The 144,179-nt window shown below is 39.7% G+C and overlaps 1 protein-coding gene across 4 annotated transcripts; it reads left to right on the top strand.

The window, feature by feature from the left end:
* The first annotated feature begins 30,084 nt into the window (after positions 1–30,084).
* On the top strand, positions 30,085–140,874 carry SEH1H (Transducin/WD40 repeat-like superfamily protein). Of its 4 annotated transcripts, XM_087694566.1 has the most exons (9): positions 30,085–30,349; positions 30,622–30,736; positions 30,823–30,920; positions 51,876–51,953; positions 82,861–83,016; positions 118,631–118,743; positions 120,398–120,524; positions 139,280–139,510; positions 139,657–139,869. In XM_087694566.1, exons 1-9 carry the CDS (start codon positions 30,179–30,181, stop codon positions 139,738–139,740), a joined length of 1,173 nt encoding a protein of 390 aa, XP_087550692.1. In that variant the 5' UTR covers positions 30,085–30,178; the 3' UTR covers positions 139,741–139,869. The 4 variants fall into 4 exon arrangements, with proteins under 4 accessions (XP_087550692.1, XP_087550696.1, XP_087550695.1 ...); XM_087694570.1 differs by lacking the exon at positions 139,280–139,510 and having other exon boundaries at positions 30,088–30,349; positions 139,657–139,865; XM_087694569.1 differs by lacking the exons at positions 139,280–139,510; positions 139,657–139,869 and adding an exon at positions 134,723–135,084 and having other exon boundaries at positions 30,088–30,349.
* Positions 140,875–144,179: the final 3,305 nt, after the last annotated feature.

The raw sequence follows: 144,179 nt of genomic DNA, 5'->3' as shown, positions 1-144,179 counted from the left end.
CACCAAGCCTCTATTAACTTTGAAGGTTGAGGAAGAGGTACGATTCTATTTCTCTTCAGCACATGACCAAACCCAACCTTCAGACCTTTGAATATCTTTGAGTAAGTCATTGTGCTAATACATGCCCTATCACAAATGGATTGTGCATCCACAGCTGAGAACTCATTTACACATATTTTAATGTGCATTCAATCACCTTTTCCTTCACAACCTTAAACTTAGGATTGCTCAAAGTGTTTTCCAATGTACTTGCCTTCAGCAATCTACTAATACATGATCCAACTTCGCCCTCACCTAAGTTCTCATTCTTAGCTACCTTACATGCTTTAATACGTCACTTCCACTAGCTGTTATTCACAATAAACTCATTGATTGGCTTATTCTTTCATTTGCGCTCCTATGTTAGCTTTCTATTGATCTTTTTCAGGTTGTCCAATCATGCCTTTGCGTCCTCATAAGAGATACCAATGTCATGGATAGTGTCCTGCATTGAAATAATTTGATTGTTTTGTTGAATTATAGTGTCATTCAATTGTACCACTTGTCCTACGAGTCGTTGTATATGAAGTTTATGTGCAGCAATCACATCATGAAAATTTTTTATGGTTGCTTGGCAAGTAGTTCACAAGGACTACTAGCCATACACTGTAAGAAGTCAAGCAGAGTTTGAATGGGTTCACGCCATCCATAGTAAGACTGATCTGAAGATTTCTTAGTTCTCCTATAAAGCTTGGAAAGGTGGAGTCAATGTGACCCCATACTTGGGAGTCTACTGGTATTCATTGGATTCCATCTATGGATCTATTTTATGTATGCCATGTTAAACTCGCCGTGCCTACTATGCAAAACATGTGACAGATGCATAATATAAGTGGAAAGTGTCTGACAACCTTTTGAGAGATGATCTACTCTTATAGATCTTAGTGATACTTGTGAGCACCACACTTCAAATATGTTTCCATGGACTTATATTTTCCTCAAAAGAGCACACAATCATTGACATATACATCACTACAAGATACATGCCTCAAACTGATGTTCAAAGCGATGAAAATATTCATCGAAAAAATTACACCGATCATCGCTAAATGTGTCGGTATTAGCGTCTCCATGAAACTGTCGCTATTGGCATCGGTATTTGCATCACAAATACCGACGCCAATAGCGATGGTTTGCGATGCGTATTGCGACGCCAATAGCGATGCGTGCAAATAAATTTGCGACGCTAATAGCGACAGTTACAAAGAGAAAAAAATTTGTGGCATGGAAGCACTATGTATTGTATTTATATTCTACAAATGGATTACATGTTAAGTGTGCAATGGTCATCAAAATGAGCACAAAATGTACTTGAACCCACAAGACTAATATATAGAATAAATACAAGATCGCTTATGAAAACTCATGGAATCATGGCAAGATAAAAAGGATGATAATAACATAGTATATAGAAGATGCTTGCATAAATCACAAGACCAAAAAGGAAGAGGATGTGCACTCCACGAATCCAAGCATGAGCTATAGATTCTCGCCATCCAAAAGCTCATCCCGACGCAAAGGAGCATCGAACGGAGTCTGTAAAAAAAAAAACTACCCATCAGTCCACCATACATAATGCATTTTAATAAAAATAGTAACTATGGACAAGAAAGATGAGTGACTTACTGAGCCACCACGTGCATACAATCTATCGATCATCAATGTAGTGAGACCGTTATCGAGTCTCTAGGCCGATGGGATTGCAGTTTGTAATGGAGTATTGTAAAGAAAATAAAATACAACTGTTAGAAACACGATTGTTAATACAAGCGATATTGCAAAAAAGAAAGCGAAAAGAATAAAAGAAAAACTTACAAAGTTCTCCAGATAAGTGTTGTGGCTGCCACTTCCAAGATGATGGACCACCCCTGCCTCTAGTCGTGCCCTCGCTGCCTCCCGCTACTACTGTCTCTAATGTCATGGAGAATCCATAGCCTCCTCCCTGAGTCTCTGACAGCCATTTGCATCTAGCCACTTGAGCTTTGAGGCGCCACTCTTGAGTACCTTGCATGCGTCTATGTGTGACATGTATGCACGCATGTACTCCATCATCTAGCCTATGGAAAACCTCTCTTTCGTGGTGGGTACTGGAAACTCCTCATGCAAGGATGCTACTATGTAGTATTTGCTCCCCTCGAGTATATTCTTCCAATGGTCTAAGACATGGCATTGAAAAACTTGTTGGCACACTCTCTCATACGAGACATCACCCTCCTTTCCTCATCATTCATGATCATGGCTCCTATCATATCATCTACAAGGTATCCATACTCCTTTGAGGTATGTCTAAGATGTGTCCTCTCCCAGCTACGACCGCACTCCTAGGCATAACCAGGAGACCCCTGTACATCTGGTGTATCCACGGGGGTGGTATCTCTCGAAGTAGCACCCATAGGGGTGCCACCTCTACAGACGAATGAGCAAAAGTTGAAGTCACTGGAGTAGACGTCCCCACAGGTGTGACAAATCCTACAGGTGATGCAACTCCACCAGAACAATGAGACGGAGACATTGCATCGGTGCCTCCACAACAACCACCTAAGCCACCCTCTCTCAAACCTGAACAAGAGTGAGGAGTAGCACATGTATCTCAAGCCGCGATCGCAAGCTCACCGCATCCACATCTTCGTAGCATCCCCCAGAACTACTCCCTCCACATCTGGGCCCAGTCTGGAGCATTGACCTTGTCTATTGGAAATCAAAGCATCAGAGCGTACTCAAGTAGATCTAATGGAATGGCCTGATGGTGTCTGAGACAGCTCTCTTAGTCCGCCATATCTCTGAATTGAGCCATGTGATCTGGAGACATATGTGTGAATATCTCCTGCATCTCCTTGTCGCTCATCCCTCGACTTATCGTGCTCTCCAAATATCGTCAAAGGTCACTTGCACAGAAATAGAAAGTGATGTTAGCATAATCAATATAAAGCATGGTAATATAACTTTGAAAAAATGATATTACTTAAAATGCATATTCTAAAGTATCCTTATAAGTGATTCATCAATTAATTGAGTAGGCGGATGCTGCAAGTATGATGTAGCCTATAGTCCCATATCAATCTCTTGGCACAACTCTGCATATACTGAAAGGTTGATAGATAGGTCACCATAGAAGGATGAGTCCACCTCGTTCTCAAAGAATTCCTGGCCTCCTGTCTTTTTGTCATCGTTACCCGAATCTGCCTCCTCTACATGCTCCAAGCTATCTTCGACCTCCACCCCTTACAATATCGACCCCTCGATCTGCATATTGTCCTCATTTACGCTGGGAACATTGCTTTCATCATACACTCTTGCATTTTGGGGAGCTGAAGGTGCAACATACCACCATCGAGGTTATCGAGGGTTTGGATAGAAAATTACATGTTCAAAATCACATACAAGAGAGATTCAACATTTATGATATATCTGTGTCGTAATAAAATTTAAAAAAATTATTTATGCACATGTTCACAATGGGCCGGCAAGACAAATGTGTCGCGCAGATCCATCCATCTTTTATCAGAATCTATTTCAAGAAATCTAGATGGACCTTGTCGAACAATTGTCCTAGCTCCTTCCAGTACCACTTTGAACCACTACACATCGAATATGATCATGGAAAAGGGACGATAATCCACCAAGATAGCACTTTGCAAGTTCCCAAAATACTCCATCTCATCTATAACGGTGTTTGGATCCATGGCTTGCCATCAGCTTTCTTGCTCGAGACAATCCATTATGGATCACATTTTGGTGATGCACTCGATGCGAAAATGTCGCCCGCGTGACCATGATGCACTGTATATTTTGTATTGTATATTGAAATGGTTAGATTAGTTGTCATATATTAATCTAGATACGATAGCTTATAAAACATATGGTCACCTTTGGACTACATCCCCTCGAGAATTTCCACTCCTCAATAGAGACCTCCACCCATTCGCAAGAGGCTGCAATCAAAGCTTCATGTAACCATTGCATAGACATAAACCATGACATCTATTGCATGCCCTCATGATATCGAATCAGTCGATGGCGTGTACTATGTCAAAATTTTGATTGCACTTCTTCCCGATCTTTCCTGGCTTGCTCGTACTTAGCAAACCACGTCTCCACGAATGCATGGAGCAACATACAAAAATAATTCACTTTCTCCTCCATTGCAACATCCATCCTTTTTTCTACCCCATTTCCAACCACCACATCTCTAGTCAGTGTATCATCGTCCTTCAGCGACCATAGTATACTGTTATCTGAATCCACTGTTGGTAGCTACTATGAAATATGCACTAATGCCTCTGACACCAACCAACCTTCAGCCATACTACCTTCTGGCCGAGCTTGTTGTCACACAAAGCCTTTCAAGGTTTTCATGAAGTGCTCCAAGAAGAACATCCATTGCATAGGGACATGTCCCGCTATCTCCACTTCATCTACAAGATGTACTAGGAGGTGGGTTTGTATCTTGAGCATGCTGGTGGGCAGGTACTTCTCAAAGAGACAAATCATCTCCACTGCTCCCCGCCTTGTAGATTCAATAGAGGATGTCTTGATCTCCTTCTATGAGATCCATTGCACTAAATTTGACAACTTGTAAATCGCCCTACGTATTTTTGGAGTGATGCATCCTCTCATCGCGATTGGTAGTACAAACTGCCACACATGAAGAAGCATTACAAGCATCGACTAGACTCCAAATAGCAAAATATACAGGCCACTTACAATTGAGGCAAGTACAAACCTGACATATCTTATGCCAATCATGGGATTTTAGCCCTAATAGTTGGTCGTCTTTACAAAAAGCGGATCTAAGAGAATGCATCATACCCATCGCGAGTGCAGATAAACCTAATAACTTACTTCACAATGTGCTCTTCTTTAGTGGACAAAACCCAAGGAGGGTGAGGTAGTTGACCATCAGTACTCGACTATGGCCAAAGAGCCTTCATCTTACCCACCTCCTTTAAATCCATTCATGCCCCTACAGTGTCTCTCTTTCCTGTGATGTGGTCCTATGGCAAGCTGCCCACATTCTTGAAAATATGCATGGGATCCAACAAGTGGTTGATCTGTAAGTGGGTCCAATATGGCAACTCATAGAAAACCAAGAACCATCACATTCCATTGGGATGTGACTTCATGTGGACCATTTTCAACTTGTACCAGCTTTGGGCATTCATTCCTGCTGGAGGTCATCCAAGAAAACCTTCCCTCAGTTTATGACCCTCCAACAAGAAAGAGATGTGTCATTGATATACCATCTTCTTCATGGTTCGTGACCTTTGAGAGTCTACCACACAATGGACATGCATGATAACCTGAGGTAACCAAACCTATCCCAATACTCTTATTTAAGCAACACAATCTTGAACGAGCTATGATAGATATGACCAATGACAATGGAAGCCTACTTATATGAGCACTCCCCAAATCCTAGAAAGTCATACATGGTCCACATGAGAATGGCTTGTATATTAGCGGACCATCGATCATTACGCTTGCTCATATCTTCCATGGTGACCCCCTTCTCCCACAAAATCTTAAGCTCATCGACTAATGGATGGAGATAGACGTCCATATTCTTGACTTTGTGGCGGCCAGGAACGAGCAAGCTAAGGATCAGGTGTCCTTTCTTCATAGTAGAAAGCCATGACGGGATGTTGTAGTTAACAAGAACTACATGTCACACATTGTAATAAGTTGAGTAGAGTCCGAATGGGTTCATGCCATCCATAGCGAGACCCAATCGAAGATTCCTAGGCTCTCGTGCAAGCCTGGAAAGGGAAAGTCAATGTGGCTCCATGCACGTAAATCCACTGATATTCGTTGAAATCAATCTGTGGATCTATTCTGCACATGCCACATTGTCAAACTCACCATGCCTGACGTACGAAACATGTGACGTATACGGGGGATAAGTGGAAAGTGTCTAAGAACTTTTTGAGAGATGGTTTGCCCTTGCAAGTCCTATCAATACCTATGAGTACCACACTTTGGATATGTCTCCATAGTCCCATACTCTCCTCGAAATAGCACGCAATCATTGACACATGCATGGATGCTATTGTAGTCCATGCCAAGCTTTCGTAAAATATGATGCACATCATCACGAGACTCAGGCATACTATTTCAAGTGGTAATATATGATACTTTAGCAACTTGAAAAGAAATCATAAAATATCTTGAAAAAGCACAATTATTTTTTATAATGGTGTCGAAAAGAAATCAACGAAGTGTATGTAGAATGTATCTGAACAACTCGGTCACATTCGCATCACTCCACCCGTATTCTGCTTACACATTAGGAGTGTAAGTAGCATCTTCAGGTGAGATAATCGGCACCCATCATACAATGGTATGGATGCTTCCTCTCTTAGTAGATCAAATGTCTCGGCATCCATGGGTATCAATGCATCGATCATTGTCTCCATCTCAGGCTCCAAGATTCAAGAAAAGTCTGAAAGGTTGCCTGTCTCCTCTGGTATTGACAGTATAGAAACTGGGTCGTGCCTTCCAAGTGGTGGATTGGCTCAGGCACTCCATCCATCACGTGCCCACAAACTCTTCTAACTGGCCACAATAGGTGCATTCCTCCTTGGGATGAGACATCACCTCCGTATATAAATTTTATGGCCATATCTAATGTTTTTGTATATGATATTCAATTAGTTTACAAATATAAGGCATGATTGATACACATTTTTCTTACCATTTGCTCAAAGTCTGAGATCGCCTGATCAATGATCTTTGATTGGAACTCGCTGAAGTGTCATACTTACGTGTTCTATAGACAAGCGACGCTTTCATCTAACTGCCAGCTTGCATTGAGAGCAAGGACAGGGATTCATTGGCCATAGTCTCCATATCAACCTCCAACATTTGAGGAAGGTTTGAACAATCCCCAATGTCTTTTAGTATCAAGAGTGTAGTTGGCAGAGTGCTCTCTAACGGGTTTACCGGCTCATGTGCTCCTTCCGTTGTATAGTCATGAACTCTTCTTACATGCCATAATAGGTGCATTGCTTGAGATAGACTGCTATGGACATTTGGATGGAATATTTAATATTATTGAGGTTTCTTTCAACTAGAGTTTGATTACAAAACATGAATGATACACGCTGTTAGACATTTTTGCAAAAATGTAATCATCATCAAACAAAGTTGGAAATGTCATCTAGTGAGATGGAGCAAGCACATACAAATTAGTAAAGAAGGATGCAAGAAGTTTCGATTTTGAGTGATTGAGCAACTAAAGAGTAGGCTCGAGGTCGTTTTGGACAAAGATTGCTTTGCAAGTCACAAAGCTTCTCTAGTATGCAAGATTGTTTGGTTTATAGGTGTTTTAGAGTGGGTTTAAAACCTTCGAGGAAATTAAAGGCTTCACAGTGAAAGGATAAATGAGAAATCTTTAGAAAAAGCTTAAGGGAATATAACCTGCAATGGTTATTTTTCAGCGCTAGAAGCTAATTATCACCCGCAATCATTATTATGGGGGTTCGTATAGTCATGATATCGAGCATGCTAATCGAAAATATGGGTGATATCAGTTTGATATGCCAGAAAATTTGAGAGAATGCTTAGTGTGTTAACTTGTCAATGATATTGATCTCTTCATGGTTCACTAATCGCATGATTGGGAAGGAAATCGCAAATTGTTTACAATTGAATCGGGATTCTCAAGCAATTGACGACTACGATTATACTTCCTTCTACAATACAAATATTAAGTTGCTATTTAGATCATTCTAATCAACTGATAAGTTTTTTCTAAGGTTAGCACTAAGCCACAACCTATTTCGACGCTTCTTTTTCTTGTGTGCTTGGGGTTGTGTGAGGGATTTCTTCTCGCTCACCGCTCTCGATACAACGCCTTTCTCACCACTAAGTCAAAGTGTAAGACTGCTTTAATCGATGATTTTCGATTGAAACTTGTTGAAACGTCGCATATGGTCTATAGACAAGTGATGCTTTCGTTAATTGCAAGTTTATATTGAGCGCACACACATGGGACATACTAATTGGGACATGTCTCTCAATCTCAAATGTTGCGGCCCTCATTGTTATCCATTTTCTCTATATTTCCCACATTTCTTTCCCTCTTTCGTTCTCTCCCTTCCTTCCTCTCTCTATTTCTCTATCTTTATCCCTCTCTCTCAATGCATCTCTTCACAAACAAGAAGATAAAGAGAAGAGAATAAAATATAAAAACAAAGAGAGGAGAAACAATACACCTACCTCAAGGGCTCAAAGAAGAAACCCTTTTCTTTCGCGGTGGCTTCCCTCTTTTTCTCCTTTGCACCCCTCTCCTCTTGCCTTGCAAACTACAGCCACAGCTGCAACTGTAATGGTCGTGATGCAAATAACAACACGTTTTGTGACCAGATAATGACACCGCCAATTATTGGCAGAAACAATCATCGATATGTCTTTGTGCCTTTGTAGTGTCCTTGAATAATTAAAAATTTTGTAAAAAGGGGTAAGGGAAAAAATGTAAAAAGCAATGAGTCACTACTATTTATTGGTAAGCCCTACTCCCATTCCGTATTATTCAACCCTTCATATCTTTCAATTCCTTGCATAGCACCCAAGGGGGGAGGGGGAGTTGTCACTATTTATTTAAAAATATGTATCATGTGATTTCAAGAAAAGGGAATGTAAAAAAGGATAGGCTTACAAATATATATTTACAAAAGAAAGTATTTTTAGATATACAAATTTATTCACAAAAAGGGTATTTATATTACATATGTGTATCTTCCTTACATAAGAATTCTATTAATTCATAAAATTTGCTTGGATTTTCTTACCATAAAGAAGTCTTGAATAATGCCTTCTTCCACTTGTATAGGGGAGAGGACGTAGGTATAAGTGATGGAGTTTGGTCATAGCCAATAGAGCTTCTTAAAGGCCATGGAGCTATAGGCAAGGAGCATTAGAGCTCTTACAATATTGTTGGAGATGTTACATAAGTGGAGCACCCAAAAGCCTTGGGGATGGATATGTCTAAAGAAATGGTTGTTATAGTTGTGCAACCAAATGGTGACTCCACATACAGCATCTCCATATGTTGATTTAGCATGTCCATGACATGGCTCCTAATACCTTTGTTCATTATCCATTAGTTAAAACCTTATTTCTACCTATTTAAAATAAGATTAAAGCCCACCTCTCTCTCTCTCTCTCTCTCTCTCTCTCTCTCTCTCTCTCTCTCTCTCTCTCTCTCTCTCTCTCTCTCTCTCTCTCTCTCTCTCTCTCTCTCTCTCTCTCTCTCTCTCTCTCTCTCTCTCTCTCTCTCTCTCTCTCTCTCTCTTTCTCTATTTTAAGTATTCAAAGATTGGGCAATGGGGTTGGATGAGGTTCCACAACCATATCAATCAAAATGTACAACCTCACCAGGGCTGGGGGAGATGTGGTGAAGCACATGTCGAATGTGGGAATATGCTACTCAGAGGAGAGAGAGAGAGAGAGAGACAAAGAGGCTATCTCTCTCTTCTCTCAGTGACTCTAGTCACAAATGGAATATTTGCTTCCATCAAAATTGTTGGCTAATTTTAGGGCTTCTTGGCTGTGAGCAAGTACTGTGGGAAGCCATGTCGAACTCTGAGCACACCTTTGAGCACAAGGCCGAGTTTGGTGCCTCCAAGATATTCCCTCAGTAGATCAAAACTATATGCAAGAATGCATACATGGTCATCAAGAATCAACCTTGCAAGGTCCTAGAGGTTTTTACCTCAAGAACCGATAAAGCATCAACATTCTTAATACCATTTTGTTGGTGTAGATATATTTGTTGGTAAAAAAAACTTGAAGATAGTGTTCCTTTTTCACACAACAATGATGTCCTTGAGATGACTCATATTGATTATCAATTCATTAATATATCAGAGGGTTTCCTTGTGAATTTATTCATGGATAATGGTTATACCAAGGATGACTTCAAGCTTCCTACTAATGAACAACTATTACAATAGCTCAAGGATGGGGTTACAAAAGTAAAGATCTTATGGTCACAATTACGTCTCCTGTGGCAAAGGAGCAAATAGTCATAAGGATGTACTGAAAAAATGTTGCAGAGCATAGCTAGAATGGTAGATACTGATTAGAAATTAGGTTGCATCCCAAATGCCCACCACCATTGATGCAAAAGTTAGAAGATGTTATGAATAGTTTGTAGGTTGGTGGAGGAAACATTATAATCTAGAGATGAACATGTCTAAAGCTAATGGTGGATGCTAAACTAAAATTATTGCAATAGTAGGTACATAGTTCCATATAAAGACTGGCAATGATAGAGTGCCATATAATGACAAGCAAGTCATTGATTGGAGGCTAATCTTTTTGTCATGACAATGTCTCTCTTGGAATACTATGCCATTGTTGTGATTCCAATATGTGCTATTACACCAAGGTGTTGTTGCAATTTCAGCATATCATTTTTATTTTCATCATTTGTCTAGAGTTTATAAATTTCAAGATTGGAATTTCTAGCATATATATTTGTAGAATTCAACAAACAAGACTTGTAATGTTCAACTTTCACAATATATCAAATTTCCAACATGTGTAGTCTACAGCATGTAAGTTGTAGCTTGTGTAATTGTCAGCATACTTGTGTAGCATATCTAAGGGACTATAGTAATGTTCTTAGTGCAACAATACCGAACTTCACTCTAATTTCACTTTTTGTGTATACATTCCCCATTTCAGGTCTAGGAGATTTTTAGCCAAGCCATTGAATCAAGCCCTAATGACCTTACAAGCTGGATTTTCTCTAGAAATGAAGAATCATAGTAAGTTCAAAGGTAATCATTTTCTTATGGTACATTTCTTTAAATTTGAGATTGGTAGAAACATGTTTTATAGTTTTGTAGTTTGAAAAGCATATTGCAATAGCACTATCAATTGCTTAAATGTTATAAGGAAAAAACAAACGTGACATAATTGACTAAACAAATCTATTGGCATCAAGAGTAGTTTTATTTACATATGACTAGCAACATGCGCTCGGCTCAATCGATGCCCTACTAGGGTTTTTGCTTGCCCCTACATATTTCCTCTTACCTTCTAGTCTATTTGCATCACTCCACATGCCAACACTTACATAGATATCTATCATAAGTAAGTAGCTTCTTCATTTGCCTCCACAAGCTTCCAAAAGCATCAATACTATCTTTCACTTTCCCATATATTGTGCATGCATTGAGCAATGGCATCAAAATTGTGTTGGTGGATATAGGTCATTGCATTGCTGCTATGATATCTCTCAGCCTTGTCTACATGCCTTGGTCTCACAAAAACCTCCGGCATACAAGCAAAAGTATAAAGTTGACTCAATTTCATGAGCTCATTGATCTGGATCTTGTAGGCTTGCCTCTAAGCATCATATAGACATGATATCTTCATTGCTCTCACCATAAGCCTTTATCATTACATTCCATGATACAACATCACATATGGGAAACTTGTCAAACACTCAACATCCTTCTATGAGCGAGATGCATTTGCCACACATATCTACCAATATTTTCCTAGAAAAGCACTACTATTAATATTGCTTTTCTAATCTCATTACTTACTTCTCAACATATTTTTAAAGATCACATGTGCCCACAAGCTTTTAAGTAGAGCAAAAATGTAACAACATCCATAAATTTACCTTCTAGTCACATCTATTGAAAAAAGTTGAGAACTTCTACATCACACCCATCCTCAACCTTTCCACCAATGAGAGCATACAACAAGACTGAGTCTCAACTTACTTGTCCCCCAAAAACTTGACACACTTTTGTAGTGAAGCCATGCTTGCCATACATATCCACTAGTGTGTTACCCACGTGAAGATGTCTTTCCAATCCGTTGTATGTTAATTCACAATGTATCTTGTGGACATTGTTTGAAACTCTCTCAAGGCCACAAGCTTCAACTTGAAAATAAAGGACACAATCTAGAGAATTTTCCTCTTGCTCCATCTACTGGCTAGCAACTCCTAGATCCTATACACATTCCTATTCTGTGGTGGTTAGTGTAGCCCATGACACTACATCATGAACATGCAATCCATCAACACTTCACATGCTTTTGCAAGTAAGCTGCATATTCACTAGTGTGTTCCCCACTTCAAGCTCTCTTTCCAATCCTTTCATCACTATTTCAACATGTAATTATTGGCTTGCTCTCGATACTCTCATTGTACCAGAAGCTTTGAAGTTGCACACATTGAGTGACCAAGTCAATAGCAGATATGCCCTATGCCCACATTTCCTACAAGCAGACCAGTGCTCCCTTGCCAATGTTCAACATATCCTCTAATCAATATAGCCCACAAGACCATATTTCTCATGAGTAATGCCTTGAGGGTTCCGGGTGCCTCAAGGAGCAATCTGCTTTTGGCATAAATAGCCACAAGCATGGTTCCAACATAGAAGTCTTTTTTGAATCCCCTTTTCACTTTAGCATGTCCATAAGCTTGCTTTAGAGTTGGAAACAAACATGAGAGCATCCATAGCCACACCTTCAAGTTGCACTTGTTGGAAAAAACTTAGCTATTTGTCATTAAGTCCCTCCTTTATTTAACCAACCACCAATGCAGATCGTGAGATTGTAGAGCAAGAAGGCAAATTGTTGGACACTTGTGCTTCACTCTACCATGCAACATTAACTATACATGTCAATTAACATGTTTCCCAACATAGAGTTCTATATCCAAGCCTCCTTTTATGGATTCAACATGCAATTGTTGACCTACATCTAGGGAACCTATGGTTTGATAAGCTTTCAGCTACAAACACATGTAATAGCATCAAGAAAGATGCCTTCAAGCAACATCTTTCATGGTAAGTAACCTATCCGACACTTCTTGTGCTTCTGCAATCGAGTGGCATTTGGCATACATATCCACAGCTATATTACCCAGTATTGTAGAGCCAAGTAAGAGGTATTTGTTGAACCCCCCATGATGACTACCTTATGTAGCAAGTGGCTTGAATAAATATCTTGGCACTTAGCACAATTAGCAAGGAGGACCAAATAGGTATATATGATGAGTTGCATTGGTAGTTCCTCTTATTGCATTTTTGGTCAAGGTTGAAGGCTCGATGGGATTCTCCATAGCTAGCATAGCCAAAGATGAGGGCAATCCAAGAATGCTCATTGGGGTAGGTTTGCTGGTGGAAGACATGCAAGGCATCATCCATGCACATATAGGTAGTGAGGGAGGACACAAGGTGGTTTCCAAGGATCAGTTGTGACAATGTTGTTGCATGTAGGCACTTGGTTTGGTGTTGCTTCTTGTCTTCTATACATTTTTGCAACATGCTTTTCTATCTAGAAATAATGATAGTAGCTACTTTGTGCGGCATTGCCACATGTTGCTTCTTTCTCAATTGAGAGGAAGAGCGAATTGGACTCCTCCTTCCTATTACTACTACTACTATGCGATCCCTCATACTCAAACATGGACCAGAGCTGTGGTTTGCTCAAAATTTAAATGCTCAAGAAGGGACTGAAGCTTAGGAAGACTTATACTAAGAGCTAGTTTAGAAAAGCAATGTGTGCATACACTTTGGATGAATTTGATTCCTAGAGACGGCTCAATCATACTACCTCACTTATATGGGTGTCTTGGCACCTTACAACATCTTGTTTTTTTTTTCTTTAAGACTTTTGCTATAGCAACTCTTGACTCCCTACCAACAAGGGTGTGTGAGTTTCATGAGGTATTGGGTTCAAGCTCTAGGGGTACCTCAAGGCTCTAACCTACCCATATGGGATGTTGCATGGTACCTTAAGTCATATGAAAACACATTACAAATAAACTCTAAAGCCCCAAGATCTATTGTCGATTCCTTTTCTATACAAGACACATTTGCTCTGAGCAATTAGATTTGTATCTTGCTACTTTGAGCAATAGATTTGATAAGTTGAGCAAATAAGACCACATAGTATCAAGAGTCTTATGAACCTAATTTGAGAAGCTAAGCAAATAATGTTAGATATGCTCAATGCCCCACCCTCATAAGGTGCCACCAATGATCCATGGTGCTCAAAGTTGTAAGGCCCCCATTATGAGGAGAACCCAAATGTGAGCCCGGACATTGGTTGAGTCCTGACTTGTATATCGAATGAGGTCTATGTGACCGGATGGCAAAAAGGTGACCATTGTGGGTCTAATCTTTGGGTTGGACTGAGTAGTTAAGCTGGTATCAATTCGAGGCATATTGCATCGAGTTGCGGGGTAAGGGAGTTAAAAGGGGCCTCTATTTTGGGGTCCGGGAGCCGCGGAAGTGGCCCCTGGCTGGGGGAATTAAAGGGAAGAATATTTCCTAGCTGACTAGTGGAGGCTCATATGGTAGGTCAGTCATGCCGACCTAACCGCCTTTACATGCTGTAAAAGCTAAACCCCTTCACAGCCATCGATTATCTATCTTTCACCCAGTCAGAGTTGTTCCAGCTAGCCTTAAGCTCTTCACCTATCTTCTGTCTAGATCTCCATCTAAGCTTCAAAGTGGAAGCGCACGAGTGGATAGAGCCATCTCTCTATCAGTTGTTTGGAGCTAAAGAAATTTTCTAATTCTCCTCTTATTTGTTGTGTACTCTCTATCTCTATCTCTTTCTCAGATTTTGTTCGTTGCGCCGTGTAGTTTTTACATGGTATCAGAGCCCAGGGGGCTCTAGGAATCAAAGAGTACGCAAGAGGCAAAGGCTTCAAAAGCAAAGAGGAACAATGTCATCCTCCAGAAGTAGTTCTGGCACATCAGGAAGCAGTGTAGGAGGTGGTGCTGCTGTACCAGCTATTCAAACACTGAGGATTCGTCCACCAACCTTCAGCGAAGGCAAGTTAGATGGTACAAACTATACCTTGTGGAAGTTCAAAGTTACAGCTATCCTTGATTCTTATGAGCTTTTGGAGACTATGTTGGGGACTGACGTAGAACCACATCCTATCCCTGACCCATCAAATCTTAGTGTGATGATTCCTCCAAATGCAGATCTTCTATGAGCTTGGAAATGAAGGAATGCAGATGCATTATGTGCCTTAGTTACAAGCTGTTCTGACAGTGTTCTGACTTTGATTCAGCATACAACCAAAGCATGAGGCTTGGAATGTATTGAGGAGTCAGTATGAAATGCAAAACTAAACAAGGATTCAAAACTTGGAGAATCAACTAGAAATGGAGAAGTTTACTGAAGGAGAGACAACTGAAGCATTCATCACTCAGATTAAGGATCTGTGCGACCAGATGGCTGGTGCCGGGATACAAAAGACTAGCGAGGAGCTAGCTAGGAGGTGTCTTCGGATTTGTCCACAAAAGTTTGATGGACTAGTAACTGCCCTTAATACTCAGGTGAGACCTCAAGCTTTGAGTTTTGAGGAGTTTTGTGGTTTATTCATGGAGGAAGAGTTGAGGCTAAAAGCCCGAGAAGGAAGAAACAATGGAGATGTTGCATTCTCTACCAATGCAAAAGGCAAAGGTGGTTCCTCCATAAAAAATGATGGGGCTAAAAAGAAGAAGGGTGATAAGAAGAAGTTTCAAGGAGAGTGCTTCTACTGCAAGAAGAAAGGACATGCAATTGCAGATTGTCGTGTGAAAAAGGCAAATGAAAAGAACGGTACCCTTAAAAGTAAAGGGAAAGAGACAGCCAATATGGCTGAAGCAGAGTAGGAGTTATTCATGGCGACCATTGAGGAGTGTGCTCCTCGGCACAAGAAGAATCTACCACTAACTCATGGGTGTTGGATAGTGGGGCTTCTCATCACATGACCAACAAGAAAGGTCTATACAGTTCTATGCAGCCTCTACAAGAATCCATCATTGTGACGGTTGGAAATGATGCAAAATGCCCTACTGCGGGCACATGTACTATTTCATTTGTTGCTGCAAATGGTGATGTCAAAAAGCTTTTAAATGTGTTGTATGTTCCCGAAATTAGGAGAAATCTATTATCATTTGCTGCCATAACTGATCTTGGTCATGAAGTGAGGTTCAAGAAGACAGGTGCAGAAATTCTTGACAGTGATGGCAAAGTTGTTGGCAAAGGAGAAAGAAGGAACAACCTATATGAGCTAAGTGCTCTTATAGCCACCGTTGGAGTGGGCACAAGTAAGATTTGGCATGAAAGGTTTGGACACATTGGATTTGCAGTGTTGAAGGAGATGCACAAGCAAGGTATGATTGCTCACCTACCTGCAATGACTGAATTGAAGGAACCATGTGAAGCTTGTATGATGGGCAAGAAATAGAGAAAGGCATTTCCACAAGAAAGCAAGAATAGAGCAGAAGCTTCTCTAGAGTTGGTGCATGCTGACTTGTGCGGAAAGATGCCTACACGGGCGTTGGAGGGATCTTCTTATTTTATGTTGATTGTCGACGACTACAGTAGGAAGATGTGGGTGTACTTCCTTCGTGATAAGGCTCAAGCTTTTGGTAAGTTTAAAGAATGGCTAGCACTTGTTGAGAATGAAACAGGGAAAAGTGTGAAGAAATTTAGAACAGATGGTGGTGGTGAGTTCAACTCAAATGAGTTTAAAGACTTTTGCAAGAGCAAAGGGATCAAGCATCAATTGATGACACCTCACACACCCTAGCAGAACGGTGTTGTGGAACGCAGGAATCATACCATTGTGGAGATGGCAAGATGCATGCTAAAGGGCAAGGGATTGCCTAACCATTTTTGGGCTAAAGCTGTTAATACTGCAGTCTACATTTTAAATCGGAGCTACACAAAGGCTTTCAAGGGAAAAACACCTCATGAGGCTTACAATGGTAAGAAACCATCTGTCTCACACTTCAGAATTTTTGGATGTGAATATATGCACATATTCTAGATGAGAAGAGAAAAAAGTTACAACCAAAAAGCAGAAAATGTATCTTCTTGGGTTATAGTGATGAGCAGAAGGCTTATAAATTATATGAGCAAGAGGCAAAGAAGATCATCGCGAGCCATGATGTGGTGTTCAAGGAGCAGCTACATACAGTGGAGGAGGAGAAGGCAAGTTCGTCCACTTTATCATGAAGTGAAGTAGTCCACTATGAACCTGTCTCGAGAGCTGTCCCTATCCTTAAGGAGGAGGAAGCATCATCTTCAGATGATGAGGAAAAAGTTCACCAACCTGACATCACCCCACCGAAAAAGCCATTGCTGCGTTGGGTGAAGCAGCTCTATGACCACAATAATCCTATGCCCACATCTATCGAGGATAAGGCAGACAAACCAAGGAGGTCTCAGAGAATAGAGGAGCAAAGGAGGGCTTCTACTCACATAGTCAATATGGCCTTGATGGCTGAGATTATGAGAGAAATAAAGAAGCCAACTGACTTAGAAGAAGTACTTGCAGATTCAGTATGGAAGGTTTCTATGCAAGCCGAGTATGATAGCATAATGAAGAATGGCACTTGGGAGCTAGTGGATCGACCAGCAAAGCGGAAGGTTATTGGCACCAGGTGGCTCTGGAAGGTAAAGTACAAGGCTAATGGTACCTTAGAAAAGTACAAAGCTAGACTAGTTGCACAAGGATTTTCACAGGTTAAAGGGTTTGATTTTCAAGAGTCATTTGCCCCAACTGCCAGAATGACCACTATTCGCATAGTACTTGCAGTGGCCGCCCACAACCAGTGGGGCCAGTTTACCAAAGGGATGTTAAGTTAGCGTTCTTAAATGGTGACCTCAGGGAGGAGGTGTACATGGCTCAACCACCAGGGTTTGAGACCCCCCATTCTAAGAAGAAAGTGTGTAAGCTGAAGAAGGCATTGTATGGGCTGAAACAAGCCCCCAGAGCATGGTACTAGCGAATAGATAAGTTCTTTTTAAGCTTAAACTTCAAAAGATGTGCCTCATATGCTAACTTGTATGTTTATAGGGATGGTGAAAAGTCTGTAGCGATTGTCATATATGTGGACAACCTTCTTATTATAGGTGACTATGAAGATATGATCAACCAAACTCGAAAGGCTTTGAGTTCTGAGTTTGAAATGACAAACTTGGGCTTGCTGCACTATTGTTTGGGAATTGAAGTTTGGCAAGAGCCAGGAAAGATCTTCATCTCTCAGAAGAAGTATGCATGGGAGATCTTAAAGGCATTTGGCATGACCAAGTGCAAGGAGATAACTACACCTATGGAGGTGAATGCAAAGTTATTCGTTGAGGATACATCAGCACTGGCAGACATTGGGAGGTACAGGAGGATGGTTGGCGGTCTGATCTACTTGTGTAATACCAGACCATATATCAGTTTTGTTGTTGGTGTTTTGAGTAGGTTCTCAAACAAACCTCATGAGAGTCATTGGAAGGCTGGGATGCAGGTGCAGATACTTGAAGGAAACTCTTGACTATGGTATCACATACAGTTCCAGAACTTCTCTTGTGGGGAAATTGACTTAGATTGGGCAAGAAATAGTAATTCTAGGAATTCAATTTTGGGTTATTTTTTCTCTTTGGGTTCAGGAATTTTCTCTTGGATTAGTAAGAAGCAGCCAACGGTGGCATTTTCTTCTACCGAAACAGAGTACAAGACAGCTTGTTTTTGCTGCATGTGAAGCCATATGGTTGAGAAGGATCCTATGGCATATGGAAGTGCAGGATGAAGAGCCAACTGTACTGAGATGCGACAATCAGAGTTGCATCGCCATTGCCAAAAATCCAATGTTTCATGCACGCACTAAACATATAGAGATCCAATATCACTATGTGCGTGATTTGATGGAGGATGGGATAGTGGAACTCGTCTACTGTCCAACAGAGGAGAATGGAGTGGATATCTTCACCAAAGCACTTACAAAATCTGCTTCAAGTTCATCTTCAGAGACTCGGCATTGGCCGAGGAGATAGTTCACCTATGGGTGGACATTGAGGGGGGGTGTTAGATATGCTCAATGCCCCACCCTCATAAGGTGCCACCAATGATCCATGGTGCTCAAAGTTATAAGGCCCCTATTATGAGGAGAAACCAAATGTGAGCCCAGACATTGGTTGAGTCCTGACTTGTATATCAGATGAGGTCTATGTGACCAGATGGCAAAAAGGTGACCATTGTGGGTCTAATCTTTGGGTTGGACTGAGTAGTTAAGCTGGTAGCAACTCGAGGAACATTGCATTGAGTTGCGGGGTAAGGGAGTTATGGTTGGGGGGTTAAAGGGAATATTCCATGGCTGACTAGTGGAGGCTCATATGGTAGGTCGGTCATGCTGACCTAATCGCCTTCACGGGCTATAAAAGCTAAACCCCTTCACAGCCATCGATTATCTATCTTTCACCCAGTCAGAGTTGTTCTAGCTAGCCTTAAGCTCTTCACCTATCTTCTGTCTAGATTGCCATCTAAGCTTCATAGTGGAATCACACGGGTGGACAGAACCATCTCTGTATCAGTTGTTTGGAGCTAAAGAAATCTTCTAATTCTCCTCTTATCTGTTGTGTACTCTCTGTCTCTATCTCTTTCTCAAATTATGTTTGTTGTGACGTGTAATTTTTACAAATAAGACCATAGAGTATCAAGAGACTTATGAACCTAATTTGACCTTACAAGCAATCAACAAGATTGGGATCAAGAAAAACCATCCAAATGTGCAATCCTTCCATTAGAACCGTAATCCTACAATAATCCAAATAGATCCAGCGTGTTTAGAAGACTTATATTTGATTGAGCTCTAAGAATGGGCAGCAAGACACCATCATGCTCTCTTGCATTGGCAAGGGCAATGATCTTGTATATTCTAGCAATAACCATGGCATGAAATCTCTAATACACCTTCATTCCTCTACCATGAGTGAGAATTTCCTAGCAATCCCTTAGTTACCTTTATAGCAAAGAGCAAACTCATCCCAAATATTTAGCCATTCTTGAACTCTTTTTTTCCAATAGGAGACTAAGAGGGGTGCATTATCTTCATATGGATTGTACCCATGTTTAAATCTGGATTTCCTTGTCCAAATTACAAAGAGAAGGGAGTAACCTCCTTTCATGGGTCCATCACTCCCCCATGAGCATTAGCATATCATAGAGTGCCAATTAAATACCAACTTTTTAGCCACTTTTGAGGCTAGAATCTTACCCTTCCCTCTAACTACAAAGAGTTTGTCCAAAATGGGAATTGGTTTCAATTGGTAGCTAGAAATATGTGCAATTTCTAACTAGTGGGTCATGATGATTTCCCATGCTTGATTCTCAAATGGTCTCATAAGTAAGGAGAATTTAAGCCAAACCACTTTATCTTTTGTTTCCTCTATTCAAGCCCTCCTTCTTCCTTTAATGAGGCAACCCATTTCCAAGCAGCTACATGCCAATAGTGATGAGATTTAGCAAACCATAAAATATTGTGAATAAGAGTATCTACCTCTTTTTAGCAAGTAGCAAAGAAGAAAATGTAGTATACCACATCTAATACATGGGAAGTAAAGATAATTTTTTCTAGCACCAATCTCCCACCCACATCTAATACATTTCGAGTGCCAAAAGAATGCCACTTGATGGCCATCAATCCTAGGAGGCTTGCCCTTTCTGTAAACCTCAATATTTAAAAAAACTTCATCAATTGAGAATTGACAATCCAACCATAACATGATTCCAATTGGAATTGTATCAACTAGAACATCCAAGAAATCAAGAGACTTTATGTGCCATTCCTCTCACTAGATGTGCTCAATTGCTACTAGAGAAGGCAAGTGCCTTTTAATTAAGCCAACTATGTCCCAATCATTAGTGGATATTATGTATCTACTTTCTAAATAAGCCAACCATGTCCCAATCATCAATGGATATTGTGCCACTTTCACTTTACATGGCAGTGATTGACTTTGGTCTTTTTGTTTCAATACATTGGAGCATATTTGGTTTGGAGCATGCCATTATATCCTAGTGGGTCTTTAGTTGTATATTTGCACTTTGGACACAATTTTTTTCTTGCTCTTTAAGCAAATTCTCAAAATTTTGTAAAAGGAAAAGCAAAATCTCATCATCAAGATCTAGATGAGATATCAAAGCACATTGTTTTGAAGTCTTGAACTAATAGAGTGCTTCCCTTACCTTTGCACATCTTTACACAACCATTTTGTATTGAAAATGTTATGATTGTCTTGATGCATGTTTGCCATGGACTAAAAGGATTAGGAATGCCTTATGCCACCTATGCCCCATCCTTCTTGCTCCAAGCCATAAAATTTGCCTCCTAGGAAAAAAAAAGGTTGAATTTAAAGGGAGGTCAGCCATTATCAGACATAGCAATGCATACATTTTTTGTTGTCATCATCATAGAGTAATGATATGTATCCATCACCTTTGAGAGCACATAAAATTTTCCTCTAGTACATAGCCACCAACCACTACTTGTGGCATGTATCCTATCTAAGTGTGCTACCCTCCAATTGTAATTATTGTCCTTGTTATGCTAGGTGAAGGGGATCAAATCATCAAACATTATTAGCACCGAAATCTTGTAGCTAATGATGGTCAATTAAGGACCCCCGTATGTGAGCCTCTTCATGAATCATAAAAGAGAGCCATACAATATGTCCTTTTCATGGATAGTCATGTTGAAATCTCCAAAGAAAAGGGATGTTGGATGTATCATTCTCTCAAGACTTTTCCATAACAAGGCTTTCTTAGCGATAGATTAGGAGCATAGTGGAGAAGATATTGACATTCTTGTTTAGCCATTGATATCTATACATGTGTGACAAGTCCATTACCTCCAACCATCTAAATATGGGCTTTAAGTAATCACAAACCAATATGAGTGTACTAGCTTTTCCTCTATCAACCACATCATACAACACGTTGTAGCAATCAAAAGTTAAGCCAAATAGTCCTCACTCCCTAGCTTGATCTCATACACCACCACTATATTTGGGAAACCTTGTCTTCGTAGAATCATTAGAACCTTGTTCTTTTTCGGGGCACACAAACCACAAACATTCCATGGCATGCATGATAGATTTTTTGATAGCCTAGTCACCCTTAATGAAATCTAAGTCTATGATGACATTTCTCTCCATCAAGGGCACTCTCACCCTTAATGAAACAAGGGTTAGATAAATCCTTAGCCTCATAGATCATCTAAGTCTATGATGACATTCTCTCCATCAAGGGCACTCTCACCATTTTCTTAAGTGAAACCTTCTTAGCTTGTCTTTGATGCATCATGCTCCCTTTCTCTTTTCTTGTTGGGACCATGTTCTCCTTTCCTCCTTCTTTAGTGTATTGCATGGTAATTTATCATTTTTATTCGTTGCTTACAGTTTCTTTTTCTTTCTATCTAGTTAATCATGTTTTATCTAGCCCTTTAACCACCATAGCTAAGTCAATGCTCTAAATCAATGGTTTTTATCACTTCATTAAAAGGTTTTCATTTTTCCCACTATTCTCTAAGACCTTCATCAAATGCTTGTAAGATATTCACTAGAACATTCCTCTCATGGAAATTGTTGCTAACACCCTAGCATTAATATGATCCACTTCCCACTTGCATGGGTTTCCATACACAAGTAAACCCTAGCACATGTCCATAACTTGGGTCCTTTTCATTATTTCACATATTTTCCTTATCTTAGAAATTGATGCATGCTCTTTGCCTTTGATCCGCACATTGGGGTTCTTTCTCTTTTCTACATGAAACATGGTTGTGTATAAAGTACTAAAGAAGTTTTGAATGCTTCTTGTCTTGGAAGAACCCTTAGATGGAAATTTTCAATTCCAAGCACACTTTGTGATTATTTCCTTTCCAATCAATTCCTCATAAGATAATATTTTTTATATACATACTTTATCTTTTTACTTTAAAGGAAAACCTTTAAGCTTGTGCTTAGAGGGTTTAATCAAGATCCTTGTTGAAAAAGTAACCTCTTAGCCCATATTTAGAAGTTTGCCATGTTGTTTATTGAGCAAATATTCCTAAAACCATACTTAGGAGTTTAAAAAGAGGAAAAAAGTAACCTTTTAGCCCATACTTAGAAGTTTTCCATGGTGAAAAAATGTTCTAAGACCACACTTAGGAGTTTGAAAAGTGCTTTATATGAAAACTTTATGGTAACAATTTGAGGTTCTCTAAGATAATCTCAAAATGCTGACCATATTTGTTGCATACAATTTACTTGTAGGTTTTGTTTATATCTTGTTGCTTCTTTAGCTCAATTAGGAAATGAAAATTTCCTAGTTTAACATACTACACTATCCTAAGGATTCCTATTTAAAAAGTTTCTAAAAACTTAATTATGTTTTGAATTGTGCAAGTTGTTAAGCTTAGATTTCTTATTGGATTAAGAATATTTTTGAAGATGGTAGGCTTTTTCTAGATTAGCAAAGACTTATCCTATCCTATAATACAAAGCTACTATATTAGAATATTTAGGTTAGGAATATTCTATAGATTTGTTTAGTATATCAATTGTAATAAGTAATAGTAGCTCTAATATGCATCAAGCTAGTTTTTCTACAATAAGTTGAAGGATCGATTGGTGAACATCATAGTTGTCTTATCCCTTGTTCATTAGACCACAAGCTTCTATATAGGAGACCTTTGCTATGGAGAAAAACATAGCATCCTTCTTGACCTTTACTTGAACATCTAGCACTATGAACATGAAAATTTCTACCTAGGCTCTTCTTAACCTCTTAAGGGAAGTACTCTACTATATAGAAAACTTAAGCACAAAGTTCAACCTAGATCTATGAGAACAAGGATTCATTCAAACTATGATTTTGTAAAGTATACTTGATTGAGCAAAAATCTTTTGTCCACCTTTCCTTGGGATATAATTTATTAGGAATCTTTCATATTAATGTTTCCAAGCTTTCAATATAAACACCTTTCACTTAAGTACACTCTAAAAGGTCTAATGTCAATCTAATTGATTGAAGAGTCTTTCCAAGTTCTTAGATACACTAGTATATCTCCACCTAGGACAACTTCTTCATTCATTCAAGAAGGTCCTTCCCATGGCTGAGTTCATCAAATTGCTAAGGAGCAAGCCCATAGGAGAATATTATTCACAATTCTTTTGAGCCTAGCAATAAGCCTCATTTGATTTGAGCTCCTAGTTATCTTTAAAAGTTGAGAAAGTTATCTTTTGGCATAGTAATATAGTAGAATCTCCTTATCATGAACATTTAGGATAAAGCATTTTCACCCGAAAAACATCTCCTTACGAAAGCCTCTAGGTGTAGATGGGCTTTTTTGCAGCTTGAAATTGTCTTTAAAAGGCTATCAAATCAAGAACCTTGCCAAGTATAAGTTTTCCCTTACATTGTTGGATGTAAGCATTGGGTTTATTCCTTTTCAAACAAAAACCCTAATAAAATCTACAAAGAACTAAAATAAAGAAGATTGCCAAGTTAACTCTAAAGCGCATCTTTCTCTGAAATCCTCAATATGTAAGCAATCAACATCTCAAAATTCAACATGAAAGTAATTCCTCCCAAGTTACTGTAAATACTTTTATGAAAGATTTCATTGATATCCATATTTAATCCTTATGTTTTTATAAGCATAAGTCTTGATAGTTCCTCTCTTACACATAAAGCATTTGTGTTCACTTACATGAGTACATCTTCCCCCTTCACAACTTTATAATATGTGCAAGACTCTATTGTTGAAGAAATTCTGAGCCCAATCACCTAGAAACTACGTCCTTTAAAGGTATTTCACTTATAAAGATGTTCAACCTTGTTAGACCATCATCCCATTTAGAATAGATATAGATATGCTTTTAATATCCTTTCAACATAAACTCGTATGTTAATCAAACGAAGTCTTTGTGAAAAAAGTGCATCATATCTAAATAAATTTTAGAATCAAGTATAACATGTATAAGTGCACAATGAATATGTATGCCTTGATATAAGAATTTAGGATTTCTCAAGATTACTATAAGAGTGCACTTAATCAAGTATACATTGTGGAAAGAGTATACCATATCAAAATGAATTATATAATAAACATTTACAAGTAATTTCTTCTATTTAAGTGGAAAAAACAAATTTATATTGTGTTAGTCCACGTGCCATTTAATTGGAGAATCTAAAAATTGATGTAAAATCTATGTGTTACTTTGCTTGCAACTCAATCCAAGACATGCTTGATTAGTGGCGAGAGGTAATGATCTCACAAAGTGGTTGTTGTTGTTGTTGTTCTTCTTCTTCTTCTTCCACCCATCCAACCATGTTCTACCTCTTGAGGAGATGGCATGTCCAAAGCACAAAAGGCTCACAACTCTAAGGATCTTCACTATGTTGTTGTAGTTCACAATGAGTAATGTGACATGTAAAAAATGGAGAAGTTTGTTTGTGATGATTTATACCTGTTCAAGGATTACATCAAGACAGATAATAGTGGGAAACAAGTCCTTAAGGCTCTAACTACATTCTCTCTCCCTTTTTTATGAGCATTTTCTAGCAATCGCATTTTGCTCTTGTACATACGTAAAATGATGTCCTTTTGAAGATCAGTATGCACTAGTAGCTAACAGATGAGCACTCACAATAGGTGTTTTACCATGCAATGAGCAACTTATATCTTTATAGCATGTAGTTGCATTAGGGTAGCAAGCACCTGGACAAGATGTAGTTTTATTTGGTAACCTCATGTTCTTGAGATGTATTAATTACAAGGAGAGCCCTAGTGACAACCCCGCTTTGATATTGTACATATATAAAAACATGTCATTTTGAATATCTATATGTACCATTAGCTAACACTTGGGCATTCACAATAATTGTTTTACCATGCATTAAGCATATTGTATCTTTATAGCACATAATTGCATTATGGTAGCAAGCACATGGATAGGATGTGGTAATGGTATGCTCCCAATATGTATTAATTTTCAGGGGAGCTTTAATGATAGAGACATGATGAAGTTATGCTCTACTTTGTGTACCACCAATGGCCTTACTTCTTATTTTTGGTACATGGTAGCTTCTAACAAGACTTGCTAGCACTCATATGTGTTGATGATAGCAAATGGCTTGACCTTCTATGGATGAGAATTGGTATAGCAATAGCACAAGTCTATTGCCTCAATTGATGATAGCAATGGTATAGCAACAACACAACTCTATTACCTCGATGTTTACATGATGACGATGGTATTCTTTTGCTTTGGTTCTAATCGTGTATTAATGTGATATGTCTATATTTGAGTTATGTGCCTTTTGCACATTAGCCAAGATTTAGTCTTGTGATTATATGAATGAAGGATCAGTGGAAGAACAACCTCTTGCACATACCTTCCTTTGCCTATTACAAATGTCCTCCACTCACTCTCTAATAACAATGTTCTCCACTCGCTCTCCATCCCCTCCTTTCCCCTCAACCTCTCCATGCTCTTGGCCCCCCTCCTATGCTTCAACCCCTATTTAACCTCTACACCCCCTTCACCTCATTGAACTCCCGACTATCCCCCTTTGTCTACACCTACCTTGCTCTATCCCCTCCTTATTGTGACCTTACCCACCCTTTGTATCCTTGCATATCCCCTCTCCTCTATGCCCACATAGCCCCTTAATCCCCCTCTACCTCCACCTAATCTCCCATCTACCTCCTTCAATCCTTGTCTTTCCCCTCTATCACCTATCTACCATCTCCTTACTTACCTATCCCTGGCTACCCCTTCTATATGCCCACCTAGCTCTCTCTATCTCAATATCTTCCCTTTATCCTCACTTATCAATGTACTCTATCTTTGTCTATCCCTCTCTCTCCACATATAGATCCATTATATCCCTACTTACCCCCTCCATATCACGTATTTCTATCAATCCCCACATAGCCACACCTAAGCACTCCCCTTCCACCCCCCTTTAACACTCCTCTATCCTTGAATGTCCTCCTATCATGTTCTCCTCATCTACTACCCTTCCTCTATAGCTGCCTAACCCTTATGGCAACCAATACCTCCCTTCCCCTCTAATAGCCACCCACCATTTCCCTCCATTATCGTTTCAGTCTTGCCATCCTTCCTCAAGTTCCACCAACACTACACCACCTCTCTACATCATTATCTCTCTCTCATGGACTTTCCACTATTGTTGTCTCACTCGTACCAAGCTCCTTTAATGCCACTATTCTTCCACCACCACATTCCTATTTACCTCCCTCCATTGTTGCACATTCCCTCCAACCATCTCTCTCTAGGTGGTTGACTTGCTCCCCATTTCCAAAACTTGCTCACTAAAGTGCTTGGAAAAAAGTTTCTCTCTCTAGGTGGCTGACTTGCTCCCCATTTCCATTTTTAAAAACTAAATTACTTGCCTTTTTTTTTTTTTTTTGAGAAATCGATTTATTGAATTGCTTTGCATTCCATAAATCAAGCTTTGCTTGCTTGCTTGCTTAGTGAGTTATCGAACTATTTATTTGACCTTACTTCTTTAGTGCTTATACGTTTAGTAGTGGCTCTTTACTATTTCTCCATTGTGACAATGTATTCTTGATATTCATCCTAGATTCACACATGTGGATATATATTTTTTGTTTATCAACATAAAGGAGATGAACTACATCATATTGATCATTTACCCCTCATTTACATGGTTTAGAAATTCCTCTTGTCGATGTGGGTTGACTCTATAGAGAGGCCTTCTAGGCGGAGAGGATAACTAGGGATGAGGTCGATTGTAATTATCACGTCTTTTGGAGAGGCAACTTTTCCACTGCAAGTGACAAAAAATTTAACATATTAATCCTAATACTCACTTCATGAAGAGGGTTTTTGCGTACACTTCCATTAGGAACCAATTTCAAAATATTTCCATAACCAAGCAAGTGAAATTTGATATGCTTATGATATTTCTTGGTTGATTGTGGGATATAATGTTATCCTCTTGAGCAGTATCTTTAATTACAAAAGGCTTGGTATGGTGAATAAAGAGGATGACTTTAAAAGGATAGTGCAAATCATATTATTGAGACACAACAAGTGTTTACAAAGGTGCAATAAGAAAGCCCATCTTGTTTATTAATGTAACCTTCAAGGCTAATATTGAGCTTGTCTAACTTTGCATAAATTTGTATCCCCTCAAAAGTAGAATCAACGATCATTGCAGCCCCAAATAATCAAATGCATTACCCTATTTATAAGTCGCCAAATCAATTGTAATGAAATTAGATAAAGCTCTTGTCCTGTGTCTACTAAGAAAAATTCAATGCTATCTCTAACTCTTCTAACAAATGCAACAATAGATGTCATGTGAGGTTGGAGTTGAAAAGATTTTTTGGAATTTGATTAGTAATTGTAGTAGCCATGGGATACTTTAATCCTTTGCTCTATTAGCAAGCTTATTCTTGTTTGTGAAGTGGGTTGGCTCTACATTGAAGATGCATGCTCATTGTAAGGTGTGCAAATCATTAGATTTGCATGCTAAACTTGTTGCCTATTGCAAGGTAGCATGGATATATGCCAAGAATCAAAAGATCTAGTCCAAGCTACTTATTTCTCAAATCCCTTTGAAGGCAACTTGTAGAGGATTGCATTTCTAAGTCCTTAATAAAGGTAGAACCCAACTTTAGGCTATGCCATCCTCCTCCCCATTCAGTCATCATTCTTCAGGTGGTCTTCCTATTGGAGAGAGAACTTGGTGCCAATGCCCACACAGCCAATGACTCACAGTTGTATGCATCATTCTCATGTTTGGTATATGGATTCCATTTCCCGAGCACATCTTTGAGTTCTCTTCCTTTGCAACATTCTTTTGTTTTCTTGCTCTTTTGTCTTGTGTTTTGTAGTTTATTCCAGCACTTGTCTATGCTTCCATTGTTGCACCACTTCTGATAGGGGAAGGATACCCAAACCGAGCACTCATGAGTCAATGTATCATCAAGAGAAAACTAGGGTGCCTATGGGAGGACAAATGTAGTTTCCTCAATAGCCTATTGATGAAGCCAGAATCCAATTACGCTCTTACTTAGAGGCTTGGAGCCCACCAGTGCAAAGTAGAAAGAACCTCTTTTTGATAAATTTATATTGGAGGAGGGACACTCTTATGCTATAGGTGGATAAGAACCACACGTCAAACTCATGTTTGGTTGGAATCCTCCATATGGAGTAGATAAAGATACCAAATATAGACAAATTTGCATAGTGTTGCTTAGTACATTGTAGAGAAATGTAACCAATGCTCTTTGAATCTTTTTCTAGTCTTACACAAAGTCTTTCTTCTTTTCTAAGAAGGCATTAAGCTCCCACACACCTCCTTCTCCACTTCTTCCATGTTAGCCTTATCTTGTTTATTAATAATGAGGAAGTCCATGTCCCTAGCTTCCCCAAGATGCCTCACCTTGCTAGTGTGAGGGGCTAGCCACATCTCTCCATTGCTCAATCTCTTACTTGGGAGGGTGATGGCTTGCACGTGTGCACAGTAGCTAGATGTGGCCTTTAATGCATTTATGGCGATAATTCCATTTAATACCCCACTCTTCCTTGCAAGGAACAAGTGTCTAGAAAAACAATTTTATTTTGGGTTCATAGATATCCTTTCCCTTGTCTTGCAAATCTCAATCTCTCCACTCTCTATTAAAAAAGAACAAATCAATTTGGGGTTTTATATTCTAGAAAAAATTATTAAAAAAAAGTCATATTGGCTTTTTAGCTTGCAATCTATGCAAGTCTCCTTGTTAGCATGATCCTGATAGTAGGAGTGAAAACTTAAAAAAAAAGTGACAACAAGCGAGTAGTGTAGTCGGTAGGATGGGTGTGTGAATTGCTGAAGGTCAATAGTTTGAATTCTTAGGTAGGTAGCTCTATGGCATCATCATACCTATGGGTGATTTAGACCTTTGGGCTGAAGGCCATGGGGCATTGGGCTTCGACCCATTGATTAAATAAACAAGACATTAAAACAACTAAAGCATTATAGACATTAAGTAATGTGCCTTTCAGGGATGGGTATGCAATGATCGAACTGATGCACCCTTGTAATTCAACCCACACTCGATCTATTACGCCACGACCTGGTTCGCATTAAATGCTTATTTTTAAGGGTAGAGAATGTTCTCATGTAAATGTTTGAAGAAGAACTACAAGTGTGAATCATTTTGAAAATTGGCTCATTCAAAAAGGAATGTTCTCATGTAAATGTTTGAAGAAGAACTACAAGTGTGAATCATTTTGGCTCATTCAAAAACTTCCGTTAGTCACAGGCTTGCATTCAGTCGTGCGCGGCAGAGAGAAGCCGGCGATGCTCCTTCAGGAGCTTGATGGCAGCGTCACTGACACCAGCTGGAACTTCAGCGGCCAGCGGATGGTCGCAGTGGCTGCTCGCGGGAACATCCTGCAGATATGGGACACTGTAGCTGCTAACGACGATGAAAGTTCAGGCGGACAGCTGCGTCTCTCATCCCAGTGGCAGGTCACCCCTCACACCCGCTCGTGCGCGCGTATACACACACACACACACACACACACACACACACACACACAGAGAGAGAGAGAGAGAGAGAGAGAGAGAGAGAGAGAGAGAGAGAGAGAGAGAGAGAGAGAGAGAGAGAGAGAGAGAGAGAGAGAGAGAGAGATTAGCTCTGCTCGGCTCCCCCCTTCCTCGGGCAGTTTTTTTTTCTTAACACGAGAAGACCAAAACAATGACAGAGGCAAAAACGTAACCTAATCTGTCTCGTAACGCAGGTGGAGTGTCAAGGTTCACTTTTGAAAGCAGTCTGGGCTCCACCCGAGTATGGTGATTTAGTTGCTTCATCTTCTGTAGACGGTTCCATTGTGCTATGGGAGGAAGTTGCCGACGGTGAGTGTCTTGAGTAATAAACTTCCGTATGTAAAATTTCACTGTTTGGTACTTCGATGTCTAATGAGAACATAAATTCTCTTTAGGAAAAGAAACCAAATGGAGAATGTGTGCTTCGCTGCGGGACTCATACAGTTCAGTTCTAGATTTGCAGTTTGGGAATCCCTCTACTGGTTTGAGACTTGTGAGTATGCATTTCCCTCTCCGATTAATACAACAGGTTTCAAACACGCTGTTTTCTACTATTGTGTGTCAATAAATAAGTTGATGTGGTAGCTGAATTTTGCTACCTCCTCCCGTGTACAGTCCTTTTTGCCCCTTTATAGGTTGTCACTCTAGTAGTCTCTAATATATTGGGCCATGGCAGATGGTGCATTTCTCTTGTATAAATACTCCCAAAGAGTACAAGATGTACAAAAATATCATTCCACCCCCATGCATTGCATGGAAATCTGCTGATAGGTCCATTTTGACATTGTGTGTATTGTATGTCACTAAATAATTTGATGTGGTAGCTGAATTTTGCTACCTCCTCACAGGTACAGTCCTTTTTGCCCCTTTCTAGGTTGTCACTTTAGTAGTCTCTAATATATTGGGCCATGACAGATGGTGCATTTCTCTTGTATAAATACTCCCAAAGAGTACAAGATGTACAAAAATATCATTCCACCCCCATGCATTGCATGGCAATCTACTGATAGGTCCATTTTGACATTGGTTTACTAACTTCCTTCTCTCTCATGTCACTGCAGCTTTTGCTTTGGCTATTTTCTTGGCTAGCCCCATAAGCTTGGTGGATTTGATATGTAGTTTGTTTATGCTATTCTTTGGGATGAGGTGGATCAATCCATTTTGCTGAATGCTTTGGGCATGCTGCCTGCATGTATCCACGATTTCTTCAAAGGCTCAAAGGTTTCTAAATTGGAAAAGGCATAAGAAAGCTGTCCTTTTTTTGGTTACTTCCCTTTTGAGAGGGATATAAGGGTACTCAAGAGCTTCTTTTGAGTAAATGGCTGTAGTTTTCAAGTGCTTAGCTAGAATTAACTGTTATTTTGATGTGCTCATAAATTAGAGTTATAGCCTTGGCATCTTGAGAAAGACATGGTTGTTGCCAACAAGTCTACGTAGGAAGTCGAGAGTGGCTTCTCTCACTTCATGGATATTTCTTGCACTGATGCCATTGAGCAATATCCACCCCCGTTATTTGTGTCTTAGACTGTTGTCCGAAATAGCTATCACTTGGGCATTTGGAAGGGAGCTTGAGTAAGTTGATCGTCTTTCCAGGTGTAAATAGGTTCTCAAGCCCATTGAAATAGAAAGGCAAAGAGTTGGAAATTGGCCTCTGGAAACGTGAACACACCCAAAACTCACTGAAAAAGAAATATGACACAAAAGTAGGGATGAAATAGTCAGATCGTCTATGTCTTTGCTAGACTCAAACAGAGCTCGTAACTAGGAGATGATAGATCGACATAGTATAGGCTAGCAACCCCTCTCAAATCTTGGGTATTGTCTGAAGACCCAAAGACCTCATGTGATGAAGTATGGAAGTCTTAGAGAAAGGATTTGTTAAGACTCAAGAGGTCCATTGCATTGCCCTTTGTGGGACAATAAGCCACCGTTGACTTGGAATCCATGAATCACTCTTGAACAAAATGGTACCAAACCTCATTGTGCATTGTGTGGATATGAAACATTGAGTTCTTAGCTAGAGCTAAGACACAATGGTTATCCACATGTAGTTAAGTGGGTCCTCTGTGTGGAAAGCCAATATTTGTCAACATTAGGTGGAGCCGAAATGCCTCTTGTGTGGTAGGAAAAGGAGCCCAATACTCTACCTCTATAGAAGATAATGCCACGATGGAGAAAGCAAAGCCTACAATGGAGCATGGGGACTTAACTTCTATTGCCCAATCTGAGTCACGCCATCCAACGAGTGGCCCTCTCTCCATACATGATCCCATAGAATTTGGACCCTCATAAATAGCACATCACGTGCAAAGCAACTCTCCAATGCTTGTATAGGAGTCCTTATGAAAGAAGACAACAATGCCACCGCAAAAGAATTCTCTTGTCGAGGATAGATAAGATCATGGATTCGACAAGGCAGCTATACTAAGTGCCATTTGGTAGGGGATCTCCAATAGAAACTAACTTGGACTTTGGGTCCATGGGGCAAGAAATAGGTTGATATTTCCCCATACCAAATTCCAAGAGAGTGTCTTGTCAAACTCATGTTGCAAAATCTATCTTGCTGTGAGTCATTTCGTGGAATCATCATGCCATTCATATACAAAATGACTAAAACACATATGTTACCCTCAACCTTATAGTAAAGGTTGGGGTCATCTTTGATTGGTGGAAGCCACTTTGTAGAAAGAATTGATTGATCCACTAATACCAAGTCTTAGGAGCTTGCTTTACGCCACAGAGAGCCTTTTGTAACCTATAGACACGATCCTTCTTTCCTTGCCAATGGAAGCCAAGAGGAATCAACATAACTCTCTTCCTCTAAAATATAGTTCAAGAAGGCAAACTTAACAGCCAAGGTGGCTTGAATAGTAAACATACATGTTATCAGTGCAAAAGTCTCAGAATATTCCAATTTGCCTTTGTGCAAAACCCTTGGCAACAAACCTTGCTTTATACTTGTCCAAGGTGCCATTAGCTAGATATTTAGTCCTATAGACCCACTTCACATCAATCACCTTTTGCTTCCTTGCATGTGAAACTAACTTCTAAGTTTACGTAGCACGATGCCAAACATCTTGTGCAAGAGCCTCCTTAATTGTAGTAGATTCACAATCCTGAAGAATCTTGGACCAAAGGGCATAGTCCACATAGAGTGAACTATTCTTCTTGGCCTATAGCTTGGTGGATTGGTGTGGGCCCATTGTTGTCTTAGAAAAGTGAGCAACTCCTAATGGGCTAATCTAACTATGATGGAGACCTAGAGGCCTCTTGTATTTGTGGTACGTCCCCCTCATTAGAAGATAACGCCTCTTTTGATAGCTCGAGTCTAGACCTCCTAAAGAAACCTAAGGGGATGGGGTAGGAGTCGGAATAATCTATGAAGAAGGAGGAGTTGGCAAGGGTGGAAGAGTAGCAAAAGGGGGAGGAGTTGAAGGTCAATGAATAGTGCCAAAAGGTAACTTGGAAAGGAGAGAAGTGATTGATGGTTTTTTTGGGGGGCGGGGGGGGGTAGTGGTGGATGACAAAGAACCACTTGCAAAAGTAGCACCATCAATTGGAGTATCCAAGGTTGTAACTTTGTCAAAGATCACATTGTGACTCACCCCTTCCTTTTAGACGGGTTATAGAGCTTGTAACCCTTCGTGGTCATACTATAACCAATGAAGATAAACTGTTTGACTTCATATCAAGCTTCCTCCTTTTCTTCTCATCCACATGGACACATGCATTGAACCCAAAGATGGAAGGCTTCTTACCAAAGAAAGCCACATGGAGAATTATGTCCTTCAAAGTTGATATTGAAGACCAATTGTGGATATGAATTGTTGTAGCAACTGCCTCACCCAAAGGAAATGAGTAGACCAGGATGCTCTAGCATCCTTTGGGGCATCTCAAGCATGGTCCTATTGGCATGCTCCACGCGCTATTCTTTGATGGTATGTTGGGATCAGAACACTTCTAAATACCATGCTCCTTGCAAAGCCTGTCAAAGACTTTAGAGTAAAACTCATTGCCATGGTCAGCTCATATACTTTGAACTTTGAAAGTTGTTTGCTTTTCAACAAATGCCTTCCAATTGCAGCATCCGAATGTTGTGGTCCTTGTAAGACTTGTCAAAGACTTTAGAGCAAAACTCGTTGCCATGGTTGGCTTGGACGACACCTTGAACTTCGAAAGGCGTTTGCTTTCTAGCTAATGCCTTCTAGTTGCAAAGTTGAAATATGCCTCGCTTTTGTATTCAAAGAAATAGGGCTATATATACTTGCTAAAATCATCAATAGTAAGCATAAGATATTTGGCCTTCTTGAGTGAGACCATAGATATGGGTTTGCATAAGTCAGTGTGAGCCAACTCAAGTGGAGTAGAAGCTTGTTGTGAAGTAATTTGTGCATGAGGTAGCTAGGGCACAAAGTGGTGATGGAGGGACAATTTGGAAGCCTCTCCACAATCTTCTTTCAAGAAGTTCGTTGAATGGAGTTGAACTTCAAATGCCCATGTTAAGTATGCCAAAGTAGCCCAAGCTCATGGAAAAATTGTGCGGCAAGGGTAGGGTGGTTTCGTATGTTTAGTATGATAAAATACATGAATATGTACATTATGGAACATACACTAATATTTTAAGAATAAAATATGTTGTTTCATACGTCCATAAAAAAAATACTTGTAAAAAAGTAGGTTCATTAACAAAAATATTGGAGGGGAAGAGAGTGAAAGAGGGACAAGGATAGGTAGAGGGAGAGGAGAGGAAGAGAAAGTGAGGGAAAGGGATAGGGAGAGGGAGTGAAAGCGAAAGAGGGATAGGGATAGGGAGAGAAAAGGAAGAGAAGGTGAGGGAAAGGGAGAGAAAGAGGGAGAGGGAGAGTAGGTGATGAAAGCTTGAATGGAGGCTTGAGCTCAAGAGAGGGCGATTAAAGAAGACGGAGGCTGATTTGTGATGAGATTAGGAGGGGGGGTGCTCTTTTGTAAGGGCTGAGGTAAGGGGAAACTCAGAAGAGTCAAGACAAGAACTTAGTTTGAACTTTGAAGTGTGATAGAGTAGACGAGGTTTGAAAGAAGAGACAACTTACAAGTTTGAAGTTACAACAACAAAAAAGGGTATTTTTCTCGAGAAAAAGCACTAACAACCACTTTATGATGGTTGTTCTTTTTAGAACAGTTCGAACACATGAAACTTGTACGGTACGGTATGGTACGGTATCATACAAAGCATACCGTATGCAAACAAAATGCAACCTTGGGCAAAGGTAGTGAGCTTGTATAGTCTACCCTTGTGTGTACTTGTCCAAAGCTCATCACTCGTAGAAGCATCCTTGACAATGTCAACATCCTTAGTATGATCCTTGTGCTAAGCTTCAAGTGGGCCTATTTCTTCTGATTTTTCTTATCTTCTTGCTTCTTGTTATTAGCATTCTTGTTTTTCTTTCTTGTTCCTCCTCACAAATCTACAGTAAAGGTCTTTAGTAGAGCCGGATCCATTGGCTCCAACATTCTGGAGTTGTGATCCGTGCTCCAAAACCAGTGGAGCTAATTGCTTCCATAGAATAGTGTCGTGTGTTGTGGAGGTAAGTAAGTTGGTAGAGTAGACATTATACTTGGGAGATGGTAGATAAACAATGAGAATCATTGCCATGTCCTTTGATGAAATTGTCTTGCCAAGGAATGGAAGCTCATTATAAACATAGTGAAATACATGAGAATGACTATACTTTGAACTTAAGCAACTTGATTAATAATCACCATGAAAATCAGTAGATAAGGGAAGAGAGAGAAAGAGATAAAGAAGAGAGTCGACACCATGTTAAGAGGGGAATTGACCCCTCTTCCTTTACAGGATTTTACTGAAACAAACTATGGGCACCAATTGTCTAAACATATACAAAGGGTTGATTTGCTGCAATTGTGAAAATTGTGGTTTTGAAATCCTAATTTTTGTATACTCTGGGCAGCATGTTGATTTTCTTTTTTAGTACTTGGACTATGAGTAGATAGTGTTTCTTGGATGAGTGATAGATAAGAGAGTACAAAGCATGTGGCTGAAATTTTAGTGTGAGCTTATTAGAATGAAGAGAGGTCTTCAATATATCGATGTGGGGCTTGGTTGCTCAAAAGTGGAAAGTAGAGGCTACAAATGACAAGTGTTTGTTGAAAATGATCAAGTGTAGAGATACTTCTTTTTTTAAAATGAGACATATCTTATTTTAGATGTCACATATCACTTTTCTACAGAAAGAGAGTTTCAAATCTTCTACTCTAAAAATCTTACAAAAGGCGAAGAATTTGAGATAGTTGTTGAAGAAAAAATTATTCATTGCGAAATTTTGTAGCCTTTGATGCAAATCAAATTTCCATTTGAGCAACTTTAAAAAATAGTAATTTTGGAGAGCTTCTTTATATAGGTTTACCGGTTCATGGTTTATTTCTTTGATATGACCATTTGGTTTTGCTTTTTGAAACCACTTACTATATGGGCTTGTAGGCAATGTGACTACATGAGTGTAAAAGTCTTAGTGATTTAAGCTTTGTAGTCAATGTGATTGTCCAACTGAACTTTTAATTTCTCTTGGATATCTCATTAGTGATTGTTGATGATCCAATTCTAATTAGGGTGTTCATTTAATCATATTTTGAAACACTTAAATAAGACAAAGTGTCTTTTAAAATATATGAACATCAAATTAATTTAAATCATTGAGTCAAAATGTCTTGGTAATAATTGATACAGAAAAGGTTGATTATATCTCTCTTTGTTGAAATTTGTCTTATCCCATTGCTTGAAGTATATTTGGTCCTACAGTTTCTTTATAAGCTGGAAGTATTTTCAAATAGTCTTTAACATACTCTTATTGCATCCATTTAGAATCTACATGAGAGCAATCTTCAAATTTCAAAAGAAACTTTTTGAAAATGTTACTTTCTTGTTTTCTAACATGAAAGACTATTTGCTGTGGTTTAAGTCTCTCTTTTATTCATCCACTTTAGATAGATTCTCTATTACAAGTTCCAATGTGAAGGCTCTTTATAAGGCTTCAAAAGATGGATAGGAAGAGCATTGTGAATTTTCCTATGCTTTGGAAGTTGTAACTTGTAACAAACAATATCTAACCTTTTTAGTGACTTAAAATGACCCATAATTTCTTGTTGTGAGCTTAGTGACTTAGGATGAAGGCTTGTTAAAGCTTCTTAGATAAGCTTTATCAAATTTCAGCCTCACCGAATTTGCTTCTTGTATAACCAAGTGCTTTCGGTGCTTATTTGTTGCTTTCTTTTATTTTTCTTGAGATCTTTGGATACCTTGTTTGACTGACCTGGATATAGTTGCCAAGAAATCCGTTTCATAAGAATAGGAAACTCGTTTCATATCTAGGTATTTCATAAACGTATAAAACACCTATTTTAAACTTTTATAAATGCCATAGTTTAAATATATTGGGACTTTTGTAATCATTGTTTATTGTGGATTTACTTAACATGTTGACATGGATATTGACCTTGATTGTTGGAGTTTTACTTTGAGTCGTTATCCATAATGATTGCACATATTGATGGTTGCTTTTATAGCTAAAGTTGATGTTGGGTATGGATAGTGGACCACGATGCATACAAATATTGATGCTATGTTGAATGCTCATTTGTATTGTGTAGAATAATGAATAATGTTAATCTATGTTTTCTATGTCACATGGATCATACAATATATTTATATAAAACTTTTATTTTTAAAAATATGTCAAATGAAACCTGTTTTTAACATTTTATGAAACTTGTATGAAACCTATGAAACCCGTTTTTAACATTTTATGAAACTTGTATGAAACCTATGAAACCCGTTTCAAAAACCCTTGGCAACTATGGACTTGGGCAAGCGTTGTATTCATATCACACACGAACTCATTATGAAAATATCTCTCTTTTTGTTTTGAGAATAGATAGTAAGAGCGGTTTTTCATATATGATCTCAAATGATGCTTTACTTGTAAAAGTATGAACTGTGTTGTTACATGCATATTCTACCGAAGGTAAATACTTTTTCCATTGTTGATTGGCTTTATGGCAATAGAACTTTAGTATATCTGATATTGTGAGATTGACTATCCCACTTTGACCATTTGTTTAAGGATGACAAGAAGAAGAAAAAGTAAGTTTATACTCAAATTTTCAAACAAAGTTCGTTAAAAGAGACTAGTGGTTTGTGCATCTCTATCACCCACAATGGATTGTGGTAACCCATGATGCTTGTTGAAGATTTATTGCATAAATATTCTGGCCATAGGTTGAGACTTGATAACCTTTTTGACTAGAATAATATGAGCATGCTTGATGAACTTGTCAATAATAGTCAATATGTCATCATTGCTGTTTGTTGATTTTGGTAAGTCAAAAATAAAATCCTTAGTAATACTTTTCCAAGGTTAGACTAAAAGTGTCCCACAACAACACTATTTGCTACTTTCTAAATTGACTATAAATGGTTGGAGTGACTCATTTATTCGCACTCCCATTTGTGTATGTTGCACAGTATGCATGAGATAATCATGGTGAGACATGCATGCTTGCTAGTTGAATCATGTTTAGTGATGAGTAATCATCACTCTTGTCTTAGTTTCTTATTTAAAATGTTTAGTACTAATACTCTCGAACAACCTCCAAACTCATTGATCTTGTTTCTTTACTTTTGCATAGCATCATTATACATGAATTATTTTTAGGCAATCTTCAAAATTTGAGGGGTATTTGAAAAATCTGCCTAAATTGGAGGGGCATATTAGGAACTTTAACCAAATGCGAGGGGGAATTTTAAGATTTTTGAAATTTGGGATTGTTTTGGGATTTTGTGGTGGGCTTTCACCACTTTGGGCTCTCCAACAATAGTACTTTAAAGAAGAAATGAAAAGTATGTGTGCAGCCTTCATTTTAGTTTGTCTTTGTTATTTACCTTTGACACTAGCCATGAGTGGGTTTTCACTACTTCGGGGTTTTTATTGAGGATACAAACTAGGGTTTGCAGTGAAAACTCATTGTATGAACTTGACCAACACACAGTAAACTCATACGGAAATGCAAATGAAGAAAAAGACGACGAATGAATGAGAAATATGGATAACAAAAGGGTAAGGGAGCGATACAATTGTAAGCTCGAGGAGGTGAGATTGTCTAATTGCTAGTATCTCTCATGAGAGTGGGCCGAGGGAGAGTATTGTCCTCCAAGCCTGGATCCTAAGTGCAACAGACCACTAGTATCAATAAACAAATCTGGTGTCGACTACTTTGGCAGCAACATAGACGAAGAATTGAAGATGGTTGTCCCATGCAACAAGTCTACAGAATGATGACAGAGAGCTGAATACAGCAGGGGAGCAGGTTGGATGTCAAAAAATAGTTAGGTTAGAGGCAGAGGATGACAAAACACAAGTGTGTACACACTGATGACGTTCTCTATAGGTAATGGCAGCAGCTGGAAGTCAAAATGCAGTAGGCAGGAGTGGTTACCAATGCAAACCTTGTGAGAGGAGAGGACTGAAGCTCAGCTGAGAGTGCAGTAGACAGTGTGGAGAGTGAAGCACAACACCCAATGCAATAGATTGAAAGAGTGTGACAACTGAAAGTACAAAGTACAACCCTAAAACCTTAGGGTTGTAAGGGGTGTTCACACCCGAGCATGATAAGTGCTCGTAAATGTGTAATATAGGCACATACGAAAAAGGAGAATAAGTTTAGGGGAAAAAACCCTCTCATATCGAGAGTAAAAGGTGCTCCAATGTCCTACTGAACACCGATACTCCTCTGTGAACGTAGGCGTGAGTGAAACCCAACAAACCCCCCCTGGAGTGAAGAGTGATAAAAAATACAAGGATCATCCGCCACCAAAGGAGATCAAATTTAAAGCATTGCTAAATGCTTCAAATTTGTGACGAGGAAGAGCTTTGGTGAAGATGTGTGCCACATTATTGGTGGTAGGACAATAGACAAGGCTGATATCACCTACATGTAGCCTTTGTTTGACAAAGATAATGTATCTCAATGTGTTTCATGTGTGCATGAAACACTGGGTTTCGTGCCACTACAATGGCACTTTGATTGTCAGTGAACAAAGGAGTAGGCTCCACAACAGATACATCCAAATCAGCTAGCAAGTGTCTAATCCATACACATTCAATTGTGGTAGTTAAAGCTACCTTGTATTCAGCTTCATATGACGATGTGGCAACAATGGATTGTTTTTTGCTAAGCCAAGATATGCAAGATGAGCCAGGAAAGAAACAATTGCCACTAGTGGAGTGACGTGAATCATAATCACTAGTCTAATAAGAATCACTGTAAGCATGTAAATGCAGTGGTCCCCCCTTGGCATAAAGCAATCCAAGAGATCTAGTACCCTGCAAGTAACGTAAGACATGCTTAACAACTTGCCAATGTGACATGCGTGGCTGATGCATATATCTACTCAGGGCTGAAATTGCAAATTGTATGTTCGGCCTAGTGTTGCATAGGTAAATAAGGCATCCAACTATTGGAGCATATGTATGTATATCAAACAAATCACTGTCATCATGCAATGACAGCTTCAGTCTAGGTTCCATTGGTGTATAGACTGGCTTACAATCCTGTAAGCCAAACCTCTCAAGGAGTTTACCAATGTATCTTAATTGTGATAAACCAATACCTCTAGCATCATGTATGGACTGAATGCCCAAGTAATAATGCAAAGACCCCAAGTCTGACATCTCAAAAGTTTGCTGCAAATTTTGTTTAAATGCTGAAATCTGATCAGCATGTGTTCCTGTAAGCAAAAGGTCATTAACATATAGACAGATGATCAGCATGGATTCCCTCTCTTTACAGATGTAAAGGGTAGACTCAAATGAGCTGTTTATAAACCCTTGGCTGAGTAAAAAGGCATCAGTCTTTGCATACCAAGCTCTAGGAGCTTGTTTCAAGCCATATAATATCTTTTTCAGCTTGCAAACCAAGTGTTTGGATCCCTCAATTGCAAAACCAATGGGCTGCTGTATATATACTTCTTCATGAAGTTCCCCATGTAGAAATGCAGTCTTAATATCTAACTGATGCACAATCCATCCATAATGGGCAGCCAAAGCAACCATAGACATGATGGTGGTCATGTGGGAGGTAGGAGCAAATGTCTCCTCATAGTCAATGCCTTTTTTCTGTGCATAGCCCTTAGCTACAAGCCTTGTCTTATATTTGTCAATGGATCCATCTGCATTCCTTTTCAGCTTGTAGACTCGTTTTGTTCCAGTGGTTTTTTTCCCAATAGGCAAAGACACTAAATCCCATGTTTGATTCTTAATGATAGAATCAAATTCAGCTTGCATTGCTGCCATCCAATGCACATTATATTGTGCATTCTCAAAACATTCAGGCTCCTCATAATCAATTGTACTTGCTGCCATAAAAAACTCCATGGTATGTGCAGTATCATGGATTCAAGCTTGCCTTCTAGTATGATCAGCCATGGGAGCATCCAAATGACTATCTTTCATAGTTTGTAAATACCATCTAGGCATTTGTCTTGTCTCTTGATTGTGCACAAACTCTTACTGAATTTCAGATTCAGCACTTTACTGGATATTCAGATCAGCCAATGGTTGATTTTTTGCATTTTGTAATGGAGTAGCTGGTTGAACATTAAGTTCACTTGTTGAAACTCCAGTTGAATCACCAAATGAAATGGGCAGCAGCCCTTAAAATACATCACGGAAAGCCTAATATGTGTCAAAACCAACAAGGGATAATTTTGATTTGTCTTGTCTCTTGATTGTGCACAAGCTCTTACTGAATTTCAGATTCAGCACTTTGCTAAATATTCAGATCAGCCAATGGTTGATTTTCTACATTTTCCAATGGAGTAGCTGGCTGAACATTAAGTTCACTTGTTGAAACTCCAGTTGAATCACCAAATGAAATGGGCAGCAGCCCTTCAAATACATCACGGAAAGCCTGATATGTGTCAAAACCAACAAGGGATAATTCTGATTTTTATCAAAGAGTACATTCCTATTGACAAATAACTTTTTAGAGACAGGATCATATAGTCTGTAGCCTTTGCTCTCACTACTATATCCCACAAAAATGCATTTGAGAGCCTTGTTATCCAACTTTTTTCTAAGTACCTAGGAAATGTGTGCATATGTAAGATACCCAAAGGTACGAAAGTGCCCAACAGAAGGTCTCCGTCTGTTCTAAGTCTCAAAAGGTGTAACATTCTTTAATGCTTTGGTGGGGCATCTGTTCAAAACATGGCAAGCACACATAATGGTTTCCATCCAAAAACTATGTGGCAAGCTCTTTGCTTTCAGCATACATTTGGCCATCTCCATGAGTGACGGATTCTTTCTCTCTGTAACCCCATTCTGTTGTGGAGTATAAGGAGTAGTGAACTGATGAACAATGTCCTTTTACTTCAAAGAAGAATTCAGCATAGACGACATATATTTTTCCCCTCGGTCCGAACAAAGAGTCTTTATTTTATAGCCAGATTGGTTCTCAATAAGTGCTACAAAAGCAAAAAATTCATCATACGCTTCTGACTTTTTCACTAAAGAATAGACCTAGCAGAAGCGAGTAAAGTCATCAATAAAAGTCACAAAATAGTAACATCAACCCAATGACTTTGTCTGCATAGGGTCTTATACATTTGAGTGTACTACCTGTAACTTGGATGTGACTCTAAAAGCAACATCACAAGGAAACGAAACCGATGCATTTTTTCCAAAATACATCCTTCGCATAAGTGCTCAGTAGGTCTCTTCAAAAGAGGTAATCCATCTAGCATCTGAGTATGTTGTCAGAGTATCAAGCTACCATAGTTCACATGCCCTATGCGAGCATGCCATAACTCCTTATGTAACATAGTAGGAGTAAGAGAGGACGCTAAGTACGCTGATTGATCAACTGAAAGAACATCTAGCTCATATAACCCATGACATAAAGTGCGAGTCAAGACCAAAGTCATGTGTTCCTTATCTCTCGCCATGCATCTATCATCATCAAAGGTGACTTGCAAACCACAACGTGCCAAATAAAAAATAGGGAGTAAATTCTTTTGTATACTTGGCACAAACAAAGCATCCTGTAGACGGAGAATAGAGCTATCAATGGCTGTGAGCATAATCTCCCCATTACCTCTAATAGGGTATGATGCATTGTTGGCACACTGGATAGAATTGCCAACTGGAGCTACATCAACAGAAGCAAATAAATCTCTGCGAGATGTGATGTGCCTAGAAGCACCACTATAAAAAAACCAAGTGTCTGCATCCTTAGTAGAGCTAAATGCTCTATTAGTCCAAGAAGAGTCATAAGTGCAAGTATAAAAGCAATAGTCATTGTTTGTAACAAAGTACGTTGACTCAGTAGCAATGGAAGGAGCATCGGAAACAAACATCCCCGACTCCTTTTTCTTCTCCTTAGCTATGCACTTTCTACACTCAGTGATGTAGTGGTTTGGCTTGTTGCAATAATGGCATTTATCCTTCTTGGCTTGTGTGCCCTCTTGTTTTTTATTACCTTGTGAAGTACTTGAAGTCCTAGAGCTCTGTGGAGCATTCTTTACTTGGCTGTCCTTGCCTTTCTGTTATGCCATATAAGTTTGCTTAGAGGCTATGACATCCACACCATTGTTTCTTCTTGTTTTCTTCTCCTTTAGAAGCAAGCTGACTAATTGAAGAAAATTTATCAGTTGTGGGCAATCATCATGGTGAGGTTTAGGGCCGTATGAAAGGCCAAGTACGAAGGCGGTAATGAGTTCAATGTAGTAGATATCAACAATGTATCTGAGTAGTACTCATCGACATTCATAAGCTACTCACGCAAGTCTTGAATTTTATTTAAGTGATCCTGCATAGAATCACCCTCATCTATCTTTAGTGTCTTAAGCTCTTTCTTTAAGAAAGAGATGTGGGTCTCATTTTTACTAGAAAACATTTGCTCCAAAGTTAGCTAGGGAAGAAGTTGCAGACCGAATGTGAGGGATGATAGACTGTTGAACTGCCAATGCAATTAGCAACAAAGCTTGTGCATCTCGTGTATCCTATGCTTTTTGAGCTGTTGATATTTGGGGAAGTGACTGAAGTGGAGAAGCTGAGGTGTCTGTTGTCCTCGTCCTCTTGGAGGAGGAGTAGCAGAAGCCACAACTCCAGGTCTAACTTCTTCGCCATTGACATAGTCCCAAAGATTTTTCACAATCATGACATTCTTTATCATGAAGAACCAAAGTGAGTAGTTGTTACCATCCAATCTGTCCTCCTTGGATACATAGGTAAATACATCCCCTCCTTGATTTGCCATGATAATCAATGCCGAAAGAAGTAAAAGAGCAATGTCCAAGTTGGACCAACATGGAAATCTCCAAAATTCTCAGAAATTACAACAAATAGATTGGTGCAACTAGCAAACTGAGATACACTTTATCAAAATCGTGTGTAATGTACGCAGTTCAAAGTGCATTCAATGCTTAACAACACTGTATAAGTAAAAGCCTCAAAATTTCTTGCCCAAAATTGTCAAAAATAGTTTATTTAAGATAAGATTGCAATACATTTACCAATGTCTTCACAAAACCCAAAAGCTTCAAAATTTTGGACTTATTTGCGAAGAAATTTTACATCAATCGTGTCCCAGACACAGATCCAAATTCCTGTGACTGTGTGGGCATAAGCTCCTTTTTCCAAAAATTAATTTGAAATAAAAATTAGGTGATACTCTAAAAAAAATGTACGTAGTATAGAAAAGCAGCGTTGTGATGATCAAAGGTGGCGCTTGAAGGGCACGACTGCTCACTAGGTGACACAGACCAGGGCGGTGACGGGGGTGGTATAGACTAGGTATTAATAGTAGGGCTAGAGTCCAGGCGAACATTGGAGGCAGCGCTGTGGGCGTATGAGGTAGCGTTGTGGGTGGACTGGCTGAGGTAGCGCTGCGGGTGGACAAATTGAGGCAGCGCAAGACAGTCCAAACGGGCAGGTGCAGGATAGTTCAGGCGGACTGGTGGGCTGCTAGCGGGGTATAGGACGGGTTGTGCTGGGGTCATAGTATCTCGAAATGCCATTTCTTTAGCGCTGAAATGGACCGACCGTTTCGGACCAGGACGAAAATGAAAGACCACTGTTTCGCAATCTTGCGGCCCGTTTCTGAGTGGTTATCCAACGTTGGATTGCAATTTGATTCGTTTTCCTTTCCGACTCGTATGCGCAGCACACTCCGGCAGCTCTTGCCTCCTTCTCCTCGGACCTCTAGCTCCCGCCTTCTCTTCCTTTTCCTCTTGCTAGTGCTCTTCTTCTTTCTCTTCCTCTTCCTTTTTCTCTTCCTCTAAGCTCTTCTTCTTCTCCTTCTCCTTATGCTTATCTTTCTCCTTTTTCTTCTTCTTTCTTCTTCTTCTTTTTCTTTCTTATTCTCTTTCTTCTTTCTTTTTCTCCTTCTCCTTTTCCTTCTTATTCTTTTTCTTCTTTTTCTTATTCTTTCTTTTTCTCCTTGTTTTTCTTATTCTTCTCCTCCTTTAATACATTACCTAGGTCTTGACTCCTAAAGGCTAATCATATCATGGCGTCGGACCCATATTGGAGGCACGTCACTCCAATTAAGGGATTCGAGGGCTTTGACGGATCATAAAATTGGCGGTGCAACTATTGTGGATTGGAGAAATCAGGGAGTGTAATGCGCATGAAAGACCACTTGGTATGCGTTCCCAAGAAAGACATCGGGCCTTGTGCAAATAGACTGGTAGAAGTAACAATAAGGCTTTATCTTTGGTGCCGAAAGCGTATAGGTATTGAGCTAGAAAAGGATGAATTAACACCACATCGGGCTAATGAAGCATAAGTGGAGCAAAGAGAGGCTAGTGGGCCTAGTGGCGCTAGCTAATTTTCCCTTCTTCCATCTTCTCCTTCTTCTTCTTCTTCTTCTTATTTTTTTCTTCTTTTTCTTCTTCTTTCTTTTTCTCCTTCTTTTTCTTCTTCTCCTCCTCCTTTGATACATTACCTAGGTCTTGACTCCTAAAGGCCAATCATATCATGGCATCAGATCCATATTGGAGGCACGTCACTCCAATCAAGGGATTTGAGGGCTTCGACGGATCAAAAAAGTGGCGATGCAACTATTGTGGATTGGAGAAATCAGGGAGTGTAACGTGCGTAAAAGACCACTTGGTATGCGTTCCCAACAAAGACATTGGGCCTTGTGCAAATGTGCTGGCAGAAGTAACAATAAGTATCCATCTTTGCTACCAAAAGCGTATAGGTATTGAGCTAGAAAAGGATGAATCAATACCACATTAGGCTAATGAAGCACAAGTGGGGCAAAGAGAGGCTAGTGGGCCTAGTGGTGCTAGCCAAATTGAAGGTTCCAGTGGCCTATAAAAAAAAAGTGCATCCATATCTGTATTGGATCCAAGTGTTAAAAGGACTCCGTTGCCACCTTCTAGTGGTGGTGGGTAAAAAGGCTCCTTGCATGGTGTAAGTATCCATGCAAGACTTCAGAGGTAGGCAATTGTGGAGGCAACTAGGAAACTCACACGCTTATTTATTCGGTGTGCTATCCCTTTCAATGTGGCCACTACATATCAATGGAAGAAGACAATCAGGGCAGTAAGCTGCATAGGGTGTGAGTAGGAAGGCCCATCTGTAGATGCATTATGCACACGAGAGCTTTGAAAAGAGAAAGCATCCATAGAGGCTCAATTGGAGTCCTTGAGGGAGACGTGTGAAATATAAATGCACAATATTATGCGATGGATGGTCAAATATGCGCCGAAGGAATGTTTACAATGTTTTGGTGTCTTCATATAAAGACACCATGTTCAATAAGGCCATCGATACCTCTACCTCAGGTCTTACCATCATAGGAGCTTTCATTTGGGAGCACATGCGATAGGTCATCATGGACATAGGAGTTCAAAATATGGTACAGGTGGTGACAGATAATGGAAGCAATTGTGTGTCTATGGGATGTATACTTGAGGAGAAGTTTTCTAGCGGATTCCATGTGCATCCCATTGCCTTGACTTGCTTATTGAAGATATTGGATAAATATCTTGGGTAGATAACATTTTCAAGACGGCAACAAGCATGATAAGATTTGTGAAGAAGAGGCCATCCGTCACAAGCATGTTTCGAGCCAATAGTACACTTGAGCTATTGAAGCCCTCCACCATTAGATTTGCTTATATTTGTCCAAATTTGATACGGATCATTACATGCCAGGAATGACTCACATGGAGTGAGAGAGAGTCTCTAAAGGCTCTTGCTTTTAGGCATAATATTTTAAATGAGAGTTGGTGGGTTGAGGCAGAGGCATTGGTGAAAAGTCTCACTTCTATTTATACTGTATTGTGTATTATTGATATGGAGGGAAGTACTTTGTGGTTTCTATATGAGTATATTGATAAAATTCGCGAGGCCTTGCTTCGCAACATTTTTTTGGCCTAATACAAGTAAGTTTTTGTTTAACTTTTACACATGTAATTATTTGGTATTAACGACTTTTTGATGATTGATCATTATTCTAACTTTTAAGTTTTTAACTTATTTTATCTATAGGGTTGATGAGATTTGTGTAGTGTGGAATGCACGATGGGATTTGTTTCATAAACCAATCCATGCTGTCGCACATATCTTGCATCCCCTTTGGTGTAGCGAGAATCAGTACACTAGCGAGGAGTTAGAGGAGGGGTTCATGGAGTACATGAGGCTTCTCACAGGGGATGATATAGATATGATGAGAAGAGTATAGGATGATTTATTGGCATTCCGCAATCATTCTCTTCATTTTGGCCGATCCACAGCTAGGCTTCGAGAGATACAACTTCAGCCTTGGGAGAAATACGGCAATTGTGCTCCTACTTTGGTATGCGATTAGTGACTTTTATATTTTGAATCTTAATTATCTAATGTATTATGCAACCTAGATAATAAAATTCCATTCAAAGTGGAGCATTCTTTTGTGTTTTCTTGTTCTTTTGATGGTTTCTATGAAGAATATGAAGAATTTGTTGAAGTTCTATTGTGGTAAATCTGTGGAAGAATTGCTATATGATGCTCTGTGGAAGAATTGCTATATGATACTATGTAAATATTTGAGAAGATTGGTGTTGTTTTTTTTCTTGTGGTTGATTAAAATATAAAGAACATGCTTGTTGATAATACAATATAGATTTTATTGTAGTAGATTCCCCATTTTTTTGGTGTTTCTCGTGGGACTCTAGACCTCCATATGCAAAAGAGAAGCATGGGCATGGTGAGAGAGAGTGCTTGGAGAGAAGATGATAAGAGCTTTAGCCTCTTGGTCTCTCACCCTCGCCCTCTCACTTTCTTACTCTCAATCTCACTCTAACTCTCACTCACTCATTTCACAATGAAAGTAAGAAGGCAAGTGCACAAAGTTTGCATGCACATGGATAGTTTATTCTATTCATTCTCATCCTTTTCTTACACATTTTTAGGGTTAGGGTTTTCCCATGCCTCTTGGGAATCCAACCCACTTTTGGGTCTCAAGACCGGTCATCTCTTATTGCATGTTTTTCTTATGGTGAGAATAAACTAAAACCTTTGTGACTTTCACATGGGAGTTTATGCTATCATTACAACTTGCATGGGGCTTGCCAGTAAGTTCTGTAATCTATCGCCCACTCAAATGTTGATTTTGCGGCATGCATATTAGCAATTGCCAATTACTTAACCTCAATCTCTCAAATTTGAATAGAAACACATTGCCATTCGCATTCTCTCACAGGATTGTAGTTTAGGGCCTGTTGAGAGGAACTTGAGCACATGGGCTCTCTTCCACACTAAAAAGAGAAACAAGCTCAGAACTGTCTACCTGGAGCGTTTAGTGTTTTACCATTGTAATCTTCAGCTTTTTGAGAGGACCGCTTTGTCTCCTGAGCCTTCACAGGTAAATTGGTAATGATTAGTATTATGTATAATTAACTTTTTAACCTCGAGTCCTTGACACTTGACATTGTTAATTTGCTTGGAAGTTGGATTGTAAATTGTGATATGTATGAACATTGAACATATTGAATCTTCTCTCACATGATATATCTTTGTCTCGTTCATCTTTACAGGTGAATGTTGACAAGATTGATATAGAGAAGGTGCGTGACATTCTGTAGATAACACATGAGGAGTGGGATATCTACTCTATGCTCTATAAGGAGCTATCAGCACCGGTGTTTGAGACTCGTGCACAGAGGAGGGTTAGAGTGAGGGCCACACGTGATCGTGCATCACATGCAGAGTCAAAGCCAGAGTCTAAGGATGAGGCTGAGGCTCCTTCATTAACTTCTCGGTTAGGGTCCTCAGAGTCGGACGAGGAGATGGTGCATAGATCCTCAGAGTCCAGATGAGTCATGAGTCACGACTTGTGATATATAGGAGTCAGTTTAGCAATGCAGAGTCCAGACTAGAGGTGCCAGTTGTTCATTGATGTTGATACTTATAGCCTCACTGGACTGTGGAGTTTTGACAGATTATTCACATGACATAGTTACTATCATTGTATCTTGATCCCACTTATTATGCATCTTGATTCTTGTTCCATTGTTCTTGATGCTAGTCTTCACTGCTCTTTAGATCATAGATTATTCACGAGTCATAAATTCTAATTCATTTTGTTGCCTTAAGTTTTGAAAATTGAGTCTTAGTTGTATTAAGCTGTCTTAAGTTTCAACCATTGAGTCCTTAGTCTTGACTTCTCAATCTTCACTTGTGAGTCGTGAGTCGTGAGTCGTGAAATGTGTAATGAATCATGATTTCAATCATATGACATAAAGACTCAAAGTTTTGTATGAAATTTGGATACATGTTGTAGGCATTGATATATTTATATATCCACATATTACTGTATTTTTTGAAGTGTACAATCTGAAACGCCGTTTCTCCGTTTCCAAAATTTGGCCGAAACTCTGAAACTCCGGTTTTTCCCGTTTCCGTTTCTCCCATTTTCGAAACCCCCCCATACTATGGTTGGGGCATAGTGGGCAACGCTGTTGGCGCTTGCTAGGAGGCTCTAGGAAGAGCACCATTGGGTGGCACTGTTTAGCTGCTGAGAGCAGAGCAGGTCGCGAGCTGCAGGCCTCTAGAAAGGTAGCTCGCGGGCACTCTTGAAGGTTGAGACCAGAGCAGAGCTGAACTGAGCTGAATTCAGCTTTGATACCAAATGTGAGAGGAGAGGATCGAAGCTCAGTTGAGAGTGGAGTAGATAGTGTGGAGAGTGAAGCACGACACCCAATGCAATAGACTGAAAGAGTGTCAATTGAAAGTACAAAGTACAACCTTAAACCTTAGGGTTGTAAGGGGTGTTCACACTCCAACATGATAAGTGCCGGTAAATGTGTAACATATGCACATACGAAAAAGGAAAATAAGTATGGGGGAAAAAACCTCTCATACCGAGAGTAAAAAGTGCCCCAGTGTCCTACTGAATACCGACACTCCTCTGTGAGTGTAGGCGTGTCCTACTGAACATAGACACGTGTAGGCGTGAGTGAAACCCAACAAACCTAGCATGCTGAAGTGGCAAGAGATGCGGGACAATAGCTGTGAATGAGGGAGCAGCCTGCAGGGAGGAGAAGACAATAGAGCCAGTGGAGGAGTGTACAGAAGGGTGGCACCACCAGCAGACGAGTGACAACAACCAGCAGGCAAGGTGGCATTGCCAGCAGATGGTGCCAGCAACCAGCAGGCGAGGTGGCATCACCAGCAGTAGGGCAGCAGCTGGGAAGAAGAGATGACGATGATAGTAATGGAGGAGGAGAGCCAACATTTTCTTATTGGAATGTATGGAGTATCATGAAAAAATGTTTTAATGCTTTTTGGATTGTTTTAAGAGCTAAGAAAATGCTAGAAAAATATAGTAAATTGAATGACAAATTTAGGCGACTTAACAGTTTACCAACTATTATTCAAAGAACTAAAAGAAGCATGTGTACAGTCATATCTTGATTTGTTTCTAGCTTTTATGTACAAAACCAATAACAACTTTTCATGGTTCTGCTTGATGTGTTGTCTGATTTTTAGTGATATAATAAGACTGGCAACTATGCATCTTATATTTGTAATCTGAGAGTAGATTTTAGGTTGATGCAAGTCTACATGGGGGATGAACATCTTATTTTTGGGGTGTGATGAGTATGTCTCTTAAAGTAGCTTCTAGACCTTTGGCCGCTGAAATGTTCAAAAACTTACCTCTTGATCAATTGGGATTATAATAGATGTTAAGCTTGGTTGTCCTTGGAGCAGGAGCAGGTAAAACAGCAAGATTTTATTTGGTGGCTTAAAATGTGTTTGATCTAAGAACATTAACTTTAGGTTATAGCCTTGGTGTTGCTTTTTGAATATGTAACTGAGATGCATTTAAAATTTTACATTTTTGGGCAAAAGAGGGTTTCACATGTCTTCATTTGGGCCTATACATAGTCTTTTTGTTGTAGGTAACTTTTCATGCTGATGGATATGCAAGGGTGTATGAGGCTTCAGATCTTTTAAATTTAACAAAGTGGCAGCTCCAGGTATGGTGTATCTTATCCAAGTTTTATAGCTTTTCGATATCCTCAACATCAACTTCTAACAGACACTGCAAATACGCATCAAGCACATTCTCCAATCATTCTAGATCTACCTGTGTTAAGGTTAATAGACTAGTTTAGCCCACATTCCAAATTATCAATATGCATGACTTATGACCAAATGCAGCCAGACAGGGCACTCATTACATAGCACTTGTATATATGTAGAAAACAGTCTATATACGTGCAGACATGATCTGTGCAGCAAGGCTACTGTCTTAGACTTTTCCATGTGGCCATAGAAGGAATGACAGCTCGGTGCGGTTGTGAAAGATGACAGAATGGTGCGAGAGTAGGAAAACAGCAGGCTATCCTTAATAGACAGCGGTGCCCTTTTTTATTCATTCCTGTTGCCACAAAAGCAGTTTCTAATTGACCAAACATACAGATTAAGCAAGATTCCATTTGTCTTTTAAGAGTGGCATCCATTTCAAGTCTAAAACCAATGTTTCTTGGGTTCTTAGCCCACATTTATTGTTGATACACACGTACTACATTGCACATCTCAAATTGTTCATTAGAGTGGCTAGCTTCAATGCCTGAGATATCAACAGAAATCCCATTGTAACTCCAACAAGCACACTTTTTAAAGAGAGAGATTTAAGACAGAATCACATTAAATGTGGGAATCCAGATTCCAAAATTGAGATGAAAACCTACCATCAAAGTATGCAAGAAAAGTTTAAAAAGCTTTGTGGTATTGTCATTTAAGGTTCAAAATTCAATTTAAAAAAGAGATGGCCGGAAAAGAATGTATGTGCGTGACACAATTATGATGATAGAATGGCCGGGTCACTCTCCCAAATTCAACTTAAAAAGGGAGAGAGAAAGAACGAATATGTTTGACATTTTGCTGGTGGCATAATACAAACAGTTATCTTCTCCTTTAGCAGGCATGTAGACTGCCTGTTAGCTTCACTTGGCTATCAAGGACCTGTTGGAAACCTTCTTGCCCTATCACTTCAAGTGCTAGGAGTTCCAAATCAACTTGCTACGTCTATCAAGTGAAGAGATAAAAGATGGAAATGTAAAGCTACCTCAGTTTTTCACTAAAGTTAATCTCAAAATATGGGCTAATTTCGTTTGGTGTCGCTACAGCCCGGGAACAAATTCTAGATAAACTTTATTAAAAAGATGAAATTAAGATTTGGTAGGACATTGGCACAAAAAGTTCCATGGAAGGGATCATAGTTGTCAGGTATGAAAGGTATGATACGGTACGGTACGATAAAATACGGTACTAAATGGTACCTTAAGATTTTATAAGGTACGGTACGATATTAGTATGACAAAAAAAAACTTGATTATTTTGGATAAAAGATAATAGAATAGATATTTCAAGTCTAAACAGCAATGCTATTAGAGTATATAAGATGAGTACTTGAGGGTAACATGCCAAAGCCTAATGCGGAATGTGCAACATGCACTACTGCTACCTACAACTTATAACTACATAGATGGGAGTGGATACATCATACATGCATGATCATACAAATAAGAGAATTGTGGGCTTGAGAGAGAGAAGATTGAGAGCAATTGTTTGAATCTCAAATAACCTAATCTCATGGGAGAATCATATTAATATAAGGAGCATTTTGCTCGTCCCAAAGTGTAGTTCAAATGGGAAAGATACATCCATTAAGTTGGTACCTTATGGTACTAATACGTAAGGTACGGTACCTAAAGTATGGTATAGTATCAAACCTTTCGTACGTGGTACTAATGCAACTAGAGAGAGAGAGAGAGAGAGAGAGAGAGAGAGAGAGAGAGAGGAGAGGCTTGAGAGAAAGAGGGTGTGAGAAGCTTGAGAGAGAGAGAGAGAGAGAGAGAGAGAGAGAGAGAGAGAGAGAGAGAGAGAAGGTTGAGAGAGAGAGAGAGAGAGGAGAGGCTTGAGAGAAAGAGGGTGTGAGAAGCTTGAGAGAGAGAGAGAGAGAGAGAGAGAGAGAGAGAGAGAGAGAGAGAGAGGCTTGGGGGAGAAATAAGAAAGAAAGAAGAAAAAAAAAAGAAATGAAAAAAAAAAAGTTGTAGACTTAAAGTAGAGTGGCCAAAAAGTGCCCATTTTTTCGTGCTAAATCGTACGGATACGTACCGTACCGTACCATACGGATCAGTCCGTACTACGTACGGAGACAATCCTGGAAGGGATCCATGGGCTGATCGCTCACTTTGGATCATCCCTCTTCTCTACATCCTCACCAATTGCCATTAGACCTTGCCACCATCATCTTCATTGCTATCTTTTGCTGCTAGGATTCATTAGCACCATCTTTGTTGCTCCATTGCCTTATGTGGAGATATGCTAGGGTTTGCATAAAGAAATAGTGAGTGTACAATCATAATTGAAACACAAAGAAGTCAAACACAAATGCAGAGATATAAAATGCAAAAACGCAAAACACAAAAATGCAAAATGCAAAGTGCAAAGCACAAGCACAAACACAAATAGAAAAGAAAGATAACTTCAAAGTGAATGAATAATGTTGTAAATGAAGGAAAGAGTGCACATGATGTTGGAGGGTAGAGCTGTCCAGTAGTCAATGGCTCTCATGGGAGTGGGCTGAGGGAGCAGTTGGAGTGTGATGTCCATCAGAGATGGATCTCGAGTATTGTGACCACCAATCGGAGTTGAGATGATGTAGAAAGTGGAAAGGCAGCAGGTTGGAAACCAAAACGCAGTAGTTTACAAGGCTGGAATTAGTAAATGTAGCAATCAAATGGCCTGAATGGGAAACAGTGGGAGGTTGGACATTAGAGTTGTAGAAGGAAGATTTGATGCAGATTGAGCTTGCATTGCACTAAATGCAAGCTGAATGATGCTCGGGAAGAGGCTGGATAGTAGGGTGGTAACAGTGGATAGGGTGCTGGGGTGTTTGGTGATGATGTGGTAATAGTTGTAATTGGTTGGATAGCCATTGGAGAGAGAGTTGATGGTTGAACTTGCAAGACAAGGGATGATATTGAATGGTGGGCAGCTTGTCTATTTATACATAAGCGGATCCTTCAAAATTAGGGTTTGGCTTATGAAACATAGGCACTCTCTAGGACCTCACACAATTTACTGAAACTTTGGGTAATTTACATGTTTTGGGGCTGTTTTGAAAAGCTAAAAAATTTGTAATGCATTTTTTAGCTGAATACCACTTAGGCCCAAAACTGGAACTAGAAAGGGATTGCAAGTGAGCTCTAGCCCATGATTACCTTGATGCGTTCTAGCCCAAAGTAGCCAAGGTATTGGACAAAGGTGTTAGAATTTGCCAATTCTATGGGCAGCGCCCAATGTAATCTGTGTGGTGTGGATACTTATTAAAGCGTCAATCTAAGGTGTGTACACCTAGTGTCTTAGAAACTTAAAGTAGTGATACTACGCTCTAAAGTAAAATAAACCTTACTCTAGTTAGTTGTGTCAGAGCGCAGCGATGCGGAAGCGTGGGACCAAGACTGAGAGAGAGAGAACGCAGAGAGGAGAGAGAAAGAGAGTGGAAGATGAAGATCTGCTCTATAAAGTGTGTTGTATACAAAGATATGCAGATATGTACACGGGCGCAGTGCACGGGATTGCGTGTCTCCACCTCGACGATGCAACCTGCTGTTCACCTCGAAGTCCACTGCAGTCTGCACGATCTCCAACCTGAAATCTGCAAACAGAGATGTAATCTGCTGCACAAGCCTCCAACCTGAAACCTGCGATCAGAGACGGGAGAGACTACAGAAGATCGGCTATAAATACCCAGAAAATGGGCGCAAAAAATAGGCAGGTCGGCTGCATTAAATGCAGTCGACTGACCAGGTACAGGTTGGACTGCCACGTGGTAGTCCGCCGATTGGGCAGTCCGATTGGCTACCGACAGGATCTAATCGCTAACACCCCCTCTTAGAGCCTGGGCGGAGCAGAAGCCTGAGGGATCTGGAATGTCTTCGAAGTAGAGCCTGGGGAAGCGTCTTTGTAAACAAATCTGCAAGATTGTCCTCCGTCTTGCAGTACTCCACAGCGATGGTCTTATCCAGAAGCTTCTCTCTGATGAAGTGGTACTGGATTTCTATGTGCTTCGTTCGAGCATGGAAAACAGGATTTTGTGCCAAGGCAATGCAACTCTCATTGTCGCATTGCAGCAAAGTAGGACGAGTCTGGGAACAGCCAAGCTCCTCCAACAATCTCCGAAGCCACACAGCCTCACATGTAGTGGAAGACGCGGCCCGATACTCCGCCTCAGTAGACGAAAGGGCTAGCGTGGGCTGCTTCTTGCTACTCCATGAGATAACACTTGCACCCAAGGTAAAACAGTAACCTGTTGTAGACCGCCTGTGGTCCACATCACCAGCCCAATCCGAGTCGCTCCAACCTGCAAGTACAAGATCTGAACCACCTGTGCCTGCTGGATAATGAAGCCCTAAATCAGATGTCCCCCTCAAATACCGAAGTATCCGCTAGGCAGCCTGTCAATGCACCGTCTGAGGTTCACTCATGAACCCGCCAAGAGACCAACAACAAAACAAAGATCAACACGAGTGTTGAGGAGCCAAATCAATGATCCAATCAACTGACGGTAGAGGGAAGCATTCGCCATGGGAGAAACTGAATGTGAAGTGGCCTTCCAGTTCGGATCCATAGGAGTAGAAATGGTCCGACAATCCTCCATCGCAAAAGAAACCAAGAGCTCTTGTACATATCTCTGCTGAGAGACGAAAATCCCCCTCTGAAACTGATAAATCTCATGGCCCAAAAAGAAATGGAGTAGACCCAAATCCGTCATCTCGAACGTTTGATGTAAAGTTGCCTTCGTCTCTTTGACCTTCTGTGCATGATCACCTGTGACAATCAAATCATCAACATACAACACAAAATGCACACAACCAGCCTCGGAAGTGTGTACATAAAGCTGCGGATCGGCCTTGGAACGCCGATATCCCAACTGTGACTGAAGGAACGAATCAATCTTCTCGTTCCATGCACGCGGAGCGTGCTTGAGGCCATTCACGGTCTTCTTCAACCTGTAGACTTTCCCATCTGAAGATCCAAAGCCAGGAGGTTGCTCGACATAGATCTCCTCCTTCAAATCACCATTGAGGAAGGCCGACTTCACATCCAACTGGTAGATAGGCCATCTTCTATGGCCAGCCAAGGCAAGAATAGCTCGAATAGTTGCCATACGAGCAGTGGGAGCAAAAGTGTCATGACAATTAATCCCTGGGCGCTGTGCAAAACCTTTAGCAACAAGGCGAGCCTTGTGCTTGTCCAAAGAACCATCGCTAAGGTACTTGGTCTTGAAGACCCATTTGACGCCAATCACCTTCTTATTCGGGGGGCGAGGCACGAGAGACCAAGTGCTATTCCTCTCAATAGCCTCCAACTCGGCTTCCATAGCTTTCTGCCATGGTGCGGATTGTAAAGCCTCCTTCACGGAGGTGGGCTCTCGATCCTGCGTAACATGGGTCATCAAACAATAGTTAGAGCAAACAAGCTCCGTAGAATGTGCCTGGTGTCTCCGTGACCGCCGCGGACCATCCTGCGGTCCCCACTCCTCAGGGACCCCCTCGATCCCTGAATCACGGAGTGTGTCACGGGCCCAACGAGGAGGAGGCCGGACCTCTCCTCGTCTCTCTCCATCAGTTGAAGACTCTGGGATATCCACCGGTGGTAACTCCTCGGGGGTGACCGGTGGAACAGTAGACTCTGTATCGGAAATAGAATCAGAATCAAAAGGCGCGGGCTCCAAAGGAACTGTCTCGGGAGTCCAACTCTCCCCTGGATCTCCAAGAACGGGATGCTCCTCACCCGTTGCTATGGCCGGAACCTCCACGAACCGCACATCTCGACTGGTGTACACATCCCACTTGACGGGATCATACAACCGATAGCCTTGGGATTGAGAGCTGTAGCCAACAAACACCTGTCTTCGGGAAGCTGCTTCAAATTTATCACAATGAGCTTTGGGAATGTGAACATAGGTATCACACCCAAAAACCTTAAAATAAGAAACATCGGGCTTAGTCCCAAAGTAAGCCTCAAAAGGTGTTATCCCATCAATGGCTGAAGTGGGAGATCAGTTAAGGATGTGGACTGTAGTAGCCACAGCCTCAGCCCACAGAAACTGAGGTGTCTGTCGGTGCTCCAGCATGGTGCGTGCCATCCCGATTACACTTCGGTTCTTCCGTTCAAGAATGCCATTTTCTTGAGGAGTGTTGGTATCAGCAAACTCCTGGTGAATATCTTTATCCGCACAGAAACGAGCAAACTCATTAGAAACAAATTCACCACCCTTGTCGAATCGCAAGGTCTTCAATCGCTAGCCCGATCTGTTCTCCTCGAAGAGAAGCCAATCCTTGAAGTGGGAGAAAGCCTCCGACTTCAACGCCAAGAAATAGGCCCAAGTCATCGTGCTGTAGTCATCTATGATCAGCATGAAGTACGAGCTTCCTCTCAAGGACTCGTTCCTCATAGGGCCACAAAGATCCGTAGATACAAGCTCCATCGGTGAAGAAGACCGCCGCGAAGCTTTGTGGGGAATTGCATCCCTATGCTGCTTCCCACGAATGCAGGAGATGCATGGTTGCTGGCTCACCACTATGTCCTGCAACCCTCGAACAAGCTGTCCACGTGACGCCCTCCGAAGATAATCATAGTTGAGGTGACCAAACCGAGCATGCCATAGCTCTGACTGTGTCTGAGAGGTAAGAAGAAGAGTAGGGAGGGCGGTAGAAGACGTCAATTTGTAGATGCCGTTCTCCTCATATCCTGATGAGAGAACCTTCCTTGACCCACGATCAAGGACTCGCAGCGAATCACTGTCAAACTCCACCAAAAGTCCAAGTGAACAAATCTCATGAACCGAAAGTAGATGATACCCTAAACCTGGCATATGCAAGACCTCTGAGGTATAGGTACCACCACGTCCATCTGGAATAAGCTGCATGTCACCCCGTCCTGCAATAGACACCGAAGAGCTATCTCCAATGAGAATCTGCCCACGCGAAGGTCGCAACTGGGCAACACCAACTGGTGAAGGAGTCATGTGCTGGGAGGCACCACTGTCAACGATCCACTCTCGAGCCTGGGGAGCTGTCATTGCAGCATCAGAAGCATTCGGTGTAGAGTCCTCAATGATAGCTAGATGAAGAAACGCAGCTGATGAGGGTGCAGCCACTGCTCCAGAATCCTTCGTGTGCTTCTTGTTGGTGTCCTTCTTGTCTTTGTCAGGGCAATCCTTCTTCCAATGGCCAGTCTTTCCACAAATATGGCATGTGGATTCTTTGTCCTTGTCCTTCTTTGACTTGTTGTCCTCCTTTTTCTTTTGGTCCTTCCTCTTCTTCTGAGAGGCTTGACCTGTCAAGGCTTTCGACTTGGAAGCATGCTGTCCCTTCAGTTGTTCCTCTTGGTCCAAGACCATAGGAACCAGCTCTTCCCACCAAAGAGTAGACTCACGCCCCAAAGCAATAAGGGCGGAGTAGAAAGCACTGAATCGTGGCGGCAACTGGGACAAAAGTGTGATCGCCATGTCTTCGGAGGAAATCGGCTTCCTTGCATTCTGAACCTGCATCTGAAGCTGTCTAAGCTTGTTGATGTGCTCCTCCAACGAAGAAGACTTGTTCACGGACAAGGTCCGCATCTGCACCTCCAAAGAAACCCGCTTCATAAGGGTCATCCGGTTATACATTTGATCAAGCCCCAGCCATATCTCCCGAGCCACCGTCAAGTGCTCGATGTGGGCTATCACGGCTGTAGTACAAGACAGAAAAAGAAAAGAACGAATCCGGGCATTCAGTTTGTCCCAGTGAGACTGTGCCTTGGCCAACTCCGCACGAGCATCGGAAGAGAGTTTGGACTCCTCTCTCACCGAGGGCTGGTCGATCTCCTCCTGTACAAGCTCCGCCAAATCGTAGGACTCAAGGATGGCCAACATCATCATGCGCCAGATGCGGTAATTGTCGTCATCGAGCTTTTGATCTGCGGGAAGAGCCGGTAAGCCAGGCTCGTTTGGAACTCCAAGTCAATCTCTGTAGACATCTTCACTTGTTATGCCTTCACAAACACAAAAGCAGCCCCCTCTGACTGTGAAAATGCAGCCTGCTAGGGCTCTTTCTTCTGCGTCCCGTACCTTCTTCACCCGTCGGAGGCGATGAAAAAAGCAAAACTTGCACTTGAAAGCTGAAAACTCAGCCTTCCTCCTCTTCAAACAGCAGCAAACAGCAGCAAATCCACCAACTGGACTCCTTTCCCGCGCGCCCACGCTCGCTTCAGCCTCGTTTCGAGGCGCAGCCCACCCGCTCGCCCTCAAACGTTGGAAACGCAGCCTTGTGTCGCGATGGAAACTCCTCTTCAGGTTGGTTCTTCACTCAGCCAGCCCTTCTACACTGCTCTGATACCATGTCAGAGGGCAACCATGCGGAAGCATGGGACCAAGACTGAGAGAGAGAGAACGCAGAGAGAAGAGAGAGAAAGAGACAGTGGAAGATGAAAGATCTGCTGTATAAAGTGTGCTGTATACAAAGATATGCAGATATGTACACGGGCGCAGTGCACGGGACTGCATGTCTCCACCTCGACGATGCTTCTACACTGCTCTGATACCATGTCAGAGCACAGCCATGCGGAAGCATGGGACCAAGACTGAGAGAGAGAGAACGCAGAGAGAAGAGAGAGAAAGAGACAGTGGAAGATGAAGATCTGCTGTATAAAGTGTGCTGTATACAAAGATATGCAGATATGTACACGGGCGCAGTGCACGAGACTGCGTGTCTCCACCTCGATGATGCAACCTGCTGTTCACCTCGAAGTCCGCTGCAGTCTGCACGATCTCCAACCTGAAATCTGCAAACAGAGATGTAATCTGCACGAGCCTCCAGCCTAAAACCTGCGATCAGAGATGGGAGAGACTGCAGAAGATCGGCTATAAATAGCCAGAAAATGGGCGCCAAAAATAGGCAGGTCGGCTTAAATGCAGCCGATTGACCAGGTACAGGTCGGACTGCCACGTGGCAGTCCGACGGGGCAGTCCGACTGGCTGCCGACAGGATCTGATCGCTAACAAGTTGGTGGAAGGCTGGTTAGGTCAACCTTTGACCTAAACATAAGTTGTACTTTCACTCTATCTTTCATTCTAGCAAGTACACTCTTTTATTTTTTGCTTCAGCTCACTCTCTTGCTGTCATTGTCTCTCCTCTCTCTCTGTCCATAGCTAGCTGCCATTTCCCAACATTTGGTATCAGAGCAGCTCGTATGCACGGATTCCTTTCAGCCACCGTCAGTGGGTGCCATCCCGCCCAAGGTCCAAGTGTTGCCAGCTTGGTTCTCAGTTCGAGGAAGAGTTTTCAGCTGCTGTGAGGTGTTGCTGAAGTGGAGGAGGAGCTGTAGCTGAGCCGTCTCTTGTCTACTCCAGATCTGTCGAGTTCAGCCATCAGCTCCAAATCTGTCCATTTGCCCCAGATCTGTCCAACTCAGTCATCAAACTCCAGATTTGCTATTTTCAGCCTGCGCGTAGTCCAACGCGTAGTCCCACATGCAGCACTGCACGTAGACCGAGGAGCTGCTGTTTTGGAAGAGCTGCTGCTGTTTTCAGCTCTGCTCGCCATTTCCTCAGTCTTGCCCGCCAATATTTGCAAACCCTAAAAAGCGAAGAAACCCTAATTTTTAGATTTGGAGTATTCTTGAAATTTCTGAAATTTCCAGTCTATTTCAGCCATCTCTTCTCGAATCTCAGCTCGTGTTGTCCAAAAATTTGGGGCTTTTGCTAAATTTTGCTCCCGGAGTTCGAATTGATAACCGATTTGGAGAATTTTCTCAATTTCTTGGACATTTCCACCGACCATTTGGAGCTTTTGCCTGATTGGAGGCCCTTTGTGCAAATTGTTACCAAACTTTAGACATTGTGCAATTTCTTCCACATTGGCTCAAGAAAAATTGGGGCTTTTCAGTTTTTTGGATCTGATACATGTCACGAGGCAGATTTTAGTTGCTGTTCACTGTTGACACACATCGCGAGGTGACATTTTTGCAGAAATTCAAGTTGTGAGGTACAAGATTGTTCAATTTCTTTGAAATTTTAGAAAGAAATTTGGAGCTTTTATCCGACACGCACTCCAAGGCAAAGCAACAAGCAGTACAACAACATTTAATTGCTGTTACAGTCAGATTAGACAGAGAATTTTGGAAAAATTCAGTAAATTTTGGTAAGAATCAGCATTAAGTTGTTGTATTTTGTACTTTGAGGGCACACATTTTGAGGCGGGTGTGGTACAACAGTATAGTGTTTTAATTTATTGATTGAGTGTTGATTTGGGTGGTATTGCAGCCATTAAATAAGGTTGTCCAAGACACACAAAAGACTAAAAAGAAGGGGAAATGCCATTATTGCAAGAAGCTCGGTCACTATATTGATGAATTCAGAAAGAGATTGTCCAAAGAGAAGAAAAAGAACTCCGGTTTGGCTGTCCAAGAAACATTAGCCAACAAATTTACTGATGATGATGCTTCAGCCAACTTTGTAGAGGAGGACTTTGCATTTCTCACATGCAGTTATGATTCTTCAATGGTTGATTCAGCATTTAATGTTACTGAAACGTAGCAAACATGGTATTTTAATAGTGGGGCGTTAAAGCACGTCATTCCAGGAAGCATTTGTTTACCTCTTTGCATTCAGCCCTTGCTGGGAAGCGTGTTACATGTGCGAACAACAACAGTTATGATGTATGTAGCATTGGGACAGTTACTATTACTGCTGTAGATGGTTGTAATTTCATGCTTCTAGATGTCTTGTTTGTACCTGTTATTACAAATAACTTGTTGTCTATCTTTGCTTTTAATAAGCATGGCTTTTAGGTCATCTTTGAGGATGGCAAATGCATTGTTAGAGAGAGAGAGATGGATTATGCACTTAGCTTATTCGGCACCTTGCATAAGGGTCTATTTTTACTGGATACATATGACAGATAGTCTGATAATGCTTTAGTATTCACTACCCTTTCTCCCGCTATGCAAAATGCGGAGCTATGGCATGCTCGCAATGGACACATGAGCCTTGGGAGTTTGATGACCTTTAAACGTGTCATATGGTAGATGCATTGCCTCTAGTGGAGACTCCAACTCCTCATGCGTGTGAGGGATGCATTTTGGGCAAGATGCATGGGTTTGCCTTCAAAAAGGATGGTGCAATGCGTGCTGTCCGAAAAATGCAGCTTATTCACTTTGATGTTTGTGGTCCCATGAGGATACGTGCACTTGGAGGTCATCAGTACTTTGTTACATTTATTGATGACTACTCTTGGTATACATGGGTGTATCGGCTGAAGGCAAAATCCGATGTGTTCATGCATTTCAAACATCTTGTTGCAAAGCTTGAAGCTGAAACTAACTTAAAAGTGTAGACACTTTGCATAGATAGAAGGGGGGAGTACATGTCTCGTGCTTTTGAGACATATTTGCTTGCTCATGGCATTACGCATGAAGTCACTGTTAGAATGACTCCTCAGCAAAATGGTGCTGGTGAAAGGAAGAATCGGACTTTTATGGAGATGACTCGTTGTATGCTAAAAAGCAAGGGGCTACCTCATAAATTTTGGCTAGAAGGCCTTTAGTGTGCAAATCATGTGTTGAATCGTGCACACTAAGACACTGAAGATGATCACACCGTTTGAAGCTTGGCATGGCAAGAAACCCAAAGTAGACTACTTTCGGGTGTTTGGTTGCATGGCCTATGCACATGTTCTGAAAGAGCTTTGTGGGAAGCTTGATGACAAGGCTGTAAAATGCATATTTATTGGCTACAGTTCGGAGAGCAAGGGCTATCGCTTGTATGACCCACGCACGAAGAAAGTGTTTGTCAGTAGGGATGTTCTATTTGCTGAAAATTCTGCATTTCCACATGATCAGTTTCAAATGCCAGCCACCCATGACATTGGTGATGTCTTTGAGGGTTTTTTGCCACTTACTTTGGAGTCTGTGCCTGCTGTAAATGGCAGGACAGACTTAATACAGCAAGCTGTTGCTGCACCATATGGTCTTGAACAATAGGGTATTGATGATGGTTTGCCACATGCAGTGGAAGAAGCAGTACAGCATGAAAGGGCTGCTGTAAATGCAGCCAAAACAGTCCCAAGATGGCTGTTACAGACTCTCTAGGAGAGTAAAATGGATGCTCCAATACCTCAACGCACTAGAAGGTCTGCCAGAAATGCAGCAAATGATGCAGGGGGCACATTTGATTGATTTTATGAAAGTAGATGATTGTGATGAGCTTGTGTTTATGAGCTCACTATTGGATGATGATGAGCCTACTTCCTTGGACGAAGCTCAGCAAGATGTACATTGGATGCAGGCCATGCAGGATGAGTTAGACTCAATTGCCACTAACTCTTCATGGGATCTTGTGGATTTACCACCTGGCAAAAACGCCATTGGCACAAAATGGGTTTTTAAACTTAAACACAGGGCTGATGGTACAATTGACATGCACAAAGCACGGTTGGTAGCAAAAGGCTATGTACAGAAGAATGACATAGATTATGAAGAAACTTTTACTCCTACATCCCTTATGAGTACGGTGAGATGTGTGCTTGCTATGGCTTCAAATTATGGTTGGAAAGGACATCAGTTGGACATTAAGACAACATTCTTGAATGGGGATTTGCACGAGGATGTTTGTGCCACGGTCTCCAAGGTTTGTGGTTAAAGGGAAAGGGCACATGGTATGCAAGCTGCATAAAGCTCTTTATGGTCTCAAACAAGCTCCTCATGCATGGTACTCCAAAATTGATGCTTATTTGGCTAGGAAAGGGTTTAAAAATAGTCCAATTACTCCCACTCTATACATTAAGAATGAGGGGGGGAGGGACTTGCTGATTATCATTCTTTATGTAGATTAAAACATGCATTTGCTATGTCAGATATGGGCTGTCTACACTATTATTTGGGGATTCAATTCACCCAAAATCAGCATGGTATCATCATGTCACAATCACAATATGTGGATAAGCTGTTACATAGGTTTAGTATGCAAGATTGCAAACCTATGTGCACTCCTATGGAGCCAGGCTTAAAGCTGTCTATGCATGATGGTGAAGAGATGTCTGATGTTGTAATTTACAGTCAGGCTCTTGGCTATCTTATTTATCTTTGTAACACAGGCCTTGACATTCAGTATGCAGTATCTCAGGTGAGTAGGCATATGCATAGCCCACGGACCATACATTGGGAAGCTATTAAGCGGATATTCGGATATTTGCAAGGTACTTAGTCACATGCATTATTATTTCCTGGGGGGCGAGACTTGCACTTACAAGCTTATAGTGATTCAGATTGGGCTCGTGATGCAGACACTAGGCAGTCTATTAGTGGATACTGTTTCTTTCTAGGCCGTTCATGGCTAAGCAAGAAACAACCTATAATGGCTACCTCGTCTTGTGAGGCTGAGTACAGGGTAGCCTTCACGGCAATAGTTGAATGTGTATGGTTGCGCAGATTGTTGGCTGGCCTACGTTTACCATTAGAGGGTCATACGCCCATTCTTTCTGATTGTCAGAGTGCTATATTTTTAGAGAAAGTGTATAGTGATTGGTATACTATTCATATGGATTGTGTGGCCTTAGCCCATTTAGTTATTTAGTCTACGGACATGCTAATGTATCAAGCTTATGATTAGTGTGTTGTCAAGATAATGGGTCCCCTAAAGTCTATATTCCATTTCTTAAAAGTTTGTTGGAAATTACTAGTGTGAGTTTCATCTTATCAATAATTATAAGATTAATTTTTAGAATCAATATTTTAAGATTTGCAGCTACTAGGAACTAATCTTGTAATAGGCAACAATAGTTTGGAGCCCTCCAGGTGCAAGTGATAGTAGCCCAAGATCCTTCTAGTGCTGGTGACAGCATACAAGAGGGAGTAACAATCTTTCTGGTTGTCCTAAGTTGTAGGTGACAACTTCATGGCTGTTAGAGCAATGTAGCAGCAGTTTTTCAGCCTTTCTCGCGATGAAACTTTGAGTTTTCTCTCTCTACAGTATTCTCTCTGATCCTAGAGCCATCTGTCAAGTTATCACACCAAAATCCAACCATTTGATTCATCAAAGTTAGAGATATTGGAAAGTATAAACCCTAATTTACAGCAAAAATTAGGGTTTGATAGCCACTTTCGGATCTGTGCTCAAAATTGAGGGCCCAGAACTTGAACTTCAAGTTCTAATAGCTGAAATTAAAGAATTTTAGGGATTCAAGAGGCTTGCCAACCCATATTAGATTTGGGGTTTAATTTGTCTTTCAATGACCAGGGTGAAGGCGAATTTCCAAGCAAACCAAGGGGCATATTGGTTCGAAGGCTTGCTAGTCAATTTTAGTAGCAAGAGACACTTGGATAAGTAGAGAAGATCAGAGAATCTTAGTTATATTCCATCCATTTGCAATACAAGCTAAAGAAATACCACAAGGGACGTCTGTTTTGAGGACAACAGACAGTGCATTGTTCAAGATTTTAGTGATGAAGTGTGCATTTCAGTTTATGTGAATTGTTTACTTGTTGTAATTATTATTAAATCAAGCTATCACTAACCTATTCGAGAAGGAAGGTTGGTTTCATGCCACTTGGATAGTGTCCCTCAAGGGGTAATTGTTCTCTTGCATATGCACCCTTTTACAAAGATAAGTATGATTATGAAATGCAAAGCATAGGTACAATAGGGAAGGGAGACCGATGGCAAAGACAAATGCCAAAAGTTATTGACTATTAAGAAAGGCAGGAATCCCTCTCAACCTTCGATGTCGATGTTGAAAAAGAGGAATTTGTTGTTGGTCTTCATGTGGTATTGAGAATCTGTTAGAATTTGCTACTTCTATGGGTAGTGCCCAATGTTTTAGTTAGTTGGTTTGTAGTGTGAACACAACTACATAAATAAGTTATGTCACTATTTTTAGAGCTAGTTCTAGAGTTAACTAACTTGAATGAAGTTAGGGGTTTGGTCTATCTTAGACTAAGGTTGTACTTTCACTCTTATCGCTTTTAGTTCAACAAGTAAAATCTATTGTTTTTAGCTCACTATCTTTACTCTCTCTCTCTTTTTTTTTCGTAATCTACTCTCTCTCTCTCTCTCTCTCTCTCTCTCTCTCTTTTTCTCCTTCTCCCCCCTCTCTATCTCTTCCTCCATTTTTCATAGTTGGTATCAGAGCTAGACATCGTGGTGCTAGAGGACGAGTTGCTGTTGCTGTTGCAGGAGTTGATACCCTTGCTCCTCCTACAGTAGATTAGAGCAGATGATGGGACTTGAAAGATGCATAGGCTTTGTCAGTGAAGAGAGCCATCATACCTCATATATGCTCATGTAAGATCTCCAAAGCAACTTGGGATATTTTAGAGCACATGTTTGTAGCTCATAATGAAGCTAGAATCTTCTACTTGCGGAGAGAACTAGCTAATGTACATATGGATGAGGGTGACAGCATTGCTGATCACCTTGCAGACTTGCAGGATATCCATGAGCAGTTATTGAACTTGATAAGGTTAGTTTGGATGTAGAAATGGTGAATATCAATCTAAACTCACTCCTTGAGTCTTAATCTTGGTTTCCGTGCCTAATTGAATTTATTTTTGGGGGGGAGGGCAATAGCCTCTTACCTTTGTGGAGCTGGAAGACCTCTTATTATAAGAGGAACAGACTCAAAGAAATGTTGCTATGAGGTCAGGTGAAACCAACATTCCTTCTTATATAGGGTGGTAAAACTTGATCAAGCACTTAATCATAGCAATTAATAATTGAGCATAAATTGAAATGCAAACATTACCTTAAAAATCTTGGATAATGGACACCTTGTTGGCCCCAAAACTGGTGCCCCTTTCTGTATTTCTTTAACTTCAATTGTCAGTGGATCAATTACAGGCCGAGATTCTCCGATCTCCTTGGCTAATCCAAAAGCTCCTTGCTCTACAAACAATTAGTAAGCAATTGGGGCCAATTTTCCCTTGATTTTTACCTAAGACTTGTACAAATGGAACCATCAATTGGCCAAATGCTGCTCCAATTTACAATGGATGGCTTGACATATGAAACCCCTGTCAATACAACAAGTTACAGGTGTTGATTTCAGCGTATGATGCCTTATCTTGTTGGCACAAGTCCCAAGGTGATTGCTAGACACTAATTTTTACAAAAATTTAGGGTTTACAGTAGAAATCCTCATGCTGTCTGCCTGTGATTTGTTGAGAATGGTTGAGAAATGCTAAGATCTTTTGAAAATTGATTGGAGAAGGTGAGAAAAAGCCAAGATGAGAGAGAAATTTGATTTTCTTTGCGAGAATGCCCTAAAATCTACTTGTTGCTTGTTCTAGCCTGCATTTAATGTAGTCACCTACTACCAAGCAGTTCCAAAATGCTGTCACCTGATCAGCAATGTTGTTGCTAGCCCTTGGAAGGTGTCTCACTGTTGTCCCTTGCCTATTGACACCCCCAGATGGCAGTCTTTTGCAGTAAATTGTTGTTCTCTAATTAGAAAATGGACCAGTAGCTTCCTCTCTCTCTCTGTTCTAGAATATGAAACTAATTGAATGACTAAGACCTAGCTCCCAAAAACGTTTTCTCAGTTTTCATGGGCATTTTTGCCAAGTGGCAGTCCTCGAAACTCATTTTCTAGCATTATCCAGCCATTTAATTAATTTTGAAAATTAAATAATCTTAAAACTTAATTTGAGCCTTTCTGACCTTGCCCAAAATTAAATGTGTCCATCCATAATTAAATTGACCAGGCCATTTGCAACTTTGAGTGGTCCCCAACCTCTGTTGACCCTTAGATTGGTATTAATTAACTAATTAATGCTAGTCCCTAGTGTCACCATTGGCACTTATCGGCCAGAAAACAGTCCCAGGTCAAAGCTAACACCAATTGGCCCTCAAAGCTCAGCTATCATAAATTATCATAACTTTTTCTTTCGACACGCATTGCACCCTCAGGGTCCTTGGCCTTTTACTATGAAATAATTGCCATGTGCATCACATGTGCTAAACAACCTTGCATGTTTGATTAAGAACTTAATCAAATGTTACCGACAACATTAAAGCATCTCAAAATTTCACATCCTTGTCATAGACCTCCCACTTGAAATCCTTGCAATCGTCCTCGATTGCATTGTTTTGTGCCAAAGGAAAAGCATACTGCATTGGAATTTGCATAAGGTATCACAGTCACAACATTGGCCATTGTTCTCCAATCATGCCACATGCTCTAAACTTTATTGAAAATTTCAAGCCAACATAAACATAAAATAATATTGAGAATTAGCCCAGAACTATCGCTAGAAACCCATTGGATGCATCTATAACTCATGTTTCTCAACAATTCTGACTTCAGAACCATAGTAAAGCATATTCTCAGCGTAAACAATGGCTGAAACTCTCAATGGCATTTATTAGCATGCTGATGTCCATGGAACCAGTTGTAAACCATTGAAAATGGAGCATAATCTGGTCATAAACTAATGATTTGCTGACTTGAGAATTGATCACAAATTGCTGCAAATGTGACCCCAAATTGATCACAAATTGATTGCAAAATCTGATAAGTAATTGATGCAAAAATTTGATTAATATCTTAATCAAATGTTATCGGTAAGATTAAAACATGTGAAAATTTCACGTCCTCATGACATCAGGGGATGTTGCCATGCTCTCAAAATATAAGGGCAAGGGCAAATCAAAGTTGTTTGTGAAAAATAAACAAAAGGCTGATTTGAGACAAGAATCAAACGAGGTTGCCCAAAAGGCAAAGAAGACAAAGAAAGAGGGAAAACACCACTATTGAAAAGAAACCGGGACATTATATTGATGAATGGAGGAAAAGTTAAGCCAAAGAGAAGAAAAAGGACTTGGGTTTGGTTGTTCAAGAGACATCTACCACTTGGTCTTTGGATGGGGATGCTCTAGCCAACTTTGTAGAGGAGGACTATGCTTTTTTGACATGTAGATATGACACATCCATGGATAATAGTGCATTTAATGTTGCTGAAACGCAACATACTTGGTATTTTGATGATGGGGTATTCAGACACATCACTTTACGGAATTGTTTGTTCACATCTTTGCATTCAACCCCTGTAGAGAAGGGTGTTACATGTGCTAATAACAACAATTATGATGAATGTGGCATTGGTTTAGTGTTGATCATTATTTTAGATGATTTGGATTTCATGCTTTTTGATGTTTGGTTTGTGTCTGATACCATTCCATCGTTAGGTACCTTGTATAAGGGTCTATTTTTGTTGGACACATATCAACGGAGTTCTTATGATGCTCTGGCAATTAGCACATTCACATCCACTATGCAAAATGTGGAGCTTTGGCATGCTCTTATGGTCACATGAGCTTTGGTAGTCTCATGACTCTTTAAAGGTGTTAGCTAGATGCTATAATGTCTCCCAATCTGAAAATTCACTGAGTGTTGGAAAAAATGCAATGTTTGATCTTGGACAAGGCATGAGCATGGGCAGCAAGCTAAGAATGAGGGAATTGGACAAGAGGTGAATCCTTCTAGGTCTCTTGAAGTTGATGACCAACCAAGTGGAAGAGAAATTTGATGACCACTGTAAAGATTAGCTGAGGATAGCAGCGAAAATGTTAATGCAATTGGCAAATGATGCTCAGTTCGTGTGCTTTTTGAACCCTTAAAGGAGGGCAGCAAAGGCAAGAAGAGGAAATCGTCTTTGAGAGCTTCAAGTCAGCAAGATGCACTGACGAAGGAAGAGCCAATACAATTGCACGATGTTCTAAATGTGGGTAGTGAGCATAAGCAAATGATGCGAGTGGGGCAATTGATGCATACGCAAGGCCAACTTGGAAGTGCCAATTCAATGCTTTTTGTATAGCAGGGCATGCATGCAATTATAAGGGCTAGTAGATGTTGCAATCTAATGAAGATCTGTGGTATTGACTGATGTGCAGATCCATGATCCATGGCACTGGTGGGCAGCCATTGATGAATGTGGATATGAGGGGGTGGAGAAACTATGCTACATCCTTGGGGAAGACCCCCGCTCAACCTCCTTGGAGTGGCACTTCCATTGTTGAAAGGGGTTGAGGTTGGTTTAGGAACGGGGATTGGATTCATCTTGGGTATGGGTAGAAGACCCTTAGTTGTGAATGAGGTGATTTTGGGTGTGGATCTAAGAGACTCTTGGTGCTTGAGTGAGAATTGTCATCTATACGACCAGGTTTTGGGCAAAATGCACAAAACTGATTCTTTTTAGGCAAGTAATTCTAAAAGGATATTTGTGAGGGTGTGAGCATATGTTTCCCTTTTTCATTCAAAGAAGGAGAATGACCATTGGTCTCAAAAGATCGTTCATGTTTAGGGTCCATTGGGGAAGGTGGGATTGAGTTGAACTGTAGAGGTGATTCCTTTTCACTTCCTGTTTCTTTCAAAGAAGAAGGTGACTCATCAACAGAAGATGGGGATCCGTGTCCTCATATTGCTTAGGCAACTTCATGAATTAGTGTGGTACTGTGTATTCAGGTCTACATTGCATTTCCGTTGCCTTGGTAACATCAAATAGTTTGGGATTGCTAGAGAGAAGCACGTACCTCCCATACTCGTATGGCTATAGTGTACACATAGAGGAGCTCTTGAGCATTGAGGAAGAGGTCGACCTTGAAGCTCAATGGTGAGAACAACGGCTTAGAATCTAGATGGCAGCCGTACCCATGGCTCTAATATGATTGTTGAATCAATGCTTAGTTGCAGGCATACACATTGTCATAGTGAGCCATGAATAGCGAGAGAGATTGCCAAAAACGTCACATTCACTTTGTGAAATTGATAGAATGAAAGTACAATCTGTAACCGGCCTGCTCACTGGAAAGGGCGGTAGTGTACAACCAAAATACATAAATGCTTTCACCCAATTCACAGTCGCCCACTTTACCTGAACTTAAAGACACAGAATCAAGAAGAAATACAGGAAGCTAGAATGCTCCTGTCGCCACACAGACACCTTGTTGGCCCCTAAGTCAGGCGCCCCTTGCGGTATTTCTTTATTTTTAAAAAGAGAGAAAATACAATGGGCTGTCTTTCACCTATTTTGGGTGAAATTTGGCAGCATAACAGTACAATTACTGACCCAAATCAAGTTGACCAGGAGGGGAAACTCTGCCCAAGTCTGAAACTTCTGGTTGGAGTGCAGAATTGACCATTTCAGCCTGCTGTAATTACTGGTTCAGACCTGTTCTGAAACCTGTTTTCAGCTCATATTGTTCCCTGTACTGTTCTGCATCATCTGTGCCAAGTGCCCCTTGATTCTGACATCAATTGGGGTCTGAAATAACCTCTGAACAGTCCAGAATCAGTACTGTTTTAGTGCTGTTTCAGACACTTGCTTGATGAGGTTACCACCCTCACTTGTTCCTACTGGGGGCAGCAAACAATTGCTCCTGTTCCTGGAGAAAGGAGGCTCTTGCCTCGTGCAAAAACAGCATATTCCCACACAACTGTACATGAATCAGCAGAAAGGCCCTCAACTGAGGCATAACCATAATTGTCAGAGAGAGAGAGAGAGAGAGAGAGAGAGAGAGAGAGAGAGAGTAGGGAGTAAGCTCAACCCTCTGTGCATCATAAACAAGGTAGGCAAGCTCTCCAATCTTCTCCATCAGCCACTGTCCATCCTCCCCTTCACAAATGAGCCCCTTTTTTTCCCAAAAACTGCATGCCAGCCCCTCTTTAAAGAGGAAAGTGCACAATTTTGTGCCAAATGGCAGCACTGGAAGGTATTTCCCGTTCTAGCCTTTCGGTCTAAAATTCTCCATCCTCTGTGCAAAATTTGACCTCAGCATAGACCAGAGGATTAATCCTCGTGCAAAAACGAAGATAATGACGCGAACAGATTCTGGGGTCCAAAAATAGTAACTCCCTAAATTTTAGGAGTTGCTTCCATTGCATCCCCACTAGTCTTCTGACCATCTTTGTAGACTATGGCTACACCCAAATTTGCAATGTAGCTCAACTGAAAGTGAATTTCCACTGATGACTCCACATGGACTAATCTCTTGAAGATTTGTCCATCTTCACTTTGAACTAGTCTATTCCAGGCTAGTTCTTCAACACACTTGTCCATATACACTTTCACAAGTCTCTTCCAAGCTTGTCTATCTACAGTGCCATCAGTCTCTTCTAGACTTATACTGGACCTTAATTGTCCAGTTTTGACTCACTAGACATTCCTGTTCGATTCACATACTGGCCATGCAACTCAGGCGTTTAGATTTCAAGAGGGATCCTTCCAAAAAGAAAAACCAAATAAGATATGTAATAAAGAAATCAACAAAAAGGTAATAGTTGTCACAGTCTTGTGACATACCTCCCTCTCGAAATCGCAAACGTCCTCGTTTGTATGAATGTCATACATGCTTCGAGCTAGCCTAGTGAACTTACACTTGGCAGCACATGTACAACACATACATGCTATCAGTCAACATTGTGTACTGAACACACTGTTAACACATGTATGTTCTAACTGTGAAACATGGCAAACTATCATCATGTGACTCCACATCACTGTTTCCAGATATAGTGGCCGGTACACCACAATGATATCCCCATAGTGGTAGATTCTCATTTGATGACTCCACATCACCCTGACTAGAGATCTAGTGGTTGGTACATCAAAATGATATCCCCACTGAGTCAATTCACAAAATACATGCCCGATCGAGTAACCATTGTTACAACATGTATTCAATTCAATAGAAGTAAAAACTGTATTCTTGCAAGCAATACTTACTTCTTTAGCACTGAGAAAACCATATGGACACAAGAAGTGTTAACCTGTACAAAATCTGTTTCTGTACACAATTTCTTTCTTGAGCAATTGTCACTTTGATAATCTATTTCAACTTAGAGATACAAGGGGTCAAGGTAGGTTGCAAGCGAAATGCTTCAAGGTAAAGTTCCAACACATTAGGTGACTCTGCAAGTTCTCCTTCGTCCATCCACTTAGCATCTATAGCTGGATAGTTCTTGAACTTAACCAAGTACCTTCTAGCAACCTTGCCTTTCACTTTCCTTTCCTTGTGTGTCTGTACCTGTTCTGGAACAAGAATTTCATCAAGTTCCTCAACTTCAGGCTGTTCCTCAGCTGGCATATCTTCTGGCACATCACCCACATAGGGTCTAAGAAGACTTACATGGAAAGCATTATGAATCTTCCAATTGTCAGGCAATTTCAGCCTATAGCTGACATTACTAATCTTCTCTGTTACTTGAAAAGGCCCATAGTATCGCATACTAAGTTTAGTGAAAAAACTTTCCTTGCCTTTCCGCTTCTTTAAGCGTGCCTTTTCAAACCGCAACAGTACCCAATCACCAAGTGAAAATATCAATTCACGACAGTGATGATCAACATCTTTCTTTTGCTTTGCCTGAGTCCTTTCAAGGGCATGCTTAACTTTCTGATACATTTCACCCATACTTTGTACATACTGATCTGCCTGAAAGATCTTATCCTTTGTATGCAAAATGGGAGGAACCTTTTTACCACCTTCAACAATTTCAAAAGGGGCTTTGCCTGTTGACGAATGCACAGTATTATTGTATGCATACTCGACCAAAGGCAAATACTGCTCCCACTTTGACTTGTGTTCTGACACATAGCACTTAAGCCAATCCAAGATAGTAGAATTTGCCTCTTCTGACTGTCCATTAGTCTGTGGATGAAATGATGATGAGAACTTAAGCGTTGTGCCCATGTTCTCAAATATGCGTCTCCAGAATGGACTTGTCATCCGTGGATCACGGTCACTGACAATAGATTGTGGCATACCATGGTACTTGAAGACATTGCACATAAACAAACGTGCCATCTGATCTGGTTTTATCTTCTTCCTGGCAGGAATGAAATGAGCTTGTTTGCTAAACCTGAAAATAATAGTCCATATCCCATCATTTCCTGTCTGTGTCCTTGGAAGATCAAAGATAAAATCCATAGCTATGCTTTCCCATGGTTTATCTGGAATAGGCAATGGCTGTAAAAGCCCTGGTGCTTTTTGCCTGTCAAACTTGACCTTCTGGCAAATCAAACACTGCCGCACAAAAGCATCCACGTCTCTTCTCAAAGTAGGCCAATAAAAGAATGTCTCTACTGCTTTGACTGTTGCATCAATACCACGATGCCCTGTATATGGTGGAGAGTGACTCTATGTCATAACTTTCCGTCTCAATGGCATAGTCACACATAGTTTACCATGCCACAGCATGAAACCATCCTTGAGAAGATAATACTCATGATGTTGTCCATTGACAAGCTGATCAAAGATCCTTGCAAAATCTTCATCATTAGCATATTGTTCGTTCATATCATCAAGCTCATGATGATAAGGAATTGACACAGCTGAAATTTGTGGCTTCCTTGACAAAGCATCAGCCACAACATTCTTTTTGCCTTCCACATGCACAATCTGAAAATGGAACATTGATAAAAAGTTTGCCCAACGCATATGCTTTTTTGACAGCTTAGTCTGAGTTAAGAAATAATGTAATGTTTGATGATCTGTCTGGACAACAAAATCTGCCCCAAGTAGGTAGTGTTTCCAACAAGAAAGCGCATGAATCACCGCCAGCAATTCTTTCTCATAGACCTGCATAGTCTGCTCTGGCCCTCGCAAGATTCTACTTTCATAAGCCACTACCTGCCCATCTTGCATTAGCACTGCACCAATGCTATTGCCACAGGCATCACATTGGACAACAAATGACTTCCTAAGATCTGGCAGAATGATTACTGGACTAGAAGTCATCTTTTCTTTAAGAAGATTAAAAGCTGAAATCTCTTTCTGTGTCCACTGGAAAGAGACTCCTTTCTTTTGTAAAGCATGTAAAGGTGAAGCAATCTCTGCAAAATTGCGAATGAACCTCCTGTAGTAAGAATAGAAACCCAAGAAGCTTCTAACATCATGGACAGTCTTCAAATCTGGCCATGTTCTAATTGCTTCAACTTTAGCAGGATCCATTCGGACACCATCCTTTGACACTACGTGCCCCAGGAATTGAATTTCTTCCAAGAAGAACTCACTCTTCTTGCCATTGATAAGCAACCTATTACTGCAAAGCTCATCAAAGACTGCTTTCAAGTGTTCTCTATGCTTTTGTTCATTCTTTGAAAAGACAATCATGTCATCAAAGAATGTACCAACAAACTGCGTGTATGGACGAAAAATCCTGTCCATCATTCGATTAAACGTAGTAGGAGCATTAGTAAGTCCAAATGGCATTACCAAGAACTCATAGAGACCAAACGTGGTCCTAAATGCAGTCTTATGCACATCCTCTCGCTTAATCCTGATCTGATGGTATCCACTCTTCAAATCTATCCTGCTGAAAATTGATGCTCCTTCTAAACGATCAAGGATGTCGTCAATTCTTGGAATGGGGAACCTGTTCTTGATGCTACTCTTGTTCAACGCTCGATAATCTATGCACCTGCGCCAAGAGCCATCCTTATTCTGCACTAAGAGCACTGGTGAGCAAAAGGGAGATGAACTTGGCTGAATCAGCCCTTTGTCTAACAGCTCATTCACCTGGCTCAATATCTCTTTCTGTTGGGCTGCACTAACCCTATACGGAGGTCTATTTGGTGGGCTACTGCTTGGCACCAAATCTATCGCATGATCCTCAGACCTCTCTAGTGGCAACTGTGATGGTAATGAGTCAGAGAAACAATCACTGAACTGAGACAAGAAAGCAAACCTGTCTCTATCTAACATAGAGAAATTTGACTCATCATTATCCTTGACATCACGTGCAAAAATCAAGTACGCAGAAAGATGATTCTTTATTACAGATGTAATGGCAGAAGCCAATACAACAGGTACAGACTCTCCTTTAAGCTTCACATCAAGCACATGAGTCTTTCCCCTATGTTCCAAAGTTAGTATCTTGTTAAAGGCATCCAACACACCATGCTTTCTGAACATCCATGGCATTCCCAACAAGACATCACAGCCTTCAAGTGGCATGATATAAAATTCTTCTGCATCAACATAGCACTGTATATGAAGACACAGCTTTCCAAGAATGGGTGTCACAGACTCTGAGCGGCCAAGACATGCCAACCCTGCCTTTGCTGTGTAGCCCATCTCATCTGCTCTGATGCCCAAAGTAGGAGCCAACTCTGGCGAGATAAAGTTTGCCTTAGCTCCAGGATCAAAGAAAATGAGTACATGTTGATCCCTAACTTTACCCCAAGCTTTGCAAAGCTCATTAGCAACCGAGTGTGGCTTGTCTCCCAGCATATCTGGCACTAAACCTGCTGAAGGTTTGGGTTTCTTTCCTTTCCTGTCCTCTTTATCATCATCAGCTGGTCTCTTATTCTTGTCCGGACAATTAGACGCAATATGACCAGTCTACTCATAGATAAAGTACTTCCTCTCAGCCATTAAAGCCTTTCTCTCTTCAAGAGACTTGCACACAAAAGGTTTCTTCTGGTCCTTTGACTGCTGTCCAAAGGACTTGGCTGGCTTCTTCTTGAACTGCCAAGGTTTACCTGTGCTTTGAGAAATCTGGGAAACCTGTTTACCAAATGGCTTCTTTGCTGAAAATTTCTCAGATTTGTCCTGTTTAATGCTGCCCCCAAAACCACTTGACTGTCCCAACAATAATGCATTTCCTGTGGTGGCATTCTCAATTAACTAAGTCAAAGTGGTGACCTTTGTCTTTGTACAATAATTCCGGAGTTCCTTGGGCAGCCCGCAGCAATATTTCTCTATCTGCTCGGTCAATGGCACAACCCTGTAAGAAGTGACTGGAAGTAAAGCCTTCCAAAACTTCTTGTTATAGTCTTCCAGATCCTTGCATTTAGATGCATCCAAATTGTGCCAAGCTGACATAACATCGATCTCAAATTCATTGGTCAACCAAGCAGAAGCAAATACTTGCTTAAAGTAAGTCCAAGTGGCAGGAGCCTGTCCTTGCATCAACAGTGTACTCCACCACTGACTAGCATTGTCCTTAAGAAAAGTGGAAGCTTTCCGAACCTTAGAAGGCTCTGTAAAGTTCCCTCCTGCAAATGCGGCATCAAACTGCTGTAAGAAAGAGAGTGCCTTAGTCCTATCTTCAAATCCTCGAAAGATTTCAAACTGTACGGTTGCACCATCCTCCTTGTATGGCTTTGGCTTCTCATGAACCATAAAAGGGTCCGTAGGATATGCCTATAACATAGGAACACTAACAGGTGGCATAGAAGTTTTCGGACCACTGACTACAGAGCTTGTAGATGCAATACTTGCTTGCTGATTTTGATAGCCAGCCTACCAAAAGTGCCCTGTGGCATGCCAAAACTGCCCTGAACTCCCTGAAATCCAGGTTGCATGCCTATATTACTATACATGGGGTTTGGCATAAAACCCTGTGTACCCCCAAACACTGTTCCTGGTAGATAAATCTGGTTTCCAGGCGCATAACCAGCCATACTTTGAAATATAGATCCACCTCCAAAGTACCCAGGATGTACAGAGGTCGGTGGGAAAACTTGTGGTAAAGTCTGAAAACTGTTTCCCTGTCCATTTAAACCAACATTTGGCTGTTGTAAAGTGGCGAGCTGAACTGGCAATGCTTGTGTAACTAGCGTTTCTGCCACATGTTCCTGGAGAGTCGGAACCAATCTTGGAGTCTCCATTGACTCCGCAAGCTGCCTTGGTGTTTCCACTGAATCTGCAGCATGCTTACCCTTGTCCTGGACCTCTACTGGATCCGAAATCTTTGCAGATTGCCCAACTTGCTGTGAAGGAAGGGAGGGCTGCAAAAATGCCAAAAACCTTGGATTCTGCATCACTTGAGTAAACATACTCACAACAGCAACTAACTGAGTCTTGAAAATGTCTTCATCCATAGAAGAAGCCGTAGGAACTTGTGGCTCAACCATAACAGGAGAAGTAACGAACTGTGGAGGTCTAGAAGACTCTCCCACCTCATGAACAACAGGGATCTCCTGTGATGCAGACGCTTCCTCTCTGGTGTCTTCCTTTCTATCAGCCATAATGCACAATTCTATGTCTTACACCCAAACAAATCCTGGCTCACTCTTTAGGGAAAAAGTGATTCGATCCCGGCAATGCAACCAATGTAACCGGCCTGTTCACTGGAAAGGGCGGTAGTGTACAACCAAAATACATAAATGCTTTCACCCAATTCACAGTCGCCCACTTTACGTGAACTTAAAGACACAGAATCAAGAAGAAATACAGGAAGCTAGAATGCTCCTGTCGCCACACAGACACCCTGTTGGCCCCCTAAGTCAAGTGCCCCTTGCGGTATTTCTTTATTTTTAAAAAGAGAGAAAATACAATGGGCTGTCTTTCACCTATTCTGGGTGAAATTTGGCAGCATAACAATACAATTACTGACCCAAATCAAGTTGACCAGGAGGGGAAACTCTGCCCAAGTCTGAAACTGCTGGTTGGAGTGCAGAATTGACCATTTCAGCCTGCTGTAATTACTGGTTCAGACCTGTTCTAAAACCTGTTTTCAGCTCATATTGTTCCCTGTATTGTTCTGCATCATCTGTGCCAAGTGCCCCTTGATTCTGACATCAATTGGGCTTTGAAATAACCTCTGAACAGTCCAGAAACAGTATTGTTTAGTGCTGTTTCAGACACTTGCTTGGTGAGGTTACCACCCTCACCTGTTCCTGCTGGTAGCAGCAAACAACTGCTCCTGTTCCTGGAGAAAGGAGGCTCTTGCCTCATGCAAAAACAGCATATTCTCACACAACTGTACATGAATCAGCAGAAAGGCCCTCAACTGAGGCATAACCATAACTGTCAGGGAGAGAGAGAGAGAGTAGGGAGCAAGCTCAACCCTCTGTGCATCATAAACAAGGTAGGCAAGCTCTCCAATCTTCTCCATCAGCCATTGTCCATCCTCCCCTTCACAAATGAGCCCCTTTTTTTCCCAAAAACTGCACGCCAGCCCCTCTTTAAAGAGGAAAGTGCACAAATTTGTGCCAAATGGCAGCACTGGAAGGTATTTCCTGTTCTAGCCTTCCGGTCTAAAATTCTCCATCATCTGTGCAAAGTTTGGCCTCGGCACAGACCAGAGGATTAATCCTCTTGCAAAAATGAAGATAATGACGCGAACAGATTCTGGGGTCCAAAAATAGTAACTCCCTAAATTTTAGGAGTTGCTTCCATTGCATCCCCACTAGTCTTCTGACCATCTTTGCAGACTATGGCTACATCCAAATTTGCAATGTAACTCAAATGAAAGTGAATTTCCACTGATGACTCCACATGGACTAATCTCTTGAAGATTTGTCCATCTTCACTTTGAACTAGTCTCTTCCAAGCTAGTTCTTCAACACACTTGTCCATATACACTTTCACAAGTCTCTTCCAGGCTTGTCAATCTACAGTGCCATCAGTCTCTTCCAGACTTATATTGGACCTTAACTGTCCAGTCTTGACTCACTAGACATTCCTGTTCGATTCACATACTGGCCATGCAACTCAGGCGTTTAGATTTCAAGAGGGATCCTTCCAAAAAGAAAAACCAAATAAAATATGTAATAAAGAAATCAACAAAAAGGTAATAGTTGTCACAGTCTTGTGACACAATCCTTAAAGTATTATAGTACCATATCCCAAAAAAACTCTCTCGCTCTCTCTCTCTCCACAACACCCCTCCCCCCTCCCCCTAGTACCCCTTCTAGCATGTGCCATGCGAACCCTTTTACACTCTAATCAATATCATTGTATTAGGGCAAAAATCCACATCCTTTGCCATGGATTGACTTGTATCTCATGAATGGTATGTACTTTGTAGCATGTGCCATCCTTCTCTTCAAACAAGTTTGCTCAGACAATCACTTTGCTACTCCCAAGGCCCTTACTGTTTGACACGATAGGCCAAAATTGAGGTACAAGTTGGGGTTGTCACATTGAGGCAAAGACTAGTGTTGCAATTGTCTTTGTTGAAACTAGTGAGCTCCACATCATCGCCACAAACCCCTTCAATCAAAAGGCAGTTGCTATTGCTACTCCTGACCTTAGCCAAGGTGCCTTCTCAAATAAGGTTGCAAATCACGACATCGAAGCATCTAAGCCCTATGAAAAGCTCTCATGCCTTCTCCACCTAAGCTCACCCTAGGACGTGTTAGAGTGTGTTCTTCAAAATGTGTTTCTTTTTATGTTATGTTCTTAATGATTAACACTCTCAATATTTATCACCGTTAGGGTTAAAAAACGTGAGCTGTTGACAAGCAACTTTTCACATGTACATTGAAGACTAGCCCATGATTGATGTGAGGATCTTTGAATTTCTTTGTTACCTTGCTTTCTTCTCAATCTTGTACTATCAACAAGCACCCTCACCTATGTGGGAAAATTTTTGGCAATCAGGTTTTCAACTTGGGAAACCGAGTTGCAACTAATGCAAGAATCCCTATGGGTGGTGGTTTGTGGCGATGACAAATCTCTAATAGAAGGTCTTGAGTTGAACGATTGGAAGAAAAAGAATAATTGAGCAATTGCTATCATTGGTCTACGACTGCTTGATTGTCTCATTCATCACATTGACCTTAGCTTGACCACACAAAGCGCAAGTTCTTTTTAAAGCTTAAACTTTCTGATTTGAAGATGGACAACAATGTGGAACTATATGACCATCTTGCTAAGTTCAATTCTTTAATCCATTAATTGAATGGTCTTAAGAGTGTACTTGATGATAAAGATAAGATGACATTATTGACGAAAAGTAAGTGAAATGTTGATATATTCAAATTTACCATCGAAGCCTTGTGCCTAGCTTCAACGATGTTTGAACATACATTGTGTTACTTCTTGAGAAGGATCAGTGCATGCAAGAGGGACAAGCCTCTGCAAATAACATGCTTAGTGACAAAGTGTTCATCAGTTAATCTATTGAAAGGCTCTTAACAAGATCAAGTGTTGTTCTAATGGTCGCATCAGACACAAAGAAGCTGCCACCATTCATGAATACTCTCTCAATGAGGTAGACTGAGATTGGGCCTTCTAAACCCAGTCAATCAATGTATTTTTCTATTTCTCGTTGAGTTAGGTCCTCTGCCCTGTAGTCCCTAAAATAATTGCAATATGCTCTGTGTCTTTTTTCCCCTTTTTTTTGAGATTCCAACTCATTTGAACTCAAAAGCACAAGGGTGACAAGTGTAGCCTCTTATGTCGGTCCCTTTTTCTTGTAAGGAGAGGTCTATGCTCCAATAGAGGAGGGATATGGTGTAGGGATGTAACTTTTTTTAATTGTTTGGGTTTCACCCACCCTTGCTCAAAAGCAGGGTTTGTTGGACATTTTGTAGCTTTCATGTCTGAATAGGGTTGTGTTTGATACTTATGTATTTATGAATAGCCCTCAAAGGCTGAATACTTAGATAAGGTCTTATCTATATAAGATATTTTCTAGATACAATTATGGCCAAAAGATGCCTATAAAGCTTTGAACTTGGGTCCACTTTGATGATCCATCCATAAAGTTCTTGTGCAGTCTCTCTCCCTCTTTTGCAATCAGTTCCTGATTATCATTGGCTGGTAATGACATGATTGCTGAAAATTGGGCTGAGAATCTCCTGCTCATCATCTTCTTTAATGCAGCTGGGGCATTGGTGAGCTTGCAGTGCATTGCAAGCTCACCTTGCGAAGTTTTTTCAGTGACTAGTTTATAAATTGCATGATTTTGGGTGACATAGTCATTTTTGTACATTTTAAGGTCTCAAGTGTGTTTTTTGGGATTTTAGGTTGGATTTATGTTGTGTGTTTGTGGTTGCTGTTGAGTAACATTCCTATGAGGGACTGTATTTGTCTTTAAGGTTGTGATCTTCTTCTTATTACAGTTATAAGTTAGTACAATTTTTGGGCTGTTATTTTCTCAGGCAGAGTTTCAAAATGTGAAGAACGTGGCAGAAAAGATGATGAAACATTCCTATTTCGGAGCATCTATATGTTGGAGGGGACCGGTTTTTACTACGACACAACCTGCATTTGTTCTAGGATGTGACTCAAGCTCAGAATCTGTGAATTCTGCCAAGGTGACCTTTTGCCACTCAATCAGGTTCATATTTTTGAGGATTTTTATGATCTATGCTTATTTGTGCTTTATGTGACCACCGATATGTCCAATAACATATTCATCTCTCACATGGGTGAACTATCAATTTAATTATATTGGTCCTTGTCTTCAAGAAATGTTGTACCCTCCAATAGGCAATAATGTTTGTTATGGGGTGATTCAAGATTGTGAGTCCACATGGTTGAAATATCAATTTAATTATATTTGTCCCTTGTCTTTGGGATATGTTGTACCCTCCGATAAGCAAGAATCTTTGTTATGGGGTGATTCAAGATTGTGAGTCCACTGAGAGGAGGTACTTGTCTCTGATGGCAGGTGATGATGGCTCAAATTTGTGGAAGGTAAGGATGTGGGCCATGCCAATGAAGTGGTGAGTGCCATGCTCTATAGAGTGATTGCTTGGTTGGTGGATGGTGTGGTGTAGCTACTATAGTGGTAGTGTCTGATAGGCTTGCTTTGGAGGTAGCATTGAAAATATCTATTACAACACATTAGCTCCCTTGCTCTGGCTTCGTCTTTGTCCTACTCCTCAAAAGCTTCTTTTTGTGTGTTTGGGGCTCCAATAAGAACAGTCCTATGGAGCAATGAGAAGCAATCAACTGTTGCCCTATCATCTATGGAGTTTGAGTACTGAGTGGTGTCTTCCACTACATGTGCAACTGGGTGGCTTTGGCGGATGTTGGGAGAGCCTAGTTGACTTTTGGCCCAAGCTACCAGTCTACTAAGTGACAATGGAAGTTGCATTGCTCTTGCGAGAAAGTTTGTGTGTTTGGGGCTTTTTCCCTGTGGAGCAACAAGAAGCAATTGATTGTTGCCCCATTATCTATGAGGTTGAGTGCAAAGCGGCATCTTCTAGTACGTATGGGACTGTGTGGCTTTGGTGATGTTTGGTGATCTTCTACTACTAACAGGCAACAATGGAAGTTGCATGGCTCTTGCAAGGAACTGTGTGTTTCACACAAGGATGAAGCACATTTAGATCCAGTACCACTATGCCCTAGAGAAGATCTTGGATGGTATCATTTAGTGTAGCATTGCAAGATGGAAGACAACTTGGTGGACCTTTTTACCAAAGCTCTTTTCTTAGGCTGTTCTCCAGGGGTGTTAGAGGTGTGGGCAGGGTGGACACCAGCACAGGCAGCCACATGCAGGTTGGGCAGCAGGTGTGGGAAACAGGGTAGTGGGCAGCATATCACCGGCAGGGCAGCGGCAGCAGGGGAGGTTGGACTGCCAGCCTGGTCCAGCTGTCCCAGTTGACTGATTTTGGGCAGATTGACTCCTCCATTTTCAGGCGCCCCTTTTTGGTCTTAGGAGTTAGTTTGTTGTATACAGTTTGTGAGGTCTGGAGCTGTCATATGCGCACAGCTGCTTTAACTCTTTTGTGCCATGACTGTCCAGCAGTCTGTGTTCAGAATTCTCAGCATTCTTTTGTTTCTTTCTCTCTCTCTTTTCTCTTTGTACTCGACATTTTCGATCAGTCCAGCCCACAAACCAATGTATCAAATGACAACAATTTAGCTTGGCTTTCTGGGATGAGCATACACACATTTTCCCTCCAGTGCTCCAAGTGCTGCACACATCTATCCAATCTGGCAGCTGCTGTATCTTGTAATGAAAATGTAGTCCTTGTGAATGTGGCCCAAAGATATGTATAGGACCTAGCATATTGAATGATATCCCCCCCTAAAGGAAACTGATGCTTTGCTTGGGTCACCCAAACTCATGTGGGATTGAATACTCGATCTAACCTTAGTCTTCGCAAAGTTCATTGCCAAACTTGTATCTATGCAAAATGCTTGCAATGCATGCATGTGTTTTTGCAAGCCCTCAAGAGAGTCTACCATCAATACTGCATCATCAACATACAACATGATGGGTATCAATATTCTAGACAAGCTTGCACTTCTGTCCACAAAATGTAAGAGTTCATTGACATAAACACCAAATAGAGTAAGTGGAAGCAGACATTCTTGCTTCACCCCAATCGTATTGTCCATAATAATGGGAAGTGCTCCTAGAATACATACTCCAATCGTATTGTCCATAATAATGGTCATGTGGCCCGTATTCGAGGTTTAGTGCTATGGCAGATTTCTTCTATGATATCAGCAGACCTGGTTCGTCCTGACATTGCTGCCCCCTGGCTGGCCATTGTTCGCTCTACACCAGCAGTGTGATTTTCTCTTTGTGATAAAGTCCTGATAGTCTTTCGTCATTTTCTTTGAGGACCGGATGGTCTGATGTAACAGAATGTAATGAGAGAAAGAGAGAGAGAGTTTCTTTGATGGCCTGATGGTCTGATGTACTAGAAAGTAGGAGATATAGAGAGAATGATGACCTGATGGTCAGATGTAAATATTTACTACTTAATTCAATTATTTTCACAAAAAAAAACAGAATACATACCCGCCTTGCTACTAACCCATAACAATAGTGACAATGTGCTGTATCAAAGAAAGAGAGAGAGAGTTTCTTTGATGATTCGATGGTCTGATGTAACAGAAAGTAGGAGATATAGAGAGAATGATGACCTGATGGTCAGATGTAAATATTTACTACTTAATTCAATTATTTTCACGAAAAAAACAGAATACATACCCGCCTTACTACTAACTCATAACAATAGTGACAATGTGCTATGTCAAGTGCTTTTGTGGAAATGTGCAAAGCAACAATTAATCATGTTTTTATGTGCCCTATCCTCGTGTTTAATAGCTCTAAGAGTCATTGAGCATAGCGAACCCTCTCTTGAAGCATATTTCTCATATTCTATATACTCATGCTCTCCTTGCCCATGTATTGAGGTCTTGCTCTAAAATGCAAACATATGTCTTGGCCAAGTCGTGATCAATCATGATCATCTTGTAGTTCTTCGGCACATAGGATCCCTAGTCTTAAGGAGTAGTGCAATGGTATGCTCCCTCCGAATCATTGAAAAGTCATCACATGTGGGTTGATTAAGAATCATGATGTATAAATTGTTCCCCAACTAGGCCATTAAGATCGTGTCCTTTCCATGGTGCAATCTATGAATTGTGTTTATCATGTTTGTTATATTAAAGTATGAACAAGGTGGGTAAGGGCCAGGGCCCATGCAGGGGAGACATAGGGGTTGGCCTTGTACCCCGCCATATGAATTCTTTATGTAGGTGTACGATGCCTTTTGTGTTGTGTTTGGGTACCCAAATATGTTCTCCAGTCTAGACATTGAAAGATGAATTGAGCTTGCCTATGCATAGTCTCCCTTGTAGCTATTTGTCAATGATCTGCAGAAATAAAGACTGTGACCATATCAAATAGTCTATTGTGCTCAATCCCCCCTCGCGGTTCGGACATGTGAGCTGTCTTGAACCTGGCCATTAGGACATGCCATGAAAGATGACCATCTTTCATGCACTTCTCAATGCAATGAAATGTTTGTGATATTAGTTATTTTCCCTCGTGTATGAACATACCTTACATGTGTGTATGTGTTTTTAAAAGGTGTGAACACCTTTTATAGCTCCTTGCCTTAAATAAGGGTCAAAGGTTTGGGGGAAACCCTAGGCCTATATGACGAGACTATAAGGATTGCACTTATATCATGAATCTATCACCTTATTTTGTCTTTGTTGGTGTATGTGTAAGAGTTCACACACACACACACACACACTCTCTCTCTCTCTCTCTCGTAAAAGGTATTTGTATTAATTACGAAAAAAGGTACAAGTTTACATGATTACAAGATACATGATGGCTATTGTGTGTAAAATCTCAGTACTAAACAACAAAAGAGTTACAAAAGTCATGGCAAAGATGCAGAGGAAATTGCCATATGCCAGGGAAGTAAGTCCTCTCGAGGGAGTAAGTCGGAGTGCCGAATGAGATCTATCTGCCAATGCAAGAGACCTTTAAGCTTCGCAACATGTCCCGGAACATTAGAGGCCGAATAAAAAAGAAAGGCATTCTGAGTAGTCCAATTGTGCTAGCATCCCCAGTATCTAAGAAAGTGAAACAAGATCTTTATATGCGATTGTGCCGGTGTGGGGTATTTTGGCCGTACAAAAACCCAATCAAAAGGGCTCAGCGAGAAACCAACCACCGCTCGCCAAACCGCTGACAAGAGCGACCAGATATTCTTAGCGAGAGGGCAAGAAATAAATAGATGACGGGCCGATTCCACAGTAGTGGTGCAAAAGAAACAATTGCCGTTAGAGATTCGACGCTTGGAAAGGGCTGAAGCAAGAGGAAGACCACCAATCATCACCCTCCAAAGAAAGACCTTGCATTTGAAAGGTGTCTTGTTCAACCAGCCCTCCATCACAGTTGCCTTCCACCATGACTGAGATTTCGGCAATCCCCATATAGTATTAGCTTTAGTAACCAGCCATTGATGGTCTTTAATCAGAAGATGATACACCTGGTTAGCCGAGACCTTTTTCAAATTCAATCGACCTGCAAGGTCCCAGTCTTGCCAAGGACGATCCAAAGCAAGGGTAGGAAAGGGTTGCCTGCTCTGGAGCACTAACAAAAGGGTATCCACGAGGGATTCTGAAAAGCCTCATGGCTGTACGAAACGATATCAAGACATTACGATTGGCAAGGGTGGCATCTGCAACTGATAGACATCTACAACTATGGATGTGAGAATCCTATCTCCACAAGACACATGCTTGGTTCTCTTGTTTTTGACTTCTTCTACTTAAGGCATCGGCAACAACATTCTCTTTTTCGGGTTGATATCGGATAAGTGGATGAAAACTTTTGTAACGTGCCTGCTCCTCAAATCGCGGGACACGTCTTAGCAATCCATCGAGAGATATGTCTAGAAGATGCCGCCCGGCACTCCCAAGGAATGACACGGGGTTTGCCAACTAGGGTCTCTCGAGTTTGCCCCGCAACGGAACTTATCCGGCCGTTCTCTCTCTCTCTCTCTCTCTATGTCTTCACGCTTTTCCTTCTCTCTCTAGCATGGAGCTTCACTCACCATAACATATTGGCCATACACCTAAGCTCCATACCATGAGTGATACTAGAGCAGGTTAACCATTGGTTGTCGGCTTGCTATTCGTGGTGGTTCATCTCCTATAGTATTAGAAGAAGAAGAAGAAGAAGAAGAAGAGGAAACCGCTATTGATGTGTTATCTGCAGCACACCTCTCTTGTACCTAAGCGTTGCCCTTGCCCAACATAACTCTTCAAGCTTTGCTTGACTGTCCTTCAAACATGTTACATGCCATATGGCTTCTCCATATTAGCTATTTGTTTGATGACAAGTGCTTGTGTGCTTGCATTCTAGTGCTGGTTGTTGGCAGGCTCCTAGCCCTACTACACACCACATCATGTTACATGTTGACCTACCATGGTTGTCTATTCTCTACACGTGTGCACACGCTCACACACACATACACACACACATACACACACAAAGGTGCCTAGCTGTAATCTTTTTCGCCATGCGAAATGTTAGTGGTTTCACTCGTGTTGTAAGGAATCCTTAGCCACATGAAGCGAGGAATGGGAAATGGCAACCAAAACAGGAATGCACAAAGCTAAAAAAGTTGAAACTCTAATGATTAAAGCTTAAACTTTAAAGACTCAATAGCCATAATTTATAAATGTTTTAAGGCTGAATAACATATCAAAGCATCATGAAAGCACGAAGGCCAAAGTGGCAAGGCCAATAGTACATACAAAATAAAGTCCAGAGTCAATACTCAAGACTTATGAGTCATAACTCAGTTTGAATATGGAGTTTGGGCTAATGTATTGAGCAATGTTTGAGTACTCAATAAACTATAAAAAGGATATGTCATACTAGACTCTAGTACATAAAAAAGAAAACATCAAACATCATACTCCACCCACTAAAAAACACACCATGACCACTCATAGTTGCCAATAAACTCGTTTTATACCTATGTGTTTGATAAACGTATGAAACACCTATTTTTAACTTTCACAAATGCCACATTCTAAATGTCTTGGTACTTCTGTAATCATCGTTTATCATGGATTTACATAACACGTTGACATGGATATTGGCATTGATTGCTGGAGTTTTGCTTTGAGTTGTTATCCATGATGATCGCATATATTAATGGCTCCTTTTATAGTAAAGTTGATGTTGGGCATGGATGGTGGACCATGATGTATGCAAATATTGATGCTATGTTGCATGTTCATTTGCATTGTATAGAATAATGAATCAAGTCAATTTGCGTTTTCAACGCCATATGAGTCATCATATATATATATATATATATATATATATATTTCATTTTTTAAAATTTGTCAAATGAAACCCGTTTCTAACATTTTACGAAACTCCTATGAAATATACAAAATGTGTTTCATACCTCTTGTTTTAGAAATCCTTGGCAACTACGTAAAACCCCCTCCGCCCCACCCCCACCCCCTTCTTCTCCTCCTTTTCCTTATCTTCCTCTGCTCTTTGTCTCAAAGAAAGAAAAGGAAAGAGTTGGAGCAACCATTCCCAACATGGAAGGGGAGGCTTGGAAGCATGAAACGTTGTGGAACGGCTAACATTGAATGTTTGGAATAACCGTTCCCAACATGGAATGGGAGGCTTGGAACATTCCAAGTGTGGAATGTTTCGGCCGAGCAAAACACATTTCCCATCCTTGATTGTTAGGGAAAGGCGTGTCAGTGTTCCAAGGCCCCGTTATAGAAGATAAGGTTTTGATTGCACTCCATAATTGAACTCATTTTTAATAAAAAATTAGGGACAATTCACATGGTCTATACCTCTTGATCCCTTTTGTTAGAATTTCCCGATTCTATGGGCAGCGCCCAATGTAATTTGTGTGGTGTGGACACTTATTAAAGTGTCGATGTAAGGTGTGTACACCTAATGTCTTAGAAACTTAAAGTAGTGACACTACGCTCTAAAGTAAAATAAACCTAACTCTAGTTAGTTGGTGGAAGGTTGGTTAGGTCAACCCTTGACCTAAACATAAATTGTACTTTCACTCTATCTTTCATTCTAGCAAGTACACTTTTCTCTTTTTTGCTGCAGCTCACTCTCTTGCTGTCATTCACTCTCCTCTCTCTCTCCATAGCTGGTTGCCATTTTCCAACATTTGGTATTAGAGTAGCTGGTATGTGCGGATTCCGTTTAGCCAGCGTCAGCCAGTGCCATCTCGCCCAAGGTCCTATTGCTGCCAGCTTGTTTCTCAGCTCCAGGAAGAGTTTTCAGCTGCTGTGAGGTGTTGTTGAAGTGGAGGACCGTCTCTTGTCTACTCCAGATCTGTCCAGTTCAGCCATCGGCTCCAAATCTGTCCATTTGCTCCATATCTGTCCAGCTCAGTCATCAAACTCCAGATCTGCTGTTTTCACGCTGCGTGCAGCCCTGCACGCAGTCCAATGCGCAGTCCCACACGCAGCACTGCACGTAGACTGAGGAGTTGCTGTTTTGGAAGAGCTGCTGCTGTTTTCAGCTCTACCCACCATTTCCTCAGTCCTGCCCGCCAATTTCTTTAAACCCTAAAAAGTGCAAAAACCCTAATTCTCAGATTTGGGGTACTCTCGAAATTTTTGGAATTTCCAGTCTATTTCAGCCATCTCTTCTCGAATCTCAGCTAGATTTGGAAGAGCTGCTGCTGTTTTCAGCTCTGCCCGCCATTTCCTCAGTCCTGCCCTGATTTTTGCCAACCCTAAAAAGTGCAGAAACCCTAAATTTCAGATTTGGGGTTTTCTCGAAATTTCTAGAATTTCCAGTCTATTTCAGCCATCTCTTCTCGAATCTCAGCTCGTGTTGCAAGAGAAACATACTCGGAAGAATGTGGCATTGTGTTCAGGTGATGTGGCTATGCTTTTCAAGTTCAAAGGCAAAGGAAAAGTCAAGTAAAATGTAAAAAAGGGTGATGTTGGACAGCCATTAAATAAGGTTGTCCAAGACACACAAAAGACTAAAAAGAAGGGGGAATGCCATTATTGCAAGAAGCCTGGTCATTATATTGATGAATTTAGAAAGAGATTGGCCAAAGAGAAGAAAAAGAACAGCGGTTTGGCTGTCCAAGAAACATCAGCCAACAAATTTACTGATGATGATACTTTAGTCAACTTTGTAGAGGAGGACTATGCATTTCTGACATGCAGTTATGATTCTTTAATAGCTGATTCAGCATTTAATGCTGCTGAAATGCAGCAAACATGGTATTTTGACAGTGGGGCATCAAAGCACATCACTTCCAGGTAGCGTTTGTTTATCTCCTTGCATTCAACCCCTGCTGCGAAGTTTGTTACATGTGCGAATAGCAGCAGTTATGATGTATGTAGCATTGGGACAATCACTATTACTGCTGTAGGTGGTTGTGATTTCATGCTTCTAGATGTCTTGTTTGTACCTGTTATTACAAATAACTTGTTGTCTATCTTTGCTTCTAATAAGCATGGATTTTAGGTCATCTTTGAGGATGGCAAATGCATTGTTAAAGAGAGAGAGATGGATTATGCACTTAGACTGTCCCGCACCTTGCATGAGGGTCTATTTTTGTTGGATACATATGACATATAGTCTCATGATGCTTTAGTAGTCACTACTCTTTCACCCGCTATGCAAAATGCGGAGCTATGGCATGCTCGCTATGGACACTTGAGCTTTGGGAGTTTGATGACCCTTCAAACGTGTCATATGGTAGATGCATTGCCTCTAGTGGAGATTCCACCTCTTCATGCATGTGAGGGATGTATTTTGGGCAAGATGCATTGGTTTGCCTTCAAAAAGGATTGTGCAGTGCATGCTGTCCGAAAAATGTATATTTTTCACTCTCATGTTTGTGGTCCCATGAGGATACGTGCACTTGGAGGTCATCAGTACTTTGTTACATTTATTGATGACTACTCTCGGTATACATTGGTGTATTGGCTGAAGGCAAAATCCGATGTGTTCATGCATTTCAAACATCTTGTTGCAAAGCTTGAAGCTGAAACTGACTTAATATTTGCTTGCTCATGGCATTACGTATCAAGCCATTGTTAGAGTGACTTCTCAGCAAAATGGTGCTGGTGAAAGGAAGAATCGGACTCTTATGGAGATGACTCGTCGTATGCTAAAAAGTAAGGAGCTATCTCATAAATTTTGGCTAGAAGGCCTTTAGTGTGCAAATCATGTGTTGAATTGTGCGGCCACTAAGGCATTGAAGACGATCACATCGTTTGAAGCTTGGCATGGCAAGAAACCCAAAGTAGACTGATTTCAGGTGTTTGGTTGCATAGCCTATGCACATGTTCCGAAAGAGCTTCGTGGGAAGCTTGATGACAAGGCTGTAAAATGCATATTTATTGGCTACAATTCGGAGAGCAAGGGCTATCGCTTGTATGACCCACACATGAAGAAAGTCTTTGTCAGTAGGGATGTCCTATTTGCTGAAAATGCTGCATTTTCACATGGTCAGTTTCAAATGCTAGCTACCCATGACATTGGTGATGTGTCGCCACTTACTTTCGAGTGTGTGCCTGCTGTAAATGGTAGAACAAACTTAATATAATAAGTTGTTGCTGTACCATCTACTCTTGAACATCAGGTTATCGATGATGGTTGCCACACTTAGTGGAAGAAGCAGTACAACATGAAAGGGCTGCTGTAAATGCTGCCAAAACAGTCCCAAGATGGCTAATACAAACTCTTTAGGAGTAGAAGGGGTGCTTCTATACCTCAACGCACTAGAAGGGTTGTCAGAAATGCAACAAATGAAGCAGGGGGGGACATTTGATTGATTTTACGAAAGTAGATTCTGATCAACATGTGTTTATGAGCTCACTATTGGATTATGATGAGCCTACTTCCTTGGACGAAGCTCAGCAAGATGTACATTGGATGCAGGCCATGCAGGATGAGTTAGACTTTATTGCCACTAACTCTACATGGGATCTTGTGGATTTACCACCTGGCAAGAAGGCCATTGGCACAAAATGGGTTTTAAAACTCAAACTTAGGGCTGATGGTACAATTGACAAGTACAAAGCATGGTTGGTAGTAAAAGGCTATGCACAGAAGAAGGGTATAGATTATGAAGAAACTTTGGCTGCTACATCCTGTATGAGTAGGATGAGATTTGTCATTGCTATGGCTGCAATTTATGGCTGGAAAGTACATCAATTGGACATGAAGACAACATTCTTGAATGGGGATTTGCATGAGGATGTTTATGTGTCACAACCTGCGGGGTTTGTGGTTAAAGGGAAAGAGCACATGGTATGCAAGCTGCATAGAGCTCTTTATGGTCTCAAATAGGCTCCTCATGGATGGTATTCCAAAATTGATTCTTATTGGGCTAGCAAAGGGTTAAAAAATAGTCCAATTTCTCCCGCTCTATACGTTAAGAATTGGGGGGGGGGGGGGATTTGCTGATTATCATTCTTTATGTAGATGACATGCTGCTCACTAGACTTGCAAAAGAGAAAATTGCAGATTTTAAGGCTGAATTAAAACATGCATTTGCTACGTTTGATATGGACTGCCTACACTATTATTTGGGGATTCAATTCACCCAAAATCAGCATGGTATTATCATGTCACAATCAAAATATGTGGATAAGCTGTTACATAGGTTTAGTATGGAGGATTGCAAACCTATGTGCACTCCTATGGAGCCAAGCTTAAAGTTGTCTATGCAAGATGGTGAAGAGATGTTGGATGTTGCAATTTACATCCATGTTGTTGACTGTCTTATTTATCTTTTCAACACATGCCCTGATATTTAGTATGTAGTATCTCAGGTGAGGAGGTATATGCATAGCCCACGGACCATACATTGGCAAGCTGTTAAGCGGATCTTCAGATATTTGCAAGGTACTCAGTCATATGCATTATTATTTCCTAAGGGGCGAGACTTGCACTTACAGGCTTATAGTGATTCAGATTGGGTTGGTGATGCAGAGGCTAGGCAATTTACTAGTGGAGATTGTTTCTTTCTAGGCCGTTCATGCATTTCATGGCTAAGCAAGAAACAGCCTAGAGTGGCTACCTCCTCTTGTGAGGCTGAGTACAGGGCAGCCTTCACAGCAAGAGTGGAATGTGTATGGTTGCGCAGATTGTTGGCTGGTCTACATTTACCATTGGAGGGTTCTACACCGATTCTTTCTGATAGTCAGAGTGCTATTGCCGTAGCACCAAATCTTGTGTTTCATCCTCGCACGAAACACATAGAGGTGCATTACCATTATGTCAGAGAGATATGCGATGCAGGAGAGATCAGCTTGATGTATGTACCTACACGGAAAAATGTTGGAGACATTTTCACCAAGGCACTACCATACGAAAGGTTTCAAGTTTTTCGATAGTTCTCTAACTTGTTATCCTTTGGTGATTTATCATCCTTGTACTTCATAACATTGGCACTGTAGTGGGTTGTTAGAATTTTCCGATTCTATGGGCAGCGCCCAATGTAATTTGTGTGTTGAGGACACTTATTAAAGTGTCAATGTAAGGTGTGTACACCTAGTGTCTTAGAAACTTAAAGTAGTGACACTAGGCTCTAGAGTAAAATTAACCTAACTCTAGTTAGTTGGTGGAAGGCTGGTTAGGCCAATCCTTGACCTAAACATAAGTTGTACTTTCACTCTATCTTTCATTCTAGCAATTACACTTTTTTCTTTTTGCTTTAGCTCACTCTCTTACTGTCATTGTGTCTGCTCTCTCTCTCCATAGTTGGTTGCAATTTTCCAACACCTTTTCTTTGGAATCTTAGCTTAAAATCCCTAAAATTTTGTGAGGCATTTTGAATTTGAATGCTCTTCATGGATTTTGCCATTGGGAAGTGAAGATATGGCATCACCATAAAAGCAACATGGTGAATAGTTCAAAAGCCATCATGTATGAGCTAGTGGTATTGCCCGTTGTATGTCATAGTATACTGTATATCTGTATATGTAGTGCTCCTGTGCCTTGGGCTCTTATTTATAAATTTGGCAAATTATATTATGCTTGGGTATCTGTCCATCTACTTGTCTCCATGTGTATCTTGTGAAAGAAGGTTTGAATTTTTCCAATAGTAGCGACTAGGTCGTGGGAGAGATTGTTGTCCATATACAATGGACGAATAGTGAACTTATCATCATAAAGGCGCAACAAGTGACTTTGGAAGAATTGAATCTTTGATTCTAGAGGGAGTGGTGGGTAGGTACTTGTTCTCGCTATCTCAATCCTCAGGATATTCGCTCTAATCACGTGGTTCAATTCTAATCGGTTGAGAAAAAGTAGAAGGTAATCAAGGTTGTGGTTAAAAGGTGGGAGGCGGTCAATATCCAAGCCATGTAGGCTCATCCAAATAATCATCTATGAAAACCAATAGTCTCTCTTGCCCTCTGCTGCTTGTTGTCTAGATAAAGTTAGTGCCAATCTGGAGTATTTGTGGTGTGGAGCTTCCATAGTATATGCCAAGGAGTCATTGCTTTGAAGAGTTCCTCTATGATTATGGGCGTTGCCGCCGGCTATGCTCTGACGATGCGTTGTAGGGTGGAGTGTTGACTCCCAATCATGCATGCTATCATCATGATCAATGCCTCTTGATGCTATTCTAGGCATCATAGTAATCTTTGTCATTTTTGGTCTGATTAGTAAGTGGGCTTAGACACCTATAGTACAAGTTGCAATTACGTACCTCTGCCAAAGCACATTGACTTTTATATGTTCCTAGTGCTGCATAGCCACATGGCAGATGGATCTTTGTTTCTTTTGTCAATGAGAATTGTTGACTAGAGAAGGTGACTCCTAGACAAATATATTCCCTTGTGTGCTCCACTATGTGTTCTGTAGATGTTAATTAGTATATGGATGTAGTTAGCCATTCTGTTGAGCTGTTGAAGACCATGATTTCGGTCTTCCGAAGGCTCATTATGATATCACAAGTGGACCTTCCTTTCACACACTTTCAATGTCTCTTTTTCTTTGGGTAGTTCTTCTTGCATATTCACTTATTTTATTAAAAATGCATTTAATTCTCCTCACAATTTCAAGATTTTGGATTTGCAAGCTCGTATGATTTTTTGCGCTTTACTTTTCAATGTATCCATTTGAGTTGACATTTGTGCTTGCAAGTCATTCTTAATCTTTATTTGTATCTCTTGTATCTTTGCTTGCTAATATGCTAATGATTCAACCTCCATTTGCTTTTGTATTTTCTTCTCCAATTCCTGTCTATTGTTGCTAGGGGTTTGGAAAACGAGAGTTTGAAATGAGTTTCATTGGTTTCACAAGAGTTTCATAAAAAGTTAGAAACGAGATTCGTTCAAGATTGAGAATTATGAGACTTCATATGCATAGAGAATGTGGCTCATGTAATGTAGCAAATAGAGATTTATCATGATTCATGATTTTATAGAATGTCAATGAAAATTGAACATAGCATGAATATTTACATGCATTGTGGTCCATTATCCATGACCAAGATAAGCTTTAACAAAAGGAGCCATCAATATATACATGCATCATAAACAAGTATCCAATTATAAATCTTGCAATCCATGTAAATATTGATCACTTCATGTAGAAAGAATCCATAATTAATGTTGACTATAGAAAATGAGACATTTTTTTCACAATAGACATTTTTGAAAGTTTAAAATAGGTGTTTTAGATATTTATGAATAGCCGAGTATAAAACAACTTTTTTGACCTCATGAAATGCGTTTCTTTAAAACTATGGTTTGCTCCATGGTTGAAGATAAATTGCACACCTTCAATTATTGCTTGTGTGGAGTTTTGTTTGTGTGAGAGAGAGAGAGAGAGAGAGAGAGAGAGAGAGAGAGAGAGAGAGTCCATATTTGGTTGTCCATACATGACATGCTTTTGAGGTTCTCTCACCTGCTTTACAACCATTGTCTCCATGGTGAGATTGGATGTTTGTGCTTCTTGATCATTTCGAGAAAAGGTGAGCTAATCAGATCTATCATCAGATGGTCGAGGCCAAGAGATGGGTCATTGAAAAGGCTAATAAATTGTGACATATTCAGGATAGCAAAAAAAAAGAAGACATGAATATTTTATCCAACTGTAGAAGTCTAAGGTTTCTTATCAAGATAAAGTGTTCATATGGAGGTTGCTTATTGGGGTCTTTCAATTGGGGATGTGTTGCGTGGTTGCAAGATCTCTAGCGGTTGTTCTGTATTTTGCACTACATGTGATGAGATATTGCTTGAGCTCTTTGTCTCTTGCCCTGTTGCTTGAGAGATTGGGAGTTTTGTTTTCTGTGTGTGGTCCTCGGGGACTCAATAGCAGATATTAGCTCGTTTGTGAATTATGGGAAGGATGTTTTCTATGTCTACTTTGCAATCAGATTATTCTTGCCTCTTCCATTTCCTTAGATGGATAGTTCTGTGGTATATTTGTTGTACTTGGAATGCCTTTATTTTTGATTTTCTTATTTGTTGCAATTTTAAAAATTAGGGTTTGAAAACCTTAATTTCTACCAACTCCGGGGAGCAAGTTGATTTTCTTAGTTTGTGCTTGGATTAGATCAAGCTAAGTAGAAAGTGTTTCTTGGAAGAGAGATTAATAGAAGATACAAGGCATGCAGTTGAAATTTTAGCATCAGTGCTTGTTTCAAATGAAGTGAGAGACCTCCAATATATAGGTGTGGGTCTTGGGTGGTGAAAAGTGGAAGATAGAGGCTACAAATGACAAGTGTTTTTTATTAAAAATGACAAGTCTAGTGATACTTGTTGCTTCAAAATGACACATGTTCTCTTTTAGATACCACATGTCACTTTTCTAGAGAAATAAGCTTTTAAATCTTCTACTCTAAAAATCTTTCAAATGGTTAAGAATTTGAGATAGCTGTTGAAGATAAAATTATTACTTGCGAAATTCCGAAGTCTCTGATGCAAACAAAATTTTCATTTAGTAACTTTCTAAAATAGTACCTTTTAAATTTTAGGAATTCCTAAATTTAGCTTTTGGAGAGCTTCATTATATAGGTTTATCGCTTCATGGTTTCTCTTCGATCATGAGCATTTGGTTTTACTTTCTAAAATCACTTATTATATAGGCTTCTTGTCAATGGAAGTTTTTGAGTAGAAAAGTCTTAGTCATCTAAGCTTTTTGGTCAATTTGACCGCTTGTCCAAACTTTTAATTTCTCTTGGACATCTTGTGAATGACGACCCAAGTATAATTATAAGAGGTTCTGGCCATTGGCCATCCTTAAATAGAAAAATGAATATTTAATTAGATTTTGAAGCATCTAAATAATACAAATTACCTTTTAAAGTATATGAGCGTCAAATTAATTTGGAATCATTGAGCGAATATGTCTTGGTAATAATTGATATACAAAAGGTTTGCTACATCTCTCCCCCTTGAAATCCGTCTTGTTCTCAAGATGTTTCTTGAATATTTACGAGCTTATAATTTCTTTAGAAGGTAGAAGTATTTTTGGATAGTCTTAAAATACTCTTTTGATATGCACTTAGAATCTAAATTAGAATAATTTTTGAATTTCAAAGGAAATTTTCTAGAAATGTTTATTTCTTGTTTCGTCATCATATTAAAGTTTATTTGGTTTCGTTTAAGTGTCTCTCTTGTTTATCTATTTCAGTGGATTCTCTATTGCAGATTCCAATGATACAGGCTTTTCATAAGACTTCAAAAGATGGATATGGAAGCATTGTAAATTCTCCAATGCTTTGAAAGTTGTAACTTGTAATAAACATAATTAATATTTTCAATGATTTAAAATGGCTCATAATTTCTTGTTGTGAGCTTAGTGACTTGGAATGAAGGCTTGTTAGAGCTTCTTAGATGAGCTCTGTCAAACTTCAACCACATGGAGTCTTTTTGTTGTAAAATCACCTTGGATGCTTATTTGTTTAAAAAAAAAAAAAGGCTTTCGAATAGCTCATCTAACCTGGTAAAAAGTTGTATCCATATTACGCACGAACTCATTGGCATAAAATCATTGTTAGTTGGCTTTATGGCAATAAGACTTCAGCATATCCAATATTGTGAGATTGACTATCTCACTTTGACTGTTTGTTTGAGGATAATAATAAGAAGAAAATGTAAGCTTTCTATCCAAATTTTCAAAAAGAGCTTACCAAAAGAGACTAGTAGTTCATGGATCTCTATTAGCCAAAATATATTGTGGTAATCCATGATACTTAAAGATTTGTTGAATAAATATTGTAGCCATGATAAGCCATGTAAGGTGCCGCATGATATTCTTCCATTACTTTAGGCCTTAAATCTTTAGTAACACAACTTATTTTTCATCATAAGAATTGATCTTTAATAACATAAGAGTTTATCCTTTTACCAAGTCGTAAATTTTTCCAAATGATTTTAAAATCTTCATTGGAAGCATACGTGTTCGTCATACTAGGAAAATCTATATGATGAATCATGAATACTGCATGCATTTGAGATCTTGTTGATACGACATCTGCTAGCTTGTTTTGTTTTCTAGGTATATGTAGTATTTGAAAGTTAAATTGAGCTAAATAATTGGCTCAATGAATACGCTTTTTAGAAATCTTGGTTGAGAAAATGTCTCAAACTATCATTGTCCATGTTGATGAAAAATTCTCCACCTAAAAGATAGTGTATCCAATCTTTTAAAGCTTAACTAATGGCCATTAACTCCTTTTCATAGGTAGTAGCATTCCTTTCTACATTTTGCAACCTTTTGCTTGCATAAGCAATTGCATGTCCTTGTGGTTTAAGACTGCACCAATATAGTCTCCTAAAGCATCACATTTCACAAAGAAATGCCTGAGAAATTATGTATAATCAAAATATGTTCTTTGTTGATATAGAACTTTCGAGCTTTTAAAGCTTTCTTTTCTTGTTTGGTCCATCGGAATGTCGTTGCTTTGTTGTTCAAATTATACAATGGTCCAACAATCATTGCAAACCATTTAATGAATCTCTTATAATAAGAGTATAATCTTAAGAAATGTCGAACTTTATGAATACTGAAGTGAATTTTGGCCATTTTACAATAGCCTTGACTTCTTCTAAATCCATCTGAATGCCATCTTTGGATACAATATGATCCAGATAGAGAATCTCTTCTAAGAAAAATTCACTCTTTATGCCATTCACATAAAGTTTGTGCTTGCGGAGTTCTTGAAACATTATTTTTAAGTATTGCTTATGTTCTTATTTATCTTTTGAATGAACTAATATATCATCAAAGAAAGTACTTGTAAACTTTCGATTTGCACTAAAGATTCTTTCCATCATTCTATTAAAGGTTACATGAGCATTGATGAGACGAAATGGTAGCAGAAGAAAGTCATACAAAATAAAAGTTCTTGTGAAATTTTTTAAATAAATATCTTGAGCAATTCTTATCTGATGGAAGCGGCTCTTCAAGTCAATCCGGGTGAATACTTTGAATCCATCCAATCTATCCAAGATATTATTAATTCTTGGAATCGGAAATCCATTCTGAATGTTAATTTTGTGGAGGGTCGTGTAGTCCACATGTATACCAAGATCCATCTTTCTTTTGCATTAAGAGGTTTGGAGAGTAAAAAGATGAGAAACTCGATCTTATTAGACCCTTCTCCAAGAGCTCATTCACTTGCTTTATAATCTCCTCTTGTTGTGTTGGATTCACATGGTACAGTGGCCTATTTGGAGGTGAGTTCCCAAGAATGAGATCAATGTGATGGTCTTCTGGCCTCTTTGGTGGTAGCTCGTTAAGTAACGTATCTGCAAAATAATCTTCATACTCCGTTAAGAAACTCATTTGATCCTTGTTCATATCTGAGATAGACTCTGTAACTGTAGATTTATTGTTTGAATCTTTGATAAAAATCAAATATGAGAAAATAGCTTTTTTCATTGCTTTACAAATTTGTACATGGGATAAGATGGTAATAGAAATTCCTTCCATCCCCCACATCAAAATAGACACGTTTATCCTTCAAAGGAAATAAAACTTTTTTAGATTCCAATCAGTGGTTGTATTTATTTTTCTATGTCAATGTATTGCTAATATAATATCACAATGACTTAGATCTCCCATGACAAAACTCTCATGATCTACATAATCTCTTATCTCAATTCGTAGTTTCCCAAGAATAGGAGTGACTTTAGACTTCATTCCTTGAAAAGAAGCACTTAACATCTTTGGTGTTCCAAACCTCTCCTTTGGTAGATGTAGAGCTTCAACAATCCGAGGATGGATATAATGATATGTAGCCCTATATCAAAACATATGAGGATGGGCATAATGATATGTAGCCTTGTGGGATGCATTGACCAGCCATGTGTTCTTTCTCTCCACAAGAGAAACATCGTCCTTCTCTTATATATTCTACTAATTGCTGATATGTTAGGTTCTTGTGTATTTAACTTCTTTTGGTCAAACATCTTGATCTTCTAGCTTCATTAAAAAAAAAAACATTTACCAAGCCATGGCAGATGCAGTCCTTTAGCTTCTAAGACTGCATCTTGGGCTACTTTCAAAGTATTAGGCTTGTCATCTTGACAGCTTGCTGTATTGTCGGATGTAATCCATAGACAAACTTTCTCATCACATATTTGAATGAACTTCATTAAGAGATGTAAACTTAAGAAAAATAGTTGTAAACCAATTGATATATGTTTCAACATTGTCACCGTGGCTTTGCTTTTTGTGAGAATCTCTTTTACCATTGAAAACATCAAATTTGACGCTCTTCTCCCTAGGCTTGAAGTATCTTTCAGCATTGTTTTCCTTTGCTAAAAGCATCTTTGGAGATTTAGCTACCATGGAAAGATCCGGTTCTTTGACTTTCTCCATGTTCTTCTCCATGGAAGGATTCTTGGGACAAGAGGAGGCAGCTTGTGTATGGTGAGACTTTGAAGTTATTGCTTGGGTGGATTCTTGAATGATAGGTGATGTGTTACCTTTCGTAGACTTAGTTGTATTAATAACATTGATATTTTTCGTATTGAGATAGGCCATGGCAGTCATAATACCATCTGTCTCAAGAGTCTTCTCGGTAAGGTAATCATCAAAGATCTTTGCTCCAGCTCGTGCTTTAGCCCTTCTTTCCATCAAAGCTTGAATTTCTGGATCAGCTTCTAACTCTTTATATCTTTGTATCTTCTCATAATCAAAGATGTGTATAGATATAGAGTGTCATAAATCTTTTGGTTGTTCACCAAAATTCTTCTTTTTATCTATTGATATGGTGAGAAAGTTGGACCCAAAGATCTTGTTAGCTAGAAAATTTTTTGCAAAGAAGTTCTTATTCTGATATCAATGTAAGTGCAGGAAAGAATGTGAGATTAACAATTCTTTGAACTTAACCAACTTGATCAATTATCACCATGAAAAATTTAGAGAGAGAGAAGAGTCGATACCACGTTGAGGGGGAATCGGTCCCTTCTCCTTTTCAAGAATTTATTGAAACAAAACCATGAGCACCAAGTGCCTGAACCATATACAAAATGATTGATTTGTTGCAATTTTGCAAATTAGGGTTTTGAAAATTCTAATTTTTGTAAACTCCAGGCATCAAGTTGATTTTTTTCTAGTGCTTGGATTAGATCAAGCTAAGTAGAAAGTGTTTTTTGGATGAGAGATAGATAGGAGAGTACAAAGAATGCAACTGGAATTTCAGCATGAGAGCTTGTTTCAAATGAAGAGAGAGATGCTCAATATATAGGTGTGGATCTTGGGTGCTCAAAAGTGCAAAGTAGAGGTTACAAATGACAAGTGTTTGTTGAAAATGACAAGTGTAGAGACACTTGTTGCATCAAAACGACACATGTTTTCTTCTAGATGTCACATGTTACTTTTCTAGAAAAAAAAAGGCTTGCAAATCTTTTCCTCTAAAAATTTGTTAAATGGTTAAGAATTTGAGATATTGTTAAAGACAAAACTGTTCCTTCTGAAATTCTGGAGCCTTTGACATGAAAAAAGTTTCAATTTGAGTAACTTTCAAAAATAGTAACCTTCCTAATTTTAGGAGTTGCTAAATTTAGCTTTTGAAAAGCTTCATTATATAGATTTACCAGTTCATGGTTTGTTTTTTTTATCATGAGCATCTGGTTTCAGTTTCCAAAATTACTGATTATATAGGCTTTTAGCCAATGTGAGTATTTGAGTGTAAAAGTCTTAGTCATCTAAGCTGTGGTCAATCTGACCGTGTGACTAAACTTAGAATTTTTCTTGGACATCTCCTCAACGACGATCTAAGTATAATTATAGGGCATTTTGGCCATTGATCACCCTTACATAGAAAGATGAACATTTAATCATATTTTAAAACACTTAAATAATACAATTCACCTTTCAAGGTGTATGATGATAAAATTGATTTGGAATCATTGAGCCAATATGTCTTGGTAACAATTGATACATAGAAGGTTTGTTACATCCGTTGAGGATTGTGATTTGTGGGACATGATCTCAACGCACTTGTAGGACCACCAACCCTTTTCAACCGATTATTTAGATAATTCTTGGCAGTATTGGAGACTTATGGGTCTGCTATGATTGGTAGGTGCTTCGGTTAATCAGATTTACTCTTGATTAGAGACTGTCATGTTAGGTTAGGGTTTAACAACACGCACGCACTAACACACACTCACAGTGGACAAATGAGCAACAAGAGAAGCGTGCTGGGAGGTCACATCCACTATGTGAGGATGGATTAAAGTGCAGTTCCTAAAGTACTAAGTACCACACCCACCGATGATGGATGATCATATGGAAGAAAAATTGAAATGTCATATCCACAATCTAAGAATGATATGAAAGTACAATTCCTAAGGTATACTAAGTACCATACCTAGTGACATGTGTTCACATGGGGGAAAAACCCTTCTCTAGCTAGAAGGTACAAAGTGCTCGTGGATAAGGGATCATTCACACCAGAACTTAGGAGAAGCACGATAAGTGTAACAAACCCCCCTTGAGTGAATGATGTGAATGTACAATAGAAATATGAAGATCAATCACCAAATGGTATCAAGCCTAGAGCCTTGTAAAGGGGTTCAAACTTATCTCTAGAGAGAGCTTTTATAAACACATTTGCCAAGTTGTGCTGTGTAGGGACATATACCAAGTCAATCTTCCCTGCATGGAGTCTCTCTCTCACATAACGATAATGCACCTCAATGTGCTTAGTGGGAACATGAGAAACTAGATTCCTTGCAATTGCCATGGCACTCTGATTGTCGGTTTAGATAGGAGTGGATGATTGCTGTGCCCACTAAGATCAATCAAAAGGCATGTGCACCATACACATTTCAAAGTAGTTGTAAATGTTGCCTTGTATTCAACTTCACAACTAGATGTGGCCACTACAGATTGCTTCTTGCTCAACCAAGAAATACATGAATCACCTAGCATGAAACAATTCTCACTATGGAGACCCTCGTGTCCAAAAATCCAGCCAATCACTGTCTATGAATGCATGCAAGGAAAGAATAGTGCCTTTAGGATAAAAAAGACACAATGTGTGAGTGTGTTTAAGTTAACAAAAGATGTGTTTAACTACTTGCCAATGTGTTGTACGAGGGCTGTGTATAAAGCGTGCAAAGTGAGAGACCCCAAACTGAATATCTGACACGTACAATAAACAACCAATAGCCTGTTGATAAAGAAAAACATCAATGGTTCTCCTGCCAAGTGTAAACGAGTGGCTTGTCTCAACGGGAGTAAAGATCAGCTTGCAATCTTGCATTTGAAAATGTTCAAGAAGTTGCCCAATGTACTTAGGCTGTTGTAAAATAATACCCCCCTCAAGCGTAGTAAATTGTATGCCAAGATAGTAGTGCAAGTGGCCAAGATTTTTCAAATGCAATTCAGCTTTTAAGACTAAAATATGTGTCTCATGAGGTCCAATCAACAACATGTCATCCACATAAAGAATGAGAATCAAGAGGTTATTTCCATTCTTGCAAACATAGTGTGCTTTCAGTGTGTGAATTATTGAAGCCAAGAGTAATCAAGTATGCATGTATCTTTTCATACCATGTCCTAGATGCTTGCTTAACAAAGCCAGTAGGAGGTTGAATGACATAAACATCCTCAAGAAGATCACAATTCACAAAAGTAGTCTTGACATCCAACTAATGCAGAGACCAATCATAATGAGTAGTCAAAGCAATGAGACTGCGAATGGTGGTCATTCGTGAAGTGGGTGCAAACGTCTTATCGTAGTCAAATCCATGTTGTTGGGCATAGACTTTGGCAACAATATGTACCTTGTAGCGATCAATGTTACCATCCGATCTTCGTTTAAATTTGTAAATCCACTTTGTGCCTTTAGCATACTTGCCAATAAGCAAGTCACACAACTGCCATGTGCCATTTTTATCAATAGAGTTTATCTCTAATCGCGTAGCTGCCATCTAGTATTCATTTTCTAAAGTATCATGTAAAGAAACAAGTTCCTCATTGCAAGCAGTAGCTACGAGTGTGTGTGCAACCAAGTTACCTTGTGCATGGCGAGTGGCTTTTCTAGTTCTACCAAGAAGACGAATAGACTGTTTGCTATCTCGTAATGTATCTAACAGTCATCTAGGGATTGTTTTAGCTTCTCAAATAGCAGCCCTCTCATCAGCCATTTCTTACTTAGCAATGCCGTGATCAATGGGTTGAATGTTAGGTTGCTGTTCAGCCTGTGCCTGCTGCTGTAAATCCTCAATAGGTTGTTGAAATTGACGAAAATCTGGTGCACTTTGCTGAAATAAAGACAATTAATGGTCAAACATGTCCATAGGCCCACCTACACAGGATTAATTTTTGTAGTCCATGAAGGGTTGACCAACATGTTTAGCGAATATCGCATCTCTACTAACAGAAATCTTGTTGGTGGAAGGTTGGTACAAGCCGTACTGTTTACTTTTTGCACTATAACAAAAAAAAAAGCATTTGATAGTCTTGTCTTTTAATTTTTGTTTTTGTGGTTGTGGCACCAAACCATATGCCAAACAAGCAAGATATGAATATGTGACATCATTGGTTTCTGGCCATTCCAAGCCTCATAAGGTGTACATTTAGTCAATGCTGTAGTTGAACTGCAATTCAGCACATACATCGCACACATGATAGCATTAAGCTAAAACTTTGGAGGCAGCTTATTGTGTGACAACATACAACATGCAATTTCCATCAAAGTGCGATTTTTTCTTTCAGCTACACTGTTTATTAAGCCTTTAGGGAACAAGGTTCATTTGCATAATTTACAGCACAAATATGAAAACAGAGCAAAGCAGTCCTTTTGACAAACAAGCTCCTTAACTTGTCTTCAAGTTAATATTTGTCTCTTGCCCATATATGAGAAATTATGTATCCCTTCTATCCAACAGAAGTCCCCGGTTCAAATCACATGGCACCATAATTTTCATCCATTATCTAGAACAGGATCTTCCAATGCCATTGATGTTGGGCTCATGGCAGTCTGTAAGGCGTACTGCATTGATGGATAATGCCCCTTTCAACCAAAAAAGAGTTGAACTCTTGTGACATATAAATGCCCTCGATCAGTACGTAGTGTAATCAGCTTGCATCCATTGCCGTTTTCAGCCGAGGCCAAAAAGGTTTTAAAGTATGCAAACACTTTTGTTGTGTCTCAAAGCATATATCCAACAATGATCAAGTCATGTCATCAATGAAGGTAACAAAGTACCTGTATCTTTCGATGGATTTGACATGCATGGGCCCATAAATATCACAATGTATAAGCTGTCAGCACGCATAGATGTACTTTTGGGAAATGAAGGACAATGCATTTTGCCAAGTACACAACTTTTACATACATTGTGAGTAGTTGCTTGCAATGGAGGAAGATCGAGCGCCATATCTTTGCATTTTAGGTGAAGCAAACTGCCATAATTAAGATGACCAAATTGAGCATGCCATAACTTAGCATCATCCACTATGATGGCATCAATGTGTAATGTGTACTTTGATGCTCTCTTATATAAATCAAGCTAATAGAGTCCATTGTACAATATACCAGTGACAATGAGGGCATCCCCATCACTATAGTCATAGACACTACATTGATCCATTTGGAATTTGACCACAAATCTAGCATATGTAATGGCTGAAATTGAAGGCAAATTTTTCTTTATGCCTAGCAAATACAAGACCTTTTCAAGGATAGTTTTTCCATCCACTGCAATAATGGGAACTTGACCTATGGCTTGAATTGTATACAAAGCATTGTTTGCACATACAATGGATCGCCCTTTTGTACATTTGCATATGATATGAACAAGTCATGAAAGGATGCTATGTCTTGGAAGCACCACTGTCAAAATACGATGTGCTGCAATTCTCAGCAATTGAAAGACCATGCTCAGGTGAACAAGGATAATCATATGAACAAGGCACAACAAAGGCATAAGACTAATCAATCTCCAAGCTGCCCAAATGTATAGTTGGATCCTTCACATTTGTTGAATTTTCAGCAAGATCCATGGCCGATTGTTTTTTCTTTTCACTTGCCATTGTGTTTTTTCATTCCTCAATAACTTGTCCCTTTTTCCTGCAATAATTGCATCTCTTTTTCTTAGCACCATTATCCTTGGTGCTTGAAGAAAGTATCAGGTAGACCAGCCAAGTTCATCAATATTAGCAAGCTACTATGTAATATCCTTGACATGTGTAATGTATGCATCCATAGAATCACCTTTTGTCATGTGCTTCGTTCAAACTACTTACGCAAATAGGCTACATGAGTCTCATTGCCCACTTGAAACAACGAAGCAAGCTTATCCCAAGCATCCTTGGTTGTTATGCATAATCGAATATGTGGGATGATCTATCTCTTGCATGAAAGTGCAATTAAAGCACGAGGTTGGGCATCACGCCCATCCCATCTCAACTGCTTTGCTGTGAGGTGTGTAGGAGGAGCATGGACAGAAGATCCCTAGGAGATAGTGGATGAGGTAGAAGAACTGGTGACATTCTCTGTAGCTGGGTACATGCCTAACTTCTAAACCACACAGATAATTGCGAGTTGCTTGGCAACAAGTACATTCTTCATCATCTATGCCCACATGGGATAATTCGTGCCATCCAATTTCTTTGAGTCTCCAAATATGTTGAGCAAATCATTTTGCCTTGCCATTGCTCATTGAAATTTTTGGTTTTTCTATAGCCAATTGCTGTCGAAAGTACAAATGTAGGTGCATCACAAACAGAAACCATAGACAAGACAAAGCTCATAATTTTTCCAAACATTGATGGTGTCAATGAAGAATACATAGTCGAAAGGGCTTTGCTGTGTACAAATGTCAATGTAGAAGGTGTAATTGGCCTCAATGTTAGTAAATAAGGAAAAATTTCACAAAAGATCCAAATTTGATTGGTAAAATATCGTGAAATTTGAGCTCGAATGTGAAAAGCCCTCAATTTTGGTGCAAAATTGAGCAGTTTTTGATTTTTGAATTTAAAACCCCCGCAATTTTTCTGACATTTGGGGTTTTCATACAAAAGGCTCAAAATTCGTGTCGAAATTTGGGGAAATTTGAGGTTTTGCTTATTAGGGGCGTTGTGCACATAACATGGGCGGTTTGGTGTGACTTGATTTTGATTAAGACTTGAAATTGATGGAAATATGTTGGGCTGGTCAAATCCTTGCTAGGGGGGGGGACTGACATGACAAATATGGACAACAAACAGAGTGTCGGTACGGAAAATGGTGTTGTTGAGGTAGAGTTGACAATGCGTAGACTGTTGGGGCAGGTTGTCATTGGTGCACAAGGCAGGTGGTAGGCATCAAGGGTCAACAAGGAAATTGACTGTTAGGGGTAGCGTGGCTCCTTGATGAGTAGTCATGAGACAGATTGGATAATGTGTAGACCGTCGGGCAAAGGCAACAAGTTTGTCGGAAGTCCTGAACAATTTGCAAGCTTGTGAGTGCAGGGAGGGACTGAAACAAGTTGTCGTGCATGTGAGCTTAGCAGGAAGTTCTCGTGGAGGTAGCCATGGGTTGACTACCCTTGCTGGATGAGATAGATAGCCCTTGACGTTGCTGGCACAGGCACACAGTAAGCAATCGAGCTCGAATTGAAGGTGGCACATAGATCGAGAAGGAGAGTAGCGGAGCTTGACTCAATGACGACTATTGTGGCACCCAAGAAAAGTGGTGGCGGTTGAGAGGTATGACTTTGATATCACTATTAGGTTAGGGTTCCAGCAACATATGCTTACTCATACACACTCACAGTGAACAAGAAGAGAGAAGAGAGTGCTGGAAGGTCACATCCACTATGTGAGGATGAATCAAAGTACAATCCCTAAGGTATCAAGTACCACATCCGTTGACAGGTATCTACATAAACCCTTCTCCAGCTTGAAGGTAAACAATGCTCGTGGGATAAGGGAGCGCTCACACTAGAACTTTGGAGGAACATGATAAGTGTGACATGTCATTGGTTGGTAACCAAGGCCAATGCTGTTTGGAATCTCCATAAAAGTAGGTTCTAGTGAAAATTTACCATTATGGAAGGGTGGGTCAATAAGAGTCCATCAGATGCAAGTCCAATAAGTTGTTCACCTAAATGGAAAAGAGTCCAAACATTTGATAGTCTTCTATTGTTTCAAAAATTACAACCCTCTTCGGTGATTACACTTTGCTTTGTTATATGATGTATTGCGTATACACTCCCATCTTTCTTCTAGTAGCGCGTTGTGCATGTTGTGTATGAGGTTTTACCTTGTTACGCTGATGTATTCATCCTATTAACTCAAGTAACATTACTATTTTAGCTCTAAACATGTGCTCTATTATCTATAATCCAAAATAACCAAGTTTTTGTTTTTTGTTTTTTTTAGTACTAATATTGTACTGTACCTTATAAAATCATTAGGTACCAATTAGTGCCGTATTTTATCATATCGTATAGTATCATATCTTTTGTCTTTGACAACCTTGGACCTAAGTAACACAATCCGATGCCATCACTACTTCACATTCACCACCAAGTATACCAACAATGAGAGAAGAAGATAGAGAAGAGAAAGGAGAGTAAGAAGATAGAGAATAGCTTTACCTTGCTTGATCCCCTACTCTCTTGCAATCTCACAATCTCAAATGTAATCTTCTGAGATATGAAGGATTGAAGCTCAGTTGAGAGAACAAAGTTGACAATGGAGAATGAAGACACGGCATGGTTCCCAACACAATTACCAAGAGTATAATGAAAGTACAAAGTACTCCCTTAAATCTTAGGGTTATTAATGTGCGCTCACACCCGAAAGGTTTAAAACATGATAAGTGACCGAACTATGTAACATAAGCACATAAAATACAAGATAATATAACTGGGGAAAAAAACCTTTCATAAGGAGAGTAAAAAGTGCCCTAGTGTCCTATTGCGGATCATTGATACCCCTCTGCAAGCGTAGGTGTGAGTCAAACCCAACAAACCCCCTTGGAGTGAAAAGTGATCTGCATACAAGGATTATCCACCAAAGGAGATCAAATTTAATCCATTGCAAAATGCTTTAAATTTGTCATGAGGAAGAGCTTTGGTGAAGATGTTTGCCACATTTTTGGTGGTAGGACAATAGACAAGGTTGATATCTTTTACATGTAGCCTGTCTCTGATAAAGTAATAGTAGATCTCCATGTGTTTCGTACGTGCATGAAACATTGGGTTCCATGCCACTACAATGGCACTCTGACTATTAGTAAACAAAGGAGTAGGCTGCGTGACAGATACATCAAGATCAACCAATAAACGTCTTAGCCATACACATTTTAAGTGTGGTAGTGAAAGCTGTCTTGTATTTAGCTTCACAAGATGATGTGGCAACATTAGGTTGTTTCTTGCTAAGCCAAGAGATGCAAAATGAGCCAAAAAGAAACAATTTCCACTCGTAGAGTGACCCGAATCAAAATAACCACCTTAATCTGAATCAGTGTAAGCATGTAGTTGAAGTGGTTCCCCCTTGGTGTGAAGTAGTCCAAGTGTGTCCTAGTACCTTGCAAGTAATGAAAAACACACGTCATAGCTTGGCAATGTGACATGTGTGGGTTGTGCATATATCCGCTCAGGTCTAAAATTGCAAACTGAATATCTTGCCTTGTGTTGCATAAATAATTGAGACATCTAATTGTCGAAGCATATGTATGGATGTCAAACAAGTCATTGTCATCATGCAAGGACAGCTTGAGTCTAGTCTCCATCGGTATACTAATTGGGTTGTAGTCTTATAAGCCAAACCTCTCAAGGAGCGTATCAATATATCCAGATTGTGACAATCCAATGCCTCTAGTATCATGAATGAGCTGAATGCCCAAACTGTAATGCAAAGGCCCTAATTCGAACATTTTAAAATTTTTGTTAAATGCTGAAATCAGAATGGCATGTGTCCCTATGAACAGAAGATCATCTACATAAAGACATGATCAACAGCGATCCCCCCTCTTTGTATACGTAAAGAGTACACTTTGATGGGCTGTTAATGAACCCTCGGCTGAGTAAAAAGATATCAATTTTTGCGTACCAAGCTCGTGGAGCTTGCTTTAAACCATTCAAAGCCTTTTTCAGCTTGCATACCAAGTGTTTGGATCCCTTAACTACTGAACCATTGGGTTGCTATACATACACTTATTTTTGAAGTTGCCCATATAGAAATGCAATTTTAATATCAAGTTGGTGGTACAATCCAAACATGATGAGCAGCCAAAGCAACCATATCAAGTTTTAATATCAAGTTGATGCACAATCCAACCATGATGAGCAGCCAAAGCAACCATAGACGGAATGGTAGTCATACGGGATGTAGGAGAATATGTCTCCTCATAGTTAATGCCCTTTGTTCGCGCGTAGCCTTTTGCTACAAGCGTGGCTTTATACTTATCAATGGATCTATCCGCTTTTCTTTTCAGCTTATAGACCCACTTTGTACCAACGGCTATTCTTTTCAATAGGCAATGTCACTAAATCCGAGGTTTGATTCTTTCTGTGATAGAACTAAATTCAGTTTGCATTGCTGCCATCCAATGCACACTTCCTTGTGCATCATCAAAGCAATCAAGCTCCTCATCACATCAAGTGTGTGTGCTATCATAACAAACTCCATAGTATTAGCATGATCATTCAGACGGGCTTGTCTTCTAGTATGACCAACAATAGGAGCATCTAAATGACTATGTTTCATAGTCTCCAAGTACTATCTAGGCATTTACCTAGCTTCTTGAGTATGTACAAGCTTCTGCTGAATCTCAAATTCAGCATCTTACTGAATATTTAGATCAGCCATAGGCTGAATTTCTGCATTGCTCAATGGAGCAGATGATTGAACATTGTGTTCATTTATTGAAAGTCTAGTTGTATCACCAAAAGAAATGGACAGCAGCCCTTCAAACACATCATTTGCAGCCTGATATGTATCAAAACTAGCAAGAGATAATTTTGATTTTTCATCCAACATCACATCTCTATTGACAAAGACTTTCTTGGAAATGGGATCATGTAGTCTATATTCTTGCTCTCATTGTTGTACCCTACAAAAATGTGTTTGACAGCCTTGTTGTCCAACTTCTTTCTTAGTACTTTGGAAATATCAGTGTACGTGAGACACACAAAAGTATAAAAATGGCCAACTGAAGGTTTCGGTAGTTCCAAGCCTCAAAAGGCGTAACATTTTTACATGCCTTGGTAGGGCACTTGTTCAAAACATGACAAGCACACATAATTGCTTCCGTTCAAAAGGCATGTGGCAAAGTCTTAGCTTTTAGCATACATCTGGCCATCTCCATGAGTAGCCATCTCCATTTTGTTGTGGAGTATATATAGTAGTATACTGATGGACAATGGCTTTTTGCTTTGAAAAAATTATTCAGCAAGGAGACATGCATTTCCCCCCTCGGTTCGAATAGAGCGTCTTAATCGTACAACCAAATTGATTTTCAGCAAGTGCAACAAAAGCCAAAAAATTCATTTTACATCTCTGACTTTTGCATGAATGAGTAGACCCAACAAAAACGAGTAAAGTCATCAATGAAGGTCACGAAATAACAATATCCACCCAATGACTTTGTATACATAGGTCCACATACATAACAAGCGATATCACGAGGAAATAAGACTCGATGCATTTTTTTCAAATTGCATTCCTCACAAATATGCTCGTGAGGTCTCTCCAAGAGAGATAAGCCATCTAGTATTTGAATATGTTGCATAAGCATTAAACTGCCATGGTTAACATGTCCTATGCGAGCATGCTTGTTATAAGACATGTCACAGACAAGGACTACACAGCCAAAAAGAAGCAGAGAAAGACTAGAAAGACCAAGTCAAAAAGTGAATGAAGAAGCTCATTTTGCCCAGGCAGGAAAAAATGGAGGAGAAAACAAGCTTTTAAAAAACGTGGGAGACCACTGAATATTTTAGCGGGGTCCTCTCAATGATGAAGGAGGTCCTCTCAAAGATGAAGGATGCTCTCTCAAGGATGAAGAAGAGCCTGCGAAGGCTCTTGCAAGGAAAGTACGGAGCACAATGTAATTCATTTTATAAAAGTGCCAAGCTCCATCTTGTGTAAGTTGTAAAGTCTTAACGGACATAGGTAAAGAAATAAGGCAACTAGAAGGGAATAGAGAAGGAGGACCTTGGCAAGATGCTTGGTTATGTAAAAAAGGAAATGTGTGCCCAAGGGATATAGGGTTTTGTATATAGACTCAAAAAGTGAATGAGGAGCTAATTCTTTGGTGTGTGGAAAAAGTGGTCTCTTTTTCTTCTCTTCTTCTCTCCTTCTTGCTTGTTTGTGTGTGCTTGAGAGAGGGAGTGAGTGTATGAGGGTGAGGGATCTGGGAGAAGAAGCTCTCCATCATCTCCTTTCTTCTTCTTCTCTCCTCTTCTCTTCTCTTGCGCATGGCCATGGAGGATGGAGCTCAAAGGAGGGGGCTTGAGGTTGCTTGAGGTTGCATCTCGAATTGTGGAGCTACCGGTGTGCTTGAGGGAGAAGGCTTCTCATTTGCATATCAAGGTAAGCTCACTACACCCCCTAGGATTGAAGGTGCACCAGCTAGGTGAGAGATAGCCATTTGTGCTCGCTTGACACACTTGAAGCAATAAGTGGTCTGTAGGTCTTAGCAGTAAAGCTTGAGCTTCCACTACAATGCTATAATTGTGCTTGTGACATAGCAAGAGTAAGAGTAGATTCTAAATAGACTAATTGATCAATCGAATAGACATCTAGCTCATAGAGTCCATGAGATAATGTTTCAATCCAAACTAAAGTCAAGAATTCTTTATCCTTGAATGTACATTTGTCATCATCAAATGTGATTTGCATACCGCACTTTGCTAAAGAAGAAATGGACAATAAATTCTTCTTTATTCTTGGCACATATAATGCATCTTGTAAACGGAGAGTAGAGCCATCAATGACTTTCAAGACAATCTCCGCAATACCTTTAACACGGTAAGAAGCATTGTTGTGGCACATTGCAGAGACTTGTCAATAGGAGCTGCAATAAAAGAGGAAAACAAATCCTTGTGGGATGCAATGTGCTTAGAAGCACCACTATCAAAGAACCAAGTGCTAGCATCCTTAGTGGGGATAAATGCTCTATCAGCCCAAGATGAGCATAACTGCAAGTGTAAAAACAATAGTCACGTTCTACAACAAAAGATGTCCCTAACTTCGTGATGTAGTGACTTTGCTTCTCACAATAGTGGCACTCGCTCTTCTTGGCTTGTGCGCCCCTTGTTTCTTGTTGCTCTGTGAAGTACCTGAACTTTCAGAACTTTGTGGAGTAGTTTTAGTGTAGTTGTTCTTGCCCTTTTGCCTCACCATACAAGCCTCTTGAGAGGATATAGCATTCACCCCATTGTTCTTTCTTGTTTGCTCTTCTTTTAGGAGCAAACTAACTAACCGAAGAAAGGTAAATGTTGCGGAGAAATTCTCATGGTGAGATTTAGGGCCGTATGAAAGGCTAAATAAGAGGGCGACAGAATTCAAAGTTGTAGAGATCAACTGTGCTTTTGAACAATACTCGTCTACATTCAGCAACTGCTTACGCAAGTCTAAAATCTTGTTAAGATAATCTTGCATGGCATCACCTTCATCCATCTTCACATTCTCAAGTTATTTTTCCAAGAAAGATATGCATGTCTCATTTTTTTCAGCACATATCGGCTAAATTATAAGCCATGCTTCTTGTGAAGAAGTTGTTGACCATATATGCGGGATTATAGACCCTTTGAATTGCCATTGCAATCAGTGACAATGCTTGAGCATCTTGTGTGTCCCAAGCCTTTGTACTGTTGATATTTGGCGAAGTGGCTGAGTTGGAGGGCGCTTTTGACCATGTCCTCTTGTGGTAGGTGTTGCAGGAGCCACAACTCCAAGATGGACTTCCTCACTACTAACATAATCCCAAAGGTTTTTTACAATGCGTCCCAAAGGTTTTTGGCAATCCGCGCATTCTTCATCATAAGAGATCAGTGAGAATAATTATTGCCATCCAATTTGTCCTCCTTGGATACTTACGTGAATACATCACTCTGTCCCTGATTGGCCATGATAAATATCACTGGGGTTGTTGGCACAATTGGATCTAATGTTCAGCCTCTAATGTTCAGCCTAGCAATATGTCCCTGAACATTAGCATTGGCAGATAGATCTCATTCGGCACTCTGACTTACTCCCTCGGGAGGACTTACTTCCCTGGCATATGGCAATTTCCTCTGCGTCTTTGCCATGACTTTTGTAACTCTTTTGTCGTTTAGTACTTTATAAATATAACATCCATTACGAAAAAAAAAATCATTGCTTCAAAGAACACAAAAGCAAGAACTGAATCCGAAAAATTATATGCTGTAATTGACAAATCCGTGTCACACTTTGTCAAAACTGTCCAATGTATAGGCTGTTGAATGCACAAACAATGCTCAGCAAGATGATCAATGTAAAAGCCCCAAGATTTTGCTGTTCAAAATGCACATTTTCAGTCTATTTTAGATTGAACATGTAGTACATGTGCCAATGTCTGGTTAAAACCAAAAAGCCTTAAAATTTTTGGCTCGCTTTACAAGAAATCTCTGCAATAAGTGTGTCCAAGACACAAGACTACCTGAGCAAAAAAACCTTTAATGTTGAGCTAGCAGAGGGACCGGTAGGTGGCATGGGCTAAAGCTAGGTGGAGCTAAGCGGAGCTGACAGGTGGCAGGCTGTAGGTGAAGCAACTACAAGTGGTGATTAGGAGGATTGACACAGATGATGTGGGTGGCAATGTTGGCCAAAACGTTGGGGGGTGTTGCGAGTTGAGGTTGGTGGCATGTGCTGTGTCAACTGCTAGTGCCGGGGTTGTAGTTGGACCAAGGGCTATAGGTGGACAGAAGGTCGCTGACAAGTTTGAAGAGCTAGGCTGCACAAAGCATGAGCTCTAATACCAAATGTGAGATATGGAGGATCAAAGCTTAGTTGAGAGAACACAGTTGATAGTGGAGAGAGAGAGAGTGAAGACACGACACGACTCCCAATACAATTGCCAAGAGTTATGACCCTTAAACCTTAGGGTTCTTAATGTGCATCCATACCCAAAAGGTGTAAAACACGATAAGTGACCGAATTGTGTATTATAAGCACATAAAAGAATAGATAATGTAATTGGGGCGAAATTCCTCTCATAAGGAGAGTAAAAAGTGCCCTAGTGTCCTACCGCGAATCACCGACACTCCTCTGTAAGTGTAGGCGCGAGTCAAACCCAACAAATCTCAAACTCAAATCTCTTGTCATGAATGGAAAGAAGAAGAAAATCAAGAAGAAGATGAAGAGCTTTACTATCTCAATTTCTCACTCAACACACCACTTACTCTCTCTCTCTCTCTCTCAACAATCAATACTAGGTGATATAATAGGAGAAGTGAATGTAAGGCTTCAATAGTTGCATTGACAAAGCGTCTATGAAGGTTTTGAGATGAGTGCCATTCCCATGGCACTCACGTTAGACGCAGACGTATGATTGTTGGGATGGTCGATAAAACAGTAGTTTTGATGGAGAGAAATGCATGCTACTGTGTAAGAACTATGATTGATAAGGGTGATGTGCTTGCCTATTGATGGAAAACTCGTATTGAAGAAAGTGGTGCTCCTGTTGATGCTGTACATGATGTCCAAAAGGATATGGCTCAACAATAGAAATATGATATGATATGTACCTAAAGGATGGCGGATGGCATTGCTGAATACGAGATCATAGTACAGTGAGGATCATTGATGGCATAAAGGATCACTGATGGCCTTTTGCAAAAAATCTTGCAAGACAACTTGTGCCCTCCGTAAGGGGTGTGTCTAACTAACTTATGCAATGATTTGTATGTGTACACACGCAATTGGGAGATGGCTCAAAGTCTAAGCAAGCTTGAGATAGGTTGTTAAAGAGTTATTCTGTGGGTGATAGGTTGTCCAAGCATGTCTAGGATGTCGTGCCCTTGATGTTCCCCGAGAGTTTGTAGCCAAGGAAGCGCTAAGGGGTTAGAGATGGAGACAACGGATTGAAGCCATTGGACACACCTAATTTGACGACCCTTATGTGTAGTAAAATGTGAGTGCACCTAACTAATTACGTAGTCCCCTCCTTAAAAAAAATAAAAAAAGAGTTTGAATGGATGAATGATGCAAGTGAATTACTTCTTAGGGATTGATTGCAGGGTGCATGAAAGACACCCTTTGTTTAGAAGATTGGGTTTGAAGGATTCACAAAGCTGAATGGATAACTGTGAATAGAAGGAATGTGTACATTGTGCAAATTTTCTACCCACCATGCCTTCTAGCAAGGCTACACAATAAGAAGAAAACAGTATAGTATGCAAATGGAGTCTCATTATAACAATGAGATCAACACTGGTGTTGATACCAAATAAAAGAGGTGGTAGGCTATCCTCATAGGGAGTTAGTGGCTGTTGTAAGAGCTTGACTATCAAGCAAAGATAATTGCAAATAATTGTTCATGCACAATCTTAATCAAGGTAAAATGGTCTCCCTTGAATGATTGTCTAGAGAGGAAACTCCTTTTCTCCTGCAAGTTTAGTCAAGTTTGCTTAGTATTGTCTCCACGCATGCATGATGGGAACAGCAAAGCACCACTCTTTTTGTTCTAAGTGCCATGGGGTTCCTTGTCATCCTGTCAAACCATCCATACCATCCTACTATCCAAGGTGTCCTTTTACTTTTTCATCACAAATCCATTTGACATTCTCTTCCACTTACTCTTGTTTGTTTTATGATTTCAGAAAAAGTTTGATTTCCTTTTCTAGATGTGTCCCTTGTTTTGTTTCTGAAGGTTTTCAATTTTCTCCTTGCAAGCAATCAGTTCTGACTTGAGCTCCTCAACTATTTCCCCATATCAGTTTGTCCTCCTATGCTAACTCTTTGGTTTTCTCTCTCTGCTTTATTTCTTTTGGCTTGACACACATAATTTTTGCTTCAGCTCTTCAGCTCAACACATCCATTTCATGCTGGATTCAAGGTTGTCACTTTTCGGCATTGAATACATTTGAGTTTTCCACTTCAGAGATTATGTCATCTGCAATCTCTTCCCTCTTCATGCATACTGTAATGCGTACTGTTTCTATGCATGAGAGAGAGAGAGAGAGAGAGAGAGAGAGAGAGAGAGAGAGAGAGAGAGAGCTAAATGGTACTGAACTCTGTCGAAGATATGGGAGTTTGAGCAATCACGACAACGGTGGTTTTGCGTTGCAGAGCTAAAAGAAGCTGATGAAGAAAAGTGTCCTGTTAATCATGTTGCATGGGCACCCAACATTGGAAGGTGAATTTCATTTGAGATGCTGTTCGAGCTACATATCTGTGATGTACAAGTTGTTGATTCTATCAGTGTTAGGATAGAAGGTTATGATTGCTGGTTCCTTGATGCTTACTGACGGTGGCAGATATTGATTGCAACTTGTTGAATTTCTAGGTCATTAATCGGACACTATTTTCTGCTGAATCTTTTTTAATGGCTTCATGTGCTTGTGTTTCTTTCTGGGGACGGGAGAGATTAAGCTGGCCAGAATGGCATCTGCTCGATTCTTTTATTGTGTTACTAGATTGAGTACATATTATGCTCATTGATTGCAGCTTTAAAAGTTCCACATGCTACGATCGTGTTGAACTCATATCCAAGCAATCAAGTATCATCTTTTACCAGCTTTGCCTTGCTACTATCAGAATTTAGTATTCTGCACAGTTACAGTTTGTTAAAGAGGGGAAAGAGGCATGAAATGAGTTATTAGAAATGGTAACAAAAAATTGATACCATGCCCAAAAGTTTGAGAAGTATGCACAGCTACAAAGTTAAAAACTTTCAGTCTGCATTATGCATTAGATTATAATGCATCTATTAGAATGACACAAATGTGGAAGGGAACCATGAGTGTATAGATTTGAAAAAGAGCACATAAACACATAATTGAACAGATTCCATTTGTGTACAACCATAGAGAAGACAACTGCTGTCACTGTTGTGAGGGATTGCAAGAGTAGACTGTGAGCAGTGACATTTCATGGCTGCTAGGCACACTTATCAGGCTGTCATTCAGACACCTGTATAGGGATGGCTCAATTGTCCCAGGCCTCATTCTGTAGTCAATGTATACTCCAGTTCTTTACTCTTACTTGGAGAGAGGGAGACTGAGGTACTGCTTACCATCACATGTGCCATCAATGTTCAATCTTCTCTGCATTCAACACTCTGTGTTCTTCTGTTTCTATTGCTTTGCTTAATTTCACATGATATCAAGTGACCAGTGTTGCTAGTTTTGTGCTTTGTGTACGGCTGCTATTCATTGTTTCACATCTCAAAGCGCTGCTTTGTGCTGCTCCCCAACTTGCTGCATAGTGGGCGACCTGATTTACTGATGACCTAAGCTGCTGAACTTTGTGTTTTTCACTGTCGGAGCTCCAGAATCTTGCATTTGCTGCCTCTGTGTCAATATGGACTGGACAAGACATTGAAGTGAGTCGAAAACTCCAAAATTCTTGACCTTGATGGACAATTTTCTCCTTCCCCAATCTATGTGCTGCTTATGGGAGGTATTTCATGCAATAGGTAAGTCAAATGATGAACAATTCTATGTGGATTTGTTATCTAACCTAGCCTGAGTCAGTCATGCCATCTTCCCTTAGGTAATGGAAGCGTGTTGATTTGGCTGAAGCCAATTCCAGACGTGCCACCATAACAAATAAATTTAGAGATGTTGTGAAACTATGTATATCTGGTCTTCATTCATGGCGATAAAAACAAGTCATTAGTGTACGCTTGATGTGAAGCATCAGGCTACAGAAGTGCCTACAATTTTAGTTCTGTTGTTTTTTTAATTTGCAGTTAACTTATTTGGCATTCATTCATGAGTTTTAGAGAAGCCTTTTTTTTTTTGCTATACACCATGGACCATGTAAGATAGTCATATGCTTTTGTGTAGGTTGTTTGATATGATAGCAGTTGCTTCCGGAAATGGAGTGTCAATATGGCAAGTACAGTTTTCTGCAGTAGAACATGAAAAAATGTCTACAAAACGGGTCACACGTCTATCAAGCTTTGTTAAGGAGGTGAGGAGCTACGATTTCTAGAGTACAATACAATGGTCAAGTATTTTCATGTTCCTTGTGTTGGAAGAATCTATTTCAAGTTAAAATAGTATGGAATTTTCACATTGTGTGCACTATAAAGTACTAGATTCATAAGAGAGTATGGACACTGCATACATGGTACCTTTTCCATGGTATGGGTGTTGTGTCTGCTTTATATGAAGGTACTAGATTCAGAAGAGAAATTGGACATAGCATTCATTATAACTGTGCTATCATGGTGTTCTCTCACAGTTTAGGTTGTGCTAATCCCTAGATTTCCTAAGACTCCTCAATATCTGGCTTTGTATTGGAGGACTGCTTCAATGGTGATAGACATGGACTTGTCTAACCCATTAGGATGCTTTGTCCTTGTTAGTGAGTGCTCTTGGACATTGAGAATTCTTGATGAGCAAGAATATGATGGGTAAAATCTTCTGAGATCCAATGTAGAGTCTGATGGTTCTCTGCTGCTATAAGAGAGATTATTTCATTTTGGATGTCTTGCACAGAAATGCGAAAAAAGAAGGTGCTCAGCATCTCCACAATTGGGAACAATAACAGCAAGACTCAGTGATGCTTTGGTTGGAACAGAATAACAGCAAGACTCATCATGTGCTTTGATGTTGCTATCATAGTCTTAGTTGTACCTTGGAAGACCATCCTAAGGGCTTGTCTCCACACCTCTTGGGCTCTAGGGAAGCCCCTAAGATAGTGCCTTTGAGTCTACTCTAGATCTCCATTGTAGGATTATTCATGTTCGATGGATGAAACAACTCATCCATTCCAGCTTAGGCTCCAGCCATCTGATGCCACCCACACTCACCAAATCACTTCTATGATTGTTTAATAAGTTGTTATATTATATCATAGACAAAGTACATAAGAAAATACAAGAGTACAAAAGTCAGGGCAGCATCACAGAGGAGACTGCCTGATGCCAAGAAAGTAAGTCATCTCTAGCCAAGATATCAGCATCCTATATAAGATCAAGCTGCCGTTGAAGAAGTCCCTTAAGCTTTGCAACATGACGCTGGATACCTGAGGCGACATTAAAGACAAATGCGTTGCAAGTGACCCAAATACGCTAGTGCCCCTAAAATTCGAAGAAGTGAAATAGAATCTTCATAAGAGGTTGCGTGGGACCATGATATTCTGCTCTACCAAATACGGAATCAAAGGGATGCAAACCTGGTCCCCACCACCACATGCCAAATGTTCGAGAGGCGGACCCAAATCTTTTGAGCAAAAGGACAAGAGATGAATTTGTGACGGGAAGACTCAACTGTAGTGATATAGAAGAAACAATTCCCATTAGAAATACCCTTGGGGTGAAGTGTTGATGCAAGGGCAGGGTCCCCCACCAAAGCCCTCGAAATGAATACCTTACATTTGAATGGTGTCTTGTTGATCCATCCCTCCATTATTGTCAATTTCCACTAGATTGTCGATTTGTGCAATCCCCAAGATGCATTGGCTTGGATGGTCAACATGTGCAGTCTCGGATCATAAGATGATAAATCTGATTAATTGAGGAGGATAGAAGGGTCAAATGCCTTGTAAGATCCCAATCCTACTAGGGAGAATTAGAATTCGGAATGGGAAAGGGATGTAAGTCTTGCAAAAGATAAGAGATTTTGCCCCCCAAAGATCACGGTAGCCACAAGAGACCTAGAAGTCCCATCAGATAGTGCAAATACATCAATGTGCCTTGAGGCAAGAAAGTGGCATTGAGCACGAAGGTCAATCCAAGGTGAGTCACACTATTAAACTTTGGTCTCTCTTTTGATTTTCCCTCCCAAGAAAGCAAATGAGACACTGCTAAAATCTCCATTTGCAATGAGTTAGCCGCCAGTTTATTCTCATCTAGATGCCATTGGGCCTTGCAAAGCACCATCTTCCATGAACACACCAAATAGTTAAGAAGAGGTGTTGCAAAGGTAGAGAAATGACCTTAAGCATAAGCACATGCCACCACGAACCTTGAATTTGCATGTCAGCATACCAAAGGCCCCCATCCTCAAGAAAAGAATTGCAATAAGATTCCAAGGTTGTTGGCCAACACCCAGTGCCTAAAACAAGCACCTATGAAAGGGCTTTCATATGAGTCTCCACATCCAAAATAGACCCACCTCCCATGAAAGAGGACATATTATGATTAAAGAGACATAGCAAGGCCTCAAGAGAGGTGTACCTAGAGTCAAGGGGTACACTTGGGAGTCAATTTACAATAGTATGAGACACTAGGGCACCACAGAAGGATCAAGAGGAGTAACAATACTCATCTGAGATGAGCTATAGAACTAGCCATGCATTATGGCATACGATCTTGAATCTCAATATATGTAAGTGAGGGTGGAGATCTCACAATATTGGATGTTATATATTGCACAATTGTATTTACCTCTAAAATGATTCAGGTGGCATGCTAATGGGGAGATACAATGGTAGGAGCCGAATGAAGATGGAGAAGCGAATAAGGAGTTACCATCACCCTCTCTAGACTCATCATATAGCATTATAAACTACTATTGATTGGGAGAGATTCTTCTTGTGGGAGATTGTAATGGTAGGAGATAGAGTAGACAATGTGGTATATATGAATTCGGGGATCTAGGGAGGCAATTGGTGATTGAAATACGATAATTTAGCCTCGTCCAAGATATAAGTAGAGATTGGAGGAGATAACACACATTGTGGTCAAGAGCTCCTTATAGGTACTATCCATTCTCGAACCTTGGGGATTACGGTTAACATATAGGTCAATACTTGTACAGAGGTGCAATAGTAGCAAATAATAAGACTTTTATCACATTAAAAAAATGACTAGTATTTGAACATGGTATCCTAAAATGTGTTTTGCTAGCATTGAAACACGAAACAGCTGAAACGTTTCACTAAAACACTAAACACCCAGAGTGAAATGGTTGATTGAAACAAGATTTGAAAATGAAAAAGAAAAATTTTTGTGCTTTTTTTAGAGTTCTTAAATACTTTGCATATATAATAGATTATCAACATGAAAAGGTTTCCATGGTATACATGTGTAAGTCACAACTCATTATTTATAAAGAAAACTATATGACATTTATTGTTCGATTGTTTCACTTGGCGTTTCGCTTGGCACTTGCCCAAAGGTGAAATGCTTTGGCTTGAAATGCAACATTTCAAGGGTGAAACATTTGGAGGGTGAAACATTTTGTTGTTACCTTGAATTTGAATGCAATAGAGTTCTAATAATGAATTTTTTGTAATGGCACCTATACAAAAATAGGTCTTTCCATTATTTCTAAGGATCTTTAAGTTGTTGGCAAAGGGGGGTATCCTCGATGGCATTGCCATTTTGGGAATGTCTCTTGTACCACAATTTGGTTTGGGGTTAAGACTAGCGTGACTTGATCACACACTGAACAATGTGGTCTACGACATTTAACAACATGTGAAATTACAATGTGCTATTAATTCACATTTCATCCATGGAAACACATTTTTAATACCTTTTGCACATTAATTTAATTGTTTACAAATCTTATGGCAACTATGAAAAACATAACAATTTGTCTTTGTAAGGCTACAACAAAATATCTATTTAGCAGAGACTACTAAGATCGTTAATCTAAGATCTCATTTGCATGCAAATCCCCTTGAGCCCAATGTTGCAATAAGAGACATATAGTGATCATAAGAACTCTTTAAAGCTTAGGTCACTATGTCATCTAATTATATACAATAGGATGGAGATGTTGCCTAGAGATAGGGTATTGTTCTCCTTTGAATCCTTCTACTCTAGTACAATGGTGTACGTCTTGGGCTCCATTGAGACAATGGAGCTAATTAAATCCCTCACTATTGTTCCGTATCCAATTTGCTCAAATCATACCTACTTATCCCTCACCAAAGCCACTTCATGACAAATAGGCACGAACCATCATACATACCTTACATACTTCCTTTTACTTTACATATGAGGTGGCTGATGTGTATACGATTCCCATCCTACATTCAGTTGCTCTCTAGAGCTTTCCACAGTCCACACATACTATAGGATCTACTTGTCCCATGGTCATGCCTAGGAGTAGATGGTATGCTGATGAGTTTAGAGAGATCTACAGAAACCTCCAAATCCAAAAAGGGCTGGGACATATCACATAGAGGGAGGGATGTAGTCAGATGAGGACACCCTCACTTTCATTGAAAGAGGCAAGCACACAAGCCAAATACTGGGATTTCTGGAAGGGCATGGAATCAACATGCAAAAAATACACAAGCCATTGCATGAGGGAAATGCCGTGTGAAAATGGAACCCATAAAAGAAGGGCTAGGAAATCCATTGTTATATCACCAATATTAAAAGCACCCTCTAAAAAACATAGGGTATCCAAGGAACTACTAGAGGAGATGGTGGATAATGGGAAGGAGTCATCCTGATGAAGGGCGGCCTGGTTAGACCAGGTGGGCAAAGGGAACATACTGACGAAGACCCTTCTTAAAAGTAGGAGGATATACATAGGAATAGAGCCATGCTTGTAATGGCTTGTCCCCAAAGAATGGCCCTTGAGTTACCATCCTCCACAAACATCTCTTGCTCAATGAAGATAACCTAGGTATCGAGACAGGAAAGGGCAAGAACAAAAGGGAAGTGGAAGCTGAGATCTCGAAATGTAGGGCGTCTTCTATGGAGCTTCAATGAGGATAATTGGCCAGTAGTAGCATGGTGCTCAAACCTTGCATCTTTACATGCTCGTTCATCCTCAAAGGGTCTCTGCAAATGGATAAGCTTTTCGGTTGATTTCCCAATGTAGATGGGATGATTTAGGCTAGTAAAAGCTTATTACCCTGAAATCCCTGCATGATAAAATCCGAGAACATCCAATTTCCCTAAAAGTGTCTTTACTGCTGAAGCCCCTGATCGCTTTGGTGCATCCCAAATTCTTGGAGGAGTAATAAACATGGTCTTTGTCTCCATATATCCATAAATGGTTGGAAGCATAGCTACTCTTAGTTAAAGCTTCCTCTTTGCATACCAGCAGCTCCCCACTTATACTTTTTCACATGGGCTTCATTCCATGACCTCCCACATATTCAAGTATTCATGGACTTATGTCAAGCATGAGTGCTTCAATGCATGTCCCAAGAGCATTCAGCTACAAAATTTTCAAGCATCAATTGGTGCTATGTTTGACATAATGCATCTTTAAATGCCCCAAGGCTTCATTTTAACCGTAGGTCTTCAGTATATACCCTTCAGCCTTCAATCCCTCTTCCAATACCCGAAATTTGTACATCTAGGTGCAGCAGGGCCATTTGTCCTATGAATCAATGCTTTTGCTCTGGGGAAGTCTATTCCTTGAAATCAGACGCATACGCCAATAGTTTGAAGCATCAAGAGGGTGAGGGTATGCAAATAAACCATGAAAGGGTTTGCTCAATTCTTGAAGAAGCCCTTAACCCTATGAAGGCTGCGCACCATGAAAGCTTCGATGAGAGCATGATGAGTGGCTTCAAGTGGATGCTTACGCTTACTTCAAGCCTCTTCCTTGCTGCCCTGAATAGCTAGAGATGATAAAGCCTTTCCTTGACTGGTCATTAAGAGAAAAGCTTCAAGAATAGTTTTTTAATGCAGTTGAGTATCATTTCTCGCATGAGGAGAGGAGCTCAGTCCAATCTCATGTAAGTGTGACTTCTTTCTCATGGCAGCCATGGCATGTGTTTGGGCACAAGTCATGCATTAGAAGCATAGCTTGAAGGCAATTGTTGTAAGTGTGTCTCTAGCCTAGGAATAACCTCGCTTTCCATCTCTTTTATCTTTCATTGAAGCATTCCTCTTGCTTAAACATATTGGCCTTGTAGCTTCTCCAATAAGCGCAGATTTGCATTCACATAGATTAACTTTTGCAGTTGGATTGTGCTCAACATGTAAGAGAGAGCATTTGTGACATATTAGTATCAATGAGAGACATTTAAATGCAAATATAAGAGATCGAAAAACAAAAACATTACTTATTTCATTTCTTGGTGCAAATATCTTCGCATATGCCTCAAATGTACTCTATTGCGTCACTTGTGCACTCTTGCGAGAGCACACAAAGAGGCAAGGACTGCACATTGGAAGTGAGCTGATCATTTATTTTCCACTAAGAGACGACAAGGTGTCTTTTCTCTTGCTTGAAGGTGATCTCTAGTCCAAAGTGATCATGATCATGAACAATAATCCATTATCCGATATTAATGAAAATATTTGATTATACATATTGATCACTAATGATTAATCATCAAGCATGTTGCATATATAGTGATAAATCATAACTCACGAGTCATGAACAAGAGAGTTTACCAATTAGTTTCCTGTGACTCAAAGACTCCATCAAGATGCTAAGTCCACTCCGACATAAGCTTTCTATCGCTCTAGTTCTTGGTATCTTTATATAAAGGATGGAGGATGTATAAAACAATGTGGGTTGGTTTATGAAACCAATTCCATCTCTCATTAGCAATTTATTATCAACAATTTCACAAAGTAAATGTATAAATTAACGTTTAGTATTTACACTCCAGGGACAATACGCGGCATCATGATATGGTCTTATGGAGCTCGTACATATGATAATAAAGTGAACTCATGGTACACCCCTCATGATCAAAGAGTTGGAAGATAAAGTAGACGAGTGTAGTGGCTTCTTTGATAGCGATCCCATTATCCCAAAAGCCATTACTCAATATGTAATTTGTTATGTCTCATGCTTCAACTGTCCGAATTCCACTTCATGCATTCCACCCCTTACTACATACGAGTCCATGAAGAGAATCTTTTGTTTCCACCATTCTAGACACATGAGTCAAGACTCAAAATGCTTGAAAGTTGGAGCATTTTTAAAAATGCCTCAGGTAAATCATAAAAATGATCACTTATCCATGAGGAACAAGGAATAAATGGCTGAAGTGAGTCTTTGATGGCTTGAAAGGTCATAGTGGCAAACACCTCTAAATAGAGTCAAAGTCAAGGACTTATGAGTGATGAACTTAATTATGTGCAAGGGTTTCTCCAAGGTTGGCTCCACCCAAGGAAGTAATGCCACATTTTCCATCATGAGATCAAGTAAGTGTGAAGCACATGGAGTCCACACAACGGTGGGATAGTCTCTTGAAACATTCTCATCTATCTTTGCATAATGTGAACCATTGTTAGTTATTACTTGCACCACATGTTTTACTACAAACTTCTCTATAGTCTTCTTGACATCTCTGCAAGTATTAAGGATAAAGATTTACCATCAGCAACTATTATGTATCAATTTTGTAGAGTTAAGAGTAGATTAAGCAACATGTAAATTATTAGAAGAAAGCATTAGGTACAATTTATCACTTTTCTTGTTACTCTATCTATCAAACACATGTTGTAGCTATATCAATGCCAACATGACATTAGCCCATTCGACTCATTGTGAATGTAAGTGACTTTGAGTGAAGTGGATATAAGCCAATAGCTTCTACTGTAGATGTAGCTGTAGGAACCAATGCATAATAGCACTTGATATAAGGTGGCGCTTGAGCGATGTTGAATGCAAGATTGCATCAATAGAAGAAACTATAGTGAGCACCTAGAGGGTAGAGAGATGCCCTTACCAACAAGAGAAGTATCCTCACATACAAGAGAAGTATTAACTGCGATGTAATGTGCTAGTGAAGATATTTTGAGCGCACCATTCCATGGTCATGATGCTTGAGTACTTATTGGCACATTGAAAGCGTTTGGAGCATCTTTCTCATCGTTCCACTAAACTCAAGTTTCCATGAAACCAGTCTTCCTCCTTGGATAGGGTGGTAAATAATGTGATTAAGTACTGATTACAGCAATCACAAAATTTATATAAACTGAAAGTGCACACTTATCACTCTAGTCTTGGGCATTGTACACTCGGTTGACTCCTAAACTAGCGCCCCTTACTTTATTTATTCATGTTATATTGCAAATGGAAGGAGTACAACTAAGATCCGTTGATCTCCTTCGCTAATCCAAATACCTCTTGCTATCTAAATTTACAAGCAAGTCTCCAAATCAATTTGCCCCTTGGTTTGCTTGGGGACTCGTTATTACCTTCCTCCTTGAAAGAAAAATGCAATCCCAAATTTGATATTCGCTAGCTGGTCTCTTGAATCTCCTCGAAATTTCTTAATTTCAGTTGTTGGAATTGAAGACTTGGGTCCTCAATTCTGAGCACATATCCGGAGGTACTTATAAAACCCTAATTTTCTATAAATTAGAGTTTACAGCAGAGATTGACTAAAGTCTCTTTTTTTGATGGCTTAAACTGTTGGAAAATGTTGAAATAACTTGAGAGATGGGTAGAGGATAAAAAAAAATGCTATAGAGAGAGGAGTTTCAGAGCTTCATCGCGAGCGAGGAATACTAGGAAACTGGTGCTACCTTGCTCAAACAACCATGGAAGTTATCATCTATAGCTTAGGACTACCAAAAAGATTGTGCCTCTACAGTATGTTGTCATCTATACTAGGACTAAAGGCTGATCATCATATCATTGTGTCAGATGCATATTAGAGGCACGTCATTTCAATAAAGGGATACGAGGACTCGAGATTGGAGAAATCGAGGAGCATAACGCATGTGAAAGACATCCCGCCTTGCGTAAATGTATCAACAGAAGTAACGATAAGTCTCAATCTTTGGCGCCAAAAGCATATGGGTATTGAGCTAGAAGAGGATGAATCCTATCATCCAATACCATATTGGGCTAATGAAGCACGAGTAGGGCAAGGAGAGGCTAGTGCGTCTCGCGCTAGCCAAATTGGAGATGCCATGGGCCCATAAAAAAAGAAATGCATCCATATTCGTATCGGGCTCAAGTGCAAAAACAACCCCATTGTCATCTTCTAGTGGCGTTGGGCAAAAGGGCTCTTTGCATGGTGCAAGTGTCCATGCAAGACTTCAAAGGCAAGCAATTGTGGAGACAACTAGCAAACTCACAGGCTTATTTATCCGGTGTGATATTTCTTTCAATGTGGTCGCTACATATCAATCAAATAAGACAATCAGGGCAGCGAGCCGCATAGGGCGTGAGTAGGACGGCCTATCTGAGCATAGGCTTTAAAAGGAGAAAGGATTCATAGAGGCTCAATTGAAGCCCTTGAAGGAGACGTGTGAAATATGAATGTACAATATTATGCGATGGATAGTGAGATATGCACTGAAGGAATGTTTACAATACTTTGGTATCTTCATGTAAAGACACCATGTTCATTAAGCCCATCGATTACTCTATCTCAAGTTTTACCATCACACGAGCTTTCATTTGGCAGTACATTCGATAGGTCATCATGGACATAGCAGTCAAAAATCTGGTGCAGGTAGTGACAGATAATATAAGAAATTGTCTGTTTATTGGACGTATGCTTGAAGAGGAGTTTTCTAATATAGTATGGGCTCCATGTGCATCCCATTGCTTTGACTTGCTTATTAAAGATATTGGGCAAATATCTTGGGTGGATGACATTTTTAAGACGACGACAAGCATGGTAAGATTTGTGAAGAAGAGGCTATCCGTCATAAGCACGTTTGGAGTCAATAGCTGACTTAAGCTATTGAAGCCCTCTAGTACTAGATTTGCTTATATGTTTGTTGTATAAGAGAGGTTCATACGGGTCGGTCCAAATTTGATACAAACCTTTGCATGCCAAGAATAGCTCACATGGAGTGAGAGAGTCTCCAAAGGCTCTTGCTTTTAAACGCAATATTTTAAATGAGAGTTGGTGGGTCGAGGCAAAGAGATTGATTGAAAGTCTCACTCCTATTTGCACAGTATTGCGTATCACTGATATGGAGGGGAGTACTTTGGGGCTTCTATATGAGTATATGGATATAATTGATGAGGCTATGCTTCGCAACAGCTTTTTGCCCCAATACAAGTAAGTTTTTGTTTAACGTTTATATATGTGATTATTTGGTGTTAGCGACTCCTTGACGATTGATCATTATTTTAACTTATTTTATCTATGATCTATTTATTTTGCTTTGAAGGGTTAATGAGATTCGTAGAGTGTGGAATGCAAATGCGATTGGTTATATAACCCAATCCATGTTGTCGCATTTATTTTGCATTTTCTTTGGCGTAGCGAGAAGTAGTACACTAGCGAGGACTTAGACGAGAGCTTTATGGAGTACGTGAGGCGCTCACAGGGGATGATATAGATATGATGAGGAGAGTAGATGATGATTTGCTGGCATTCCGCAATCATTCTTTTCATTTTGGCCAATTCATAGCTAGGCTTCGCGAGAGACAGCTTTAGCTTCTCTCTTGGTGGAGCAAATACGATAATTGCACTTTTACTTTGGTATCTGACTACTGAATTTTATATTTTGAATCTTGATTATCTAATGCATTATGTAACCTAGCTAATATGTTCTATAATCCATTGCCTGCTCAAATGTTGATTTTGCGGCTTGTATATTAGCAATTGTTAATTACTTAACCTCAATCTCTTAGATTTAAATAGAAACACATTGTTATTCGGGTCTTCTTGCATGATTGTAGTTTAGGACCTACTAGAGAAATTGGAGCACACAAGCGTTCTCTTCCACACAAAAAAGAGAAACAAGCTCACAACCACTTTGTCCCCTGAAATTAATAATGATTAGTATTATATATAATTAACTTTTTAACCTGGACACTTGACATTACTTGGGACTCAGATTGTAAATTGTGATATGTTTAAATATTGAATACGTTAAATCTTCTCTCATACGATATATATTTATCTCGTTCGCCTTTAGAGGTGAATGTTGACAAGATTCATATAGAGAAGATGCGTGATATTCCATAAATACAAGAGGAAGAGCAGGATATCTACTCCATGCTCTATGAGGAGTTATCGGTACTAGTGTATAAGACTCTTGCACTAAGGAGGGTTAGAGCGAGGGCCATACGTGATCGTGTATCATAGGCAGAGTCAGAGTTAGAGTCTGAGGTTGAGAGTCAGACTTAGAGTGCTTCATCAACTTCTCTATCAGGGTCCTTGGAATCGGATGAGGAGAGGATGCACAAATCCTCAGAGTTCAGATGAGTCATGACTCGTGATATACAGGAGTCAGTTTAGCATTGCAGAGTCCATACTACAGTTGCCAGTTGTTCATTGATGTTGATACTTATTACTCAGTAGTTACTACAGTCTAGAGACTAGTACATGCTATATAGTGCTCACTGCACTGTGGAGTTTTGACGGATTATTCACATAACATAGTTACATGTATCATTGTATCTTGATTTCACTTATTATGCATCTTCATTTTTTTTCCATTGTTCTTGATGTTAGTCTTCATTGGTCTTTAGATTGTAGATGATTCATGAGTCATAAATTATAATTCATTTTCTTGGCTTAAGTTTTGAAAAGTGAGTCTTAGTTGTGTTAAGATTTCTTAAGTTTCAACCATTGAGTCTTGACTTCTCAATCTTCACTTGTGAGTCGTAAGTAATGAATTATGATTTTAATCATATGACATGAAGACTCAAAGATTTCTATGAAATTTGGGTACATGTTGTTGTAGGTATTGATATATTTACATGTCTACATAATACTTTGTTTATTTTATTGTACAATTTGAAACACCGTTTTCCCGTTTCCAAAATTTGACTCAAACTCCCAAACTTCAGTTTTTCCATTTCTATTTTGCTTATTTTCGAAACTTCCTCGTATTGCAAATCACATGAGCAACCTCTCCTTGCTCTCTAACAGTCTCCTTCTCCCACACAATGGTTCGAATAGACTCTACGAATCCCTAGAAACGTTTTTTCAGCTTGTTAAAATAATTTTCAAAAAATTAATTTAACAATTATTCTAGTGTTTAGAAAATTAATTTAACAATTATTCTAGTGCTGATAAAATTAGTTCCATGAGCCAATAATTAAATTGGCAAAGCCAATTTATTTTCAAAAATATTCTTGAGTAATTATTGATCCTTAGACTAGCATGAATTAATTAATTAATGCCTAGCCTCTAATATCACCACTAACATTAGTGGCTAATAAATTGGTGTAGGCCCAATTTGACACCAGCTACCACCTAGTACCTGTTAGACCTAACTTATTACCATTTTTGCCTTTTTGGCACCCCCTGGATACTTAGAGTCCTTGGCTTGTTACATGTGCTAAGAAGCCTCACACATCTGATTAATACCCTAATCAAATGTTATTGACAAGATTAGAGTATCTCAAAGTTTCACATCCCCATGAATCCCCAATCAAGTGATTGTTCTTGTATATTGGCTTGCTTTTCTTGTATATCACATTGTGATAAGAAAATATCCTCATGTACTCTCTTGCAACCATCTCTACCTTTCTTCACAACCCATGTGAAATGCAATTTTTGTTCCATAGTGATGACTAAACCAGGATTTATGTTTTGGATATTCCATAGTGATGGTCGAACAATGTATCTTTCCAAACAACTTCGGCAAAATCCTTGTAAGGAGCCAGAAGAAGAGTGTGTAGAAGGGTCAAAAAGAGGAAGAGATAGAATTATGAAGAGAGAGATGGAGGAGGAGTTAAAGAAGATGAAGAAGAAAGAGTAAAAAGAAGAGTAGAAGAGGATTGAGATGGAGTAGTATAAAATGGAGTAGGAGAAGGAGACTACGAAGAAGATAGAGAGGGTTGTACTCTATATGGGCTAGCTATGTACGATGGGCATGAAACGGGGCAAGGGCAGCTATGAGAGAAGTCATAGGAGATGTGGAAAAAGCAAGTGAAAACTCTCTAGATATTCCCAATATGTTTTGTCACAAAATGGCCTAAGATCGTTGTTTTTTTCAATAAGAAATTCGTGTCTCAAATGTTTCATTTCACGACTCTATTTCGTGAAACGTAACAAGATGCTTTGATTGTTTCGGGGTTTTGCATTTTGCCAGAACAAAATACGTTTTTTTGTTACAATGCTCCATCTACATCTCATTGCTTGGATCTACTCATGGAGGATTTGCAAAAGATTACTTGGAAAATTATGGTGCACGAAGAGGCTTATAGTGTATACTCGATTTAGGGCAAACAATGATTTAGATCTATTGAATCCATTTATCACTCATTCTGTGTAGATGTTCATTGTTGTGGAGAGGCTTGTTAGAGTTTGTCAAGCCCTAATGAGGATTGTTGTCTCTAGGGAGTGGGTTCTATGGGATGAGAGACATCAACTTTGTTAAAAATATCATGGATCCATTGGGATGATGCAATTGTCTGGGCAAAATCTCTGACTCCTATTTACACAATGTTAAGGGTTACTGATATACATCATAGCACTCCAGGCCTTTTATATGAGTATATGGATAAGATCAAAGAGGTATTCTCTCAAGGTAAGTAAGTACATCAATGACCATTTGTTCTAATCTCTCTTTTTAATTATATTTATGAATCATGATTTATTATAATGTACATCAAATATGTGGTTTACTTTCACAAATATTATAGAGTGCATGACATACATATAGTGTGGAATAAGAGTTGAGATTGGTTTCACAAACCAATCCATAATGGTGCACATTGCTTGCATCCCATTTGGTGTAGGGAAAATCAATATGGAAATCAGGAGCTTGATGTGGGGCTTTCATAATCATACTATCTCATTTACATGTCCCATTGTAGAGTTGTATGAGACACAACTTTAGTTTGTGTCTTGGTGGAGATTGTGCAGAAATGAACATGTGTAAATAATGAACATGTGCAGAAATGAACTTTTGGTAAGTTAATAATGAACATGTGTAAATATACTAAATTTATTCTTGTTATTTATTTTAGGGCTTGACTTTAAATAATACTTTGTGAATCCTAAATTCTACTCTTATTGAAATTTGACAAAAAAAGATGGCTATTTCTGTTTTCTCTTGCAAGATTGTGGTAGTGGTTCTACTAGGAGAAATTCAAGTACATGGGCTTTGTTTCACACAAAAAGAGAAATAAGTTGAGGACTATGCAGTTAGAGAGATTGATATTTTGTTATTTTAATCTTTGTTTGATTGAGATTTTTGCTAAGATACTTGAGCCAAAGCAAGAGAATGTAGATAAGATTAACATAATGAAGGATATTTGACCCATTCCAAAGGAGGAGGTAGACATGTATAACATGCTTTATCAAGAGATGTTTGCATCTATATATCTGACACGGTCTCATTGTGCGTCATCTAGATAAAGAGCAGCTCGACATTGACGTGCAAGTACTATCTCTCTATGAGACTCAACCAGAATCTCTACAACTTTAGTGGCTTCTCTAATTGATGAGGATAATGATGATGATGATAATGCCTCCTCTTCCTTTACTAGTACTAGAGTTTCTTATGGCAGCCTTGAGGAGGATGAGATAAAGGAGATACCTTTGGATGATGCATGGTGACTCTTTTTATATCATAGATGATATTACATACATCATGATTGATACCAGATAGATCATCATCACTTTGGCAATACATTCGCTACTGTACTTTTTAGACTTTTTGGTCATGTTTTTAGATCCTTAGTATTTGAATGATGTTTCATGTATTTCTTTTTTACGTCACTATTTATTGAGTCTGTCTCTTTTTTTAGTCTATATAAGATAAATGATAAGGTGGTTGTTGACATCATCATTCATTGTATATTGCAATCTTTTTATTGAGCTCTAAATCCTAGTCTTAAAAGTTTTTAAAACTCTTGGATTGTTAGTTTACAATGTTTGGTAGGATAATATGTACTTGTCAAATCTCTTCTAATGTCACATGTATACCCTATATTGTTGAGGAACTTATGTATTTTAATATAGAAGTTGAAGTTATAAATGATATTGCCTCTTCAGATATGTCTAATATCAAAAAATTTCTAGGAATAGACATGAAATCTATTTTTTCATTTTGCGATTTCAAACTCGCACTGAAACTGTGTTTCATGACTCCAAAATCCATTTTCATTTTTCCGTTTTCAAAACTTTAGGATTCAAGCTTTGTCTACGACATTGATGCTTACTATTGGCATATTGATGGAGTTATTATTCTCATAACTAGGATCTAGTCTAAGTCAAGCATGCGCCCAAGCCATTGAGAATGGATTTTGGGGTTGCAATAATCCATTTTGGCATATTGATTGGGCAGCCATTAGTGGCTGGGCTTGAAGCAAAATAGCTGGTTTTGGATGGTCAGAAAGAGATATTGATACATGATTTTGACATATGTAAGCACAACACTTACTTAAGCAAGGGGCAGCTTTTTATTTGAAAACAAGGGCTCTAGTTCTTAGAAGCACAAAGCTTAGGCAAGGGGTTTAAGTGCAAGCCCTCCTTGTGTTTTTAATGAAGAGGAGTTTTCTAATGAAGAGAAGAATAGAAAAAGTGACTCTTGTGGCTTGCCATATAGAGCTTGAGATTATTTTCCAAACAGGTAGAATTTGTTTTTCTAAAGTAGATAAAAAATTAACCCATCAAAAGAAGAGGGCGCTATTTTTCACGCATGTTCTATTTTGGGGATATTAGAAAGAGGCAAGAAAGGATTCGTTGATTACTATTTGTTTATATAAAATCTTTCTACAAGGTTTAAACCTTGATAGGTTCACATCTGCAAGGTCCTAGATTACTCTCGACTTCATATTATATACATATTTTCATAAATTTGTCATCGTGATGGATTCCCCTAACTAGTGTAATTGCGGTGAGAGGAAGGCCAAATGTCAAGGGAAACTCTCTTGAGAAAGGCAACTCAAGAAGTAAGTCACTACAAGTAGACACGTTAAAAGGACATGCTACAAGTGAAAGAACAAGTAAAAGAGTAAGAAGATAAATGAGGATGATGGCAAAAAGAAAGTGAAAAGCAAGGCAAAGATAGAGGAGATAAATGCATATAGCAATGATGATGGTAATGTATTGGATATATCCTCTTTGGGTGATGTATTCTTGGTTCCCATGGATAATGATGTCCTAAAAGTGGCTTTTGGATCTTGCAACATCATTTCATGTGAGTCCACATAAAGAGTGGTTTACTATTTATGGTACTAGAAAGAGAGGATGCATTCATCTGAAATATCTATGGATAAAGTATTATTGGCATTAGGAATATATAATTGTATTACCAAACGGTTTCTTGTTTGTCTTGCAAAATGTATGGTGTCTTTCAAATTTAACAAAAAGTTTGTCAATACATGACAACTTGATGATGGTGATTATAGATTGATATTTGGTGATCATATCTAGAAGGTTTATAAATATGCAAACATGTTTTTAGTGTTAAAGACTATGCTTTAGCCGTCATTGAATTACTATTTGTTTCTTTTCAGCATCACCATTTAAGATATATGTCAGTCACTGAATGAAATCTTTATGCCACTTGAACTATCTTCCCTGTATAAATTTCTGATCTTGGTTTTTGTATGCATTGTCTTTTTGGAAAGAAAACTAAAATTTTGATAAGAGAGATAATGGGAACAGAGAATTAGAATTTCTCGATTTGGTTCATAGTGACTTACGTACGTCAATGCCCATAGTTTCATTGAATAGAGTATCACACTTTCTTACCTTTATAGATGATGCCACAAACAAGGTTTTGGCTTATCTTCTTTGCAAAAAGAGTGATGTATAACATGTATTTTTCAAGTTCTTGGCATTTGCAGAGAATCAAGCAAGCAAGAAGCTTATGTGCTTGAGTAATAATGACAGAGAGTGTATCTCCCATGCCTCTCAAACTTTTGTGCAAGTTGTGGTATGAAGAGAGTTAACAGCTCCTAACAATTCTTCTCAAAATGGTGTGGTTGAAAAGGTGAATAGGACCATTTAGGAATCCATAATATACTCTTTTATGTTAGCCTCACTAATGGATTTGGGACTAAAGTTCTAAAGATAGCAGTGAATTCGATCCATAGATCTTCTAGCATGCCATTGAATGACAAGCGACCTATTAATGATCACTTATGTGTTTTTTAATGTGGGATATTTTTGCATACATGTTGTATAATTATACCATAGTACAAGAGAGTTTCGAAAATAGTAAAAATTGAAGTTTCCAAGTTTCATTCAAATTTTGGAAACAGGGAAATGGCATTTTGGATTGTACACTAAAGTAAAGGTGCTTGCTTTATCAAGTGAATGAAAATCACAAAATCTCTTTGGGATTATTTAAAGGCGAAGTTTGCTAGGACAAATAATCTTAGTTGATAACAACTTAAAGAGTGGTGGGTCAAGCTCAAGTTGAAATGACCAAATCTTATGGAGCAGGTATAACAACTCTTCAATTTGATGGATCAGCTAGAGAGGAGGTGAGATCTTCAAATATGATGATATTATGCACCTTAGGCAAAAGTTGCTCGATTGGAGATTCTTTCCATGCGTTTGAGCTGCCATCAATGTTTAATGTCCAAAGGTTTCCAAGTTCTAGGTTATGGTACAAAAAGAAATTTCTATTGGAGCCCTTGTTTCCTGAAGGGTCCATGTTAGGGACTAACAAAAAGGGTGGTACTTGTCACAACAAGTATTTAAATGATGAGAATGGACGAACTTCTCTTGTAATGCCTCCAAGTATCAATACATGTGATGACCAGCAATGCCTCCAATCTCCTCTCTAGGTGGATGTGGCACTATATGAACAGGAGTGAGAGTTCTATATATAGGCCTCAAGACAACACTCTACACAAGAAGCTAATGCAAGTGGCCCGACTAAAGGCCAAATAAACATGCATTATTTAACACCCTCTCTTAGATCATGGATAATCAATAATAAAATAAAAATTGATGGGAACATACAAGGCCCCTAGCAACCACCAGCATGTCCATCCCAACATTGTATACTAGTGTTGGATGTGCCTCGGAAAAAGCATGTAAGATGATGTCAATCATACTCAAGTCTCAAACCTCAACTCCAAGGAATGAAAATGCCAAGATCTTAATGCCCATGAATAACCGTGCAAAAGCACATCATGACCGTGGATACATTTCCTTAAGCAAAATTGCCAAATTGCCACACACACACAAAACCCATCCCCGCCTCAAGGCTGCTCGAGCTAATGCAAGAACAAGATGAGGCTATCAAAACCTCTCATCTACAAGAAATATTCTGCTCATTGAAACCCCCAATCATGGAAAGTCACACTAGCTTCAAGATTTGAATTGTCTAACTAATAAATGCATGTAGAAAGCCTCTCTTAGGGTCCACGGTGTTACATAAATGTACAGGAGGCATGAACATGCCCCACCCCTTGCCCTGTAACAATCATCCCTCTAGCCTAGGGATACAAGAGGGATGCCACTCTTGTACTATAGCGCAAGCATATCCTCTTGCCATGCCAAAGTATGCATCAGAGGAGGATAACACTTGTTGTAGAGGAGGAAGGTTGGTTTTTACATGAAGGTTTTATCTAGAGATGTTATTAAGTTTTCACGGAGGGATACAAACAGTTTAGGTAGTACATAACAGCATTAGGTAAACCTTCACTAGATAAATGGAACATAGTGCCTCGATACCATGAATTTGGATTAATGGCTGACTGGTGTTTGTACATTTTCCATCATTATTAAAGAGAGATGCAAATTTGCTTAAGTTGTTTCTAATAGAAGCAAGAACCAATATGCTTGAGATACTTTAAATCAAGTAAAAACAGGTCCAAACACCACTTAAAAGTATCTTAATTTTTCCTTAAAGTTCAGTGTGAGTGGGTTCATAGCTAGAGCAAAGGTTGCTGAGAATGTCATAATTTAGTTGAGTTTCAAAGGTTGACTTGTGATCATTGACTCAGATTGCTAGAGGAGAGCGTTGCTTGGTACAACGTATCTCTAGGCTACACATGACAGAATGCAAGAGCACCATGGTCAGATCATTCATTGGTGGATCTACAAAAGTTGTTCATGACAAGCTGGTGCAGAGTGCAACTTGCTTTATAGAGAAAGCAGATAGAACTTGCAAAGTTATATGTCAAGCAGAATGGTGGATAATCATATTAATTTGCATCCAAGCCACTATATCTAAGGTTGCAGGAAATGTCATACTTGCAGTGAGATTCAAAAGTGGACTTGTGATCATTGACTCAGATTGCTAGACCAGAACCTTGTTTGTTTCAAGGTCTTTTGGGAATATGTGCAATGCTAACACAGTGAATGCTGGTGATGATTTCAGCTTTCTGCGCTTCCGGTAGATGGTTTCAGCCAGTTTCAGATTGGTGTGTTCAGCTCACTGCAATGTGATGCTCATTGTGGATGAGAATGTTATCAGTGTGATGATGCTGGAGGACTAGCACTCCCAGATTGTGTGTAACTTCACAAAAACCTTGGAGAGGCAACTTGACCTGTGTGCAATGAAAATGAAGATGATAGTGAAGAAGATGATGCAAGCAGGAGTTAAACCATGCATTAGAAACAGAAGAGGTGAAACACAGAGTGTGGGACAGGAGAAAGACTTGAAGAATCTTTCTAGACAAATGGGAGAAAGAATATTGGAATACAAGGCAAGTGACTTTATTTATAGAAGACAAGTCGCACAAACTAGCTTGACGGACCTAAACTGTGCTCACATGGTTTGACATGCACACACTCTTGTGCACAGGCATGTGCACACACAGTGTGTGTGTGTGTGTGTACGTTTGCTTGCGCTTGTGATTTGAATCAGATTTTTGGAGTCTATTAGCTTATAGAGGCAACTCCACCATGTGAATCAAACTGTCATGTTACTAACAGTCAGAGGAGACATGTAAATTTGCAAGCTTGACATGATTGAAAGATTGGTTCATCCTTGTCTGCAGGTGTTGCAAGTTGCATGGGACATGAGTAGTATGACATTGGCAGTCTCTGGAAGCGATGGTAGCGTGAGTCTCTGGCAGGAAAATCTCAAAGGAGAATGGCAACAATGTGCTCAAATCCAGGATGCATGAGGCATCTTGTCATTGTCTGCAACTTACAGGGTATTGTGCAGATATTCAGATCATTCTAGAATATGGGTGATGTAAGCCCTAGTACAAAAGTACACAGATCTTATTGTTATTCATGATAGTGACCCATTTTAGATCATTTCAGTGGAACCGTTCCTTGATGAAGCAGGTATGCATGTCCATCTCCTTGCAGCTATCCATGCTTACATCAAGCAAAATAAGTTTTGTCTCCATGTACTTCCATTTCTGTTTGTGTTTGGGGATTAGGAAAGTTCAACTTTTAATGTATATTCTGTTGCTATGATGAGCTACTTTTGCAGTAGCCGAGTAATTCTAGATGATTATTCCAGTTATTTCTATCATTCCCAAATAATCACTTCACCAATAAACCGTTACAAAACTTGTAGTTTCCCATTTTAGAACTGCCCACATAGTGATCTTGATGTTGCTTAGTTGTTTCTGTTTGCCAATTCAGGTTTTACAGTATTTGAGACTCCGCATATTGTAGTATTTTTCATAATTTTCTGACATGTTATCCTTCAACCATGTGACATGCAAAGACAAGCATATATTGATGTGTGTACACATGCGTGCACATGCATGTGTGTGTGTTTGTGTGTGTTTGTGTGTGTGTGTGTGTGTGTGTGTGTGTGTGTCTCTCCACAAGTTTGATTCAAAAGTCATCTTATGCCATGAAGCTTTCAAAGCCCTAGGAACACTTGTAATTCTTTTGTAAATTGCAAGGAGGTTGACGATATTCACGAAAAGCCATATCTAGGAATGAAATAGAGGAGTGTTTTTAAACCATGGACATGAAGTGATACAATGAACACCCTTCTAAAGTGCTTTTTTCATGGGCAATTTTAAGAAGGGAAGAGCCTTCATTAAACAGGTGTAGGAGGATGTTGGCCAAACACTCTTATGCTCAATTTGCATTGGCTAACTGTGAGAAATCTTGTAATAATTTGAGATTAATTTTAAAAATGTTGCTTTGAAGTATTCCATTCCGAAATCAAGCTCATATTGTATCGTAATCATTAATGGAAAATAGATACCCTAAGTAGCTAAGATGTTTCAATACCGTGGGAAGAAATTATCTTATGCAAAAATTTGGCTATAGCCTTGGCCAATGCTTGTGGTGTCAAGTGTCTAGTTGGCTAGATGTGACAAATGTGGCTAACTTATTGAGTTCTAGTTTTCATACATTGGCTAGTTCTAATATTTCTCAAGTGATGATCTTACTTTTCAAGTGCTAGTTGTAATACATGAAGATCTATTTTTCACAAATTGACTAGTTCTACTATGATATTCAAGCATTGAAAGGCCAACTATATTATGTCATGGAGATCTACTTTTCAAGTCACCATTACACAAATTTCTAGTTCTACTATGATATTCAAGCATTGAAAGGCCAACTATATTATGTCATGGAGATCTACTTTTCAATAACCTAAAGATTGATGGTAAGAAGTGGAGATTTCCATCAATGAACTAACATAAATGCAAATGTGACAAAGAGTCTATCCTTTATATGGTCAATTGTATTACTTCATGGAAAAACACAAAACTATCACTAAAAAGGGACCTAGCACTTGACCTTCCTCTTGTTGTAAAATGAATATGATAGCACATTATCAATTGGCCACTATAACAAAATGCAAAGGATTGCACTAGTGGCCTAAAGCTAGAGAGATATGCATCAATTGTAGATACATAGTGGGTCAAGGTTTGGTTCCTTATGTGTTAAGGATAGCTAGCTTGGTTGTAAATTGCAATGCATCTTGATGGATCTTAAAATCTTCTATGAAACTCTAACTACATAAAGGTTTATTTTATTAGTAACTTAGTCTTTCTATTTTATGTTATGCAATTTGTAATACTAATTGAGTATTCTCAAGCTTATGTTTATTTTAAGCATACAAGGTTAGGTATGTAATTTATCCTTGTACTAGGTATATCATTGACTCAAATTACAATAAATTAATGTGAATATTTGTTAGTCTAGTTGCTTTATATTATGTAGAGCAATTTGTCAAAGTAAATAGACAATTAGAGTTGAAGAGTCAATAATATTTATTTTGATAGGGCTAAAACATTGACTCAATATGGAAATTAAAAGCTTAATATAAGAATGCACTTTGGAGACAATATCTCAATACTAGTTCATAAATAGCAAAGTATAGATAGGTTTTATGAGGTTCTTAGTGGGTACAACATGGATAATTTGATTCCTACATTGACACATGTAGATATTAGTTGTAAGGCTCTAACCTTGTCTTTTGGATGGATGAAGGTAATAGCTTATTAAATTTTTGCTTGTTAAGACTTGAAATTTTTACTTACCAAGACTTCTATAGGTAAAAAGTCCTTCAGATTTTGTACATTAAAAAGCTCTTTATCGATAATAGAATGTCGTATGTAGCTTCTCGTTATTAATATCATCTTGTATTGTTCATATTTTTTCTTACAAATATTTCATATAAAATGCACTTTCCTTCTTTCATGCATGCACATACATGCACATGTGCATAAGTACATAAGAATACTAGAGTCAGAGAATTATATATATGGCATAGGAATTGAAGAGACTGCAACATTGCCAAGAGTCCAAATCCATGGAAAAGAGACTTGCATACTATGTGGTGCTAAATGATCGACTTGTTTTAAGTTACCTCATTTGAGCCTATTAAGAGCCTTTTACAACATTAATCTGTAAAAACCCCTTCTTTTTTATTGATGTTTTGGCCCAATCTATGGCCATGATTGCATTCACCATGTTCAAAAGCATTGTCTTTTTATAGTATCTATTGATGAATTTTTGTTAATGTGGGGAGCAACATATACTCAATTAAAGCACCATCATAATTTGAGGATTTCCTTCTACCCCTACTTTTCACAACCAGAATTGGTTGTCTTATAAAAAGGTCGCAAGGAGTTGTGCATCGTCTATCTTTGGTATTACTTTGTCTATTAGTTCCATGAAGTGATCCATTGATTGCTAATCTATAGGGATTCCATCCTCATTTAGACATTGCAAATATTGGACATTATTGTTTAACCTTGTTTTAATGCGAGCTACAAGCCATCATCTTATAGGAGAGAAACTAAGCTTTGCTTTTCCCTTCAATTTTTTGGCCAATTCTTCAAAGAGATCATTGTCCCATGTCTTTATCAATGTCTCAAAGGCATACTCCTTGTGGAGAGATGTAGTAGTGCATTATTTGCACAAAATTTTCCCAAGGGTTTTCTTTCTTGTAATTTATGTTATCTTCTAGTTTTTTAAAAAAATTGCACCTTTGATTATGCAAGCAAATTTAAATTATTTGAAATGTCATGGATTGGCACAAGCCATTGGTGCATACCCTTGGTCCAAATGGTTCGATTGACTTCAAAATCTAGGATTGCCGACACATGGTCTAAGAGCGAATAGCCAAAATTTGCCTTCAACTTGATAATTGTAAGAAGCCACACTCTTTCCCTTGTGTTTTACCTTCAATGGAACCTTTCTCCATAGCTAGGATGGCTTAGGTAGTTAGGTGAATGGGGGGTTTTCCAATTGCAAATACTCTCTCAAATTGATCATGCCCTATTTTATATAGGCATTGCTCTAAGCCTCGTAAACTACCTGAAATAAAAAATTGATCACTATATTGAAATCACCTGCCATCAAGACCCTATTTAATGGTAAAGCTTCTGTTTTATGCCATGGTTCTTTCCTCGATCTCATATAATCATGTCCATGTGTGATCATTATATCTAGTCTATCTTCTTCCCA

The sequence above is a fragment of the Lygodium microphyllum genome, chromosome 15 (genome assembly GCF_053477565.2).
Source record: "Lygodium microphyllum isolate KBCC chromosome 15, Lygodium_microphyllum_v1.1.10, whole genome shotgun sequence".
NCBI classification, from domain to species: domain Eukaryota; kingdom Viridiplantae; phylum Streptophyta; class Polypodiopsida; order Schizaeales; family Lygodiaceae; genus Lygodium; species Lygodium microphyllum.
The sequence above is the reverse complement of the archived record's forward strand: the minus strand, read 5'-3'. Positions and strand labels throughout refer to the sequence as shown.

Bases quoted from the DNA above. Each gene is read 5' to 3' on its own strand.
- SEH1H (XM_087694566.1), top strand. From the start codon at position 30,179: ATGCTCCTTCAGGAGCTTGATGGCAGCGTCACTGACACCAGCTGGAAC. The intron at 30,350-30,621 runs GTCACCCCTCAC...CTCGTAACGCAG, and splicing joins GTCTCTCATCCCAGTGGCAG to GTGGAGTGTCAAGGTTCACT. The intron at 139,511-139,656 runs GTTGCAGGAAAT...TGATGATTTCAG, and splicing joins TCCAAGCCACTATATCTAAG to CTTTCTGCGCTTCCGGTAGA.